General features: G+C 39.9%; 1 protein-coding gene across 1 annotated transcript; it reads left to right on the forward strand.

Annotated features, from left to right (window-relative positions):
* Positions 1 to 19831: 19831 nt before the first annotated feature.
* Positions 19832 to 108093, forward strand: COL6A5 (collagen type VI alpha 5 chain). Its single transcript, XM_043968228.1, has 42 exons — positions 19832 to 19892; positions 21672 to 22265; positions 25854 to 26462; positions 28739 to 29296; positions 30891 to 31445; positions 33388 to 33960; positions 35760 to 36338; positions 36889 to 37220; positions 37379 to 37466; positions 39529 to 39674; positions 41585 to 41677; positions 42497 to 42550; positions 43773 to 43844; positions 44288 to 44314; positions 44470 to 44514; positions 45815 to 45868; positions 48855 to 48917; positions 50342 to 50407; positions 51636 to 51689; positions 54539 to 54574; positions 56140 to 56202; positions 58219 to 58281; positions 59186 to 59248; positions 59845 to 59907; positions 61116 to 61166; positions 61288 to 61323; positions 63563 to 63625; positions 65496 to 65558; positions 66872 to 66907; positions 67015 to 67051; positions 70845 to 70856; positions 75890 to 76365; positions 80248 to 80341; positions 81883 to 82542; positions 84445 to 84537; positions 87172 to 87372; positions 99486 to 99563; positions 99801 to 99887; positions 101646 to 102335; positions 104685 to 104781; positions 106084 to 106331; positions 108074 to 108093. Exons 1-42 carry the CDS (start codon positions 19832 to 19834, stop codon positions 108091 to 108093), a joined length of 7953 nt encoding a protein of 2650 aa, XP_043824163.1.
* Positions 108094 to 144179: the final 36086 nt, after the last annotated feature.

The following is a 144179-nucleotide window of genomic DNA, read 5'->3' on the forward strand; positions in this document are numbered from 1 at the left end:
TGCCACGGGACCCAGATGGCTCTGGAGGAGAGAGTGAGGCTGGTGACCTTGCACAGCCCTCCACTTAAATCCAATTCAGTGCATAGTTGTGACATCACCCGGGTGGTGGTCCTCTTTGAGAAGGAAGGAAAAACAACAACAAGCTTGAAGACAGGAAAGGTTTATACAAGCCTTCCAAAACAGTTGCTTGCAAAGGCAGTGCATTTCTCTGATGGTTACCACCTAAGTGATTGGTTTCCTGTACCTCATCTGTAAAATAATGAGGTTGCATTTGATGGCCTCTGAGGTTCTTTTCCGCTCCAGGATCATCTGACCTGTGCTGGAGGCCTGCAGACAAAGACTGAACATTTGTTTGGTGTGTTGTTGGGGGAATCATTTTCAGTATGCATTGGAACAGATGGGTTCTGAAGTCTTGTTTCAGCTTGTGACTGGGCCCTCTGTATCTCTGTAGTGCAGAATGTAGAGTTGGAGTCAGAGAGACCTGGGTTCCAATCCTGCCTCTGACATCATAGGCAGGGCAGTTTAACTTCCCTGGGCCTCGGCTTCCATCTGACAAATGAGGAGGATGCACTAACTACATTGCCTCTTACGGTCCCTACAACTTGAAATCTTTAATCCTAAAGGACGCAAAACCTTTCTTGATGGAATCAATTCTTTCTGGTTGGCAGGTGGCTTCAGGTGAGTCTCGGGTGCCTCCTAACTGAGCCGTGCCCTCTCTCTTAGCTGGGCAGATAAGCCGCCGCTGGCCGCTGGCCAGCACTGCCTCGGGGTTCCCAAGAACTCCCGGGCTTCTTTTTCATGGCTCAGAGCCCCAGGAAGCTTCCGAGAAAACAGCGGCTGGAAGAAAAGATCCAGCATCTGGAGGCAACTCAGAGCATCCCAAGCCAAAACTGCAGCGAGTCACGGGTGGAGCGAGGCCTGGACCAGGGCAATAGGGTCAATGCTAGCTGGCCTTTAGAAAAATATTGAAGCAACTGCCCAGACTTCTCCCCGCCTCGCCTTTCTTGTCAAGCACTCCCCATGTCCAGCCGGGGGATCTCTGCTCCCCTCCTCTCCCTCTTTTCCCCTCCTCTCCCTCTTTTCCCCTCCCTCCCTCTTTTCCCCTCCCTCCCCGCCGCCCCCGCTCCCCTCCCCGCTCGGCTGCCCCTAACGCCCCCGGGGAACCTGGCTACACGAGTTTAGGAGGGTGGGGCAGGGAGGAGGCGCGTGGATAAAGCAGTGGGGTTGGGAGGCAGGCGCCTAGGCGCCCGCGGGAGACTTGCGCCCTGCTCACTGTTGTCCTCTGCGTGGTCCCAGGCGAAACCCACGCTTGGTGAGTGAGGCAGGGAGCCGGGTTTGGGGCTGAGAAGGCCGGAGAGGAAGCTGGGTGAGGGCCTCGTAAGGTTCAGACAAGAAATGTGTCATTAAACATCTTGCTTAGCATTTTGAATCACAGAGGCAGAAAATATGGGTAGAATATAGCCAAAGTGGGATTTGAACTTAGACTGTCCGGCCCCAGAGCCCCAGCTCTTTCCGGTGGGCTATATGTGTGGTCCATGAGCCTAGGGTACTGGATTTAGTTCAAATGCAGTCTTAGCTATTTACCACATGGGGGACCTTTGAGGGAGTCACTTCTCTTCGTAACTGTCTTTACTGTCAGTAACTCCTCTTTAAAATGAGGAAATTGAATAAATTAGGCGATCTTTGCATCCCCGGTGTCTGGTAAATAAGTAAGAAGTTTGATAAATGCTTGTTTGTTTGATCGATCTCTGTGGTCCTTTCCAGTTCGAGATGCAATTATCTTAGGGTGGGGATGGACACCCTTAGCTATATCTAAAAGGGTTGTGAAGCCAGAGAATTATGATATGGTGCAATGAGAAAACCATATCTAAAATACTGTGGGCTCAGAGCAACCTAAAAACAATAGAGAAGAACTTTGAAGACCTCGGGGCTCCTAGGAATTTGCTTTTGTAATAGAAATCAATCTAGGAATTTCTTTTCTCCTATCTGTGCATTTATAGGGAGCTTTGCAGGGGGAAAGGTGAGAGCCTGCAGAGTGGCCAAACTGGGATGTGTAGTTTGTCTCATACAGAATAATGTTTTTTGTACTTTTCCCCCAGCTTTTGTTTACTTTGGTTTCCAAAAAATCATTACTAGAATTGTCAGAAACTGAATGTTCCTCATGAAGCAAAAACAAAACAAAACAAAACAAAAAACCCTAATAAGTTAAGAACAGTGGAAAGAGCCCTGGACCGAGAAGCAGATGACCTGTATTCTGGCTCAGATTGTGACATTTGGATTCTGTTTATCAGTGGTGAGACCCTAGGCTTCACACTTTCCCCTTCTGGGACTCAGTTTCTCCATTTGTAAAAGGAGGGGTTGGAATCTGTGATTTCCGAAGTCCCCTTCTGCTCTACATTTCTGATACTGGCATCTGGCATCTCAGTAGGCACTCAGTTTGGTCACCTTTGCCATACTGAGACAGGTGTAACCTATTTAGTGTAGACTTATAATGAAAGTAGAGTTCTTCTCTTTCTTTGTTACCCAAAGCAACAGGCAGCCACAAATTTGTGAAGTATCCTATATACAGGAGCCTACCTTGTTACCATCTTCCAAGGGAAATGATACCTTTATCAAAGCACCTTTGCACCTAATGCTACAACATCCACACAGAATGTTAATGAATGTCTAGAGTTCTTTACCACATAAATGGGAAAATTTACTTAGGATGATAGATTTACTAAACCCACCAAATCAGTGCTCACTGATTCTATTCACCTGCACTTGACCTAGCCTATCTTCAGGCTAATTAGGTAGTGTGGTAGATCGAGTGCCAAAGTTGAAGTCAGGAAAAGCTAAGTTCAAATCTGGCCTCAAACATTAACTAGCTGAGTGACCTTGGGCAAGCTACCTAACCTCTGGTTGCCTCAGTTTCCTCACCTGTAAAATGGAGGTAATAACACCTACTTTGCAGGGTTGTTTTGAGGATCAAATGAGATAACAGGCACAGTGCCTGGCACATACTAAGTGCTATGTAAATGTTGGCTATTATTATTATTATTATTACTTAACCCTTGTTGGCCTCAGTTTCCTAATTTGTAAAACGGGGATAATAATAGCACCTTCCTCCCAGGGTCGTTGTAAGGATTAAATGAGATAATAATTGTAAAGTGCTTAGCATACTGCCTAGCACATAGTTTTATATAAAAGTTGTTATTATTATTTATTCCAAGGTTCTTGGATGAAACCTCAGAGAACATGTAGTCCAACTGTCTCATTTTCCAAGTGGGAATAATGAAGCCCAGAAAGTACTTGCCCAAGGTTACACACGAAGTAATATGGCTGGGCTTTGAACCAAATCCAGTGTTCTTTCTGTTGTACCAGTGTGCCTGCTTTGGGTGTCAGGAGGTACTTGCCTGCATTATATAACTTGAGCATCAATGAAGTCTTGAGACAAAAAATCTTGCTTACTTCGGTTATTTCCAAGTAGCTATGATTTCTTAGGTGTAGTTGTTCCCTCCACCAATGCAGGTGGCAACCTCTCTCTCCTTTAGTAGTTGGTCTTTGTGAGTTGCCATAGACCAGAATATTATTGCACAGTGGATTGGATTCAAGGGAGGTTTTCAAACTGAGCTGCAAGGTTCATCAGACCATAGATCCCACTTGACACATATTCAGAGTCATTGTAATAGGACCCACTGGAGTTTCAGTACACTGGCATCACCTTTGAGAATCTATGGTGGCCCCAGTCAGGTGTCAGAGTAGGTCTTTTGGGGAGGTTATAAATAAATAACTGTGCTACATAAATACAAGCTTATTTATTATTTAATAACAAGATTACATATTATGCTAGAGGCAGAGTGATAGAACACAGTGGTATCAAACTCAAATAGAAATGGGGCCATGCATAAAAATCTCTACAGGCTCCATATCGTTTTAGAAAACCACATCCCTATTATATTTTTCTATTTCTATTTCTTTATTCTTTTGTATTTTGATTTATTTTGTTAAATTATTCCCAATTATGTTTTAATCTGGTTCTAGTGCACTTGGGGGGATGCTTGACATCTCTGGTGTAGTGGATAGATAGCTGTCTTTGGTGCCAGGAAGACTGGGGTTCTAATCTTGTCTCTGATAGAGTCTGGCTATGTGACCCTTAGCTACTCCTAGAACTGGTGTTCTAGGAAATACTCTTAAGTTGATTAGTTACAGAGAAGGTGACGACCTACATTGGCAGAGGGAGAGCTTCCTATTCCAATGAAATCACAGGTCCAGAGTCCTATTCCTATTGGTTCTATGGGCTCTTTTCCCATAAATGTGGTTTTTGTTGTTGCACAGTCATTTTCAGGCATGTCCAACTCTTCATGACTCCATTGGGGGCTTTGCTGGCAAAGATAATGGAGTGATTTGTCATTTCCTTCTCTAGCTCATTTTGCAGATGAGGGAACTGAGGCAAACACAGCTAGCAAGTGTCTGAGGCCAGATTTGAACTCACAAAGATGAGTTTTCTTGACTCCAGATCTGGCACTCTACAGCGCCACCTAACTGCCCACTGATAAAAGTTTTGCCTCACTATTAAATATTGGTGGATATTATCTCAAATAAGTGTCAGCATTGCCCAGGATAGAGAAAGCCAGGCTTGAAGTGAGGAAAACCTGGGTTCAAGCCCCACCCAAAGGTCAACCTCATCCCTTTGGGAGCCAATCAGCAAGACTGAGGTCTAGCAACCTAGAAGATTTTTCTAATTGGTTTTATTGGAGTATTAATTTGGAAGCAATCCTTTCACTAGGAGGCATTGCATGTATTCAGCAGAATATGAACTTTGTTATTGAATATATAATACTAACACTTTTCACAGATTGGGTGATTCTGGGTCTCACTTGGCAGCTCTCTTAAGTGATAAGTTTTGGAATAGTTGCTGAACTGCTTTGAGAGAGGGAATTCCCTACCAATAAAAAGCCAGGTTTTCTCTTGGGGTCCCCCCAAAATGCCACATCAAATACCAATAGATTGAGTGAATTCATTAATTTCTCTTTTTCTTTTTTTAATGAGGCAATCATGGTTAAGTGACTTGCCCAGGGTCACACAGCTAGTAAGTGTCAAGTGTTTGAGGCTGGATTTGAACTCGGGTCCTCCTGATTCCAGGGCCAGTGCTCTATTCACTGCACCACCTAGCTGCTTTGAGTTTACTTGTTTCTGAGAGCACCAGGCTAGATAGTATAAACTGTGGCACCCCTGATTCTGCTCTGGGTTTTTAGGTAACTCTCTTGCCATCCTTGTTCCTATCTCTTGAACTTCCATTCCAAAGATGAAGCCACAATGAGACAGATATGAAAAAAGCAAAAACAAAACAAAACAAAACAAAACAAAACACCAAAACCAAACCTTCCTAACCATAAGAGCTGGCCAGCCATGGAATGGGTTACCAGTTACAATGGAAAGAGTACAGTGTTTGGAAGTGGAATCCTGGCTCTGTCGGTTAGAACCCGTGGGACTTTGGGCAAGTTACTGAGCCTCTCTCTGACTAAATGATTTTTAAGATCCATTCCAGCTTTAAATCTTTGTTCTTTTGGGAAGCTAGGTGGCATGGTGGATAGAAGGCTGGTTTTGGAGTTAGGAAGACCTGAGTTCAAATCCAGCCTCTGATCCTAGCTGTCAGACCCTGGGCAAGTCACTTAAGCTCTGTTTGCCTCCATTTCCTCATCTGTAAAATGGGGAATAATAATGGTATCTAATTCCCAGGGTTGTTGGGAGGATCAAATGAGATAATAATTGCAAAGTGCCCAGCACATAATAAGCTCTATATAAATGTTAGTGTTGGGGAGGAGGGGGAAGAGGAGGGGGAGGGATCCAATAATCTTATGACCTTGGTAGGTTGTGAATTTCCTTGGTACTAGAGGTCTAGTACCAACTCTTTGTCAGGGAGGGTATAGAGGGCATTTTTCTTTTAGGTCAGGGTTGGACTAAATGTAGTCCCTTCCAACTCTGGGAAATTCTAGGACTCTATGAAATGGGGAACTTTGTCATGCAGTTTTGATATTATTTCCAAACATTAAAAAGAAAACAAAATTTTCTACAAAGTCCTTTACGTAATGAGTAGTCTGAAAGTTGACATTCTAAGAACTTTAAAGTATAAAATAGAAAGTCATTGATTATATTGGGCAAGGAATTACTTCTTTTACTTAAAGCATCTAAAAGGATTTTAAACAAATTGTAAAAAAAATTACTTTCAGTTTGAAAAGAACCTTAGAGACTAATGAAACATGATGAAATATTTTGGAATGTTGTGAGCCCGTAAAGATAAATATTTTGCTTGGAGACATTTCCTTGTCTTCATTATAGCTACACAGTAAGCTTGTTGTTGAATATTTAATGAACAAATACTGAATATTTAATGAATCTTATAGGAAAACATATGATTCCCACACTTGTCAAGTTTTTGTGATTATTTTATTTTGTTTTTTTCTTTACCAAGTTCAAAGCACCTTTGATAAATAATGACATTTTAAGCCTGTAGTATTTATATTTAGGAGTGAATTCTGAAAATATAAAAGTACAGTAATTGACTTTATAGAGTATCCAATTTTCCTTGATGCTAAGCTTCTGCTTTAGTTCTTTGGGGGTTTCTCATACAGATCTCAAAGTTTCTTATGTCTGGGATAGGTTTTGGACAGGTTTAAGAAAAGTAAAATGGGGGGCAGCTAGGTGGCACAGTGGATAAAGCACCAGCCCTGGATTCAGGAGTACCTGAGTTCAAATCCGGCCTCAGACACTTGACACTTACTAGCTGTGTGACCCTGGGCAAGTCACTTAACCCCTATTGCCCTGCAAAAACAAAAAAAACAACAACAAACAAACAAAAAAGAAAAGTAGGATGAGGGTTATTTGATAGGCAGTGAATAGGTACAATGATTTGATAAGTGGAACAAGCAGGTGTCACTGTAAGGCAAGGTAGGCCTAGGCACTCTATATTTTTGCTCACTCCTCCAAGTGGGGAACATGGGGGGCACATTTTTTTCCAACCACATCTTTATTTTCCATTGTGCAATCATGGATGGAGAGCTTTTTTTGTTTTTGTTTATTTAAGTGAGGCATTTGGGGTTAAGTGACTTGCCCAGGATCACACAGCTAGTAAGTGTCAAGTGTCTGAGGTTGGACTTGAACTCAGGTCCTCCTGAATCCAGGGCCAATGCTCTATCCACTGTGCCACCTAGCTGCCCCGGATGGAGAGCTTTTTGGTCCATTTACCTCCACAACCCTGACTCAGAGTTGGGAGATTAACTTGAGGTTTCTAGGTTTCAAGCCATCTAATTACTAAAATAATAACTTATTTTAGTCCAGGGAAAAGGGAGGGAAACTTGAGTCCCATTTAATTCTGCTATTTGGCAAGTTTATAAAAAGTTATAAATAAAAGTTATCACCATAAGATCCTTTCCAGTTAAAAATTCATGGAGCCCCAGGTCAGAATGAAAACTCTAAAGAAAGTAATCTAAACCCAAAGACAGAAATCTAAACTAATAGACAGAAATCTCTTTTTATTTGCAATAACCCAGTGATTCACCAATATCCTCCATTTACCTCCCCCCAGCATGGAATTCCTACACATATTTACATTACAAAGTACATCAAAAGAAAGTGCTTTCAAAGACACACAATAAATACGAAGTCAAAAAGACTTAAAAATTTTTAAGAAGAAGTCTTACAGAACAGAAAACTCCATCAGTAAATGTCTGCCATTTGCAGGCAGAGGTAGAAACAGAGGGAAAGGAAAGTTGATGCACTCCATCATTCCCTGCAGTGTCAGAGAAAGCCATTGGTCCTTCATCTCCCGGGTAGGTGTCATGGAAACCACTTTGACATTGTAGCTTTAATCTCCCATTCCAAAGGCTCATGTTCCATCTGTCTGCTTTCTGTATTTTGTCTTCTCCATTGGCAGGACTCTAACAGCTCCCAAAACCTTTTAGAGCCTTTTGGGTTCATTATTCTTCCCCCACCAAAGTCACAAAGCTGAGTTGCCAGATAATCTCTTTCCTAAAGCTGTTCCTCTGGGGCCACAAATCCCAGAACCCTTGGTTACATTTCAGAACTTTTTTCCAGTCTCTTCCAGGACTGGGAGAAAGCCACCTCTTCATTGAAGATACTACCTCGCTTCCATTCCTGACTTGTGCCAAGAGATTCCCATCCCATCTGCAGACTTCCTCCTTGGCAGGGAATCGATAATAAAGGGTGGTACCTGGGCTATATTAAGAAAGCACTAGGCTCACCCCCTGTGTGGCCTTGAGTGACCACTTCATTTTTCTGGGACTCGGGTTTTTTTTGGTTTTGTTTTCAGTTTTTAAATGAGATGGGTCAGGCTAGATGAGCTCTGAAATCCCTTTTATCTCTGACATTGTAATTCTAAGGGTTGGCTCAGACTGATAAGACAAACTGAGTTCCTGTGGAGTTAGGCAGAACAAACTTTACTGGAGGTTGTCAATATTCTGGAGAAAGTTGCAGGAACCATGTCATGTGAGTCCTCTACGAATTCATGCTGTCTACTGCCTCATGGTGGCTCCCCTTATCTGTCTCCAGTTGCCTATGTCCCTTCTCAAAGCAGATTTTCCAAATTTTCTTTTCAATTCCTTGAGAAAATCTGGTCTACTGACAATGTTGGCTTTTCCAAACCTTTCTTCCTCTGTACCCATCTTCTTCACTGATCCTTTGGTCTCAGAGATTCGGGGGGCCTTCCTCCTTATCAGGGGAGCCTTTCTATCTGGTCCCTTAACCTCATCCCTGACCAATTTATTAGAGGTTTAAGCCATCAGGCCTTTCTTCACCCTATCTTCAGCCTCTTCCAGTCTCCTAGATCCTTATTGGTTGCTTAGAAGTATGTCCAGGTCCTCCCCCACTCCCCCATACATAAAACAAAAACAAAAAACTTTCCTCAGATGTACCAATATCCCAAGCAATTGTCTACCCTTTCACTGCTGAAATTCTAGAAAATGAAGCTAACACTCACCACCTCCACTTCATCACCATTGGCTCCCTCTCCAGCCCTCGGCAATCCAACTTCTAAAGCCACAGGGACTGAAACAACTCTTTGGAAAGTTACCAGTGATCTCAGAATTAATTAAACTGACAGTCTTTTCTTAGTCCTGATTATCTTTGACCTTTCTATAGCTTTTGCCTTTTCCTCCCCGGAGGGAAGGGAAAGCTATCTGTCTAACCACTCCTCAGATGCCTTTGTTGGTTTTTCATCCATCTATATAACGTAAACTTAAGGATCCCATGAGACTGCCTTGGGGTTTCTCCTCTTCTTTCTAGTCATTCTCTCTTTTGGAGATCCCAAAATCTTCCATAAGTTTAACTATCAATCAGACTGGTAGGGAGAGAACCAGCAACTTTCCCAGGGTTGCCCAGTTGATGTGTGTCAGTTATTGATCTCAGGCTTTCTGAGACCAATTCTCTTACTATCTCCTTATCTCCTATCACTGACTCTTGGTGCAACAACAATTTATCTGTATTTTTTTTCACCCACAACCCCTCATGTGTAACCACGCGCTCCCCCCCCCCCCCTGCCCCAGTGCACTCATATACTGCAACAGCTGGTCCCATCAGCATGGCTACTGTGAGAGTTTAAAGGCATAAAAATGTCCAAAGCCCTAACTCGGGTTTTCAAAGTGAACTTTCCCTGGATTCAGATGAATTGAATTTTGTGTGGTTCTAGCTCACAATGCTTTGATATCCTTTTCAAATCGATCATGGCCTCAAAAGTTCGACCAGGGATTAGATACAGGTCTGGGATGTGTTTAAAAATCATCATTTGCCTTGTATATTAAAATGAATTGAGGGCAGCTAGGTGGCACAGTGGATAAAGCACCAGCCCTGGATTCAGGAGGACCTGAGTTCAAATCTGACCTCAGACACTTGACACTTACTAGCTGTTGTGTGACCTTGGGCAAGTCACTTAACCCTCATTGCCCTGCAAAAAACCCAAAGCAAAACAAAATAAAATAAATAATTAAATAAAATTAAAAAATAATTAAAAAAATTTTTTAATGAATCTAGTTCTTTTTTGTTTTGTTTTGTTTTGTTTTTAGTGGGACACTTGGGGGTTAAGTGACTTGCCCAGGGTCACATAGCTAGTAAGTGTTAACTGTTTGAGGCTGGATTTGAACTCAGGTACTCCTGTCTCCAGGGCCGGTGCTCTATCCACTGCACCACCTAGCTGCCCCCTGAATCTAGTTCTTAATGTTGAATTTATTTTTAAATTGTTTACTCCAGATATATAATTTCCATCATGGTTTGTTGGTTGTATTAACAGCTTATATTTTTATAATTAGGGCTTTGAGGTTTACAAACTCCTGTGTTTAGCATGGACGGCTCTGCACTACTTGGATCCAACCTTCAATTCCAGCTTAATTTTGGCATTATTCTCCTTCACACAGTCTATGGTTCAGTCAAACTGGCCTTGCAGGTTCTCACATATATCACTCTAAATCTTCCTTCTCTATGCCTTTAAAAAAACAACTTTATTATATCTAGTTATATGCTAACAAGACGGAAAATTCTAAGACTGAAATCATTGAGAAAAATACAAAATATCTAAATTAACCAAGTAGGACTTAAAGTACTTGAACAACCCAACCTTAGAAAGAGATTTGGTGTTTGGTTTCAGATTTCAGGCAACTAGGTGGTGTACAGGGCCTGGAGTTGGGAAAACTCATCTTCCTGAGTTCAAATCTGTCCTCAGATACTTTGTCACTTAACTCTGTTTACTTCAATTTCCTCATCTGAAAAATGAGCTGGGGAAGGAAATGTCAAACCACTCTAGTATCATTGCCAAAAAATACCTCAGATGGGTTCATGAAAAGTTGGATATGACTGAACAACAATAACTCTCCAACTAGTTTGCGAAGTCCTCAAGCAAGGATTAGGTCTTGTATTTTCTTCCTGTTTTCATCACCTTTACTTTTTTTCAGTCATGTCACTTATGTACAACTCTTTGTGGCCCCATTTGAGGATTTTCTTGTCAGGGATACTAGAGTGGTTTGCCATTTCCTTCTCCAGTTCATTTTATAGATGAGGAAACTGAGGCAAACAAGTTTAAGAGACAAAGTGTCTGAGGCCAGATCTGAACTCAGGTCTCCTTGACTTGAAGCCTGGTGCTCTATGCATGGCACCCTAGCTACCCCTTCCATTACTTAGCAAGATATATTACCTGGAGTAAAGATCTTGCCGCTATTGCTATTTATTTATTTTTCCATATAAATATTTTATTATTTTCCAGTTACATTTAGAGGTAGTTTTCAACATTTGTTTTTAGAAGATTTCTAGTTTCAAATTTTTCTCCCTCCCTCCCCTTCCTCGCCCCTCCCCAAGACAGCAAGTAATCTGATATAGGTTATATGTGTATAATCACATTAAACCTATGTCTGCATCAGTCATGTTATGAGAGAAGAATCGGAGCAAAAAAGGAAAAACCTCAAAAAAAGAAAAACAACCACAACAAAAAACAATAGAAATAGCATGGTTTGATCTTTATCTAGATTCCACAGTTCTTTTTTATTCTGGATTTGGAGAACTGCTATTGCTATTTAGAAGGAGAAAGAAGGAAGAGAAAAAAGAGGAAAAGGGGGAGGAGGGAGGGAGGAAGAGGAAGAGGAGGAGGAAGGATGGTAATATACCAGAGAGAGTCTAGAGGAGGACAGCAGGATGGTGAAGAGCTTCAAGTTCGGACACAAGGATCTAGGGATTTGAAAGATTGCCTTATTGAAAACTGTATTAGCGGAGTTCTGCTCATCCCCTGAGGACAAAGCTAGGAGCAATGGGCGGAGGCTTTGCAGAAGCTGATTTGGGCTCAATGTCAGGAAAAACTTTCTCGCCATTAGAAGCGTCCAAGAAGTAACTCAGGCTGCCTCAGGAGGTAATAGGTTCTCAAGGTTTTTAAGCAAAATGTTGTGGAGAGAATTATTTTTTCAGGTATGAGTTAGGGAGATGGCTACTGTCTCTGAAATCCTGATGAGTTCAATGCACAGAGTGGTGGACTTGGAATCGGGAAGAGCCGAGTTCAAATCCTGCCTCAGACATGTCCTAGCTTTGTGACCTTGGATAAGTCAGTTAATCCCTGCCTGTCTCCCTTTCCTTATCTGTAAGCTGGGGACAATAATAGGACCTACCACATGGTTATGAGCAAACCTTAAAGTGCTATGGAAATGTTGTTATTATGTCTAACCTTGCCCAAGCTTATGTGGTGTTAAGCTGAATTTAAAACGTGCCAACTAATAACATCATTGTTTCAGCTGCTGATGGCTGTCAAGGATGGGTTACCATTCACTTTCTGTTTTGCAAGAGTTGTTTCAACAGTTCTTTCCTCACTCCTATTTTAGTTTCCCATAATGACCTAAATCCTGCTTTCTCAAAAAAGAAGCTACAGTTAAGAAAGGTTGAGATTTTTCCTGGTGGTCCCAACCATCCTTTGTTTGCCTCTGTGTTTGAGAACTAGGGAGCCACTTGGCACCTTGGAAAGTGCTCTCTCCACTGGGAATTAAAGGAATGAAGAAATAGAATGGTTCTGTAGAATGCGTTCTGGAGCTGGCGTCTGGATTGGAATCCTTAGATAGCTTATCTGTAAGAGGAGGGGGTTGGACAACCCTTCTTTGCCACACTCCAGCAACCCCACCCTTTATAGAATTTAGCATTGGATGGACATGCAAAATCATTCATGGGCAGCTAGGGCAGCAGTGGATAGAGTACTGGCCCCAGAGTCAGGAAGAGCCAAGTTCAAATCTGGACTCCTCCTATACCTCTCATCCCTCTTATCTAAACTGTTGCCAAGGCCCGTTAACATCTCTCAAACACGCCCCCTTCTCTTTCTGATGCTGTCATCCCTCTGGGGTGCCATCCCTCATACCTTATGCCTAGAGCATGGATGGCAATAGCTGATGGAGGTCCTACTTGTCTCAAGTCCACTCTGATCCGTGTCAGTCACTAAAGTGATTTTCCTAAAGCACAGATCTGACCGTGTCCCCCTGCACCTCCCTCCCTTCAGTAAACTGCATTGGCTCCAGATTGCCTCTGTCTGACACTCCAAGCTCTTCATAGCTTAGCCCCCTCCTACCTTTTCAGATTTCTTATATCTTACTCCCCTTTATGTACATACATATTGTATATAGTCATACCCTTTGATGTAGTGATCCTTGCCTTCTGTCTGTTTGGTGAACAAGACCCTTCATCTCTTGCCTCCAGGCATTTTCTTTAGCTGTCTCCCACACCTGGAACTCTCTCCCTCCTCTATTCTGACAACTGAACTCCCTGCTTCTTTAAAGTTCCAACAAAAATCCCCTCTTCCTCAGGGAGACTTTCCCAACCACTCTTGGTCTAATGCCATCCCTCTGTTAGCTATTTCCTATTTATCCTGCATATGACTTGCTTTGCATAGATTTGTGTACGCATTGTCTCCCTCATTAAATTGTAAGCTACTTGAGGGCATGGACTATCTTTTGCCTCTTTTTGTATCCCCATGACTTAACACAGTGCCTGGCACATAGTAGATGCTTGCTGTTTATTTGTTCAGTCATGTCCAAGTCTTCATGACCTCATGGACCATAGCATTCCAGGCCCTTCTACCCTCCACTATCTCTTGAAATCTGTCAAAGCTCATGTTCATTGCTTCCATGATACTATCTATTCATCTTACCCTTTTCTGTTCCTTTCTCCTTTTGCCTTCAATCTTTACCATCATCAGGGTCTTTTCCCAATGAGCTATCTTCTCATTATGTAATCAGAGTATTTGTTTCAGCTTTAGTATTTGACCTTCCCATGAATATCCTCAATTAATTTCTTTATGTATTGATTGATTTGATCTCCTTGCTGTCCATGGGACTTTCAAAAGTCTTCTCCAGCACCACAATTCCAAAGTATCAATTCTACGGTGCTTAGCTTTCCTTATAGTTCAACTCTTACAGCCATATGCTGCTACTGGAAAAACCATAGATTTGACTATATGGACCTTTGTTGGCCAGGTGATGTTCCTGCTTTTTAGTATGCTGTCTAGATTTGCCATAGCTTTCCTTCCAAGGAGCAAGCATCTTTTAATTTCCTGGCTGCATTAACCATCTTCAGTGATCTTTGAACCCAAGAATCTAAAATCTGACACTACTTTCATTTCTTCTCCCTTTATTTGCCAGGAAGTGATGGGACCAGTTGCCAAGGTCTTGGGGTTTTTTGATTTGTTTTTTATGTTAAGCTTCAAGCCAGTTTTTTCATCAAAAGGCTTCTCAATTCTTCACTTTCTGCCAACAGAGTGGTATCATCTGCATATTTGAGATTGTTGATATTTCTCTTGGCAAATATAATTCTTGCTTTTGATTGGTCCAGTCTGGCATTTCACATGATGTACTCTACATAAAAGTTAAATAAATAAGGTGAAAATATAGAGCCTTGTTGCACTACTTTTCCAATCTCGAACCAATAAGTTGTTCCATGTTTGGTTTTAATTGTTGCTTCTTGACCTGCATACAGGTCAAGTAAAATCATCTAGTATTCCCATCTCTTTGAGGACTTGCCACATTTTGTTGTGATCCATATAGTCAAACACTGTAGTGTCAGCAGGAAGTAGATTTTGTTTCCTGGAATTCCCTTGCTTTCTCCATAATCCAGGTAATATTGTCGATTTGGTCTTTAATTCTTCTGCCTCTTTGAAAACCAGTCTGCTCTTCTGGTAATTCTCAGTTCACATATTGCTAAAGTCTAGCTTGCAAGATCCCAAGTGTAACTTTGCTGGTATTTGAAATGAGCACCACTGTGGTAAACTGAACTTTCCTTGGCATTGTCCTTCTTTATGACTGGGACGTAGACTTATCTTTTCCAATCCAATGGCCTTTGGTGAGTTTTCCAAATTTGCTGGCATATTGAGCACAACACTTTGACAGTATCATCTTTTAGGATTTTAAATAGCTTGGTTGGAATCTACCACTTCCTTAATCAGCCTTATAGTTAATAACACTTTCTAGAGCCCACTTATCTTAATTCCCCAGGATGCCTGGCTCTTGATCAGTAACTATACCATCATGGTTATCAGTGATGTTAAGATCTTTCTTGTATAGTTCTTCTGTATGTTTTTGCCACTTTTTCTTAATCTCTTCTGCTTATGTTAAGTCCCTGCCATTTTAGCCTTTTATCATGCCCATTTTTGCATGAAACATTCCCTTGATAGCTCTATTTAAAAAAAAAAAAAGATGTATAGTCTTTTCCATTCTATTGTTTTCTTCTATTTCTTTGCATTGCTCATTTAAGAAAACCTTTTTATCTCTCCTTGCTGTTCTCTGGAATTTTGCATTTGGTTGGGTATATCTTTCCCTTTCTCTTCTCCTTTTCACTTTCCTTCTCTCCCCAGCTATTTGTAAAGCTTAATCAGCCATTTTGCTTTCTTGCTCTTCTTTTTCTTTGGCATGCTTTTTGTTGCTGCCTCCTGTACAATATTGTGAACCTCTATCCATAGGTCTTCAGGCACCTTATTTTCTAGATTGAATCTCTTAAATCTATTCATCACTTCTACTACATATATCCATAAGAAATATTATTTAGGTCATACCTATATGATCTCATGGTTTTCCCTACTTTCTTCCATTTAAGTCTCAATTTTGCAATGAGAAGCTCATGATCTGAGCCATAGTAAGTCTTATTTTAACTGATTGTATAGTTTCTCCACCTTTGACTGCAAAGTACTGTGATGATTAAAAATGAGAGATATAGGATCCAGATAATTTAATAATTTTATTAATAGAATGGCAGCTTATTAATAAAAGGAGGTCTATTGGTTGTCTCTCTCAGACAAAAGACCCTTCATGGCAGTGGGCTTTTGGTTCATATACCCTTCCAACAGTAGAAAGTATATCACACAGCAATCAAATCTAATTGTTTAACATCCAAATCTAATTGGTTGACATGATTGGAGGTGGGTTATATTAAAATAAAGTTCAGGGATACATGACTCAGGTCATTTAACTCTTGGTTAAGATGACATTAGAGAGGGGACAGCTGGGTGGCATGGTGGATAAAGCATCAGCCTTGGACTCAGATGGATCTGAATTGAAATATGACCTCAGACTCTTGAGACTTACTATTTGTGTGACCCTGGGCAAGTCACTTAACTCTCATTGCCCTACACATAAAAAAGATGACATCAGAGAAAGAATGTAAGGCCCCCCTCAGCCAAAATAGTTTCCATCTAGGTGTGGTTGTGCAGGCCGAAGTCATTCATCTGTCTAGACAAATGGATATGTCTTCACCAAAGACTCCTTTGTAAACTTGACTTGGGCTTGACCCAGATGAAGAGATTTGATGGAATCTCTCAAGGAGCACTGGACTGTGAGGGTGAGGGGAGAAAGGACTAACAAATATGGGGAGAGCCTTTTGTTCTGATTCTTCTTTTATAACATGATTAATATGGAAATATGTATAACATGATTGTACATATATAACATATCTGCTTGCTGTGTTGGGGAGGGAGGGGAGAGAGGAAGAAAAAATTTGGAACTCAAAATCTTACAAAAATTAATGTTGAAAACAATCTTTACATGTAATTGGAAAATAAAATACTACCAAGAAAAAAAGAAAGAAGGGGAGATCTCTGGGTCCCCCACGGTATCGATTATTAATAATCATTTCTCACATTATATAATCAGTCTAGTGATATCCATGTGTAGAGTCTCATTTGGGTTGTTGAAAAAAAGTGTTTTATGACCAGTGAATTACCTTGACAAAACTTGCCACCCTGTCAGTGGTTCATTGTTCCATCTCCCGTTTAACCACATCCAACTTGCCTTGGTTCATAGATCTTACATTTTAGGTTCCTATGAATATTGCTCCTTACAGCTTTTTCTCCTTATTGACATTCCTTTCATCACCAGATCCACCCACAGTTGAGTTTCTTTTCAGGTTTGGCCTAGCTGCTTCATTCTTTCTGGAGCTACTCATAGTTGTCCTCTGCTCTTTCTCAGTAGCATGTTGGACACCTTTTGACCTGAGGGGCTCATCTTCTGGTGTCATATCTTTTTATCATTTTAATACTATCTGTAAGGATTTTTGACAAAGATATCAGAATAGTTTGCCTTTTGTCGGTACTCTCCTCTGTGACCTGTTTGTCTTGCATAGTATAGCTTATGGTTTCATTAAGCTTTGTAATCCTCTTTGCCATCACAAGGCAGTGATTCAGGAGGGGACAGGCTCTTAATAAATGTTTATTGATTGATTTCCCTCCAGTGGTCCAGTGTAATTGGTCTTACTTAACACCAAGGTCCTTAGTATTGGTGGATTAATAGTCTGAAAAAAAAGTTTCCATTTATTTTATCAGATTTTTCAAGGTACCTTCTTTTCTCCCTTTATCATTTATTTATCATTATATTTTATTTTTAAAATTAACATTTTATTATTTTTTCTTCCTATGACCCCTTTCCCCACTATGCTACTGGAAAAAAAAGACAATAAAACTCTTTCTTACAACAAACATGCATCATTAAGCAAAACAACTTCCCACTTGGTCATGTCTAAAATGTGTATCTCTTCTGCATGTTTAGTCTCTCATGTCTTTGTCAGGAGGTGGATAATATTCTTCTTCATTGTTTCCCTGGTATCATGTTTAGTCATTTTATTGATCAGAGTAAAATCTTTCAAAGTTGTAAAAATGAGCAACTTTCAAGATATCTTCCCAATTTTCTATCTTGATGGATCTGAGGATTATGGGGCAAATTGAAGTAGGAAGGTCATTGAATCTGGGGTCACATTTTAAACCCATTCTCTGTCACTACCAATGTGATCTGGGGCAGGTAACATCTCAGTTTCTGCATCTGTAAAATTTTGGTGTTTATACTAGATGACCTCTAAGGATTTAGGATCCTGTGGTCCTTCTTATCCTTTATCCGTGACCTCTCATAAATCCCGAATAGGACATACACCCATTGTGCTGGACACTTTCCCCTAGATCTCTAGACTTTGAATGGATATTAATGAAGAATGAAGTCTATGTGAGTGGAGACTATTGCTCTCATGATAGGACCACCTTCTTTTCAGGAATTCATCTTTCCTGTTCCCACACTCTTCGTTAGGGCTAATATGTTTTAGTCTGTTTACATTTATCTTGCAGTTCTCCAATGTCCTTTGGGTGACCTTCAACTTTAATTCCATCAAGATGATAGGATTCCATGACTCTCAGATGCATTTGCAGGAATTCTCAGGATTTTCTGATGAAGCTGCGCTTTTCCTTAAGAAGGGCAGGTTTCAGAGGCTTAACTGAAAAAGACTCACTGGACTCCTTCCTAGCTGTTCAAGTCAAGTCAGCAAATATTTATTTAACACCCAGTTTACAAGATGCTGTGTAGAGCTGTCAGGAGAATATAAAAAGGAAATTGGTCACTCTTACCCTCTAAGACCTGGGATTTCCCCATCCTCATTACAGCAAGGCTGACCTTTATGGGAGGCAGGGGAAGAAATAGAGGGAGATCATATTCTCACAGAAAATAGCAGGGACAGAGGGAAACCCACTTAATAGATGAAGAAACTGAGACCCAGAGAGGTTAAAATGACTTCCCCTGGGGTCTTACAAATAATAAGGGGAAGAGCACATTTAAATACAAATTCTTTGATACTTGATCCAGAGAGCTTCCATTTTCTGTTTATCTAAAATTCAATTACAAACAGCTGCATGCAGTTTAAAAGAGAATGTGGCCACAAATTAATGAACCTTTTTGCAATATTTTCAGTATAGAAAGAACTCTTGGCTAACTGCTGATGGGTCCTTGCTTAGTAATGTTGAAACCACAGGCAGCTGTCATTGTTAGAGCTATAATTAGGATAAGAAACACAGAATTCACATGGAAAATTCTTGAGGCTAGGGTCAGTCTGCAGAACCCTAACTAGCAATTTTACAACCTGGGGAAGCAGAACTAAGTATATTCTGAAATAAATACTTTTTTAGGGGGAGAGGAGATTCTAACTCTAGTCTCCCTCCTGGGAAGCTCCACTACAGCATCCTTTGGAGGTGACCCCGGGTCACCAGCCCCCATAGTGAAAATCCATGGAAATTAAAAGGCCCTTCTTGGGGAGTCCACCTCCCAGGGAAGAACAGAACAAGACCAGAGCAGGGAGAGGTTTGTAGCTATGAAGGTATTTAGAGCGCTCTCTGGAACTTTCCTGATTTAACTAATTATTCCTGCTAACTACTTTCTGAGATGCTGAAGGAATGAAAATGCTGTCAGTTCAATCCAGCAAATATTAAATGCCAATACTGTGAATACAAATTAGAAAAAGAAAGACAGACCCGGTCATCAAGGAACTTAGAATTTTAGGGGAACTTAGAGGACGAAGATACACAAAAGGAGGATGGAGAGGGTGTTGGGGAGGACGCCAGTGAAGAGTGAGCTGGAGAGAGCAGCTCGAGCCCTCTATAAAGGAAAGCTTTGGGAGATGTTGAGTGCTCCACCCTCCAATCAGAGGAGAGGGGAGGCTGAGGGAGTTGGGAAGGTGTTGAGTTAAACATCATGATGAGGAGATCTCTGGTAATGTAAATGTCACAATTGTAAATTTGCACATTCTTTGTTTAACATGTTTTCATCCCATAAGCTTTGATGCCCTACTTGGGACAAAGTCCTCACCACCACCTTTGTTACAAATATGCCTATATCTCTTCTTTATTACATATTCCATTGGTCCATTGCTGAGTCCTGTGACAACTTGATGCATTTTTCTAGACATACATTGTTCAAAACACAGTTTTGCCCAATACTCCTGAATGTAGTAAGCTGATTTTTATCTCTTATAAGTAAGTTTGTTTTCTCCCTAGAGTCCAAGCTCAAAAACATTCTACAAGATGAAGATGCTGCTAATTTCATTGACCTTAATCACCTGGATTGGAACATCAGCTGATCAGAGCCCTGGTATTTGTCTGTTTGGTTTCTATTAATGTATGTTTGTCATGGGTCACTACTGGATGGATAATAAGGCATTTTCAGAGGTGAAGGAAGGGCTGGGGATGGACTGAAAAGTAAGACTGAAAGAGACCCCTGACAATCAAATAAAGTCATTGTCTGCTAAAAAAGAAAATAAAAGCATAGCCAGCACTTTGTAAGTATGCAGCAGCACTACCAAAACACCTAAACATTTGAAGATAGCAAAGATGTGGCTAAAATTCATGATTTGTGTGAAATCCCAAAAGACTGTGTCTTTCAGTCTATAGTTTAAGTGCAGAAATTAAGTTGCCTCCCAAAGCCTGGTCAGCCATTATTATGTATGCACAAATGAGCAGGTTAGATTGCATCTGAAATTTAACAAGTAGGGGAGGAAAAGTGAATAACTTTTCCCTCTCTTCCCCAGTGTGCCTGACTCAGCTGTCCTTCCCACATTTTTCAAAATGAATGCTTCCTTTCTGACCTTCCTTTAAAAATGGTCATGGTAGAGATGTTTCAAAACCTCTTCCATAAGCCAACACCCCAACCTTCAAATCTTACATTATACCCTAATATTCTTATAATACATACTAATTTTACACAATATTACATAATAATATTACAATGTATTCTAATGAGCAACCACCTGGAAGGTGATAAGAGGTAACAGCAGCAAGCAGAGAATAGCTACCTTGGGGTCAGGGAGACGGGGAAGTCACCCTTTCTACTCCTGGCTCTAGTATATTTGGCTTATGCCTCAGCATGATCAATTTGACTCTTCTCTAGAGTGAAACAATACCACACACAACCCTGCCCCACTCACCTCCAACATATACACAGACAAGACAGTCTGCAAACTGTCAAGATGCCAAGCCCCTGGGAAGATTTCCATAGGGTGGCAGAACAGTGTTGTTCACCCTAACCCACTTCCAAAGTTCAGCCACTGAGCAAAGATTTTCTTTCCCTCTGGAAATTGCCTAATGTCAACACTACATCAGATTCTGAGAGTCACTGCCATAGGGTTAAGGGAAAAAAACCAAGCATTCTCCCACCCCACTCCTCTTCTGTTAATTAATTTTTTTTCAATCATGTTTTTTCCCCCTTCTACCTCTCTTTACTCTATCATCTTCCCCCTACCCCACCCACCAAGAAGGGAAATGAACAAAACCAAAACCTTTTAACAAGTATGTACAGTTGAACAAAATAAATGTCCATATTGGTCATGTCCAAAAATGGGTGTCTTACTTATATTAGTCCATCTTCTCTTTGATGGGAGGTGGACAGCATTCTTTATCATCAGTCCTTTTGACACATGATTAATCGTTGCATTAGTCATGGTTCCCAAGTCTTTCAAAATTGATTCATTTTCACAATGTTAATGTTATAAATTGTTCCTCTAATTCATCTCACTTCACTCTGCATCAGTTCATACAAGTTTTCCAGATTTTTCTCAAATCATGCCCTTCATCATTTCTTATAGCATAATTATATTCCATCACATTCATATATTATAATTTGTTTAACCATTATCCCATTTGAGGGTACCCCAGCTCTCCACTCTTTTTACTAAATTCCAATTTGAAATATTAGAAAAAAATATCAAAGGTCGTTTTTTTAGCATTTTACCACCCCAGAGTGATGCTTCTCTTGTATTTAGGGTCTGTATCCAAAATGACAATATGCTTCTCGTGTAAGTGTTAGATTGCTCTATAGGATCCAGGTCCAATAATAACTTTCTTTTCTTCTTTCTTTCTGATTTGGGGCTTGTAGGCCCTGAGTTTGCTGATGTTGTATTCCTGGTGGATAGTTCTGATCACCTGGGGAGTAAATCCTTCCTCTCTGTGAAAACCTTCATAACCAAGATAATCAACAGTCTGCCCATCGGAGCCAACAAGTTCCGGATTGCCCTTGCCCAGTACAGTGATGATCTATACCAGGAATTCCTGCCGAGCACCTTCATGACCAAGAGTGCCATGGTAAACCACCTCAAGAAGAACTTTGATTACATTGGTGGATCCCTGCGAATAGGCAATGCTCTCGAGAGAATCCACAAGACCTACTTCTCAGGGCCAGCTAATGGAAGAGACAAGAAACTGTTTCCCCAAATTTTAGTTGTCTTGGCTTCAGCCAAATCTGAGGATGACGTGGTAGGACCTGCAGAAGCTTTGCGAAGAGATGGGGTGAGAATCATTGCTTTGGGGACACAGGATGCTTCCGAAGAAGACCTAAAAGCCATGGCCACTTCTCAGTATCACTATAATCTCAGGACAGTCAGAAATGTGGATGTGTTTTCAGAAAACATGACTAGGATCATTAAGGAGACAATAAAACACAAGGAAAAAATAGAAGATGTTGATGAAATGGGTGAGTAAATTGATGAAAGTTATATGGGAGATATCTAATTCCATGGAGAAACCAGAGTTCATTTAAACATTTTGAAAGCTGCATAAATAAAACATATTGGGATCATGTTTCTGCATCCCTTATGGCATTGGGCATCCTAAAAATACAGTAGGTATCCAATAATTCTTGTTGGTTGATAGATCAATATGTAATAGGTCCTTGATTTTATTACTCAGGCATTCCTTCCATCTGTGTAAATCACAGCCCATTCACCTTTTTAAAAAATCAGTATGATTGCTATCTAAATCCTCCACATGCATCCTAAGATTCTTTCCATATTTCATGGATATAGTGAAGTATTTGAACTTCCCATCTTTTGTCCCTTGCTCTAGTTGTATGATCAGCCCTTTTCTGGTCCTACCCATCTTTGATCCACTTATACACACCATTTTATTGACTATATTCTGAAGCCTGGTCTATTGCTCTTTGGGTCACTTGAAATTATGGTTTTTCTAGGATAGTGTTGTCACAAGGTTCACAGCCATCTAGCATTTCTTAGAGGAAAAAAATGGTATTAAGAGGATGAACTTTTGAGATAGATCATGTTCTGATACTTGGGCAGTGTTTTCAATAATCCCAATCTGTGCACTATCTCTATCTCTTCTTTTTCTCCAGTCAGAGTTCACTTTCTAAATATTGCAACTGTTTTAAGATCTGTATAGTGTTGAACTGATTCAATGGCCTTTCAATCCAAATGGATGCTATAATTTAAGTAAGATTTATTATTCATCCAGTTTGTTTGTCCCATGTGAATGACTAGGACAGTCTCTTTTGAATGGCTTTGAGTGAATTTCATTGAGAAGCCCTTATTATTTTGTAGACAGTTTGCAGATGGTGTTCTGCTAATTGCATTGAGTTCTACAAAATGGATGCTATAATTTAAGTAAGATTTATTATCATAGAATTTTAGATTTGGCAGGAATTTTAGCCATCACCTAGTTTAAGCAATACTTCCTTACTATAACACACATACACAAATGATTATCCAACTTCCTTAATATTGGATAAGTAAGTACAGTTCTCTGATTCTTCTCTTTATCTTGAAATTCAGTGATTTTTCCAACAAAGTTACCCCCATGATCACAAGAGCATCTAGGTGGTGCAACAGTGGATAGAGCACCTGGCCTGGAGTCGGGAAGACCTGAGTTCAAATCTGCCCTCAGACACTTACTAGCTGTGTGAGCCTGGACAAGTCAATTAACCCTCTTTGCCTCAGTTTCCTCATCTGTAAAATGAGCTGCAAAAGGAATTTGATCATATCTGTAACAAAACCTTGTATGATCTTAATGTGTGAAAGATACCTTATTGGAGGAAAAATTTTAAGGCCACATTTTGCTCCAGCAGATCATATGCTTTACAAAGAAATCTACAAATAATAGACACAAATGGATATGATATTATCTACATCTCTCTGTTAATTCTGTGTTTTGAAGATGTTGTTCATGGTCAAAAAATCATCTTCAGAGGCCAGCTTATTCTCATCTCATATTTTCATCAAGGATACACTCACTGGGTGCAGAGATTGTGAACAATCAGATTTTATAGAGATGAGGAAGTTGGCAGATTTAGGCAGTTGCTGATTTCTTCCTGATCCCCTTTCTGGATAATAATAAAAACCATAATTTTTTCCATTCTTTTAAAATCTTCACCTCTGAAATATATTGAAGAGTAAACCACTGGTTCCTTTAAAATTATGTTGCTTCCAATATGGATTTCTTATACATACAAGTATATGTATAAATAAATATAAATATATAAAATATACTTAAACACACAACTATTATTTATATGATATATAATATATGAACATAAATATATAAACATTTATATAAATAAAATGTGTGCATACATATACATACACAGAGAGAGAGTGAGTGAGTGTCAGGTCAGGCTCAACTGTAACTCCTAATTTCAGTTCATTATCATTACCAGCAAGCCACTGAGACTGTGGAATCCAAACGAAGTGGATCCACATTTGTTGACTTGCTCCAGTATCCTCTACAAATTTCTTTTCATTTTCTCCTCAGCTTTTTTTCGCTGTTTTGTGAGGTGATGCTGATGGTCATTTTCTGTATCTGTTAGAAGGTTTTGCAAATGAATTTGCATTTTAAAGTATTGTGCCCCTGCCTGTCATGTTCTTGTGTCTGCTTGGCAAGGAGAGCAAATATTTGTTTCTTTGTCCCTTGTCGTGATAGTTGTTTTGAATAAGTTAAACTTCTCGAAGAAATGGCGTCTCTAGGAAGAAAACCTATTTATGTTGCACACTGCTGTGTGCCAGGCACTTTGCCAAGTGCTTTACAAAGACTATCTTGATTGATCCTCACAACAACCCTGGGAGGTAGGGGCTATTATTATCCCCATTTTATGGTTGAAGAAACAGAAGCAGGTGAAGGTGAAAGGCCTTGCCCAGGGTGACCCAACTAGCAAGTGTCTGAGGTCATATTTGAACTCGGGTCTTCCTGACTCCAGGTCCAGCTTTCTGTGCACCATGGCACCACCTAGCAGTCCCTCTAAAGACATGGGTACCTATATCTTTACTGTTAATCCATTTCATCTCCTTGCCCTGCAGAGATAATGTAGTAGCAAAGGGAAACGGCAGTTTAGAGTGCAAATTCGTTTGCAATACCTTTTGACAGAAGGGTCCATCATCTGGCAGAATTACATTTTGGGTTGGAACTGCTGTAATTGTGTTATTTTGCTTTTTAATCTTGATCCTTTCTTCTGCAGTGAAATGAGTATCGGATTTGAAGTCAGTATTGGGTTCTAATCCTGCCTTAGTGTTTTACCATGTGACTGTCAGCAAGTCTTTTAACTCTTAGCCTGAGCTTTTCCATTTGTAAAATAAGGGAGTTGGTTGGACAGGATGACCTTTAAGTTCCCTTTCAAGATCCAAATCTATGATCCTATGAAAAAACTCCAGTTTAGGTTTTGTGTTTTTTTGTTTTTTTTAATCTTGCTGACAAAAGATAGCACAGACAACATACTTAGAAAGTACTTCCCCAATAGTAATTAGTACTTTTCTCGGCACAAATGTTGGAGTGCTAGACTCGGAATCAGGAAGACCTAAGTTCAAATCTTGCCTCAGATACATTTAGTAGCTATGTGACCTCGGGCAAGTCATATCTCTTTGTTTACTGTTCTCATCTATAAAATTGGGATTAGCTACCATGATGATACCTCATGTTTCTATCCCACTTTAAGGTTTCCAAAGGGCTTTATATGTATTCTTTCATTTTGGCCTGACAATAATCCTGCGAGATCAACAATCCATCAGAAATGCGTGATTTGTGTTAGGAGAATTGATGCTGCTGTTTACAACTCGTCTATCTTTTATAATCTCAGAGAGTCGTTTGAGGCAAAAGAAAGCGAGTCACCCAAGGTCACAGAGCTACTAAGTGCCAGAGGCAGGATTTGAACCCAGGCCTTTTGGACTCCAAATACCAAACGAATAACTAATGTCTTTACTTTCGTAATGACTGAATGCTGCCTTCACACAAGGAGATAAGCAGGCTATATTATAACCTTTGGTTTCTTCCTTTACCTTCACAGTATGTGAAAGAGATTCCATGGCTGACATTGTCTTCCTCTTGGATGAATCCCTGGGGGTCAGAAGAAACTTAGAAAATCTTCAGAGGTTCCTGGAGAACATCACAGCCTCCATGGATGTGAGGGCGGGTTGTACCAGAATAGGCATAGTGAAATTCAGCAACAGGGCGGAGGTGGTGATGTCTCTGGAAGCCAACACGAGCCACGCCGAGGTTGTACAGGCCATAGGGAGCCTCTCTCTGAGGGATGGGAAGGCTTACGTTGGGGAAGCCTTGAAGAAGGCCAGAGAAGAAGTCTTTAGCCACAGCAGGAAGGCCCAGGGTGTGCGGCAGATAGCCGTCCTGCTCACCCATAGATCATCAGAAGATGAGGTGGGCGAAGAGGCCGAGAACCTGCTGCTGCAGGATGTCTCCATCTTTGCCATAGGCATGGAAGGCTCTAATGTCACCCAGTTGGAAGAGATAACGTCTTACCCTCCAGACCATTATATTTCCAGCCAGAAGAGCTATGCAGACCTGGAACCTTATAGTGTGACTTTTCTAAAAAAACTTCAGTATGAAATACAATACAGGATGTCTATCCAACATGAACAGACTGAACGATACAGGACGGGTATGTCTTCAGCTCCCCATTTTCAATTTTATTCTGCCTCAGTTCTGATTCTAGTTGCCCCAGGTGAAAATGCATAGGTATTTAGCTTTGGTGAATTGTTATTAAAGTAGATTGTTCACAATGCTACTGCACCTCCCAATCCACAATGGACAATCAATGGTCAAAGAATACAGAATGTTTCAACAATCTCAGTGTAGTTTTAAGCTAATAAAACTTTATTTAATTTGTGACTTTAATTTGCCACTCTCTCTTTTTTTTTTTGCACTCTCCACCATGGAGTGATTATTAATCTTGTTTCCTTTTTTAAAATGTGTCTATTCATACAGGGCATCCCAAAAGTCTTCAGGGAGCTTTAAACTATTTAAGCTTAGAGAGACATGCAAATAAAAGCAACGTTGAGACACCATCTCACTCCCATAAAATTGGCAAAGATGATTAAATATAAGGAAACAATGTTGGCAAGGTTGTTGAGGAACAGAGACATTCATTGTTAGTAGAATTACAAATTTATATGATTTTAAAAATAATTGCCATGTTTTAATTTTTTTTAGCATTGGGTTTTTAAAATTTTGAGTTCCAAATTCTCCTCTAATTCCTCTCCTACCCATTGAGAAGGCAAACAATATGATATCCATTTTTATAATCTTTCTGAAAAGCAATCTGTTTTTTTGTTATAAGAGATAACTCTCTGGAAGGGTAAATTGGAAAGAGAAAGGAGATGGGGGACAGGAAATCTCCATGATAGAAAAACAAATGATAACAATAAAATTCCATTTAAGAAAAAAACAAAAGCAATCCATCAGTGTATAATAATAAGCAATCCAGCAGTGTAGGGGGAAATTGTCATACCCCTTGATGGAATAATTCTATTGTTGGGAATAAACCTTTAAAGAATTATCAGTGACAACATTTGAAAAGAGATATCCATTCTGAGATTTTCACAGAAACATTATTATTTAAAAATTGGGCACATTAATGGATAGGGACTGGATCTATGATTTCACTAGCAAAATGAATTCTTAGGTGAGGAAATTCAATCTATCAATGAAGATCCACCTTTTCTGCAATTTATAGTCTTGTAAAGTGTACAAATATAAATGTAAATGGTTCTTAACCTGGGGAGGGTCTACGAACTTTTAAAAATTGGATAATCATATTTAAATATAACATTTTCCTTTGAAATCCTATGTATTTTCTTTTATGCATTTAAGAATATTATTTTGAGAAGGGATCCATAGGTTTTACCAAACTGTCAAATGAGCACAACACCCCCCCCCAAAGCTGAGAACTCCTCTTTTTATGCATTGAATTTAATTGAAAATTATTAATGAACAAGTATAATTGGTGGGATTCATGTTTAACCATCAGTTCTTAATCACTTAATGATTAAAAGACCCCAGAACATATCAATGTTTAGTATATAACTTGCCCAGTTAGGAAGAGTATTCAAAATAAAGCAGGGAGACTGGTATTGAGTTCTGTTTGAAGCAATTTGGTGGGATTTCTCTGCTCCTGTTATTTCCATTGTCCTCTTCTAAGCCTTCTCAAAACCAGCTGACCACTCCCTTTAAATGGATTGTTTGACCATCAAATAGCCTCTTCCTATTCAAATGCTTTATGTTCCAGACTTTTAAAGGAAAAATCCTTTTCTATATACTCACTTGAATTGAATAATTAGGAGTTTCCACAGTCATAAATTATGAAAAAGTTGAAACAATTTGTCACCAGTGTTTTTTCTTTAACTGGACATGGCCTCTGTGAGGTTCCTTTTCATTTCATTATTATTTTCTAAAATGAAATGTAATAAAATTCAAAAATATGCTCTATATTTATTTTAAATATATCTTATACATACTTATTTGTGTATGGGTTGTGTCCCCAGACTGAATATAAACTCCTTGAGGGCAGGCACTAGTTAATTTTGCCTTTGAATCCCTAGCACTTTACACAGTACCTGGCACATAGTAGTTGTTTTAATAAATGTTTAATTGATTGTTTTTTTAAAACTTAATTTCCCATTTGGACACCTGACTATTTATACCTGTAAATATCTCCTAAATACAATCCTTCTTAGTCATAGAATTTTAGGGTGACAGACGGCCTCCAAGATTCAAATGATCCCCTTTACCATGTCTATGTGATATCATGTAAAGGATCCAGAAAGATGGCCAAAGAAGTTTTTCTTTAAAATTTTCAAAGCCTTAATGTTTTTCCACAGATGCTCTTTCTGAGTATACTAATATGAAAAGTTCATAAACGTTTTTTTTTCCTCGCAGGCTGCATTGAAACAGAAAAGGCCGATATCTATTTTCTCATTGATGGCTCAGGAAGCATTAAAAATTACTTTCGAGAGATCAAGAATTTTATGATAGAGGTGACACGAATGTTTATTGTTGCCCCAGAGAAGGTCCGGTTCGGAGCAGTGCAGTATTCAACCAAAAGTCAAGAGGAGTTCAGCATTGGCGCGTACTCTAACAAGGTGGACTTAGGCAAAGCCATTCTCAATATCCGACAGATGGGACACAAAACTAAGACAGGAGCAGCCCTGGATTTCATGCTCCAAGTGATACAGGGCTCAAAGAAGCAGCAGCCCAGCAACACCCCCTGTCATGTCCTTGTCTTGACAGATGGGAAGTCTGATGATAAAGTAACAGAACCAGCCCAGAGGTTAAGAGAGGAAGACGTCATCATTCATGCAATTGGCGTCAAAGGAGCTAATAAAAATGAGCTGGAAGACATAGCAGGGTCAAAGGACAGAGTGAAATTTGTATATAATTTTGAATCTTTAAAAAGCATAAAAGATGAAGTTGTTCGGAGCATCTGCCATGAAAGAGGTAAGAGAAATCACTTTATCCCATGCGTTTCTTCACAAATGGCTTCCCGATGATAGATGATCAAGTGATGAGATAGGAATGTGGTCATATGGCACATTCAGACTTGATGTCAATCAGAATGATCCATAAGTGGAAGTAGAATGGGCTGCCCAGATGGTAACCTCTCCCTTCTTAGGTCTTCAAGCAAAGGCTACACGATTACCTGTTGGGAATGTGACAGAGAGAATTCTTGTTCAGACATAGGTTGGATGAGACCTTCTTTGGGTTTCCTCCCAATTCCAAGATTCTGTGATTCTTTGAATTTCCAAGATAGATTGAAGAATTTTCCCGGGAAAACTCAAGAAAAAGATGTTATGGAATGATGATATAGAAGGATACTTTTCTATTTCATCAAATGCTTCTTGGGAGTAAATGATTAATTTTGGATGCAGCATATACTCTTTCAGGGCCCTAAGATAGGTTTCTTTCTTCTCCCACCTTACCACCCTCCAGAATACTTTTTAAAAATTTAATTTAACTATTTTTCTTTTTACATTTTAAGTTCCAAATTGTCCCCATCCCTCTCTCCCCAGCCTGCACTAGAGAAGATTACTACTTCTCCTTCTCTCTCCCTAACCCTCTGTCTCCCTCTCCCCCTCCCCCTCTCCCCCCTCTCCTCCTCTCCCTCACATACATGCGTGTATACATATTATATATGCATATATATGTAAAAACATACTATGCATACTCCTATTTATCAGTTCTTTCTCTGGAGGTAGATAGTATCTTCCCTCTTGCAATTGATCTGAATATTTGTAATATTCAGAATAGCTTAGTTGTTCAGTTATTTTTTACAGAATATGGCTGTTACTGTATACAGCACTCTTTTGGTTCTGCTCATTTCACTCTTCATTATTTCTTGCAAGTCTTAACATGTTTTTCTAAAATCAAACAGCTCATCATTTAAGCACAGTAGTTATTCCATTACAACCATATACCACAACTTGTTTAGCCATTCCTCAATTGATGGGCATCCCCTCAATTTCCAGTTCTTTGCTGCCACAGAGGTGCTATAAATATTTTAGAACACATAGGTTCTTTTTCTTTTTCCCTGATCACCTTGGAAACAGATCTAATAGTGATATTGCTGGGGCAAAGGGTATACACAGTTTATATTATAACTCTTTGGGCATAATTCCAGATTGCTCTTCAAAATGGTTGGATCAGTTCACAGTTCTACCAAGAGTGCCCCAATTTTCCCATATCCCCTCAAACATTTGTCATTTTCCCCTTCCATCATTTTAGCCAATCCGATAGGTATGAGGTGATATCTCAAAGTCATTTTAATTTGCATTTTTCTAATCAATAATGATTTAGAGCATAACTTTGATTTCTTCATCCCCAAACTGCCTATTATATTTTTTGCTCCCGGGAATACTTATGAGTTAGTACATTAAGGAGCAATCCTTCATGACCTGAAGGAAAGAATGCATCATAAATTTAAGTTGATTTTTATAACATGATTTAATGTTTTAATGACATTTATTTTTGCTATCTTTTTAGTTTGAAAACTTTCACCTGGATTAATGCTATTTTTTTTTTAAATAACCTACAGATTGTAAAGACAAAAAAGCAGATATCATGTTTCTGGTGGACAGTTCTGGAAGCATAGGACCTGCTACCTTCGGTAAAATAAAAGCATTTATGAAAAATCTGGTGGAGAAGTCTCATGTTGGCGTTAACCAAGGACATGTTGGTGTCATTCAGTTCAGCAATGTTACCAAGAGAGAATTTGGGCTCACTGAATATATGACCAAAAGTGACATTTTTGATGCGATTAACAGGATGAAGCCTATTGGAAGTAAAACCTATACAGGAAAAGCACTGAAATTTGCATCTGATCACTTTGAGCCCTCTAAGGGAGGACGTTCTGGTGTCAAGAAGTTTCTCATCCTCATCACTGATGGGAAGGCGCATGACCAAGTTAAAGAACCAGCTTTGGAACTTCGGAATAAAGGAGTCATTATCCTCTTGGTTGCAATTTTCCAGTCAAAATCACCACAGCTAGAGGATATCACTGGGGATGCAAACTTGGTTTATTATGTTGAGAAATTTGATAACCAAAACCTACTTGAAGATAAGCTGGTTTTTGATGTATGCACTCTCCATGGCAAGTGGTCCCATTTTCACTAAAATGACTTGAATGTAGTCTTCTAGAACATGGGATGTTAATACTTCTTAAATGATTTTTGGAATAATAATAAAAATCACAATCATGATAATCATAAGCTAGAATTCATAATTCTGTACCAGTCCTTGGACATAATTAAAAGCTGTCTTTGGAAAAATTCTATTTTTTTCACTCTATATGTTTTTAACCAAGGCTCTGGTAGCCATGGGTATTAGGAATTACAAATTTGGTCAAGTAATATCATAAAGGACAGCTAGGTGGCATAGTAGATAGAGCGCCGGATCTAGAGTCAGGAATACTCAAAGTCCTGAATTCAAATTCAGCCTCAGACACTGACTAGCTGGTCAGTTAACCCTTTTTGCCTCAGTTTCCTCATCTATAAAATGAGATGGAGAAGGAAATAGCAAACCACTCCAATATCTCTGCAATAAAACCCTAAATGGAGTCACAAAATCAGACATGACTAAAAAAATTATGGGCAGCTAAGTGGCACAGTGAATAGAGTACTGGGCTTGAAATCAGAAAGACCCATCACGTACTAGCTGTGTGACCCTGGGCCCGTCACTTAACCCTGTTTGCCTCAGTTCCTCATCTGTAAAATTAGTTGTAGAATGAAATGGCAAATCACTCCAGTATCTTTGCCAAAAAAAACCACACCAAAAACCAAAACCTGGGGTCATGAAGAATTGTGCACAACTGAAAAACAACTCAATAACAATAAAGTTTCATAAAGCATGGGGAGGGGGACATACTGACCTAAAATCTGGCTTTGAAGTTTCCCACCCTTTTTCTAAGAGTCATAAGAGTATTGATCTAATATTGAAATATATAGACATGTTTAGAGAGATCTATGAATAGTATGATGTTGGAGATAGAAAGACAGTATCTCGACCTTGAAATTTGCTCATTGCTTTCTACCTTTGTATTCTCCTGTACATGACTTGAACACAGATTTCCCTTACTAGTTTTAAAGATTTTATATTTGTCCTCTAGTTGGGTCCACAGAAGAGAACAAGCTATAGTCTCAACCATTTTGTTTTTCTTATTCTAACATCAGGAAGTAGTTACTCATAAAACATGTAGTGTTAAGCTCATTAGCAACTAATGCTAAAGAAATCAATCAAAGAACACATCAATCAACATACTAATTAAAGGCAATTGTGGGTTTTAACTTACCCCGTTAGGCTCATCCAATTCTGAGAGAGAGGGAGGATGTAATGGTGTATCTTGGGTGTCACAGAATTGAGCCAACAGTTCTGTAAATCTAACATCTCAGACTCGAGGCAAGTTTGACCATGTAGCCATATCTTCCTTACTCTGATATGTATGTTTCTTCTGGTTGTGAATGGGTCAAATATCTTATTTCAAATGTTAACCTTCATTTTGTAGTAATTAGATTTTTCTCAAATATCAGTTGGGAAATAGCCCAAGCATAGTGAATAGACAACTGAAGGGGATGTTCAGAGGAAGGCAAAGGAAAGGCATTCGTAGGGCATATGGAAGGAACTCGGGGATGAAGAAAGATCCATAGTAGGCATGACAGCTATTATCAAATACTCAAGATGTCAATCTGTGGAAGTAGATTTTTGAAAATTTGACCTCAGGATACAGAGGTAGGAGCAGTAGGTGAAAGTCATGAAGAATTCTTTTAGGTTTGGTCTCAGAAAAATCTTGCCAATGAGTAGCATTGACCCAAAGGGGAATTAACTGCTTTGGGAGGTCATGGATTCACCTTTCCTGGACATCTTTGAGCAATAGCTAAGTGACTATTTGTGAAGTATTTCATATTTTTTCTAGTATGGGTTGGACAGAGTGGCAGCTGTGTGAAGTCTTCCATCATGAGAGTTGCTTCTTCCCAGCAGATGCTATAAGATGTGTTAACTGCATGGTCTTTATGATGAAACCTTTCTCCTTCTTGCAGAATGTAAACAGATCCAAGTGCTAGACATTGTGTTTGTGCTGGATGATTCCTCGAGCATAGCACCTCATCAACATCAGAGCATGATAAACTTCACGATGCACTTAGTGAACAAAGCAGACGTTGGCAGAGACCGTGTTCAGTTTGGAGCCCTCAGGTACTCAGATGAACCCAAAATCCTCTTCTACCTTGATACCTACCAGACCAAGGAAGGCATCATTGAGGGCCTTAATTACTTGCCTGGAACAGGAAACACTTATACAGCCAAGGCTCTGAAGAGATCCCATGAGCTATTTACTGAGGAGCGTGGCAGTCGAATCAAGAGGGGTGTAAAGCAAATGCTGGTTGTGATTACTGATGGGGAATCTCATGATAATAGAGATCTCGAGGCCACAGCCAAGACATTAAGAGATAAGAACATCATTATCTACGGAGTGGGTGTAGCTCAAGCTTCTGAGAAAGAACTCTTGGACATCACGGGCTCGAAAGACAATTATTTCATGGTAGACAATTTTGAGAAACTGGAAGAAATTTACCTCCCCATTGAGAAAAAAGCTTGTGACAACGCACTTGATGGTAAGTTGCCACTTTGAAAGGTCACATGCTAGATCTGTCTGAAACTAATGTAAAACAATGACATCAAGACTGACCCACGCCAGCCATGTGATCTTGGTTCAATGTTGCTCTTTGGGTCTCTGTTTCCTAATCAGTAAAATAAGGGGCTGCAATGTAAGACTTCAGGGTTCCTTCCTGTTCTAAATCTATGATTCTATGATCCTTCCATTCTTAATCCTCTGAGTCTACAAATGAAGAATGACTTTCATTCCTCACATGGGTCTCAGAGGTACCTCTTATTTTGTAGGGTCTCTTTTCAGAGAGTTTCCATTGGCCTCCCTCTCTGTCCTTAGCTGGTTACATTTCAGTTCATGATCTGTGGTATCGTTGGTCAGTTGAAGACCAAACTCAGGTGAGAAGGCTTGTAGTTGGAGACAGATCAACTTTTCACCAGGTCTTCCTTCCCACAAACACTCCTCTACCCCAAGGGTAAGGACTATCACATGCTTTTGCCCTGCCATCTCTAGTGGCTTCCAATGGGACTAAATTACACATGGTTGGTGCTTATTGTCTTTAAAAATTGCATTGATTGAAATTGAATTCACCTTTAAGCATTTGGGCTCTTGATGTAATTATGTAAAGCTCAGATGGATGCCAGTGGCGTGCTCTCACACTTCACTAACCAGTCCCTCTGGGTTGCCACTTTAGTGAAAAGGGCCCTAAATTTGTCTTCCAAAGGACCTAGGTTCAAATCTTGACTCTTCTTCTTACCACCTGTGTGACTTTAAGCAGTCACTTCTCTTGGGTCTCAGTTTACCCATCACTTAGATGAGGAGATTGGACTAGATGATCTCTGAGAATTCTTCCAGTTCTACACCCCCTAATCGATTTCCTTAGAAGAGCTGCACATCAAATGCCTTCCCATTTCTCTTTGGGGGCGAACATCGGATTTCCCTCCTATTGTTACGGTCACATTTCATACTAAATGGTGAGCATTGCCATATGAGCAGCCCCTTCCTAATAAGGGAATAAATAATAATAAAACATAATAATAAAGTAATAAAATAATAAATAATATAAACAATGCCTTTTAGGCTTGTAAAACCTAAAATTTGATCCTCACAATTACTGGGCAAGGTGGGTGCTGTTGTCCCTATTTCACAAATAAGGAAACTGAGGCTCAGGTTAAATAACAAAGCCTGGGTTGCACAGCTAGTAAGTGTCTGAGAGGGGCTTCTGTCAGTTGTGTCCCTTTGTCATGTCTTCCCTTCACTTGGCGATGGTCCTTGGTCTTTCAGATGAGTCCTCTGCATAGTTATTCTAAAATGGAAGAAATTAGGTGGTATTTTAGTGAACAGAACTCTTGGCCTGAGTCACAAAGACCTGAGTTCAACTCTCGCCTCAGATACTTATTAGTTGTATAATCCTGGTTAAGTTGCTTAACCTCAGTTTCTTCATCTGTGAAATAGGGATGATACTAATAGCATCTCCCTCCCGGGGATGTTGTGATAATCAAAAGAGTTATTTGTAAAGTTATTTGCAAATGTTAAAGCTATAAAAATGTTATCATCATAATCATGATCATGATCATTCTTTCCCCTTTCCCCTCATTCTCTATGCACCAACTTTTCTTCTTTTTTCACTCTCACCCAATTTTGTTCCTTGGTGGGGCCATCTGTGGAATATGTGAGACATCTGAGTTTAGGAAAGGTGGTACCTCTTCCTCCTCCCCTTTCTCTCTTTCCCTCCCTTGCCCTCTCTCCCTCTCCCTCAATATATGCATATATAATATAGAATTTCATTTCCTTCTTTTTTTTCAGCTTGTGACACGAAAAAAGCAGATGTGTTTTTCCTCTGTGATGGCTCCGATTTAGTAACTGAGCAGGAGTTCGGCAAAATGGTTTATTTTTTGGCAGACATCATTGATAACCTCGATGTTTCACCCCAAAATACGCATGTTGGAATGTCCCAGTTAGGGACCCTTCACCAGGAAATAATCCAACTGAATGAAACCTTGGACAAAAATGAGCGGAAAGCTAAAATTTTGGCCGCTTTAAAGCGCAAGGGAAGTCCTCGGCTCGAAGATGCACTTCGACACGTGAAGGACACATTTGTTTCTGGGAGCAGGATCATGGCCGGGGTCCCTCAGGTACTGTTTGTCATCCTATCTGGGCGGCCACGGGGAAGCATGACCTTGGTGACTGAGGCTGTGGCCAAACTGCGAGAGCTTGGTGTGTGTATCCTAGCCTTGGGAATTGGGAATGTTCGAAATGATGAGTTTCTCCATATCACCCACAACCCTGAGAAGATCATCACAGTGTCTGACTTTGATAACTTGAAGAAAGTAGATGTGAAAAAAAGGGTTGTCCGGGAAATCTGTCGTGACTGTCAGCAAAAGAGTAAGTGCCCTCCTTTCCCACTGCTGCTTGAAGATCTGAATGGGCATCTTGCCAGTTTCCAATTCCTTGACAGTGTTCCATGGCATCCTTCTTCCCCGCTCCCTAGAAAACTTGTCACCAGCAGCTTATGCTCCCGGTGAGGGGCAAAGACGCAGTTAACCTGCTCAAAAGTATGGTAGAGGCACTCAGCTGGACCACCATCATTAATTAGCCCCTTTGTACCAATGCTGTTGGCATAAAGGTGGGGCAGGGGGTGGAGGGTAAGGAAGGACTAGTTTTCTATTTCATGTACTCACACATATCAAACCTTATACCCAGAGGCAGGTAGATGGCAGAGTAGATAGAGAGTTGGACCTAGAATCAGGAAGCCTTGAGTTCAAAATCTATTATTTTTATAAATTGAGAAGATTGCAGCAACCCTAAGTGTCTTGGACACTTTTAAAAAGAGAAATCCATAATTCTGTAATTGGCTAATTCTCTCCTTCTTTCCTCTCCCTCCTATCCTTCAAGTCTGTGCATTAATGGGTGATTTTTCCCCCTCTGTCTCCAGGTTGCTTTGTGGATACCGTTGTGGGCTTTGACATCTCCACCCATCGGAGAGGGCAGACCCTGTTCGAGGGTCAACCACATCTTGAATCTTACCTTCCAGGCCTCCTAGAGTCTATCAATTCCCTAAGAAGTGTGAGCTGTGGAAAAAAGACCCAAGTTAGTGTGGCATTTAAGGTGAACACTGAAACCAGTTTTGAACCTAGGTTCCAGATTTATGAAAAAACAATGATGAAAACCCTGAGACAGGTCACAGTCAGTGGGCCATCTCACCTTCAAGTGGCTGATCTGGAGTCATTTTGGAGTGCATTTAATCACTCTGAAAATCATGGAAAGGTAACTACTATTTTCTGGGTCCAAAATTTTGGGTTTTTTTTCTTTCCACCCCTACTCCAGCTAGTTTTTAACTGTCAAATATTCCCCTTCTCCTGCTTTCATCTCTTTCTCCCTCTCTCTCTCTCTCTCTCTCTCTCTCTCTCTCTCTCTCTCTCTAGGTGATGATCATTTTTTCCGATGGTCTCCAGCATGGGAATGATAATCTCTGGAGACTTGAAAAGAAATCAGATGAGCTCAGAGAACAAGGTAATTGAGTGAAAGGTGTCATGGGATTTGTTCAATACCTTTCAACCTATACTCCAGGATCACCCTAGATCTTGACATCTACTGAATTAGTAGCAAATCAGACCTTTAAAAATGTCCCAAGGGCTTCCTTTCTCCCTCCTATGCGTCTCTTTTAGGGGTGGGCTGGAGCTCCACATGAAAAGAATTACAAAGATTAAGTAACTGGTTGCTGGTCCTATCTCTGTAGCTCAGGGTATGGTCCTGTTTCAGCTTAAATCTTTGTATTTGTTACAGGACTGTGCAGATCCATGATTTCCCAGGAACCACATCTCTAGAGGGCTCAATTTTGGTCTGAGATCTTATTTATTAAAATAACACTGGTTTGGCTTGACTTGGATTATGATTTGGGCAGTAGCAGGAATATTCTATGATCATTCCATCCGAGTTCAGTCTGAAATCTCTGGAATCACCATGGGCTTGCCAAATGGCAATCTTTTCCTACTAGATCTGGTCCTTCTGTGCAGATTTTAAAAGAATGAAGGCCCAGAAATTTGTCATTAAATTAGGCCTCTGAAACTTCAGAACTCCCTCCCACCTCTAACCTGATGGGAAGCAGCTTACCTTCTTCTTGAGTTCTTTAAGAGTTACATGCTGGGGGGGGCAGCTAGATGGCGCAGTAGTTAAAGCACCGGCCCAGGATTCAGGAGTACCTGAGTTCAAATCCGGCCTCAGACACTTGACACTTACTAGCTGTGTGGCCCTGGGCAAGTCACTTAACCCCCATTGCCTAAAAAAAAAAAAAAAAAAAAAGAGTTACATGCTGGAGATACTACAAGAAGTAGGAGAAAAGCAAGAGTGCCCTGTCTCCCTTATTTGATACTATTATTTGATATAGTTCAAGAAATGCTAGCAAATCAATAAGAAAAGAGAGTAAAGATAGGGAAAAAATAAAACCATCCCTATTTGATAATGATCTGATAGTTTGTTTAGAATGCCCTAAGGAATCAGTGAAGAAACATGGAGAGGATTAATACTTTTAGCAAAGTTGCATCTATAAAATAAAACCACATAAGTGAACAGTATTTTTATATGAGAATAACAAAATTGAAGAGGCAATAATAGGAAAGGAAATCCCATTCAAAATAAATTCAGAATGCACAAAATATCTGGAGGTCAATCTACCAAAGCACATTCAACACTTGCATAAGTTAAGTCACAAAATGTTCCATAAAATTTTTTTTAAAAACAACAAATAATTGCAGGAATGTTCAGTGCTCATGACTGGGCTGGGCCAGTATACTAAAAATGGTGGTATAAATAAAGTGGATTCCCTGGATTCCCTTAAATTACAACTAAAATCTCATCTTCTGGTGCCTTCCCTCTCTTAATTCTTATTTATCCTATATATATAGCTTGTTTGTCCATATTTGTTTGTTTGTTGTCTTCCCTATTTGTGAGGGCAAGGACTGTCTTTTGCCTCTTTTTATATTTCCAGCACTTAGTGCCTGGCACATACTAGACAATTAATAAATGTTTCTTGATTGACTAAATTGCATATTGAACACTATACCAAACTATCCAAGTAATACTTTACAAAGTTAGACAAATTAACAACAAAGTTCATTTGTAGGAGCTACAATATGGAGGAAGGGGTGGGGGGATGAAAAAAGGTAGGAATGATGAATGGGGAATAGCGCTACTAGCCCTCAAACTATAGTATAAATAGGACTCAGATAACAAAAGAGAATCAGAAATAATGGAGCTCAGTAACCTGGTGTTTGATGAATCTGAAAACATAAATTATACAGAAAAGAACTCACTATTTAATAAGTACAACTAGAGAAAATAGAAAGCAATGTGGAAGAAAATTGGACTTCAGAGCAGCATCTTATACCACATTCCACCTAGCACGATGCCTGGTATATAGTAAGACCTTAATAAATGCTTGTTGCGTAATTAATTTTTTAGTAGATGTGCATTAATTGCTACTACACAGGGTCTTATTATGAGAAAGGCATCTATTTAGGGATTTTTTTTTCATTCAGATGCACTTATGTTTTGTCCCTGTTATTTATTCTATAAGGACTGATGGGTTTGTTCATTGTGGCCCTGAACACCACCTCTCATCATGATGACTTTTCAACCATTGAATTTGGAAAAGGATTCGAATACAGGACACATTTAAGCATTGGAATGAGAGACCTGAGCAGCATGCTGACAAAGTACCTGGTGAGTTACTTTGGTTGTCCAAAGTTAAGGTGATTTAAACATTTATTTTAGGAGTGGCAAGGGATTGCCTTTTGTTGGTGTTGGTTAAATGAATACCCAGTTGTCCTTCTGATGTCTCACAGTGAGTGGAGAACCTTTGGAAACTTGAATATCTTTTCCTCCTTAACCTTTCTTTCTTGGTAGCATCGCAGTAAGCTACTTGAATGAATATTGGATGGCAAAATAAAGCAAAAGTTTATGCTATCAAAACCTCACATAAAGTAAGTGTTCCTGACTTTTCTTCACATTTGACCAAGGTCCCTGGAGTCATTTTGGTGAGTTAGTCAGACAATAAGCATCAGTGTCAAGAACTGTGCCAAGCATTGAGTTACAAAGAAAGGCAGAAACAAACCATGATCTCAAGGAGATTACGTTCAAATTGGGGAGGTAACAAAGGAAATAACTAAGGATGCACAAGATAGAGACAGCAGCTGGTAGCCACCAACACTGCTCCCTCCCTATGGGGACAAATCATTACCCCTCCTTCTTACCCTGAGCAAACCACTGTCATCTTCAGTGTCACCATTTTCCAGCCCTAATGATCCCTTCTGAAGGGTTCAGCTGGGGTGGGGGAGAAGTGGTTCTTCTGATGATAAGATTTCCCTGATGTAAAAGATGGATCCCTTTTTTTTGCTTTCTATGCACAAAGACTTCCCCAAGTCTGTGGGTGTGAAAGGAACCACAGAAGCAGTAATAAGCTGACTATACCAGTTCTCCATGCATGGAGGGCGTTCCAGGACCCGCCATGGTGAAGGGTCATATTTGATGCTCAAGGATGGTGAGCAGAGTTAAAGGGCCACTTCAAGAGACAGAACAATCATCGGGAGGGTTGGCAAAGATTGGGCAATATTCATGAATGCCTCCCCAACATTGTGAGCCAATCTGTCAAAACAAGCATTTATTAAGCCCTACTGTCTGTCAGGCATTCTGCCAAGCACTGGGGATATAGTGAAAGGTAAAATGGTCCCTGCCCTTGAGTACCTCACAGTCCAATGGGGGAGACAACATGTAAACAAGTACACACCAAATATACACAGGACCAACTGGAGATAATCAGCGGAGGGAAGGCAGTAGCAGTTATGGGAATTGGGTAGGCTTCTCAAAGAAGCTGAGACTTGAAGGCATCCAGGGAAGCCAGGCAGTGATGAGGGGGTAGAATATCACAGGCAGGGGGAACAGCTGGGGAAAACACCCCAAGTCTGGAGATGGAGGGTCTTGTTTGAGGAACAGCAGTGAGGCCTGAGTCACTGGATTGTTGAGTCTGTGAGAAGGCTTGAGGTACAAGGAGACTGGAAAGGAGGAGTGGCAGGTTGTATGTATTCTGTATGCATCCTGTATTTATTTACCCGGGGATGTTTCATTGCCTTGACAGAACATAAACTCTTAGGGGACGAGGATTGTCTCGCTCCAACTTTATGCCCCCAGGGTCTAGTGGGCTGGGGTTTGGGGGACACTGGTACACGGCATTTAATAAAGACCCATTTGGTTTGATTCTATTTGGGACTTTGCAAATAGGACATGGACAAAGCTTTTCTAGGGGGGGGGTGTCTTTTTTTAAAGAGACAACTAGGTGACATGGTGGATAGTGCACTGGGCCTAGAGTTAGGAAGATCTGAGTTCAAATATGACCTCAGACACATATTAATTGTGTGACCCTGGGCAAAGCACTCAACCTCTGTTTGTCTCAGCTTCCTCAACTACAAAATGAAGATAAAATTACAGCTCCTGCCACCCAGGGTGGTCATGGAGATCAAATGAGATAATATTCGTAAAGCTTTTAGGACAGTGCCTGGCATGCAGTAGGTGCTACATAAATGCTTATTCCCTTCCCTTCCTGGAAAGGATGCTCACTCACTTTCTCTCCCCTCCAGGACAATATTGCAGAACGACACTGTTGCTGTGCCTTTTGCAAGTGTTCAGGGGCTCCAGGGGCACCGGGATTACCAGGATCGAGAGGCTCCAAGGTGCTTTTAGAGTGTTGATGTTTGTCTTGAGCTGGTCAGCCCATGACCTAGTTCTCGTCACCTCTCTCTGCTGTTATCTTTGCATGCAGATGGCCTTCTGGAGGTGCTGTGGGGCACGATTGACTTCTAGTGTCGTTGTTGTGATCGCTTGATCCTCCAGACCCACAGCCATTGATTTTCAGGTAGAAATAGAAATAGAGGCTCCAAACAAATGTCTGAGTCCAAGACTCATCCCCAACCTCCAATGTCTTGGTGACTCTGTGCAGGGCCTGCAACCCCCCCCCAAAGCCTATGCAGACCCACAGAGCCCTTCCGTGGGACCACATTCCTCAGAGGATGTTTTTGACAAGTCCTGGTAAATCACTTGACATCTCTGGGCCTCAGGTCTAAGACCTCTCTACTTAAGCACAGACTTAAAATATTTTTTTTTCAATTAAGAATTTGTTTTTTCTCCTTCCCACCTTCTGCCTAACCCTCCTCCACCCTGCTTTGAAAAGAAAACCCTTATTTAAAGCCATTTTTCTGGTACTGGCAAAGACCCAGAAACTATGTTGCCTGACCCAAGGTAACAGCCAGCATTTCTGTCGTGCTTTTAGTTGAGATGTGCCTCGTGGGCTTCCATCCCACGAGGGAATAAGAAAAATCAAGGAGATCAAAGAGCTCATCTTCTAAAAGGGTGACTGGCTAACTAGGCCTTGCCTCAGACCTAGCACACTGAGAAGCTAGAATGACGGCTTGGACTCAAACTCCTACTGATTTCAGAAGTTGAGGTGGGTGGGAATGACTTGTGTGCTGTTGTTCTCCCTTCTTCTTCCACAGGGATCTTGGGGAATGAAGGGCAGCCGAGGCCACAGAGGAGAAGAGGGAGAGCCTGTGAGTCATTACAGATCCTCATTGGTTGCTTCTTGTTCAGGAAAGACTCGGCCTTCCAACAGCGGGCTTTTCTCTGTCTCTCAGTCGGCTGGCTTACCCCTCATCCTTGGGTGACCTGCAGCGCCTTCTTCTTTCTTTTTTTTCTTCTTTCTTTTTTTTTTAGTGAGGTAATTGGGGTTAAGTGACTTGCCCAGGGCCACTCAGCTAGTGAGTGTTAATTGTCTGAGGCCGGATTTGAACTCAGGTACTCCTGAATCCAGGCCCGGTGCTCCATCCACTGCGCCGCCTAGCTGCCCCTGGAGCTCCTTCTTGGCCTAGTTCTCCTCCCCCAGCACTAACCTCACGGTGCCCCAAGGTTTCTGATAGTTATGGTGCTACCATACCCTTCCACCTGCAAAGCTGTATTCTACTCATCTGGGCCCTATCCCCTTCAGGCTCTCCTTGGTGTTCATTGATTTCACCTATAAGAATGGATTTTCATGGGAGGATTTGGAGCAGATTTGAGGGAGAATGTGGACAGCTCCCACCCCACACATTCTCTGAGCACAGTCTCCCTCTGGCCTCTCCTGTTGTCACATCATTCTCAATGAGCAATCTCTGCTCTGTGGAGAGTCCCCCACACGGACCAGCTTCTTGTATTAGCCAGGGTCACTCCACTGGCACAGCATGAGTGTTCCTGGAGAGGACTGCCCCATAGTCCCTGTAGGGTCCCGTGCGGGTGGGCACAAGATGAAATGGCTTCCAAACCTTGAGCCACAGCATAAGTTTCATGGGAAGTGCCCAAACATTCATATGCATCCTTTGATGGTATTTCTGAGGCAACAAAGGTGATGGATAGAGAGTTGAAGTCAAGATTTCCTGGGTTCAAATCCTGCCTCTTACGCATACTGGCTATGTGACCCTGGACTAATGAATCAGTTCTCAATCCAACTCTCCAATACTATAAGCTTCAGAGAAGACCTTGGCCTACCCTGGTAGAGGGAATTTCCTCACCTGAGAGTGACCTAAATCATTGAAATTACAGCGATTATCCTGGTAGATTTCTGCACCAGCTTTATAAGTAGATCTGTTTGCCTGTGGATCTGTTCTGTTTAGTGGAGGTGGGGGGGCTCCCCAGTGCCCTGTTAACTCTTCTAAAGGTCAGTGGACAGATTTGTAGAAGAGGCTCCGCTTCAGTTTAATAGATGGGATTTACCTAAATGTTTTTGGTACCTTTTCTCAGGGGACAAGAGGAAACACTGGGCCAGAAGGAGAAAGAGGTGCTCAGGGATGCCAGGGGGAAAGGGGCCTTAAGGTAAGAATCTGCTGGAAATATTGTTTAAACCTCTCTCTCTCCTTCCCCTCCATCTACTTCCCTCCCTTCTTCCCACCCTCCTCCCTCCCTCCCTCCCTCCTCCCTCTCTCCCTTCCTACCTCTCCCATCTGTCTTTCTTTTTTCCTCTCTCTCTGTCTCTTTGTCTCTCCTTCCCTCCCTCCATCCTTCTTTCTTTCTCTCCCCTTCTTCCTCTTCTGTCTTTGTCACAGTCCATCTATCTCTTGACCTTTATTCCAGTCAATATCCCTCCTAGGGTCTCTACAGAGCAATAGAATCTATAAAACCATAAAACACCTTAGTTCAGCAATGTTGTCTATTTTAGGCCTCAGTTTTGTCATCTATAAAATGAGTGGGTTCTAAAATGCTTTGGATCTCTATTTTCCATCCGTGTCTGAAAATAACTAATGTTTAATCTCTTTCAGGGAGACAGAGGAATGAGTGGATTTAAGGTACAGTGAAATATTCCTTCTAAATTAGATTCTTTTGTTTGTATATTTGTTCCCAAGAATGTTCTGTCAGTCATGGTTACAAACCATACTTTGTTAAAGAATGTAGAGGGAATGACTTCTGACACTTACATCTGGCTTCTTTTTTGATCTATCAGGGAGAAGAAGGAGATTATGGGATCGATGGGATAAATGGAGAAGAGGTAATTTTCCCCTTTATCTAATAGTCAATAGTCAACAATCAAAAAATGCCTTTTAAGCACCTACTACATGCCAGGCACTGTACTGAGTGCCGGAGATACAAACAATAAAAAAGATAGTCCCTGCCCTCAAGGACCTTACAGTCTTTTTTTTTTTATTTTGTTTTAGCAATTTTACATATAAGTAAAATTTTAACATTAAGATTTTAAAATTTTGAGTTCCAAATTTTCTCCCTTTCTCCCATCCCCCCTTGAGAAAGTAAACAACTTGATATTGGATATTGCTTATACATGTGAAGTCTTGCAAAACATATTTAAATATTAGCCATGTTGCAAAAGAAAACACAGACCAGGGGTAGCTAGGTGGCGCAGTAGATAAAGCTCTGGCCTTGCATTCAGGAGGACCTGAGTTCAAATCCAACCTCAGACACTTGACACTTACTAGCTGTGTTACTCTGGGCAAGTCACTTAACCCCAACTGCCTCACCAAAAAAAAAAAAAAAAAAAGAAAGAAAAAAGAAAAGAAAAGAAAGAAAACACAGACCAAAAAAGGGGGAAAATAAAGGAAGTTGAAAAAGTATGTTTCAATCTCCATTCAGACTTCATCAGTTCTCCCTCTAGAAGTCAGTAGCATTTTTCATCATTTTTCATCCTTTGACATTGTCCTAGATGATTTTCATGATGAAACTAGTTAAGTCACTCAATTAATTATCATATACTATTTCTGTTATTGTGTACAATATTCTCCTGGTTCTGCTCACTTCACTTTGCATCAAGTCACATAAGTCTTCCCCAATTTTTCTGAAACCATTACATTTGTCATTGTTTACACCACAATAGTATTTCATCCCAATCAGATCCCACAATTTGTTCAGCCATTCCCCAATTGATGGGCATACCCTTGATTTCCAATTCTTTGCCACCACAAAAAAAGCTTCTATAAATTTTGTACAAAGAGGTCTTTCCCCTCTGGTGTTGTTGGATCAAAAACTATGCAGTTCCAAATTGTTATCCAGAATGGCTGAACTAATTCACAACAAGGAACTTACAATTAATAGGGGAAGAAATAGACAAAAGGAAGCTGAAAAGAGGAAGGTGTTGGGGACAGTGATGTTCAGGGAGGTGGAGGGAGGAAGAGTAGAGAGGTATCTGAGGGGGTGCTGAGGTATCTGAGGGGGTGCTGAGTATCAAAGCATAATCATTCTCTATGAAGATGAGACTTCAGGTAATGAGCCTACCTCTTTAGCATTAATTTGACAATATAAAAAGAAGAAGCATATTTCCTTTTCTTTTCTGTGTTCAGGGCTTCCATGGAACTCCTGGGAAGAAGGGAGAGAAAGGGGATCCAGGATCCCAGGTAAGGTTTGCCAACACCTATGAGAAGTCAGGGCACTGTCGTGTCATGGACAGAACACTGAATTCAGAGTCAGAAACACCTGGATTCAAATCCTGTCCCTTAACTCTTACTAGCTGTAGGGCCAAAAATAAGTCATGTAACATCCAAGCCTCATTCTCCTCATCTGCAAAATGAAGATATTATCATCTGTAGTGAGAGGCCGTATGGCATAGTGAGCACAGAGCCAATCTTGGAGTCAGGAAAACCTGAGTGCTTGCCCTGCCTCAGTCACATATTTACATTTAACCTCTTCTTGTCTGAGGCATTCTAAGTTGTGGGATAGGTACCCATCTCCATTGGTGGAGGGAGTTTCCTCATTAGAAGTTCTCTTTGGCAATGAAATCACAGTTCCAGATGTCCGCTTTAATGTTGTGAGGCTTAAATGAGATAATGTATAGAAAGCACGTTGAAACTTGAAGATGTTATAGAAATATCAGGTATTATTTACTTATATGGGTATATTTATTTATACTGCATGGGTATCCTTAAATATTTATGGCATGGGTGATTATCACTATGACAAAACAATGAATGTGTCCCTTCCCATAGCTTTAAAGTATGACACAGCTCCAAAGTGGGATGAGAATTCTTAAAATAGAAGTAACCAAAGAATTCAGTGACATTTGGTGGGTGTCAACAGTCCTCTCATGCTTCACAGTTGTGTCAACCATCCTGAAAGCATATATACATGAAAGTGTTGGGGTGACAGTAGATACCAAATGGAATGGACCTGCCAGCATTTCTGTTCATCTAATTTCATTATCCATAGGGGTAGAGGTGCCCTACTTGCATTCCACCACTTGAGTACCCAATGTACTATGGAAGGCAGTGAAAATGGTACTTGAGATGAAATTGAGAAAAATGGCTAGACCATACCACACACTTCTAAAGAAATCAGTATGGACAGTGGCATAATTTTAAAGATAGTTGGAGATTGACTTTTTCTTTTTTTTCAAAGAGAAGGAAGATTCCAAAAGAATGGAAAAGGTTATAGAAGATATTATTACCCTCCCCCAAAAGGGGACGTAGAAGACATTGGCAACCACCTGCCCCTATTCTATCTTTTGGTTTCTATAAGAATTTTAGGATATCCTTAACAAAAGTATGAGAAGGCAATGGGCAGGTTTTATGGGTGATGTTCTATAACAGACCAAAGCTGCATAGTCATATGTTTGAGAAGTATAAAAAATGTAGTGTTGCCGCCCCACCCCGTGTTTATTATAATTTATTTACTACAAACATTTGACTTGGTAGAACAATATACAGCCTCAAAATCTCTCTTTCAACAACATGCTTCCCACTTTTATGTTAAGATAACCCATGATTCTAAGTACAGTTATAGAGATAACCTTGTTCAATTAATCTTTAAATATTGACTTCAAATAAGTCATAAAACAGGGAGTCATGTTCACCAACAATGACTAAGAGAAGGGAAGAATGCCTAGAGAAGACTAAGTCCTACAGATGTTGAAGTTTTCCAAATGTCCCTCTTTGTAGATGGCTTCATGCTGATCATAACAATCCATGGAACAGGATATGACCTGTTCAATGAGATCCCTGGTCCCCCAAAACAGATCTACCTAGCAATCTTCCCTACAGGAAAACCAAGTGATTGCAGAGTGCATATTATCCAGATTATATGTTGTTTTAAGGGTAATCCATTGAGTTAGACCACTGGTACATTTGTCTTGGATAGGCATGCAGATGAACAATAAGAGGAGATGGATTAAATTCTGAAATGTTTTCAATGATTTCAAGCTGCTCCCCCCCTCCTTTTTTTTTTTTTTTTTTTTTACAAAAACTCCCCTTTTAAAAACCCCTGATGAGTGGCTCACAACCTGATGAGTGGTCTACAACCTTGTGGAGACTGTGGTATTCCCCAATCTGCAGTCACTTAGAATAACTAAACATTTTTTAAAATGATGTTTTCTTTAAGTAAGGCTTTGTTTGAGGGATAAAGACAATGGAAAGATATATTACTGTCATAATTTGAACATATCATATTAGCAATAAAGAATCATAGACCAAAATCAATATAAACAACATCAGGGAGATGTATAACCTAAAAAAGAAGTGGGATGGTCCTATGGAAAAGTGGGAAATAAAAGGTGGACAGCTCATATTTTCTATCAATAACTCTTGTATTGTCAAGAAACTGGGAAGGAGACCTATTCACCACCCAGCATGTTGGGTAGACCCCATGTAAAGGATTTAAATGAGGATGGTTTGAATAAGACATATGAACCATGAGGAGGCATAGATGAGTTGTAAACTGTACCATTTGTGAGATCACAAATGTACTGAAGTAGACTCGGCATAGTTGCCAATTAGACAAAACCATAATCATAGAAGAATCAAGCTATAGATGACCTACAGGAGAATGAATGGCAAGATGCAAGATGAAACTTCCTTTTCTTTCTGTATCAGAACTAGTTGGTTTGAGGACAGGAACAGCATCTTCTTTCTTTTTATATCTTAGCCACAATGAATCACACTAAACAGGGTTTAAAAAATATTTGTTAAAAGAACAAGCTAATCTCATGTCATGGTAAGGTGCAAAAGATATCCACCTCAGCAAATACTACCTTTGTCATGAACATTTTTTCACCTTGTAGCTTTTCCATTTTTAATTTCTATCTATTGTGATACTGGAAATTAAATCCAATTTCTCAACTACCAGGCAAACTGACCCTGATAACTTACCACAGACTGCTAAAGCCTAAGGGAAACTGGTTCCACTGCTAGGCACGGTGCCTGGCACATAGTAGGCACTTCATACGTGACGGAATAATTGATTGAGGTCATGGTGATTTGGAAAGCAAGTTTTCCTTTTCCCATGGTATTTGTTGGCATTTTATTTTCTTTAGGGCAAAACTAACTATAAGATGAAGTTATGTATCATCCTAAAAATCACCTAGATTCTTACTCAGAACTTTCTCATTTCCAGGGAAGTATGGGTACCAGAGGTGCCCCTGGTGTCCGTGGTGCAAAGGGATTTCCAGGTGATCCTGTAAGTTTCAAGGGCTAAGTTGGCTCTGTATTGTACAGTTGGGACTCACATCCCATTTCAATACCCAATGTCGATCATGACACCATATTGATAAATGAACTTTGGAAAGAGCCCAGTTAAGTCATAGATGCTAAAGGATATACTATCTTTTCCCAGACCTGCTATGGGAGGGAGATTAGCATGTCAGACATAGTTATGCTGAAAATAGAACTGGGAACCCATTACACTGAAATGATATGATATCATTATCTGTGATAAAAACATCATTGATCATGCTGTAGTTCCTGGGAAATTAGGATATGACCCCTTTCCTTTCTCTATCAAGACTGGCTGGAGATTTGACTTGAATCATTTTAGGGGGGGGGCGGGGAATGGACTTTTGGGAATTTACCAGAGGACATTCCCTTGCTTCAGAGAAAGCTTTAAAACCTTGTAGGCAAAATCTTATTTTCCCCTAAGGAATAGATTTTTCTTTAGTGTATTTTCTTAGCCTGAGAGCTTAGAAGGTGATCCAATTTTCTTCCCTTGTAGCTTATTACTCTGTAATGCTAATTGAGCTTATTTTTATAGGGGAAAGTATGAATATACTTGCTCTTAAACTTCTTTTATCCAGAATTATAATGAGGAATTCTAGTACCCAGGGAAATTTTAGTTTTATAGGGAGGAGAGTGGTCTAAGGTATGGCCACACCTATGTTAGGGGGGATATGCTGAAGAACAAAGGTCAAGGAAGTAGAGGAGGTTGAGGAACTAGAAGGCCAAGGTATTTGAAGGGGACAGAGAAGACAGTGAGTCAGTTACTGAACTTGTCACCAAAGAAGGAGAGTGAGCTGGAGGTCCACTGAAGACAGCATCAAGTATCTAGACAGGGTGGCATCATCTTTAAAGGAGCAGAAAGATGACTGCTGAAAAATGAGGGCATCAGGAGTGGCCCTCGCACCAACCCTTTCTCCTGCTGGCATAGAAAAGGAGCAACTACCATGAAGTGCCAAGAGACATGGTGCCTTAGGAAGAAGCTAGTTTTCAGGGAGCACCAGAAGATGGAAGGTATAGGAAGGGAAGACCAAGGTGAAGGGGGTTTGTCAACAATAGAAGTGAGTTCCAGAGGGCATAATGGGGGGAAGGCAGAAGAGGATGGGGACAAGGTATGGGTAGAGATGAGCTTACACTGAGTAGAAGTGACAACTGCCTTTGCCACCTATTACCCAGCTGATCCCAGAAAAGGGTCATGGGGTCATAAGGACTGGTGGATGGAGACACTAAAGAAAGGCAGTCAAGGATCTAGAAAAGGAAATGGGACAGTCTAGGTTTCCATGGGGTGAGGGAGAAGAGAGGGAGCACAAGTTTCCTTCTCCATGTTGGCATCTGGGGCAAAGTCCTCAAAGAAATCATAGTATTTCTATCTCTGTTCTCTTCTTTCCTTAGGGTGACCCTGGAAATGACAATTCCTTCAGAGGGCCCAAGGGATCCAAAGGAGAGCAAGGAAGACAAGTAATATTACAGACTGTACTTTTCCTACAATGATTCATTTGACTTGAAATTTATCTAATGACTTTAAAAGAAATGAATACATGTATCTGAATTTACAGAAACACAAAAATCATCCCGAAAAGTTGTAGGTGAAAATTTCTTTGGAAATCAAGTTAAATTTAATTGCTCCTGTGGAGCTGACTATATAATGGAACTCGATTAAACAGTACCTTCCTATTTATCTTTTCAAAATTCATTTTATAATGAGGCAGGTAGGTGGGAAGACCTGTTTAAAAACCTGACTTGCCCTGGACAAGTCACTTCATCTTACATTGTCAGTTTTCTCATCTATAACATGGGGATACTAATAGCACCCAAAGTGAAGGGTTGTTGTAAAGTTCAAATGAGCTAACACAGTTTTCTCTTCTACATCATGGATGGGGGTGGTTAGGGTCACGGTACCCCCATGATCTGGAAATTCCATGTAAAACATTCTGGCCCTCCCTTGTACCAGAGAAGAAATATGATTTTGTTTCTTTTTCTTTTATGGGGTGTTTATAGTACCCTATTGTAAAATTTAGTCATAGGCTCTGTGTCATGTGCTGGCCTTCCTGTGTCATCAGAGGCTTCTACAAAACTCCCCCAAAATTCCCACTGAATTTCTAATGCCAACCCACCATACATTAAAAGCACCATGGGGGAAAGTTGTGATGTGGAAGGGATATCTGGATCCATAAAGTGCTATTTAATATAGGTAATATATGTATATTCTATTTGCATATTGGTTTATATTTATCGTTTTTATTTCTAGATGTGTTATAATAATATATGTAAAGTACTTTGCCAAGCTTAAAGTACTATTGAAATGTTAGCTATCATTATTTTTAATGTTTCTGGTCTCCTTAAATTCAGAATAAACACTTGGAGAAGAAACTATTAAGTTTCTGGGCAGGATACTCCATGAGAAGGCATTCCTTGGGAAGCTCTGAAGTCAGAGGACCTGAGTTCAAAACCTGCCTTTGTGACCTTGAAGAAATCATTTAATCTCCTTAGGCCCCAGCTTCCTTAGCTGGCCTAGTTGGTTTCCAAAGTTCCTTCCTTCTCTAAGTCTATGATCTTGATGGATACTTGGTTGGTAGATGCAATAGACAGAAGAATTCTTGAATGGTAGGGCTTTGAAGTTGGGCAAAGTGTGATTGATCCTGAAGCATCTGAGCTTGTTATTCTGACTACTATATTTCATTTCTAGGGCCTCAGAGGACAGAAAGGCACAGACGGCAGGCCTAATTCAAGAGGAAGCATGGTAAGAGGTTTTGTGGGCACATCCTATTTCTTCCTGTCTTGGTATAGCTGTTGTAGCTCAATCTGTAATGGAGAGTTAGGGTAAATCTGTAGAGATGTGGAATAAATTTAGGTTTTCTAAAAGATCCTTCTGTGCTGGCAGATAGATGTACTTTGAGTTTTTTTAAGTTCACAAAATTCCTTCAAAATCAATAAAAATCTCTTCTCCTCTTTACTACTCCACTCCCCACCCCTCTCCATTTGGCAGATGGGAAAAATGAATCGGGGAAGATCTCAAGAGGATAAAAACAAGTTGATGACAGTGAAAAATGGCCCTATGTAATTTTATTGTAACCTACTTGATAGTAAGCCTAGCACAAGTTGGGGTGGGGGGAGGAAGAGAAGGATTTTTTTTTTTGGTGGTTTGGTGGTATTTTGTTTTTTAAAGAGATAATGACAGGGGCGGAAGATGACCTTATTGTTTGGTGACCTAGGTCCTTACTAAAGTTAGAGACAACCATTTATAATAATTGGAAGTTCTTCTAAACTGCAGAGATCATGAAAGGGAAAAACAATCATGTGTACTTCATTAGCAGCATCCAAAGGACAGGCGAGAGCTCCCATCTTTGGCTAGGCGCTTTGGTTCAAGGGAGGGAACGAAGCTGCTTGGCTCGGCTATCAATGACAAATTTTGGCACCCTTATTGACTTTGCTGGATGCCCTACTCCAGAGGAAAATGAACAGAATAAATTGAGCAGGAATCTGGTTAAGTTCCTATTGACGATGTTTATCTTGAATCATAATTCTCAAGAGAAAAAAGCATATAATTGTCTTCAGTGTGGCTTCTCTCCTGCTTCTGGTGAAATATCTTTGAACCTTTGTTCTGTGTTGTACGGGAAGAATGTAACTCTAACCAGAGGAAATAGAAACTGTCAGAGGAGGTGGGAAGGGGAGAAAAGAGGAAGCAAAGAGTCCTCATTTAATGAAGATTTCACTGCCTATGGATGTTCATTGGCTTAAGAAGAAAAACTGTTTCATTTGAACCAGTCGTGAGGTTATCAAGGTCATTAATCATGTCCCTTTGAGCAGGATTTTTCAAGGGATAGGAGTTGGTACAGCTAATTCTTTTTCTGCATTCCTATGGTGTCTCTCTTGTCTCTTGCTCTGATTATCTACGCCCTTGTCACCTTATTTCATTCTCCTCCCTCCTTGTAAGAGAAAAGCTCCCTCTGCTTCCTCCTTTAGGATGATAGAAAGAGTTCTGGGTATTCAGTCAAAGGAACTAGGTTCAAAGTCCAGCACCAACATTTACTTAGATGTGTGACTTTGGGCAAGTCACTTAATCTCACTGAACCTCAGGCTTTCTAGATTTCCAACTAGAAATCTTCAATGCCCTGATTTTTTTATAAAGCACTTAGCACAATGCTTGGCACTTAGTAAATGCTATATAAATGTTAGCTTAATATTATTATTAGCTATTACTTTCTATGTGTATCTCCAGCACATAGCAAAGTGCTTGGCAAATAGTAGGCATTTAATAAATCCTTTTTTATTTGTTCATTCACTTAACCTCTCAGTTTCAGGTTCCTAGTCTATAAAATGAGGATGATAATAATACATGTAATGCATATCAAACAGGTTTGATGTAAAGTGTTTTTCAAACTTTAAAATGCTATATACTATTTATTGTTTTTGTCATTGCTATTATTTTGGGGGGTGGGCAATGAGGGTTAAGTGACTTGTCCAGGGTCACACAGCTAGTAAGTGTCAAGTGTCTGAGGCCGGATTTGAACTCAGGTCCTCCTGAATCCAGGGACCGTGCTTTATCCTTTGCACCACCCAGCTGCACCCATTGCTATTATTTCCCCTATTTTTGGTGTGTGGATCATGTAAGACAGATAAGTCAGAGGAGTTGTTAGATGAAGATAAGTTTATAAAATCACTGACATAAACCAAAACATTATTGTTGCTGTGATTGAGTGACCAAGTGTCACTTTAGATGAAAATATAGATATATCAATTTAGATATAATTAATGGTCATATTTGACACAGTAATTGGTACCCAATTTAGAGAGGACCCTGGACCTTAGATGCAAATCCTCCTGTTCTTGCTTTCCCCACAGAAGTCCAGAGAGGATCCTGGACAGAACATTTTGCAAACATTAAAGCCTTATATAAATTGGTATAGTGAAAAGTGACCACAAGATGGCGATGCTGAGCCATCATTGTTGTTCAGTCCCCCACCTAGGCTCCCAAGACAGAGATGGGGGAGAAACTCCCTGGAAGGGGAGTTTGACTGAATCTGTGATGAAAATGTCGGTGGCTTTTGTGTCAAAGCATGATTTTCCATTCTCCATCAGCAATTTCCAAAGCACAACAGCAGGCTGAGAAAAAGTCCCCAGTGGCCCTGGGTCTCATAATTTACCTCTATCCCTGTCTCTCTTTCTCACATCCAGAATTAGGGGACCAGGATCCAGGAGGAGCCTTGGAACCCAAGTCATTCTGAGTTAGAGCTGATGCCTCTCAGGAAGCTGATGAGTTGAGAGAGCCCTATGGGTCTCTTCTGAGACAGGAGGGGAGAACCCTGGGACTCCAGGGTCATTTGTTTCCTAGAGCAGCATCCCAGATAATTGGCAATGGCTGTTAGTTGCTGTCTGGATCTATAATGACATTTAGATTGGTTTGCAATCAATCCCCCAAATATTAGGATGTAATTAAGTGCCTGGTGTGGAAATTCTTATAGAAAAAGCACCTCAGGGAAACATCTTTCAGGATGTGTTCATTACAAGTGTCAATCAGGCAAGTTTTTGAGCAACCAGAGATTTCTGATTCATTTTAAAAGGGCATCTTCACTATTTTTGCCGTTTCAGGGACCAACCGGCCGAAGAGGGACCCAAGGACCCAAGGTACGTGTCATGCATCACTTCCCCTTTATTGTGAATATAAGAATGAGCCTTCTAGCATATAGATGGTGAAGGGCATGAGCTGATCTGCATTCACAGATGGATCTTGTCTAGAGTGCCCCTGACAAACAATGTGGTTCACTGTATTTAGAGTCAAAAGATGCAGGTTCAAATCTCAGCTTTGCTACATATGTGACCTTAGGAAAGTCACCTCACTCCTCTGGGGTTCAATTTTCTTGTCTTTAAAGTAAGTAGGTTTTGACTGTTACTGATAGTGAAAGTTCTGATGGAGCTGAAGTCAGAAAACTCACCACTTACTTCCTTTGTTATCATTGATAAGCAGCTTTCTTTCTGCACTTCAGTTTCCCCTTCTATAAAATAGGAGGGTTGGATGCTAAATCATTAAATAAGCTGTATATGGGATACATTGGAAGCATTCATAGTCATGAGATCATCTTGTGCAATGCACAGCAAGGAGGCCGTAGTATCTTGAGGGGAGATCTGCACATTAGGAGGATCACTTTGACAGTTTGGTGAAGGAAGGCCTGGAATAGGGAGAGAATTGAGGCAGGGAGACCAACCAGAAGGCTGTTAGAATCATTCAAGGATGAGATAATGATGGCTTGCGCTAGAGTAGTGCCAGTGTTAGAGGAGAGAAGGGACCTATAAGATGCTACAAAGGTAGAAACAAGGGCTGATTAGATGTGGAGGTGAGAGAGGGTGTGGAGTTGAGGATAACACCTGGGCTCCCAGCCTAGGCAACTGAGAGGATGGGGGTGCCCTTGACAGTAACAGGGGAATCAGGAAGAGGGAAGGGTCTGGGAGGAAATTCTCAAAGGGACATGTGACACAAAAACAGTTAAAGCCTCCTGGTTTTAGATGGTCCCTAGAGTCCCTCCCAGCCCTAAAGCTATGATTCACTAAATGTGATTAGTCTCTAAGGTGTCTTCTGGCTCTAAAGTGGATGCTTCTCTGACCCAACCACCTACCTCTTTTTACAATTCCATGCACTGGTAGCAATCTGCCAGTCTCCTTTCTGCCCAGGTGGGAATACTTGGGCAGAGCTCATTTAGGGTGAAGCCAACTGGATTTATAGGCAGAATCTGGCTGCATGTAAATATGCTAGATCAGGATTTTTTAAATGGATATTTTTGAATGGAAACCAAGAGGGAGAAATTTATCAACAGAATGATGAGGTAGAGAGGTGAAGTCCAGGACAATGAATTTCTTGGTGCTAAAAAAAGAAAAGGGAGAAGTTCAGCCCATGAAACCCATGAGCTGGACTAGTTCCTCTGCATCTTATGTTTATATTGGGCAGATAAAGTTAAATAGAGAGGTGAAGTCAGAACAAATCCCAGCTCTGACATTTATTGCTTTGACTCTGAGCAAGTCACCTGAGTCCTGTGGGCCTCAGTTTCCTCACTTGTAAAATGGAGAAGTACTAACCACCTCATAGTGTTGTAAGGGAAATGGTTTAGAAACCACAAAGGGCTACATCAGTGTGAGTATTTATTGTCACTAGCATCCTGCCTTTGAGAGACCCTTAATGCTAAACATTCATTACACAGGGCCCAGGTGGAAATGTTGGCCCCAAAGGAGGAGATGGACCTGAAGGATTAAGAGGAATGGAGGTACATTTGAATACTTTGGATACATTCCTGAATCAAGTAATAAATGCTTGCTGATTAATGATATGAATGGTATTTCTGCATGTGTTGGTTTGAAGAAAAAATGAAAAGTGTTCATTCATTCTTCTGATATTCCCCCAGAAACCTGCTTTCCCTATAATAGAAAATGTTCTAGATTTGGTTCAAATCCTGGCCTTACCGCTTACTGGCTGTGGGACCCTGGAGAAGCTATCCAGTGTCTCTGCACCTCATTTCCCCTCCACTGTAAAATGAGTGAATTGAGTTAGATCCATGATCCTACCATTGGTATAGAAAATGAGGGTGTATAGGAGATGAGACTGATTTTTCCTCAGTCTACCATTATATTTTCCTCTGCTGCATTTTAGGTTTCTTGATGAATGAATGAACGAAAAAGCACTTATCCATCACCCACTGTGTGCCAGGCCCTGTGTCAAGGTCTGGGGGGGGGGTACAATTACAAGCATACAGTATAGTACCTGCCTTCAAGGAGCTAACATTCTAACAATGGAAGATAACACATAAAGGGAAAGTGGTGGCCAGGGCAAGGATGGCAAAGGGAAGGGGCATTAGAATGATGGGGAAATCGATTTACAGTTCATTTCCAGGAATGATAGTATTGGTGAGCCCACGTGGAACCTTCATGTAGAAAAGGAGGCCCAACTTGATGGTTAGTCAATCATCAAATTTGACCAACCAGTTGGTTTCTCCTTGACCAGTATTCAGGCCCTGGTTTCTACAAGATAAGTCTCAAAATTAATTCAACTGAGAATTTAAGCATTTGGAGGTTGTTCATACAACGTAATCCTATCCTACGTAGGGAATGCCAGAATCTCCTTGGGGAAAAAACGTTGATATGGAAACCACAGAGAAAAAATGTTGTCATAATAATATAAAGGCCTCGCTTCTGTTTGGTCTATCCCTAGGTTTTGGTTACTACACTATTACCTAAGAATACCTTTAGGTCTCTTCTATTCTCAAACAAACAAAAACCCCATCCCCCTTGACCCTGTCATTCCCTCAAGATATTGATACCATCCTATCCCTTACAACTAAGCTGATAGAAAAAGACTTGGACACTCCCTCCCTCCTCTTCCTCACCCCTCATTCCTTGTGTCCTTTCATACTGATTTCTGACCCTCCATTCTATTAAACATGCTCTCTTAAAGATCAGTCGCCAGATCTAATGATTCTTTCCTAAGCGCCATCTTCCTTGGCCTCTCTGTAGTATTTGATACTGCTGACCACCCTCCCCTCCTCAATTCTCTCTCCTTCATTGACAAAATTTTCCTATCAGTTAGAATTGTAGAAAAGTAGGGTGCTTTGGAAGACAGTGGGATTCTCCCCAGTGGGGGTCTTCAATGCAGAGCCTACATGACCATTCATATGTTGTAGAGGTGATTATTGTTCATGTGTAGGTTGGGTTCATGCATGGCCTTTGAGACTCCGATTCTGTAACTCCACGATACCCCTCTCTCCTTATTCCCCAAACTGATAGTTATTTCTCTGTATCCTTCACTGGTTCCTCACCTTCCTCTTACCCCTCAGTGTGGCTGCCCCATGTTGCCTCTGTCCTTCTTTTCTTCCTCTATATTCTCTTCCTGAACAGTCTCACCTTCTTTCTTGGGTTTAATTATCACATCGAATTACACTGTCCTAATCTCCTCCCTAAATTTCATTCTTGCATCTTCGATTGCCTGATAGTCATCTCCTCCTGTATGTTTCACCAGGGCCTCAAACCAGGCATTTTCTGATTTCTTTGAATTTCACTGCACAAATGCTTATCAGATGAATGGATGAGATGCTTAATTGGACACTCTGGACAGTTGTTTTCCAATCTCAGGACAATAAAAAAGGGTTTCTGGGTGAAATTTTATGGTAGGCTTGGGGTGTGCTTTCTGGAGAATCAGGTAAGAAAATAAACTTTCACCTCCGTCCATCACACTTTACTCGCTAAGAAGAGATATTCTTTGTCTTTTTTGTGTCAAATGTCATAACCAGGGACAAAGTGGAAACAGTGGACAGAAGGGAGAAAAAGGAAGTCCTGGAAATAAAGGGCCTCAGGTAGGCAAGATGTCCTTACCTTATGTTGATGATGTGCCAAGAACTGACTTTCCGCTTATTTCATGTCATTCATCTTTGTGTAGTAAGGGCTCTCTCAGAGCCAGGCTGGCCACATCTCCCTCTCAGAGTGCCAGGGGAGCTCCTGGGGAGGGTTAGAATGCCTTTCTATAAGGCCATCAGCATTCAGGTATTTCTTCCCTCCCCATGCATCCCTAGGGCTTGCCACCAGTGATTAACATTCCAATTCTGTTAAACCAATTCCAATGGTTACTTTTGGTAAAGGAATATTAACTTCACAAATATAACAACCGCAGAAGTGCATATACATCTCCATAGCACCTCGGGGACATATTCCCCTCTATACCAATTCAGTTCCTAGGGAAAGTAGACTCAGACTTAAGACAGTTTCTACATAGTTTTGGTCCCACCAAGTTTGTGTGCAGTTGCAATATCACTGCTGGGTGAATCTGGGTCTTGGCTCCCAGTTCAGCTCCTGAGGCTCATTTCTCACCTTGGAGACTTGAGGCTGGCCTGGTTGGCTAGCCAGTCAAACACAATAGAGACTCTCCTCTCAGACCTCCTGGTGACCTTTCAAAACTGACTAGACTGTAGCCAAATCTCTTTCATCTATAAGCAGAACACAGAGAGAAGCAAGAGCAGGGCCATGTGCCATTGGTTTCATGCCCACTCTGGGTGAGGGGGCACCTGGGGCACTGCCTCTCTCAGAGGTCAGAAATCCAGCAATTTTCCCTCATCGGGTCTTTTCATTAGGTGGCACTAGTTCTTTTTAAGGGATGCTTGTAAGTGTCTTCTCGGCACAGAAACATAATGAAGGGAAGAATTTCCAGTGGGTTTTCTAAAGCTTTATTTTTCCCAAATGTTTCTCTCTTGCCTGCCATTTCAGGGGCCTTTTGGGTCGGCAGGGGCTAAAGGGAGTCCTGGAAAACCTGGAACCTTGGGAAGGAAGGTAGGTCTTATGTCTCTTATATTTTGAATGTGGTGTGGTGGCCTACACTGAACATAGGAAGACCTGGATTTGAATCCTGATGCTGACCTTTACTAGCTGTGTGACCCCAAGTCACCTTCTCTCAGCCTCAGCTTACAGAATTATTATAAGAATCAATTTATAGGTGAGGAAACTGAGGTTTAGAGAGTGACTTTCTTAGATGGCCAGACTGGCTAGGAGCAGAGTTAAGACCAGACCCCCAGGTCTCCTCTCACCACAAGGCCATGCCTCTTCTAAAGTGAAGGCATCTGTTCCAAGAAGCCTCTCCTGGGACTATTAAATTTTCTTTTTCCTCATGGTTTTTTTAAACAGTCAGAACAGCAAAATTTATGTATTAAAAGGGACCAATACACATGCCCCATGGGGTGTTAGAGAAGAAAAGCTTTTGGTCCATTTGGTGTCGATCCCTTTGGCAAGGCCTCCCAACGCTGCCCAGAGAGCCCTTTGCCCTGCACCGAGAGAGCCCATGGGGGCTCATCCTCAGGGTCTCTGGTGAACCCTCATCTGAAAGCTGGCTCACCTTTTATCAGACTCACTCTTCTCATTCGATTCCATAGGGGGAACCTGGAGTTCTGGGAGATAAAGGAATGGTGGGGCCAACCGGATCACGTGGAATGCAGGTTTGAGTTTGGAGGGGGCACTTGTTTGTCAAAAATCCTCCACTCCATGACGGGAAGAAGGGGCATACTCGAGACAGTCTGTGCCTCTTGGGGACGCTGAGTTCCCCGAGGACCAGATGGATTTGGGCCATGGCTGTCAAACTGTTCTCTTAGGGTGTGGATTCTTAACCTCGGGTCTGTGAACGTAATTTTAAAAAATGCTTTGAAAACTATATTTTACCCTCATTGGTTTTCTCTGTGATCCTATGTATCTTTTTCACTATATTGATGCTCCTGAGGAAGGGTCCATAGGCTTGGCTAGACTGGCAAAGAGGTTCAGGACACAAAAAAGGTTCAGAATTCTTCCTTAGGGCTTCTACAAGTCATATCTTACCTTCCTAAGTGACCTGCCTTTCAGAGGAAAATAAAGGATTGCTTTTTTCTTCCCACATCCAACAAGATCATGGGGAGAAGGACAGGACTGGGGAAGGAGAGATGAATCTTTCTAATAATTAGCTGTCTCCAAGGAGGATGGGTTACCTGCAGTAGTGGGTTTGCCCTCCTCGGAGGCATTCAAACAGAGGCTGGATGACCCTTGTTCGGTATGTTCAGTGGCATGTATTTTTTCATGTATGGGTTGGGCTCCGTGGCTGCTGAGGGCTCTACCCGTTCTCTAAATCTGTGATCAGCTCTGGCATATGGGACAAAACTACAAGGAGAGATCATGAATTGGGTTGTAGGGTGAAAGTTGGAAATGCACTGGGACTCTAAATGTTTGCCTGGGAGTCCTAGGCTCTTCTCTCCCCTGCACTTGGAGTAGCTTTTGTTATGAAAAAAAAAAAAACAAAAAATGAGGCTAGACCAGAGGGTGAGCAATGTCCCTGGATACGTCCTTTCCTTTGGTATCGCTGGGTCATAGCAAGGAAAACAAACAAAAGTAGAGCTTCCTGGAACAGATCTGTCATGTCCAGGGAGGCAGCTCTGCCATCCAGATGTCCTTGGTGATGATCCCCATCATCACTCCCTCCATCCCTTTCCTTTCCGGGGTGGTGCTGAGTTGCCTACGTGGGTCCTGGGATGACTTTTCCAAAGAAACTTTTCTGATACCGTGTTAACTTGGCTTAAGATCTCTCCTACCAGGGTCTCCTTCTCCAGGGCAGGTGTATCTGCATGTGGGACATAAGAAGCCATTAATGCGGTAAATCTGAGATTCACTCTTGTGTTCACAGGGAGACTTGGGCATTCCAGGTTATGGCCGCCAGGGAAGGAAAGGAGTGAAGGTAATTACTAAAAGGTTTACAGCTTTTCTCACTTGCTTAATCAAATGCCCCGAGAGTACAAATGCACAGAGTCCTGATGTGCCTACACTTGTTTATTCATCTTTTATCTTGCAAATTACAGGGCCCAAGAGGACACCCAGGAGACGCAGGGAACCAGGTACAGAGAGCTTCACTTGAATGGCAATTACTGTAATAGGAAACATCTATTTGAGTGTGCAGCTAAGCTTGAGGGCAGAGGGGAAGACAAATAATCAGAGGTACTTTCTCTAGGGTGCTGAAGGGAGCCCTGGGTCTTCACGGGAGGCGAGCATTATTTTCTGGGCAGGGGAGGGTTTTCGTAAATTTACATTTTCTTTTGTCACCCACCTTTCCAGCCTCATTTCATATTATTACCCTTCATACATTCAACTGATAAAATTGACCCACTAGCCACTTCCCTCAGGTGCATTTCCTTCTTACCTACTTTTCCCAGAATCCTTCAGAGGATAGCCCAGCGGGCACCTTCTACACAAGCCCTTTCCTGGTTTCCCCTAGCTATGAATGCTCTCTCCATATTGAAATGATGATGTTTGGGCATCTAGGTGGTGCAGTGGATAGAGCACTGGCCCTGGATTCAGGAGGACCTGAGTTCAAATTTAACCTCAGACATTTGACATTTACTAGCGTGTGACCCTGGGCAAGTCACTTAACCCTCACTGCCCTGCAAAAAACAAAAAAGAAACAAACAAAAAGAAATGATGATGCATTATATTGTGTTTACTTGTCTCCAGACATGGTATGGCACCTTGGATAGAGCACTGGGCTTGAAATTAGGAAGAGTTATCTTACTGAGTTCAAATCTGACCTCAGACACTTACTATCTGTGTGACCCTAGGCAAGTCACTTTCACCCTGTTTGCCTCAGTTTCCTCATCTGTAAAATGAGCTGGAGAAGGAAATGGCAAAGCACTCCAGTATCTTCCCTCCCCCAACCCAAACGGGGTCACAGAATCAGACACTACTGAACAACAAAACAGTAAGAAATGGTGACAAGTCTTATAGGCAGGATCTGAACTCGGGTCTTCCTAACTCTACTTGCAGTGGATTCCATGCACTATGATATCTAGTTGCAGAAATTATTAATTAGGTCAGATGCATAAACATGCCTACAGGCCTTGTTGGGCAGGATCTGTAATCTACAACCATTAATACAGTTGTATAACTACTGGGTGAGCATCTGGACCCTTGTTTTAACCAGAAAGAATAAAAAAAAAAGTATCATGCACATATATAACACGTGTATTGGCTCTGTACTCCCCTCCTCCCCCAAACACAGGACATGTTCCCCCCCCCCACTCTCAGTAGTATCAATGTGACAGGAGAAACCCTCAGAGCTTCAAGTATCCCATTGGTGGATCCCCTTTACTAACACAGACTTCCCAGACCATGGGTTTGTGAAGCTCCTACCCCATGTCAGGCACTGTGCTAGGTTCTGGGGGGTACAAAGACAAGGACAAAGCAGCCCTCCCCTTTACGTGGTTCTGTTCTACTAGAGGGGAATCATGGAAACCAGGGTGAACTTGGGCTGACTTTGGGAGATGGTGGAGGATGGAAGGGCCTGGCATGCTGTGGTCCATGGGGTCATGAAGAGTCAGGCTCAACTGAACAACAAAATGAATGTTAACATCAACAAACAAGAATACAAATATTTCAGGATAAATAGAATTGTAATGATAGCTAGTAGTTATGTAATGCCTCAAGACCCGCAAAGTGCTTTGTAAATATTATCTCATTTTCTCCTCACAACCACTTTGGGAGGTAAGAACTATTATGATCCTCCTTTTGAAGATGAGGAAACTGAGTGGAGAGGGGTAAAGTGATTAGCATAGGGTGACACAATCAGTAAATGTCAGAAGTCTTCCATGTGCCATAGAGCAAGTGTTTTCAGCCTGAAAAGAATCAAATGCTGAAGAATCTCATTGAGGAGGCTATTAATTACTCAAAATTGATAACTTAAAGAAGTTTAGGTGATAAGGGAAATGATTGGCCATCTGGGGAACCCTGGGGATTATCACTTCCAATAAACCACATATCAGAGGGAGAACTTTAACCAACCAGAAAAGTTACACCCATGCCAATGCAGGAAATAGTTTACCATAATCATAATATTTACATCCTTGTCATCTCATTTGATTATCGAACTGTTGTTGTTCTTGTAAAGATTAATAAAACAAGAGCTTGAGTAATGACCGAGTATCTCAATCAACCAGCATTTACTAAATGACTGCTTTGTACCAGGCACTTTGCAAACCTTAAAACTTCACACAAATACCAAGTATTATTATTTAAGATACTGCCTGTTTTCCTAAGTTTTAATATGGACAGTTTTAAAACTTCAATTTTACTCTAATTCACTAGGGTGATGTTGGTGACCCAGGAATTCCAGGGGAACCTGGACCTAAAGGATTCAGAGGACTCACAGTAAGTAGGCAAACTTCTCATGGGCAATAGGTTGTTGTTAATTTTTTTTAATAAAATAATTCTGGCTGTTACATTTAAGAAATAAGTTGGGGGCAGCTAGGTGGCACAGTGGATAGAGCACCGGCCCTGAAGTCAGGAGGATCTGAGTTCAAATCCAGCCTCAGACACTTAACAATTACTGGCTGTGTGACCCTGGGCAAGTCACTTAACCCCCAATTGCCTCACCAAAAAAAAAAAAAAAAAGAAAGAAAGAAATTAGTTGGATTGTTCATGATTCTTTAGGGCATCTAAACTGCCATGAAGTAGCTGAGTAACCTTGGGCAAGTCATTCAATTGCCCTAGGTCTCAGTTCATCCATTTGTATAGATTTGGTTTGGACTAAATGATTTCTAAGGTCTTTTCTAGCTCTAAAATTCCATGAATCTATGCAGTGTTAAAATGGTAACTCTTTGCGGGGTTTTGTAATAATGCTAATCTCCTCAACCATTTGTTAGTTTATATTAAGGTCCAGAATATAACATGGTTTGCATGTGGTGATTAGAAAGCCTCTCTCCGAAAAGGGAGTCTGAGCTAAGATAACTATGAAGACAATAAAAGTCAGCCTAAGGTCCTCATCCTAAGGTTATTAGTCTCTTTCCAAGACTTATTTTAGGCCCATGGTCTCAGACAATAATCTAACATACAGGAAATTCCCTTTAATCTGAATTGCATTCCTGATTGAGATCCTGTGTCTCCCAACCCATTGTGGAGCCTCTGCTAGGGGAAAAAATGTCCATACCGGCTATGTGGAAGTTGAGTTGCTTTTCTGAGCCTCACTTTCAAAATCTCTCTTGATTAACATTCAAATGAAGCTAGAGAGCAGAGCAAAACTTAGGTAGAAAAGCCAAGGTTACTATCCTACTTCTCCCTACCCCAACACTCCTGCCTATATACATATATGTATGTGTGTGTGTGTATATATATATATATATTTGTGTGTGTGTATGTATGTATGTAATGTGTATGTATATCTGCCAGCAACAAAGTTCTTTACTTTTGTACCATATTCTAAATGTTGTTTTCTTACATGTGATCTCTCTGAGGAGAAGGGAAGCTAGCATCTTCCCTCCTCCATCTTTTTTGGAGAGTTTTCTGATGATTCTACTCTCCCTAACCCAAGGTCATCTTGCTGAGGTGAGACATTTATTCATTTTCAAGAAGAATGTTCTTCTAGTAAGAAAAGCACAGAGATAAAAGGCGCATTTTCATTTTTATACATGAATTCAGTCATGGGCATCATTCTTTGAGTGAAATGGTTGGCAGCAGCCAGGTGTTTTCCACTTGACTGGATAAATTTCATTAGTGCCCAAGTCTATCATCCTGAGCTGTGTAAGTAGCTGACCTTTCCAATTCCCTCCTTAGGTTGGTGACTGATGCTTTTCTTCATTTTTTCTTCAGGTTGGAGGATTTTTTCTTAGGTCTATTCATATGATAGTCACATTGTCTTGTTTGCTTTGTCTACTTAAAAAAATGTATGTGGCAAATGTGCAACAAAAACACATTGCTATATGAGCAGCCTGGGAAACCTAAAAAAGGGCCAAGAATGTTTGTTTGATTTTGTTGTTCATAGGAACGGCTATTTGATTTCTGAGAGAGAACTTTATTTGCCCTGGATGAGTTGGGACTTGTGTTTATAAAGTCTTATTGAAACTGAGTTCCAAGCAGACTAATAACATTTTTTTCTGATAACATTTTCATATAAGTCAACAGTTTGACTTAAATAAATGCCTTATAATTAGTCTTTAGTGTTTTCCTTATATACCATCTGTGTCTTTATATTTATATCAAGCCACATGGGTTGATGATATTTGTAACATGTTCTCATCTTTAGTTTGGCCCAGGTCCAAAGGGTGAAATCGGTTTTCCTGGCTCTCCCGGACCTGCAGGACCAAGGGTAAATATTTCCATATCTAGTGAACTATACTCTGCTAACTACTTTTCATTTAAAGTCCCTCAAAAAGCTGGCCAGGTAAATCCCTAGGATGTTACAACACTTGACATTATTGTTTCCTTCCCTCTGAAAAAACCCCAAAGACTAGGCTTTGGGGGCCACTGGGAAAATGCCCACTTATTTTACTTTTTTATCCTGGTCTAAGAGAATAGGAAAGGAAATGAGAAAGAAGGTTCATAATTTTTTGAAATGAGTACTCACTACCTCCAGAAAGCCTTCTTTAATGAATTAAAAAACCAATCAATCAATTTATTTATTTAAATAATTAATTCATTACTTAATTGAGCTGTAAGCATTTCTTTGCTCTTTGTTCCTTAACATTTGGATCCCCTGGCACCTGATCACTCTGGGCTGCCTGCTTTCTGATTGGCAACTATCCTTGACTTTCTTGCCTAAAGTTTATTCCATAATAAAACCAAATTGGGTGTTTATGTCAAACTCACAACATTTTGAAAATAACTCCCTTCTCTAATTTTAACTCTTGCTTTGTGATATGCCCACTCTTCTTAGTTTCCATTCAAATCCAGTTCTTGCTACTCCTCTGTCTTTATGACTTGGAATGTTTAAACTTGCTTCTTGAATATTATTCCTTTAAAGCATTTCCTCATTTAGACAAATGCTGCTAAGCCAAGCAGCAGATTTCCTTTCACTTTGGTGGATCATATTTAGCCCATGTGGTGAGTCAGGTTGGGCAGGCTGGAGAGAGGATGCATTGAACTAAATGATCCAATATGCTGAAATATACTTGCCTGCTGAGGACAAAGCTTTGCAGAAGCAAGGCCTCAGATGTTATTCCCTGATACGGCTTCTGTTGGCTAATAGTCCTTCATTTAGCAACTTAATATGAGAGGGGCAATGTAGTGGAAAGAGCACTAGACAAGTCTTAGTTCTGGTTTCGCCATTTCCAAACTGGGTGACCCCAAGCATCTCTGGGCCTAACCTTCCTCCTTGTTGGGTTCCATGGTCTCTAAGGGCCTTCTGGCTGTGAATCTATGATCCTAGGGCCTCTCTGAGCTTGAATTTCATCACCTATATAATGAGAAAGGGGGCAAGGGGCAGGGTGACTAGATGATTTCTCATGGTCCCTTCCACCTCTAAATCTTTCATCCTAAGAGCATCAACGATGCACAAAGCATTGGGGGCTTATTGAGCAAAATTAAGAATGCCTTATGCCCTTCTGTTGCATAGTTAAAACTTAGGAGTTTGTACAAATGAATCTTGCATGCACACCAGTAACCTGCTCCTTCCTTTTCTAGGGTCCTAAAGGTATGAAGGGACAGCCTATAAGTTCGGTATGTATCTCTTCTCACCCAGCATTTTGTCTCCAACTCATCCAACCAGAATAAGCTGCACCCGTGATATCTCTATATGTTCACTTCCCCTCTTCCTTGTCTTTCAGCAATGTGAGCTTATTCATTTCCTGAGGGACCATAGCCGTAAGTATTCTTGTTTCACAAATGGGACAAAAATATTGATTCTTAGCGTAACGTGGAGGTCAGCAGGGCTCAAAATGTTTCTGGCCTACACATCATATTTGGAGATGGCACAGATGATAGGAGGAAGGGTGAGCTGATCATTTGCTGACAGAATCACCATCCAAAAAGTATTGTGAGGGCTATAACAATGAGCCAAATCTAATCAGATGAAATTTTGCTAGATAGTGTAGTAGATAGAGTACTGGGCCTGGGGTCAGGAAGACCTGAGTTCAAATACAGCCTCAGAGACTTGCTAACTATGTGACTTTGGCCAAGTCACTTAACCTGTTTGCCTCCGTTTTTTCAAATGTAAAATGAGGATGATAATAACACCTACCTTTTAGGGTTGTTATGAGGATCATACGAGATAATATTTGTGAGGTGCTTGGCAAGAGCCTGGCACATAATAGGTGCTATATAAATGGTAGCTATTACCCCCTCTTCCTTTTTCTCGTCCTCCTCATTTTCCTACTACTGTTATGGATGAATGTTGAGTTTTATACATAAGCTATTGGTTTGGGAGGGAGGTGTCTGTTTTGTTTAGTTTTACCTTAAGTACAGGACAAAGAGATGTGGCTAGACAATAGTTTGTGTTAAAAAAAAAAAAGGCAGGGGCAGCTAGGTGGCGCAGTGGATAGAGCACCGGCCCTGGAGTCAGGAGTATCTGAGTTCAAATCCGGCCTCAGACACTTAACACTTACTAGCTGTGTGACCCTGGGCAAGTCACTTAACCCCAATTGCCTTGCTTAAAAAAAAAAAAGAAAAAAAGAAAAAAAAAAGGCATAGGGGATTTAGTTAACTGCAAGCTCTGTATGAATGAACGATCTAGGTTATCTGACAAAGCTAATATGATTTCTATTGGCTATAGTAATAGAAGCTTGGTATCCAGAAAGAGGCAGCAGGACTTGATGGTTTAGAACCCCAACCTCAGAACAGCTGTGGTCAAGTTCCACATGAGACACATAGCGATGGTGGGACTCTGGACGATCAATTTCACCTCTCGGTGTTCTAGGCAACTAAGTGCCCGAAAGGTGTCAACCTGCACTAGCGAAAAGAGGTGCTTTACTAGTGAAACCCCAGGTCCATTTGCCAAGACCGTGGCAGCCACGACAAGTTCGATGATGATTTTTATTGTATTCTACATTGGTCATACCATATCTAGAGCACCATGTGCCACATTTTCCCAAGAACGTTGAGAAAGTAGCATGCATCTAGAAGAGAATGGCCAGGGTGTTGAGGATACACAAACAAAAACCAAACAACTCCCCCACCCCCACAAAAAGAAAACAAAAATCATGTTTAATGAAAATCTTTTGAAGGAACTGGCAATGATTAGCCTAAGGAGGAGAAGACTTGGGATGTAGGATAGAAATTCTCTGCCTTAAAACATTTTGAAGGACACTCATTTAGAAGAGAGATTAGATTTATTCTCTGTGGCCCAGGGGACAATGGACCAAGGGGGCATAAGTTACTACATGGAAGTTTCTGGTTTTTATATAATGAAGAATGGTTACCAATGATCCAATCTCTCAAAATTCTCTATTCATACTGACAAAAAACTGTTAGAAATATTGTTCCAAGTAGGAATTTTCGTCCTGTTTTGAGTTCCCTTTCCATTTAGCCTTTCTTGGAATCTTTCAACTGGTGGCTAGCTGAGTTCTGGGCTGACTGAATCTCACTTCATAAAAAAGACAGGACTTTTTCAGAGCATGACATAGAGGCCTTTAATAAAATACAATGCAGGGGCAGCTAGATGGCGCAGTGGATAAAGCACCAGCCCTGGATTCAGGAGTACCTGAGTTCAAATCCGGCCTCAGACACTTAACACTTACTAGCTGTGTGACCCTGGGCAAGTCACTTAACCCCAATTGCCTTACTAAAAATAAATAAATAAAATAAAATAAAATAAAATGCAAACAGGTAAAGCCACCAGAAATGACTTCTATAAAATGATCTCGTGACATGCCCACAACACAGCACATGTTAGCCAGCATGGTCCTGTGTACTGACGGAAATACATTGGGCACATTAGACATTATCCCTGCCCTCATGAAATTTACAGTATGTTAGTAAGGCTAAGGCACAAAAAGAGATGACCGAAGTATACAATATTACATGATAAATACATTAGAGAAGATGGAAAGCGAAACGTCTTGGGATGGTCTAAGGGGAAAAGTCATTGTTGATTGTAAGAATCAGAAAAAGCTTTTTGAAGAAAGTGGCATTTTAAATGCACTTAAAAGGATGCTTAGCAATTCGGCTCTTTTACTGATAAAGCTAGACTAGTTGGGATGACTCAGGTGAAGTTGGAAGAGGAGATGTAGGAGAAGTGGTGGTATGCATTCCCAAATGATGTGGTATTCTGATTCTTAGTTGCCCACTTATGACAGAATCTGGCAAATGCTAACCTGATTGATATTAGGGTATTCTTTTCGTGGAAAGGCAGCATGGTATAAGGAATAGAGGAAGGAGGTCAGGAAGTCCTGACTCTGAGTGATACTAGACTGTGTGACATGATCACTTCACCTCCCATTGCCTTCAGGAAATTCTTTATGACTAGAAGGTTCACACAAGTTACTAATATGCCTCAGAGGAGGGAGTTTCCACACCAGAAGTTCCTTGAATGGATGAAATCTGAAGTCCAAACAAAGACAAAGAAAGCAGAGAAGGAAGGAAGGAGGAAAGAAACTATGTTCATATTAAACTCTTTGAAGGAAGGGACTTCTTAGTTTGGGTCTTTGTATACCAGTGCTTAGCACAATGGATTGTACATGGTAAGAGCTTAATAAATGCTCATTTAATTTACAGTCAACTCCCGATTAGTGTGAATGAATCCCATGAAATGGTTGCATGTATTCAGATTTGCACTGTTTGAGGTTTTAATTATGTAAAATGTGGCCATTGGTTCCAGTCCAATGGAAATAGGCAGTGCAAATTCAAATAATGTGATCACTCAATAGGATGCATTTTTCTCACTAATTGGGACCTAGTTGTAAGTGAATGTGACACATGGAAAGAAGGCCTGCTGGGGACTGTATAATGTCTATAGTAAAAACTGAGTGTTTCTCGATTCTCAAGAAATTAATAAAATAGACTTGGAAAAATAACCAGGTCAAGTTTTTTGGTAAGCTTTTTCAATTGCATCCCTTGTTTTATCTTTGACTTAAAAAAGCAAATCTAACACTTAAAGGGAAGCACAAGCTGTTTTGGTGGAAATGACCCTGGGGAAGTTTCCTTATTTCTGCAGGATGGAAATAAAACCCAGCCATACAAGGGGAGTTCCTTCGGAATCCCCTGATGTTCTTCAGGAGGATAGAAATGGTCTGGGTGTTCTTCAGCAAAGACAATTAGATGACAGATTTTAGTCTTGCAGCCCAGCATTAGTCTCAAAAGGCCTACATGTGTACTGTGAAATAAAATGAATTGAATTTTAGAGACCTTGGCACTAAATCAGAACCTTAGGGTTGTGCTTAAAAGATGAATGGCCGTTCCTCAGATCTCAGCACAAGATCCTGTGAAAACACTTTCAGCCATAGTTTCTAAGGGGGAAAAAATCAATTTAAATGTCAGTGAGAGGCTGAGCTCATCATTTTCAAATTCATCTTGGGATTTTTTGCATGTAAAAATAGGGTCACATAGAACTTGAAAAAATGTAATAATAAATAGTCAAATTTGGCTTTAATCGTTTTAAAAAATATTTTATTCTAACACATATTAACTCTCTTTTTTCTTTCTTTCTCTTTCATTTTTACAGCCTGTTGGGAAGGTAAGTTTTTATTATTATACATTGTGCATTACCAAATCTTATCATTTCCCCCTCCATCACATCTCTGGATTTCATCCCCCTCTCTCTCTACTCACATGACTAGCACCAGGTGTTCATCCTCTCATCCCTGGACTATTGCAGGGGCCTCCTAATTGGTCTCCCTGCCTCAGGTCTCTGTACACTCTGGCCCATCCCTTGCACAGCTGTTAAAATGATTTTCTTAAAGCCGAGCTCTAACTGTGTTATTCCCCCACCTTGTAAATACCAACGTGCTTTTAGGATCATATATGAACTCTTCTATTTGGCTTTTAAAGCTTTTCACAAGTTCCTGTTCTTTGCAATTCCTTCAGACTGACCTTCTAACTCAAGATTTGTAAAATCATTTAAAGATATTCTCATAGTTTTATTTCAGTACAATTGGCTTCCTTTGTAATCCCGTGTATTTTACTTTATGTGCTGGAAAACTTGATTCTGAAGAGATCCATCAGCTCCACCAGACTTCCAAAGGAGTCTTTGCCCTCCAACCTCCTTCCCCCATCTAGCTTCCCTCACACAAGGCACTCCTGTTTCCCTGCCTCAAGCTACTTTCCCTCATTCCTGGAAGGTACTCCCAGGAATCTGACTCTTACAATCCCTTCTTTTCTTCAGAACTCAGCTCAAGTACCACCTTGTAAATGTGATCCTCACAGTTGTAGTATTCCCCCCGCCAAATTAACCTGCTATATATACACATATATAATCATACACACATATATACATATATGTATGTACATAGCTGTATCTCTATACAGAGATGTCTCCTGTGATAGAATGTAAGCCTCTTCAGAATGGGAACTGTCTCATTTTTTATCACTTGGTTGATGCCAACAGCTGGGTATCCCTTTGGTTTGTGCCCTTACTGCTGTTCCTGTGACTATATCCTATTGCTATTTGCAGATGGTTTTCTTTTTGTTTGGGAAGGAAGTATGACTCTTCAACCATAAGATGGGTTGATGGAGTTGCAGAGTCAGAACCTTACATTTCAGAGTTCTTCTTTAGTCTAACCTGTCACTGACTGAGAATACAGCTGTGATATCCTTAACAAGCTTGAAGAACCACAAGCAAAAGGGAATCACAGAAGGAAATGGCGTAGCTGATATATCACTGACCTTGGAATCAACAAGGCCTGGGTTCAAATCCCACCAAAGTCATTTAGTTATCTGTCTGACCCTGAAAAAAATCACCTGACCTTCCTGAACTGCAGTTTCCTCACCTGTTAAATGAGGATAATTATAACAATGCCTCTCAGCATCAACATGGGATAATATGTATGAAGAGCTTTGCAAATCTCAAAGTTCCAGGTAATATCATCTATCGTTAATACCTCCAGTAGTAGACCATTACACAGGGGGACAGACAGCTCTGATTATTAGTGTGGTTTTCCAGCCAGAGCGTGTATATATAGTTTGTCTACTTTCTTCATCTTTCTCTCTAGGATTTTATCACATTTGGCAGCATCATTCCTTGACCTCCTGGGCTGTTTTGATATCATGCTATAAGATGAACCCTGTCCTCCCTAAAGTCCATTCCAGAGCTTAATGATCTCTGGCTGGTGCACACCAGGCTGACCTGTTTACTGCTGTTTCAGAGAACAGCTGCTGTTGTGGTGGTTGTTGTTCAGTCAACCCCATTTGGGGTTTTCTTGGCAAAGGCACTGGGATGGTTGGCCATTTCCTTCTCCGCCAGTCTAGAGTCTAGAGCAGCTGCTAACCCATTGCTTAATGCTGCCTTAAGGGAATCCTTCAAATGGTGTTGGTTCTCTCTATTTGTCCCTTGGTCTCATGCCTCAGCTTGTCCAGGATAATCATGAGGGCCTCTTGCTGTTCTGTGGACTATATAACTACCCCCACAGGACCAGGCTTGGACTTTCCAAAGAACCTGCTGCCTTGCCACTTGTTTCTCGTGCGTGATGCACAGATGCCCCTAATGAAACAGTTCAACAAGCTGGTCATATCATCTGTGGCAGACCCCGGGTCTCCCAGACCCCTGAGAAATTTAGCTATGTTCCTGCTCTCTTAACTTGGCTCGAAGCCTGACTCTAACATCTGTGCTTCCTGAAGAATGTGTCTGCTTTCTTGATGTGGTTTCCAAGCACCTCACAGTAGCACATTTTCCTCTACTTATTACCAAGTAATGAGAGAAAACAACTTTAATTTTACTTTTGCTATTGTACTCATGAGACTTTCCTTTTGGCATTTTTTTTTGTTTAGCCAAGCCCTCCTTCCTCCAAACCCATTAAGTCAACTTGCACTTTTTAATCTTCCTGCCTTTACCTGTGGGAGCCAAGCAAAACAAGTCTAATCTTTCTTTCATATAATGGCATTCCAGTTATGAAGAGAGTTATCATTCCATTCTCTACTCCAAAGATTGTGTTCTCCAGACTAAACATCAATCGATCAATAAATTAAACATGTATTAAGCATCTACTATGTCCCAGACACTGTGATAAGCTCTGGAGATACAAAAAGAGGCAAAAGATAGTTCCTGCCCTCATAAAGCTAATAGTCTAATGGGGAGACAACATGCAAATAAATATCTACAAAAGAAGCTATATATGGGAAAAACAGTAAATAACCAACAGAGGAAAGGCACTGGCATTGAGGCATTGGGAAAGGTGGGATTTCAGCTGGGTCTTAAAGGAAGTCAGATTAGTATGCAGAGGGGAGGAGGGAGAGCATTCCAGGCATAGAGAACAGTCAGAGAAAATACCCAGTCAAGAGACAGAGTGTCTTGTTCATAGAATAACCAGAAGGACAGTTAATAGCACTAGATGGAAGAGTATGTGGAGAAGAGTAGGCTATAAGAGAGCTGGAAAAGTAGGAGGACTTTGAATACCAAGCATTTGTATTTGATCCTCTAGGCAATGGGGAGCCGCTAGAGTTTGAGTAGAGGGTAGGGATGACATGGTGATAGATTGGATATGGTGGGGGTGGAGTGGGGATGTAAGAGATAGTAATGCCTAGGTTGTAAGCCTGAAAGATGATAGGATGTTGCTGTTCTTTACAGTAATAGGGAAGAGGGAGGAATAGGGAATAGGGAGAGGGGAGGATTTAGGGGGAGAGATAATGAGTTCAGTTCTTTCAACCAATTCTCTTTTGCCAAGAACTCAAGGTGTGTTTCCAGATGATCAATTTCCTTTGTAAAGTGAGACAACCAGAAATGAACACAAAACCAGGACAAAGTACAGTGGACCTAATCCATTTCCTAGGACCAATACTTACCTAGTCTTCGACACTATACCTCTATTAAAGTAGAGTAAGAAAATATTGGCTCTTGACTCACATTAAGCATGCAATCCACTAAAACCCCCAGCTGTTTTTTTCCAGACAAATTGCTATATACTGATGTTTTCCTTACTTTATGTTATTAAGTTGATTTTTTGAATCTCAATGTAAGACTTTTCATTTTTTCCTAATATAGTCCTCTTTTCAGATTTGAGCTTTAGAACTTTAAGAGAATTTTTACTTCATTCCCAGATGAAAACAACACCATTAACAACAGCATCTGCTACTGGTAACAGCAGTATGGGCATAAAACCAAAAGGACACCTAGCCACTGGCATTAATAAATCAATCAATTAATGGTCTACATTGTCAGAATGTTTTTGAGTCCTGACTCCATCATTCAATGTGTTAGGCATCCTTCCAAACGGTGTTGTCTGAAAATTTGATGACCATGCTATCTTTTCCTTTATCCAAGTCATTGATAAAAATGTTAAACAGCATTGGGCCAAACCCGGATCACCAAGAGAGTCTCCTTCCAAGTTGACACTGAGCCATTAATGACTACTCTTAGAGTCCAGGCATTTAACCAGTTTCTGAATCTGCCTAAATATATTATCACCTAGCCATTCCTAATCCTCTTGTCCACATGAATAACATGAGAGAGTTGTCAAACGCTTTGCTCAAATCTGGATGAATTATAACTACAACATCCCACAATCTACCACTCTGGTGAATCGGTTAAAAATGGAAATGAAGGTTAGTCTGGCATGACTTGTCCTTAACAAACTTCTGAATGTTCACTAATTCTTCCTTTAATTCAGTATTTCACACGTTTGCCAAGAGTCAAAGACAAGCTCATTGGGGTATAGCTTATAAGCACCCTGTTTTTACCCTTCTCCAGAATTTTTGTAGCAGACCCACAATCTTCACTGATCATAGATGAACAATCACCACTAGTTCTTTCAGTCCTTGTTCGTCTGCATCTGATGACTTGAACTCATCCAGAATGGCTAGTTTTCCCCTTACTGTTTTCCTCTTTGTCTTGGGTTTTAACTCCCTAATCTAACTTAATCCACCAAAGAATTGAACAGACTTTTTTGGTTATTGTTCGAGGTACTAGGACTTAAAGTGTAGAATTGGAGACAGAGGTAATGTTCCTCTAGCTAGGTTTTTGGTAATCAATGATTTAATTTACATTCTCTGTTTGAACCTATGCAATTTACATAAATATTGTGCTGAGACTTGGGGGGGGCTGTGAGGAAGGACTTACAAATGCCATAGGAAATTGAGGTGGCCCTCCTCAGGCCACCTCTGGAATATTTTGTTCAGTTTTGGGTACCACATTTTAAGAAGGATGATAAGCTGGATAGCATCCAGACAAGAACGATGAAGATGTTGAAAGGACTAGAAGGCATGTCATATATTCTGGGATAGACCTGACATGTCAGTTCTCTGGTAATCTCATTCAGGTCTTGGAACAAAATGAAATACACATAAGTCTTTCACCAGTTAGCAAAGGGAGATTTAGATAGCTGTCTGAGGAGGACATTCAGCAAAGACACATTGATGATACCTCAAGTTAATTCAGTTGAACAAAGGTCCCCTGCCTATATTATCCATCCTGATCCACCAGCTGTTATCCACCTACAAGTCCAGGGAATGCTAGCTGGGCTAGCGAGTTATGCTTTTCATGGGCTCTGGATTGACATCTGCTTTGTGCAACTGATCCAGAATGCCTCAATGTGTGGTTTTTTATTTCGTTGATTTTAGGCAAGTGCCCTGTCTACCCAACAGAACTAGTGTTTGCACTGGATGTGTCGAGACAGAGATTTGACGTGGTGAAGAACATGACCATTTCCATCGTGAAGGACCTTAAAATCAGGGAAAACAACTGCCCCATGGGAGCAAAGGTTGCTGTCCTTTCCTACAGTTCTGAAAGCAGGTATCTCGTCCGCTGGTCAGACTATTCCAGTAAGAGGCAGCTCCTTCAGAAGCTTTCCAGCATGACATATGAACGACCTACCTACTCTAGAGATCTTGGTGAAGCCATGGTATACGTGGCCAGGAATGTTTTCAAGAGAACCTTACCAGGTCCGAACGTCAGGAGGCTCACCGTGTTTTTTAGTGACAGTCAATCTCCAGATATGTCACCGATCATCACGGCCACCATGGAGTTCAGTGGCCTCAACATCATTCCAGCTGTGTTTGCTTTTAATGAAATGTTCGCTCTTGAGGAGGCCTTCCAGGTAAGGACTTCTTCCCTTGGCTGTTGTATTTATCCATTTATTTATCCTTAGGAATGCAAGCTGCTAACCTCCCGTGTGGATTCCAAAGAAGTGTTCTGTCACTGATGGAAGATGATTGATGATTGCCGAGGCCATCAGAACCAAAGGCCTCATCTAAGGAAATGTCTTTGACTGTCTCAGCACTTCATAGGACACTGGAGGTGGAAGGGGCCTTAGGGGTCATCTAATCCAACCCCCTAATGTTACAAATAACGAGACTAATGACACAAAAAAAGATAAGAACCCTTGCACTATTCAATCTCCTTTGTATAACAGATGAAGAAACTGAGGCACAGAGACATGAGAAACTTCCATAGCTAGTTAATGGCAGAGCTGAGATTCAAATACAGGTCCTCTGACTCCAAGGCCAGAATACTTTTCATTCTACAATAGAATCACAGATTTTAGAGTTGGAAAAAACCCTCATTTTTCATATGAAGAAACTGTGGCATTAAGTGTCTCATTTAAGGACATATTTACTAATTGGAATGGTTTGCAAATCTAATCAGATCCTCACCTTCCCTGTGACTTATAATCTTTTTTTTTCTTTTGTGGAGCAATGAGGGTTAAGTGACTTGCCCAGGGTCACACAGCTAGTAAGTGTCAAGTGTCTGAGGCTGAATTTGAACTCAGGTCGTCCTGAATCCAGGGCTGGTGCTTTATCCACTGTGCCACCTAGCTGCCCCCGTGACTGATAATCTCACAGAACTTCCTGGGGCACTGAAAAGTTAAGTGATTTGCCTAGAGTTATACTGCTGCTATATTTTAGAGGGAGGTTTTAAACACAGGTCTTCCCTTCTCCAAGGCTGGCCATCTACCTACTATGCCACACTGCCTCTCCTCCCTAGGGTAGTGGTCACTTAATGAATGTTTATGGAAATGAACAGAAGATTTGATGTCCTGGGCACAAGAAGCAAAAGGCAGTGAGACAGTCCTCCTGCCTCTGTTCTGTTTGATCTTGGTCCATTAGTGTATGTGAGTAACTTTAAAATTCAAATTCTTCTTCTCAAGTCTTTTGAGATTTTAATGGAACTGAGCAAACTAAAAAACGTGTTTGTGTATGAATGCTGTACTAGGAGTCAGGAGGACCTGAGTTTGAATCCTGCCTCAGATATTAACAAGCTGGGCAACCCTTAACAAGTTATTTAACCTCTCCTGGCTTTCATTCCTTCATCCCTGTTATTTCCATGTAACATGGGCATAATAATATAACCTCCTTTATAGAGTTGTGAGGATGAAAAGGTGTATATGTAGATAGATATAGATGTAGATAAACACATACATATGTACAAACATACAATGCATTATGTACATGCGTGTATGCATTTATGCATGTATGTATGAATATGTGTGCATATGTATGTATGTACAGCTAGATGACACCACAATGTATAGAGTGCTGGGCCTACGGTCAGGAAGACTCATCTTCCTGAATTCAAATCTGGTCTCCCATACTTCTTAGCTGTGTGACTCTGGGCAAGTCACTTAACCATGTTTGCCTAAGTCCCTCATCTATAAAATGAGCTGGAGAAGGAAATAGCAAACCACTTCAGTATCTTTTCCAAGAAAACCCCAAACCAGGTCACAAAGAGTTGGACATAACAGAACAGTACACATGTGTATATATGTGTGTATATGCACATATGTGTATATATGCCACACATGTAGATATGTATGGGCACATAAAGATATACACAAACATGTGTATATATAAATGTGTGTTTTGTATGTATATGCATATCACATGTATATAAGCATGTGTGCACATGCATACACATGCATGCACACATGCGTATACATGTGTATATATAAATATTATATGTGTGTATATTTGCAAACCTCAACACACTATATAAATGTTAACTGTTATTATCACTCTTTAAGGTCTTTGCTATAATTACCTAGTACGATTCTCTTCCACCAAAGCTCCCCTCTGACACCTCATCATGCTCCCTGAAGGTCACCCTCCAGGTTTTCAAAGGCCCAGTCATCAGAACACAAGCTTTTACAGCTTTTACCAAACTGGAAAATCTTCCCACACAGACCAGGAACCAAAAGAACATCTGCCCTCTGAGCTCTGGCCTGGTGATGTTCGGAGGAGATCACACCCAGGTGGTCTCAGAGTGAAGAGGTTTCCAGCCATAGCAACATGAAATTAAATTGTAGAAAGCTTATTCTCTGCCTCGGTGGGCAAAGGATCCATGCTAATCAGATGATAAGTCCTTGAAGTATGATGTAAATCGATCTCTTCTCCTTGGACCACCAAAAGAGGAGGAGGGTGAGGGGAGTAGGGAGGACACAAACCATGTTGCTGGGGTGGCACACTGACCACAAAGATTTTTTTTTCTCGCCTCCTCCTTTTGGGAGACAATGTGGAAGAAAAGAAGGTGCTAGACTTGGAATCAGGAAAGATATAGATTCAAATCCTACCTCCAACACTTGCTGACTAAGTGAATTAAGCAAACTTCTGAATGTCTCTGAGCATAAGGTTGCTCATAGTTCCCATGGGTGGTAATGACACCTGTAGTACCTTTCTCATGGAGTTGGAGAAGAGGCAGGTGAAGAATTTTATCAACTTCAAAGTACCGTGTAAGTTCCCTCCTTCCCCACTGGCTCCCTCCAAAAAGCTCTGCTTAAATGCCAGTCTCTGCATAAGACCTTTCCTACTCCCCAACTACAAGTGCCACACAGGTAGATTCAAACTCAAGACATCTGACTCAAATGATACCATTTACTTTCCATTTTAGCAAAGGACTAAGGCAGAAAACAATGAGCTAATGAGAAGTAAGCAAATTCTTCACTTCACAAGAACTTAGTTAACTCATTTGTTCTTGTTATCATTCTAGAGGAACTCTTAACTGTTTTTGTCCCATGGACCCCTTTTAGATATGTTGGTGAAACCCATAGACTCATTCTCTGAATAATGTTTTTAAATACATAAAATAAAATATATGAGATTGCAAAGGGAAACAGATTTTATTGAAATACAACTCTTCAAATATTAAAAAAGTTCATGGGGGGGGGCGGCTAGGTGGCGCAGTGGATAAAGCACCGGCCCTGGATTCGGGAGGACCTGAGTTCAAATCTGTCCTCAGACACTTAACACTTACTAGCTGTGTGACCCTGGGCAAGCCACTTAACCCCCATTGCCCTGCAAAAAAAAGTTCATGGACCCCTCTGTCTTTAAGAACCCCCGTTTAAAGAGATCTTTATGAGAATTGGGTTTTGGGGGAGATTGAATACATTAGACTCTTAATTTGGCAGGAAGTTGCAGAAGGGTAGATGGTGAAAATATAAATGTGGTGGGGCTTTATTTTATGGCTGGTGAAACAAAAGAAGTTTCTGAATGTTCTTTGAAATGTGATTTTAATGTGTGCGTATAATATATACACATATATACATATATGCCATTTTAGAATATATATGCACTAAAGTATATATACATATATGCTATAATATGTATACATACATACTATAGTATATATACAATATCTTGTGGTATGTATGCTAAAATATATACTAAATTACATATATCAATATATCCTAGACTTTAATCCTACAGCTGCCCTTCTTTAAGGATTTGTATGAACCTGAGCAAAATTTTTTAACTCTTTCCCATTTTGTTCATTCACAAAATGAGGATAATAATATTTGCTCGGCATTCCTCAGTGCAACAAAATGCCTGAAGATGCTTCAAGAATTGCAATGACCTGTTACAAATGGAGGAAGGAAGCTTTTTTTTTTTTTAACTAATCCGTGAATGAAGTGGGAAGGCTCAAGATTTGTGGTTGTCTCAAAAAAAGTTTCAAAGTATCAAAGACTTTTTTTTTCTCTTCCATATAGTTTGATGACACTGGCACCCATCAGGTCATTCCAGTTCTGCCCTCTCAATTTTCTGAGCCAATAGAAAGACTTCGTCAATGTACACTTTGCTATGGTAAGACCAATGGAAAAGAATCTTAGCATCTTGAGGTTGTAAAGCCTCCAGCTAGATTATAGGACCTGGCTTTAGAAGGAGTTGTATTTCAGTTTACAGATGCATATAGGGTAACATGCTGGGTAAGAATTTGATTCTCACAAGGCTTTGCTTGACAGAGAATTTCAGAGCATGAGATTTGGCTTCCTAAATTTCTATTTGAAAGATTAACTTAAAAGTGGGGGAGCCTTCTAATCAGTGCACTGAGCACCCACAATTCCAGAGGGCTCATGATGAATCATACTCCCCACCTCCTGACAGAGGACTCAAGGAGCAGATTGAGGCAAATACTTTTTGGACATGGCCAAATATAGGAATTTCCCCCCTCAACTATGCATATTTGTTACAAGAGTTTGGAGAGTGGGAGAGAAAAAATGGATTCTGTTCATTGAAAAAAAATATTAATTTTAAGAAATTGAATGTTGGGGCAGCTAGGTGGAGCAGTGGATAGAGCACCGGCCCTGAAGTCTGGAGTTACCTGAGTTCAAATCTGGCTTTAGACACTTAACACTTACTAGCTGTATGACCCTGGGCAAGTCACTTAACCCCAATTGCCTCACTTAAAAAAAAAAGAAATTGAATGCTTCCTGACCCCCTCAAAAACCCCAATTCAATTTAACAAATATTTGCTAAAGAAATAACTTGGGCAGAATTTTATTCTAGGTGCTGGGGATAGCGGATAGGGATATAAAGTTTAGCCAAAACATGCTCTTATCTCATCTTATCCTCTCCTTCATGGGCATTACAGTCTAATAGAATTATATGAATACATATCATACAGATATGAATAACTTTATGCAAAATAATACATACCAAGTATATGAGTTGTAAATCAATTGAGGTAAAAGAGTTTAAATAGCTCTGCCATTCACTTTTCTCCTTGACATGAGACTAACACAGTGTACAATGCATAGCTACACCAAGGCTGTCATCAGATCATAAGACTTACAGCTGGGGCACTTAGGTGGCACAGTGGATAAAGCACTGGCCCTGGATTCAAGAGGACCTGAGTTCAAATCCAGCCTCAGACACTTGACACTTACTAGCTGTGTGACCCTGGGCAAGTCACTTCACCCTCATTGCCCTGCAAAAAAAAAAAAAAAGAAAAGAAAAGAAAAGAAAAAAGAAGGCTTACAGCAGTGAGGGATATCAGGGATCATCCAAAGTAGCCCCATCGTTTTACAGATGACACAGGCAAAACCCAGGCTGGTGAAATGATTTGTCCAATATCCACAAGAGAACTCAGATTCCAACCTGGATACAACTGAGTCTCTGTCTACTGTTTTTCCTACTGTGACAGTCAACATTTGTTTGCATGTGATGCATAAATGTAGAGAATCCCCTTATATTCACATGAACTCTTTGTGCCTGCCCTGGGGTAGAGCATTCCAAGCTCATATTGGTCTGATGAACCACAGTCAGACACACAGAAACTCAGAGTCCAACCTTCCTCAGGTCACCATCCCACTATGTAAGTGATGAGTTGTTTTGTTTGTTTGCAGATAAATGCTTTCCAAATGTTTGTGCAGACAAGCAAGCTGATCGAATACATTCATACATGGATGCTCTCTTCCTTCTGGATAGTTCCCGGCATGTGACAGGAGATGAGTTTGAGCAAATGAAATCGTTCCTGAGCTCAGTGCTTGAGAACTTTGACATTTCTACAGACCCTTTTCAATCTCATGTAGGTGATCGGTTGGCTTTACTAAGCTATTCACCAGGGGATTTCTCCAGGAGAAGGATAGGTACCCCTGTGAAGGAAGAGTTTGTCTTTACTACCTATAACAGCAAAACCCTAATGAAGAGGTACATCCAGGATTCCCTTAAGCAACTTCATGGAGAAGCCTTTGTTGGTCATGCCCTGCAATGGACAATAGAGAGGGTCTTCTCCAATATAGAACAGTCTAGGAGAAACAAGGTCATTTTTGTTATATCTGCTGGAGAGAATAATGAAAAAAAGGACACCTTAAGGAAAATGGCTCTGAGAGCCAAGTGTCAAGGGTATGCCATATTTGTGATTTCTTTGGGATCCACACAAGAAGAAGTAGAAGACATAGCCAGCCTCCCTCTGGATCATCACTTGATTCAACTTGGCAGAATTCACAAACCCAATTTGGACTATGCTGTGCAGTTCATTAAACCTTTTGTACACTCGGTCAGACGTAAGTCCCCAAATTCCATTTCTTTGCTTTTAAAGAGAAGAAAGAATATGTTCATTAGCATTAGTAATGGAACTATGCATGGCAGAGTGGATAGCTCTGTTATTGGAGTCAGCAAAACTTGAGATGAAGTAGTACCTCTAACACACAGCAGCTTTGTGACCTTAGGTACCTTTGGAACCCCAGGGAACACTACATTTTTAGAGCAGTTGCTGATCTGCATTGGTAGAAGCTTGCTCCCTCAGAGTGAAAAATAAGTCATAAGTCATAAGTCATAAGTCATAAGTCAGTGAAAAATCCCAGGGGCAAAATAACAATGGAAGGAGGAGTGGTTGGGAGAGTAACATCTTCTATTTCTATTCTAATCTAAGAACATACCACAATCTAAGTCCAATCAAGTCAATAAGCATTTATTAAATACCTACTATATGTCAGTCACTTTGCTAAGCACTGGGGGTACAAAGAAAGGCAAAAAAAGTCCCTGCTCTCAGTGCGTTTACAGGCTAATGGGCAAGGCAACATGCAAACAAATATGTACAAACATGAAATATATAGGATATATTGGAGATAATATCAGAAGCAAAAGGGAGCAGGAAAGTCTTCTTACAGAAAGTGGGATTTTAGCTGAGCCTTGAAGGAAGCCAGAAGACAGAGATGAGGAAGGAGAGATTCCAGGCATGGAAGATGGCCAGTGGACATGCCTGTAGTCAAGAGATGGAGTCTCTTAGAGGAGAAGCAGCAAAGAGGCCAATGTCATGAGATCACAAAGGGCATAGAGGGAAGTAAGATAAAAGAAGACTGAAAAGGGAAGAAAGAGAGAGGTTATGAAGGACATTAAAAGACAAACCCTATAGAGAACCATTGGAGTTCATGGGATATTCAAAGAGCTAAAATGTATCCTAGTGTATATATGTGGTCCATTGACCACATATTTCATTGTAATCGGGTATAGCTTGGTAAGGTACCCTTTTAACAACATTGTGGCTCCAAATGTCAGGACGAGGGCGTAATAATATAACCTACATATAAACTCTGTCACTCTCCAGTAACCAGTCTGGAATAAGAATTTCAATTATATTTTTTTGTGGATTATTTCTTTCCAGCCCTTCTAGATAACTGGAAGAGAGAGGCCATGAGATAATTCAGGGTGCTTCCCATGAAGCACACACTACCCTAGTTTATCAAAAAGTTTTGAATTGAACTTATCCCACAATAATCCTTCAAATCAGACTGGGTTGGAATCATTAGCCTTATATGTACTCTATGGCTTTTTAGTCCAAAGCCCTAGCCCAAAGCTCTTCTTCCAAAGGAGCCCTAACATTCAAGAATGCATTCAACATAACTTTTCGCTATATAAGCATGTCATTTGTGTTGCATTGTAACATTCAGCATCCCACCACCTCTCATCCAACCCTATCCAACAAGGGGAATGCAGACAGTAGCTAGGTATTTCCTTAGAGATATTAGATGTAAGACCATGGGGGTATTTCAATGGAGGACTTAACATTTCAATGGCCGAATACCTTCTTATAGTAGGAGCTCTGTTAACTAATTACAGAGGGTGTCAGCTCTAGCAAAAGAGCAATCACTGAATGTAGCCATATCTTGGCCTGCCATCTCATGGAATGATGTTCAAAGCATTATGTTTCATACTAATTAGGCTATGAACCTGAAACTCCTGCTAAGGCTCATTTTTCAATGTAATAAAAATAGGTGTTAATTAGCATAGATCAAAGATCCTAAATAAATATTTGTTTCACATACTTTTATAAGTGATGTACAAATACCTTATCTCAGATGCCCTTATTCTTCAGAGTATAGCTGGAGAGAATATAATTCAGTCTTATAAAATCCCTTTCAAGTTTAAAAGACTCAATCTAAACATTGTTTTTACTCTTTTAATAGGAGGATTCAATAAATACCCCCCTACAGCAATGGAAAGACAATGTAGACTCATCTTGTCAGAACCATCATTTTCTCTCAACAGCCATTACATGTGAGTTGGGAAACTCTGGTTTTGGGGGAGGGGTTATTGATTATGGATGAACATGTATGTAAAGGGTTGTTGATTAATAGATTATAAAGACTAACAAAGTGACTTAAACAAAACATCTTCCCTAGATGAAGTTAGATTTCATTTTCTGTAGCAAAATCTACATTCTCATTGTGATTAGCCTTAGAATTAAAATGTTTTTTTTTATTTTAAGTTTTATTATTTTGTATCCCATTCCATTCTTTCTACTTCCAAATGTAATGAGGGAGGGCCATTCTAATTCCCAAAGCCAACAAATCCTTAGCAGAGATGGGAGCAGGCTGATATAATCGATACTCTGATATGTGCGCAAGATCAGCATACACCTCTATCAGGATTGGGTAGACCTTGAGCATTCATAATGGCCCCTTGACTATTCCAGTCTCTTGGTGGTGGGGGGCAGTCCTTGGCCTGGAAATCCCCAAGACCTTGCCCTTTTAGCTCTGTCTATGTCAAAGGGAGAGTCCTCTGGAATTGATGCATCTTCAAATTTCATGTGCTTCATCAGGGAACTGTCCAGCAGTAAACAGCTTCTGAAGGAAAACATAGTATTGGTGGTGAATACCAACCTGAGCCATTTGTGCAGTTTTGTTCTCGAAAATCTCTTGGTAAACTGAGTACCATCTGCTATATGTGGTCATCAAAGTCAATCAGAGAAGCAGCACAATTCAGTAAACATAGGATTTTACCCAAATACTCTTGAACCAAATTTCTTTTGGCACTCACATTTTAAAATTCAATTTTGTTGCTGTTGGGTTGTTTCAGTCATATCCAACTCTCCATGATGCCATTATGGGGTTTTCTTGGCAAAGATATGAGAGGGGCTTGGCATTTTCTTCTCCAGTTCATTTTATAGATGAACTGAGACAAATAGGGTTAAATGACTTACCCAGGGTCACACAACTAGTAAATGTCTGAGGCCAGATTTGAACTCCTGAAAATGAATTTTCCTGATTCCAAGCCCAGTGCTCTATCCATTGTGCCAGAACTTGTTTTTAATCCCATAATAAAGTAATTCATTGGCCACAGGGTAGATAAGGGGGAAAGCACTGGAACTGATTTTACTAGTAAAGGAAATTTCCAGATGAGAAATCTCTCCCTCCCAACAGATAGACACCTCTCTGCAATTTATAGTCTTGAAGAATTATCCAGAAAGCTGAGAGTTTAAGTAACTTGTCTGTGGTCATACAGCCAATATATGTCAAAGTCGAAATTTAACCCAGTTCTTCCTATCTTTAAAGCTAGATCTCTATCCACTATACCATGTTGCTTGTCTATTGAGGAGGTCCAGGGTGGGGTTGGGGGAGGGCATCAATAAATAAAAACAAAGAATATATTTATTAGTTTTACCTCTTTTTTTTTTTTAAAAGACTAGGTCTCCCTCTCTCTCCTAGGCTGAAAATTCAAGAACTACTCATGCACCTAGTACAACTACTGATCAGCATGAGCTCTCGCTTTGGCCTGTTTCATTTCTGGCCTAGCTAGTTTTACCCACTTTGGGCAACCTAGTTTCTCTCTTCTCCTCCCTCTACACTGGTGCCTCATTATATTAAGTCCAAAGTTAGTGTGAACACCCAATCAGCTTAGCTCACTGAGCTGAAGAGGTCTGCCAGGCTCATCCTCCCTGGTAGCTGGCATTGCAGATATGTGCCACCACACCTGATGGTATTTGTGATTTTTAGTGAACTTCAAAAAGGTTAAAAACAAATGAGTAATATTTGGTAGTAGAAATAGCAGCGAATTTGTAGTCCAAAGATCTAATTTTAGGCCCCAACGTTACCACTTGCTAGCTCCGTGATCTTAGTTCAATCATTTAGCATCTTGGTCACCAGGTTCCTCATCTATAAAATGGGATGGTTGGCCTAAGATTACTCTAAGATCCCTGCCATCCTTAAAATCCTGTGACCCTATGAAAAGTCTGCTGCTATGACTTCTCACATGGACACAAGAATGAAAAGAAATAACTCAGACCTCACAAGCTTAACTGTCATTGATCTCATGACTTGGATTCATCACTGTGAAGTCATTTAGTGTTCTCTGTGCCCAGGACCTCAGGCATCTTGCAGCACAGACTGGCACATGGTGCTCCCTCAGAAACACATACAATGTAGGAGAACACCATATCAGAGGAAATTTCTTGGCAACCTATCCACTCCCCCTTAAGCCACAAGGTTTTTTGTGCTATGAAGTCTCAATTCCTCTCTATTTTACAGTACTCAAAATAATCAACTTTGTATAAGTAGAATTGACAAGGCTAAAAAATAACCTGCCTTGATGTTCTATTTCTTCTTTCTTTAATCTTCTTCCTATAGAAAGCCCCAGGATGGGTGAGAGACTGTTTATAACTCTCAGAGATGTTGCTCATAGCCTCTGCTTGCCAGCCATTGTTAGAGTTAATTTTCTCAGGCTTAATTAATGGGGTAACTTTTACCATATGAATGTACAATTTAACATTGTAAAAAGTTTACCCAAATTATTTTACTCTAAATAATTAATAACTGTGGACCATCATAAAACTTGTCATCTTGTTTCCCCCAAATTCATGAATGTTGCCCTCATTTGCCTAATATCTTTCCTATTTTCTTATTCTAGTTTTACTCCTGACAATTATGATTCATCTTCTGGTGAAAATGAATTATTAAATGAAGAGGAAAAGAAGCCAGAACATTACTCAACTTTACTGGAAGACAATCAAAGTGACAGTGTGGTCTTCTTTCCCAACCAAATGTTAATGCCAGACCAACTAATAATGAAATACCCTCAAACAATGGGGACACAAGAAAAAACAACTCTTACTTCAGGTAAGAAAGTGAAATGATCATCTGGAACTTTCTAAAAATATGTTAAGCAAGTGTCAGAAGTTTTTGATGGCTCAAACCCAGTTTTCCAGTACCAGGAAAGTGCAGGTTTTTGGTTGACAGTGGAAAAGATCCATTTTCTGAAGAAAACTTAGCACCCCAGTTTCTTCACTTGCAAGATGATGAGATTGAACTGTACTCTGTGATCTCTAAGTTTCCTTCTAACTCTAACACTCAAACACTGTCCTTCAGTATTTCTGCATTGTTGGAGTTTCTGGACCACCTGGGTATTTTAGTGTGAGAGGCCCTACTAAAGTGACTACTGGAACTAGTCCCTTTCTTAGCTAGCCTCCCACTCTAGTGATAACAACAACAAAAGCAACCCTAGATTTTCTCAAAAATCACAAGTTAGAGTGATTCAGTATGCTGGGAAAGAAGAACATAAAGTAAAGTGGAGAAGAAGAGGGGTCAAGGAAGCCTCTCAAAGTTGACTGTGCTCTTGAATTTGGGTGAAATCTATAAGAAATGGAAGATAGACTGGGCCACTGAACTTTAAAACATACCCCTAAAGGTCTGTTTCCAACCCCATGTGCCAACACCCGTGATCCCTCTCAGTATATTCAGGGAGTGTGTTTGATTATTAAAGATCAAAAAACCAAATTAAGTAATGATAACTTTTTTCTATCAAAACAAAATAGAAAGGACATCTTAAGGAAAATGGCTCTGAGAGCCAAGTGTCAAGGGTATGCCATATTTGATCTTCATGTTGTAAAAACTCAAACCCTCCAAAGAAAATTTTATTTTGGGGAAGTACTCTTTCAGAAAATCCACAAAAATCTTCCCAAATACTTGTTTGGCCATATTACAAGCATGTAAAGTATCCATAGAAACAAAGTATTCAGGCTATCACATTTTTCATTCTAAAATTCCCTGCCAGGTCAACTAGCTTCTTTTACTTTTAAATCAAAGGTTGCCTATGATGCATTTTTGTGTGCCTACTCTGACTACATCTATATTGCAGTATCTTATAGCTATATCTCTTATATCTATGTATCTATCTGTGTATGTATGTATGTATGTATGTATCTATCTATCTATCTATCTATCTATAGCATAAGGAAAACAGGATATTCCCAGGAGCACCCTAATGCCATGAAACGTTTTTAGTGTTTCTTTGGTTTCTTTTTTTTTAAGTTTCGAAAGCAAACTAAAGTTTAGTTGTCAATTTTTCAAAATTTAGTTTAATTAAATTATAGTTCTGTCTGATATATTAAAAATAATATCCTTAGTGATTAAGTATTCAATAAATGTTCACCTTAAAATATAATAAAACTTCCTGGGTACACACCTGAGTGAAAGATGCTACACCAGGTTATAATAAGAAGAGACACAACTTTTCTTCCATTTTCATACTAGTTATCTTCTCTTGAGGCAATTTCTCCCCGTCCCCCCAACTTCCTGCTCATCACTCACATTTCCCTGGACAGCTTCTGATGCTTTGCTTTTCTGTACCTGCTTCTTTGTTTTTTAAAATGATACTTTCAGTTTGAAACCCTGGTAGCCACAAAACAGAATGGATAAAATGTGGGATTCAGAGTAAGAATGACCTAGGGTCCAATCTTCTCTATGAAACTCAGCAGCTGCTTGAGTAAGGCATTTTCTCCTACCTATAAGCCTCAGGCAACATTCTAAGACTACACTGGAGGTTGGTTGTACCTGGAGGACATTCCTTCACTGGAAAATTAATGCATTTAAACTCTAAGACAGCAAAAGCTTGCCTTTATAGATGTAGAAATTCAGAATAAAAAAACTGTGTCAATTATTCCTAACCCAAATTCTCTCAATAATAATGACTGAATCAGTCAGCATATAGATGTGTTTGGTGCCATGGAAACAAAGTATTCAGGTTATCACATTTTTCATTCTAAAATTCCCTGCCAGGTCAACTAGCTTCTTTTACCTTTAAATCAAAGGTTGCCTGTGATGCATTTTTGTGTGCCTACTCTGACTACATCTATATTGCAGCATCTCTTATAGCTGTAATTAATAATAATATTAATAGCTAAAATATGCATACATATGTGCATAAATCTACACATGTATCCATACACATACATGCGTGTATATATACATATATACATATCATATATTCTCACTTGAACCTCACAAAAACCCTGGGAAGTAAGTGTTATTATCCCACATATTAGAGATGAGGAACTGAGACTGAGATGGGTTGTGTGTCAGAGGTTAAGAGAGTCGGTGTCAATCAGCTAGTAAGTATCTAAAGAAAGATCAGAACTCAGGTCTTCCTGACTTTATATCTGTCATTCCCTAACTATCTCAACCAATCAGCAAATGTTACTAATTGTCTACTATGGGCCAGGTATTATGCTAGATGATGGGCTACAAAAACAGAAATTCCCTGACCTCAAGGACTTTACAGGATTTATTATTCAACAAACACTTAAGTGACTAATAGGACTATTGAAAAGAATAGATGTATTTGGGACAGCATAAAAATAGCAAAGCCATAATTTGTGGTTGTTTTGTTAGTGAAATATTTCCTGTTCTGTTAATAAAAAAGTGTGAACTGTTTCAGGAAAGACAGATGTGGTCAGATTAAAAACTTATATTTGAAGTCATCTTTAATTACTATTCTTTATTAGTAACAAAAAAGGATTTTCCATTTGGCTTTTCAGATGACTGAGAATCACGATGATTATCTTAGCCAGAATCAGGTCCAGTTGGGCTGAAGAAATAATTGTGCATGGCTCTAGTAAGAAAAATTGATCTCTTATCCTGTGTTTCCCTCTACAAGATGGTAAAAGGGAATTTGTTGGAAAATCATGGCAGGTGGCCAAAGAGCAGACATAGCAAGAAATTCAATCCTGAGGAAGGAAACTTTTTTTGCCATTTAAAGCAAACCAACCAAAATCAAGAGTTGAGTTTCTGATTGGACTTGTTTTCTTGTAATATAGTACTATAGTTTTTGTTCTGTTAAGCAGGGCTAGTTGCCAAGAATTATTTGTGTTATCTTTCTGTACAATATGGCTTCCTTCTTCAGAAGAAACTGACTCAACTATTTTTGTTCAGCCTCTGAGAAAGAGTGGGTTTGATATATTGCAGATGTATTACACAAATAATTGACTCTTGGTAGCTGACCCAAGCACTTCCAAAACATCTGTATTGCTGCTGCGATTCATGAGGTAGTCGTTGTGAATGATGACTTATGAAGTAATTCTTCAATGGAAATTATGGATTAACAAGGAATTGACTCAACTTAAACATTCCTGGAATCTTATAAACAAGGCCTTTTTCATACATGTACAATATCCATTAACCATCTTCCTGTCTAAAAACTCTTCCTAACTGCTGATATTACTGCTATTCCTCGAGTTCATCTTCATCCCCATCTCATCCTTATGTCTCTCCCCACTGCATATAGTATTGACTCCCTGAATTATTGTATCCACATCTTTGGTGCTAAAAGAAATAGTGGGGTGGTTGAATTAGCCAAACTCAGAGATAAGAGTCCTACATGAATTCAGGCATTCCCCTCTTTACCCAAGAAGTCTAACCTTCCTTCATTCAACAAATACTGAGTTTCTATTATGTGCAAAATTCCTGGTGACATCTTGCATTAGATATCTTAATGTGTCTAAACAAGAAAACAAGAAAAAATGCCCTGTAAAAAAAAAAAAAAAGCTCTCCATTTTGCAGCTGAGGCAACTGAGGATGACAGATGTTAAGCAACTTACTGAGGGGGCAGCTAGGTGGTGCAGTAGATAAAGCACTGGCCCTGGATTCAGGAGGACCTGAGTTCAAATCTAGCCTCAGACACTTGACACTTACTAGCTGTGTGACCCTGGGAAAGTCACTTAACCCTCATGGCCCTGCAAAAACCAAAAAACAAACAAAAATAAAATGTTGGTCTCATTTCTATGGAGAGATGCACTTTAAGAAATCTGATAAGAACATGGTACTCTGCAAGCAGTAAGAGCTAAATAAATGGTTGTTTGTATTCTATTGATTTATACCCTTCAACTGAAGGTCAAAGAATTTTGGAGCTGGAAGGGACCTTAAATGTTATTTTGTCCAACTTCCTTGTGAGGTGAAAAAGCCAAAGCTGAGAGAAGTTAAGAAACTTGTCTAAAATCTTACAGCTAGTTAATGACCAAACCTCAAAGTGCTCCAGTTCAGTCTTCTACCCACTGTAACACCCCATCTCTGAGAAATAGAAATTTGATTCCTAACTTTAAAAGTATCTGAGTTTCTGATAAACAAATATACACACATGCACATACAAATATATATATATGTGTGTGTGTATATATATATATATATTTAACAACACACTCTCTGAAAAAAGTATGTTCAACGCACTTAAATTTAATCTGCATTATTTTTCTTTTCTTCATCACTTTCTTAAGTCTCAACAACCAACAAAAAGAATAAATCAAGCCCCAATTTGTAGCATTTACCAATTTCCTAGGGCATGAATATTCACATTGACAACTTAACTATTGGCTCTCCTGAATCTAGATGAAACTGGTGGTAGCACATCACTGGTTCTGTGTGAATTTTAAAAATAGAATTAGAATGTAATCTGCTCATTTTAAAAAGCTCCTAAATAAAATAAGAATCACAGAATTGTTGGGTAAATTGAGCTTTTAAGGATAACAGTCAATGACACCATCATAAAATAGTTAGAAAATAATTAATTTGACCCTCACGATTGGGGATGTGTGCCTGTCCTCAGATACTTCATCTTAATGTCCTTCTCCAAGTTGTCAGCCTCACCTCTGCTTTGGAGTTAATATGGTAGACTCCATCTTTCCAGGGTCCCTTCTTCACTTCATGTTCTATTGTCTATAACCCTGTCTAATATCAGCTGAGTTCAATGGACTATTTGAAACAAAACTTTCCCCTAAAATACTCCACTTGCCTTGTGCTGGAATGACTAATAAAGCAATTTCCCTGGCTCTCTGGATTGTGTTTTGTTTCATGGAGTAACTTGCCTAATAGAATGAACAGAGCTTTGCATGTGACCGTGTCACCAAATCCAAGAGTGGGTTCTATGCAATCCAACAAAAAACATTTATATGTCAACAAGCTTTATTAAATACCTACTATGTGGTAGCACTGTACTAGATGCAGGTAGGCACCAGGGATACGCAGATGAAATAATAGACAGTCCCTGCCTTCAAGGAGTTAGAATCTAAGAGTGCACAAATAAATAGATAATCTTAGGTTCAGGACTGGAAGGGACTTTGCAGGTGATCTAGTCGGAACCCCTCATTTTACAGCTGAGGAAACTGAGATCCAGTCAGGCTAAGTGATTTACCCAAGGTCACACAGGTTGTGAATAGCAGAGCTAGGATTTGAATCCTAGTGCTCTGATTCTGAATTAAATGCTCTTTCCACTAACAATCTATTTCCCAGTGGCTCCACTCACAACCTCCTCATTAGTGGATAACCAAAACACTGTTCCCTGTCTGCTATTCTCCTGCATGTATTGTCTCTCCTTATTAGAATGTAAGCTATTTGAAGGCAGGGACCTTTTCTTTTGTATTTGTATCCCCAGTGCTTGGCCCATTGTAAATACTTAATAAGTGACTTTTTATTCATTCACCCATTCACTCATTCATTCATTCATTCATTCATCAAGCTGATACAATACAATGTGATAAATGCCCAAGGGAAGTCCCAAGTAATATGAGGAATTTCAAGAGGGAGAGATCACTTGCCCCCCCAAGGGAGTGGATGCTTGAAACTTTCAGCTGTACAGGCATTTATGAGTTTGAGGGTTCCCTGGAAGGAAGACATACAGATTGCTCATGATCAATACACTGTAGGATAGAGTCAATACAAGTTAAGGCCCTGAGTTTCCTCAGAGTCAGTGAAAAAAGCCCTGGTGGACAGTCCTTTCTGGAGAGTTTCTCTCTCAGTGCTATCCTCAGTGGGAATAGGAGAGGCAGGATAGTGTGAAAACCACCAGCAAAGCACAAAGGAGGTCTTTGCAGACCAATCAAGAAGCTTAGTTACTGTCTTGGCTCCTAAATCAGCCTTAACAGGGCCTGTCAGGGGGAGATTGGGGATGGTAAAGTTGAGAAATGAGACCTTATACCTGAGAGCTGCAGGTATTGAGGGAGAATGATAAGGGTTGCTGGTGCCCTACTGTTTGCAGAATTAGTTCTAACTTCTTTCCTCTGCTAAGGATCAGAGAAGGCTTCAGGGAGGAGGCAGCACATGTGTTGGACCCTGGAAGAAGAGAAGAATCACAGACAACGAGAGTCCATTTCTAACATAGATGATAGCTGAGAAAAAGCACAGAGATGGGACAAGAAAGGACAAACAGAGCCGGCCGGTTTGGCTGGGACACAGAGAAGAGCTGCATAAGATAAACCTGAAGAACTAAGTTGAAATCAGTTTGAGGAGGACCTTGAATGCATGGCTAGGTGGCCCACTGAATAGAATGCTGGGCCTGGAATCAGGAAAACCTAAGTTCAAATCCGTCCTCAGATGCTTCCTAGCAGTGTAACTCTGGGCAAGTCACTTAAACTTCTTATGCCTCAGTTTCTTCAACTGTAAAATGGGAGTAATAACAGCACCTACCTCCAAGGGTTGTTAAAAAGACTCAAATGAGATAATAATTGTAAAGCACTTAGCATAATGCCCATCACATAGCAGGGGCTAAATAAAACTTAGCTATTATTGATGATGATGATGGCCCACACAACAGCTTTCTGAAGTCAGGACTATTATTCCCATTTTAGAGATGAGGAAACTGAGACCTGGAGAAGTTAGGTAACTTTCCTACTGTCACATGGCTGATAAAAGTTAGAATCAAGATTTGAACCCAGGTCCCTCCTAATTCTGAGTCCAGAATTCTTACCCCTACACCAGGCTGTTGCCCCTCCTCTGAGTCCTCTTCCAGTTGAGGAGGTGACACTTGGTTCCCAAAGGCTTTGTCAGCCAAGCAGAAACTCTGGCCAACCCTGCCAAAATAGGTAGTCTCTGACAGTGACAACCTAGCTATCTGTCATCAGAGAGCCAGCCCACCTAAGCTTGGAGAGCCTCAGCCCTGCTCTGGCCCTTCAGGTATGAGCTTTTTACTCCTGAATCTCAAAGAGTGTCTACCAAGTCATAAGCAGGTCAACATCTGTGCTGGTAGAAGGGCTGACTCAGCGAAATATTCTCTTTTTATAGTACAGTGTTTATAAAGTCAGCCAGATGCTTTTGGAGCCAGAAAAGCCCAATAAATACAGTTAGGGTGCTGAGTTCCACCATTCCAAAGGCATCAATTACTTTTAAAAGGCCCTAGGGGGCAATTTAGCAAGTTATTGTTTCCATGAACAAAATGGTCCCCAGGACTTCCTACACCTTCTTGCAAACCTTACTTCCATCCAAGGAGCAGCACTAGCAATATCCAGCTTATCGTTATTGAAATAGAATCATTCTAATCCTGCTGCTTCAAGAAAATAAGAGAATTCTAGGTGGTTTGGGGGTTAGAGAGTACTGGGTTTGAAGTTAGGAAGTCTTGAGACTGTGTTCAAATTCTAGCTCAGACATTAGTTGTGTGACCCTGGGCAAGTCACTTGACCTTTTTGGACTCAGTTTTCTCATCTGTAAAATGAAAGGGGTTGATTAGATTTTATGAGTTGGGGGGGGGGTCTATGGGCCTTTCTAACTATCAAGGATCCTATGAACTTACCTATCCATTTTAATAAGGGAAGGAGAAAAAGGAGTGAAGATAATCCCAGATTCATCCATAGTGGGCTCAGGAATTCACCTAGAGTTACATTCATATATTCATTTGCTTACCTGCCCTTCCATGCCCAGTCCAGATCTCCTTGAAGCTTCAACTGGATCCTGGCTACACAGCAGAGAGAGGAAGCTCTGGGTCACTGTGAGCTAACCTAAAAAATGCATAAGCCACACTTAAGAATTTGAAGGTTTCCTATATATCTTTCTACACATTGAAAAGAAAATGGTTTGGGGGCGGCTAGGTGGTGCAGTGGATAAAGCACCGGCCCTGGATTCAGGAGTACCTGAGTTCAAATCTGGCCTCAGACACTTGACACTTACTAGCTGTGTGACCCTGGGCAAGTCACTTAACCCCCATTGCCCCGCAAAAGAAAAGAAAAGAAAATGGTTTCACAGGATATACTCTTGGGAACCTCCCTGTACTATCTATAATCTATCTTCCTTTACCACCATAGGTCACACTTACCTTTTAACTCAATTCAATAAACATTCATTAAGGGCTGTGCAAAGCACATCCTGTCCCACTTCTGGAACATTCTTATTGTGTGACCCTGGGTAAGTCACTTCATTTCTCCGTCTCAAAGATAACTGGGTACTTAACCTCTAAGTACCTCTCAGGTGTAAACTTCAAAGCAGTTGTTAGAAGTGGAGATCCCTATTCTGATGAAATCACAGATCCAGTTTTTTTCTTTCTTTTTTTAAAGTATACAAGGCACCCATTAGGTAATAGAGACACAAAGATAAAATGAGATGTACCTTACCCTCAGGAAACTTACATTCTACTTGGGGCTAAGGTTCTTATCATTTTTTGTATCATGGACCCCTTTGGCCTTGAAGGCTATGGACAAAATAAAATACACAGGATTTCAAAGGAAACCAATTATATTGAAATTCAGAATCATATCATTTTCTGATGACAAGTTCATGGACTCCAGGCTAAGAACCCATAATTTGGGGGAGATAGCACATTCTCAAATAAGTATAATATAAGGGGAAAAGGTTGTGGGAGTGGGGTGGGAAGAGAAGAGTTCAATAAAGTGCCCTAATTGGATTTGATGAGGAAGAATGATATCACAGCTGGGGGAACAGGGATCCAAGGAGATGTCCCAGAGGAAATAACCCCTAAACTGAGGTTTGAGGAAGAGAAAGAATGTGAAGAGCAGAGATAATCAGGGAGCATTTTTCAGACTTTGTTGAGCTTCTTGAGAGATGGATGGCACGTTGGGCAAGAAGACCTTCCAGTAATCCAGTTTGGCTGGAAATGTAAAATGTGGGAAGGGAGATCACATGAAATCAACCTGAAAAGGGATTTGGGAATCAGATTATAGAGCGTCTTCAACGATAGTCTAGGGAACTCGCCATACTGGAAGTCATCAAAAAGAGGTTGGGTGGTCATCTGATGATAGTGAAGATTCCTTTGAGAGTTTGGGGCTGGATTGGATTACAACCCACCCTCCCCAAGGCCCCTTCAAACTCTCAGATCTGGGGATCCTATTATTCTGAGCTTATATGTTTCTTGTAGACAAAAGATGAACATTTAGGAATTCTGAGAAGGGGCAGGACATGGGCAGAGCTGTGCCTTCAGAAGATGAGTTGGGTAGCAATGTGAGGGATGGACTGGAGAGATGCATTTAGAAGCAAAGAGATCCGTTTGAAGGCCAGGACAATAGACCACAAAAGTGGCGTTGAGAGTCTGTATTTGGTAGATGGTCTGAATTTTCGAGACATGGCGTCACATTCAGGATTTTAAGGTGAACAACTTGGGAACAGTCCTTTGAATGACCAAGGTGTAGAAAGACAACTCTCCTCAGGCTAACCAGTTTGAGGGTGTAAAATATGGTTTGTATTCATGGGATTATAAATTTACAGTTGGAAAGGACCTTAGAGGCCATTTGTCTAGTCTCTTTATTTTACAGATAAGGAAACTGAGGCAAGCAGAGGTCAAGTGACTTGCCCAGAGTCACACAGCTAATCAGTATGTAGTTAGGGTTACAGAGCTGATCAATGTTAAATGCAAGAATAGAATCTTGGTCGTCTCAACTTAAAGTTCATCGTTTTATCTTCTATGTCACACTGCTTTTTTTAAGGATCTAGAGAATAATAGCGATGATGATGATGACAAAGGCATTTGCATAGCACTTTAAGGTTCAAAAAGTCTGTGAGGTAGGAACTCTTGTCATTCTCATTTTAAAGAGCAAAAACTGGGGCTGACAGCAGTTAAGTGACTTGCCCAGGGTCACACAACTAGTAAGATCTGAGGAAGGATTAAAGGCAGGTCTTCCTAATTCCAAATCCAATGCCCTATCCACTCTAACAGGAAAATTGCCTCCAAAGAATTGTCCAGTGTGAATCACAGAGACCCTTGATCACCGTCTAAATGTTTCAAGTGTCCTTTGCCAAGTTCCCATCCTCTTTTTCTCTAAACACAAAACTGACATCTCTTCAGTGCCTTAAGAAGCCTGACAGTTCCTTGCTAGTTATCTTAATCACTTGTAAAGGAAGGATGAGAAGAAAATATTTAAGTAATGGAAACCAGTTAGGGGAACAGCAACCAAAAAAATGCTCACTTGAAAAGAGATTGAGGATAGTCTGGAATGGTTTGTGTAAGCACACAAATGGCATGAACCTTATAGACAAATGCCCTTAGAACTCACCTAATCTGCTGCATCTAATTGGATGTGGCCTCTGGGAGAATTCCAAGCATGGACCAATGTGTAATCTTGCAAACTCTTGCAACTTCCCACCAGAGAGCTGGAGAGCAAGACCAGCTGTTTCACAGCATCTGGAATCTCCCTCCAAATGACTCTAATAGAGAGAAATTCAATTCCCCTTTATTCAGTCTGTTCCTCCAACTTTCCTTCCACCCACACTTCTCTCTGAATTCAGCAGTTTGGGGGGAAGTTTGGCAGGATCACTGATGAGCCCTAGCCAGACTAAGACAAAGCTCTGGGAAAGTTTTCTTGGAAATCTAGGCTGACCCTTCATCACATCTTCCAAGCCAATCCCTAGGCTACTGAGGCAGTTCTTCCATGCGGGTGAGGGAATTCATACCCAGAATTATTATAGATGGGAATTTGGCTTGGGGTACTGTCCAGAAAATGCATTGAATTGCTTTAACCCACAGGTGTGTTGCCAATACTCCTGCCAGGCTTTCTTAATGGGAAATATTTTTGTGAAGTTCCATTCTTCTTGCAGTGTGTGTATTTGAACTGGAAACAAACCTCTCTGTACAGAAAAAGCTTGTCTTAAACTATTGGGTTTAAACCCTAAGGTTTGGACTCTTTGTAAAGGGAAGACATAAGAAGTCATAGAACAATCTCTGAGATTCATGGGCAAGAAAAATGTCAAATAACACAGTATGTTAATACTTCCTAGAGCCCAAGAAACTACATTATATCCTGGAAAAGGTAACAAATCTTAGTTTTCCCCTTAAAAGAAGATGGTAGCATAGAATAGATCCAGTCATTTCCTTGGCTTTCTTTTCTAATATTTCCTTTGAGCTTTTAGTGGTGTCACTTGGGTAAGTTCCGATCTTAAATTTTAAGGTCCTCAACAGTAAGGGCTCTGGCTAATTCATCTGTACAGTGCCTAAGAGCTAGGAGATGAGCACTTAAACATGTTTGGGTTTTTGTTTATTGAAGATCTATCAGCTTTCAAAAGTACAGCTTGTCTACAGCAGGGAATAAAAATCAGTATATTAATTATCCTTTCATGGTCTCTCTTCCACCCCCCTTTCCCCATGGCTCACTATATTTAAGGCTTTGTGTGTTGGTATTAACAAAGAGTTTTACAAAGATTGCTGCCTGGAACCATGGTATAAAATGGCGGTCATATGAAATAGTTGGGAAATAACCAATCAACAAACATTTAGTCCATTTTTATTTAAATAAATTGATATGGAGCATTGTCTATTGGGAAGAAACAAGAATCAATTCGTCTTTGTCTTTCTATTCCCCGTGTTTTACATAGTATCTGGTATACAATAGGCATCTAATAAATGCCTTTTCACTCATTCATTTATGTAGAATTGCAACATGGAGTAGTGTTGGATTTGGACTCAAACCATGAGAATTTGAAGACTAATTCTATGTATGTGACCTTAGACAAATAACTTCATTTCCTGTGACCTTTGTTTCCTCCTGTGTAAAATCAGGAGTTTGAAATAGATGGTTTCCAAGGCTCTTTCTGTATGTAAATTGTATGATCCTAGAATATGAAATATTGCTAATTGAGAAGAAACAGAACTGGTTCATTTTTGTCTTTGTATTATAACTCAGTACCTGGTTCATAAGAGGTAGCTACTAAATGTTTTTCTATTCCTTCATTAATTGATTTCTTCCTCTACACAGAAAGTATAGTAAACAGTACCCAGGATTTGGAGTCAGAGGAAGTGGGTATGAAACCCAACTCTACTTATATGACTTTAGGTAAGTTACTTCTTCTCTCTAGGCTTTGAGTTCCTTCTTCCTAAATTGAGAAAGTTGGACAAGATAATTGCAAAAATCCCTTGTATATCTACATCTTATGATTTTAGGGTATGTAGTGTTGTTAATTAAGACAAAAATCAGAAATGTTGCCTTCTGCCATTTTCATCCCCAGAATTTAGCCCCAAACCTAGCATATAATAGCTGCCTAAAATTTTTTTCATTCACCCATTTATCCAGAAAAACCACATCATATAGAGGAAAAATCAATGGACATGGAGATGGTGGATACAGATTTGAAGCCTGGCTCTGCCTATCTGACCCTAGGTAAATCACATCATTCTTTGGCCCTTGATGCACTTGCTCGTGCTCACTCTCTCTCTCTCGTTTGTTTTTGTGGGGCAGTGAGGGTTAAGTGACTTGCTCAGGGTTACACAGCTAGTAAAGGTCAAGTGTCTGAGGCCAGATTTGAACTCAGGTCCTCCAGGGCTGGTGCTTTATCCACTACACCACCTAACTGCCCCCTCTCCTCTCTTAAATGAAGGAGTTGGACTAAAAAGATCTCCAAGTTCCCTTCTATGGATCAATCCTCAGATTCTGGATTATGGAGAGTTGTTCATTGTAACCTCCACATCTGGCATGATACTAGTCACATAGTAGCCACTTTACATCCTTGTGGATCGATTGACTATAAATAGTCAAGAAAAATGTTGACTTACTTTTGAATCCCAGTTTCTCCAAATATAGGGAAATTGTCAATTTAGTTCTAAAATGTTTATAAAATTCATTTCTATTACTTCTTATGAGACAATTTACTAAGAATAATCTATTGTTAGTCATCTTGAAAATAAGAGTTCAGGTCAGTAAACATTTAACTGCCTCCTAAGTGTGCAAAACAATGATGGGCATGGGTCAGATGCAGTTTATATGACAGGCCCTTCATTCATGGAGTTTATAGCACAGTAGGTAGCTATGGCATAAATACCACAAAATAGCATGGTATACTATAATTATATTACTAAATAACCCAGGGGGAGTTATTTAGTAATAATGTTTAATAACTTGGTGATAGTTACTTAGTGTGTGAGTGATAGAAAGTGCTGTGTGTGATCTGAGAGGTAATTCCACCTCACAGAGAATGGTACCATATGATCTGGGTTTTAATAGATAAGTAGAAATTCAAGAGGAGGTGGGGGTTAAGAGAGAAAGTAGCTTGTAGCAAGAAGATTTTGTTGAAAAATCATTCTTATATCCATTTAAAAAATTAATTTTATTGGTAACTTTTTTAATATCATCTTCATTTCCTGATGTGTCCTTCCCATCTCCATCTAGCCATCCTTTGTAACAAAGAATAAAAAGAAGGGGGTGGGGTAGAAAGTAATTCAGAAAAACTAACCTAATCATCAGTTTGGACAATATATTCAATGTTCCTTAGTCTCCCACCTTGACAAAGAAAAGAAGGAGCAACTCTATCAATTTTTGGCAACTCTGTGTCATATTTTCATCATATTTTGGAGAAAAATGTATAATTCAAGATATATCTTCATTTTGCTGCATATTCATGAGTATAGATTTATGTGCATGTAGGCACATGTATTTATCTGACCAACATAGATAACCCATGAGTGCCCCATTCCCTTTGGAACCAAGGTACATATTTCAGATTCATACTGATGTACTTGCCAAATGCCATATCATTTTTAGTGTCCTTCCCCCACTTCTACCTCTTCTCTCTAGAGATCCTTGAGCCATTCAACACTGAAACAGTGAATGAAATTCTTTGATGATATTCTAATGTCAAAATGTTCTAATGGCATGATGTTCTAATGTCTAAGTCAATGAAGCCTCTTTGATGTTGTAGGAACTCAGAGTTTATCCTTCTCCCACTTAAAAATGAGTGATGTGGGGGCAGCTAGGTGGTGCAGTGGATAGAGCACCGGCCCTGGATTCAGGAGGACCTGAGTTCAAATCCGGCCTCAGATATTTGACACTTACTGGCTGTGTGACCCTGGGCAAGTCACTTAACCCCAATTGCCTCACTAAAAAAAAAATTAAAAATGAGTGATGTGAGGAATTCTGTTGCAGGAGATGATAACCTTGAAGGAAAAGAAGAATCAGGCTCCCATTTGGAATCCAGCACTCTATCTCTGCAAGATGTTTTTATGGATGTAGCCTTTCTCCTTGACTCTTCGAGAAATGTGGCAAGTTCCCAGTTTCAGGAAATAAAAGAATGTATAGCTTCAGTGCTTGACTACTTTTACATTGCCCCAGACCCAGTGCTCTCTCGTGTAGGAGACAGAGTAGCCCTCCTGAGCTACTCCCCCCAGGGTTATATGCCCAATGCAGAAGAGTGTCCAGTCCACATGGAGTTTGATTTAATTACTTATAACAGTGCACATCAAATGAAAAGCCACATGTGGGAATTTCTCCAACCGCTGAATGGTGAATCTTTTATTGGCCATGCCCTGAAGTGGACGATCGATAATGTCTTCTCTGATACACCCAACCTGAGGAAAAACAAAGTTATCTTTCTTATATCTGCTGGGGAGACTAATTATTTGGATCGAAAAGCTTTAAGGGAAGAAGCTCTGAGAGCCAAGTGCCTAGGCTATGCAATCTTCGTGTTGTCCTTCGGCCCCATGCACAATGACAAAGAGCTAGAAGAGCTAGCCAGCCAGCCCTTGGATCATCACTTGGTCCAGCTGGGCAGAATTCATAAACCTGACTTCAACTATATTGTGAGGTTCATTAAACCATTTCTCCATTCAGTCAGACGTAAGTCATTAAATATTTATTCCTCTTCTTTTGCTTTTAAAATGGTTTGAATGTCTCTGAATAGGGTCAAAGGATCAGCTCAATAATCTAAGATTCCTGGAAGTCATCCCTGCTGAGTCCTAAGGCCAGGGAGGAACGAGAGAATGAGAAACCCATGAAGGAGACTGTGACCCTACTATGCATCATTGCCTTCGGGATGCAGGATCCATAGAGCTGCTTCTAGGGAGGAAGTTGATTCATTGTGTCCTTTTGTATTATTTAGCACTGGGCCTGTTGAGATGTCTTGATGTTCCACTAACTATTCCTTCATAGGAAGCTCTGGATTTTGCAATACAGCTTGGTGGAAAGAAGGTTGTGTCAGAGGCTCTGGGTTTGAATTGCAACTCAGCCCCTTCTTACCTCTGTGACCGTTACCAAGTGTGGTCCTCAGTTTCATCATCTGAAAAGTAATGGGGTTGGATTTAATGACTCCTGGTCCCTTCTAACTCTAAATATGTGACCTTATGGTATTAAAATGAGGTTATAGTGAAATTCCATCGTATCTCCTTGAGCTCATACAGGGCCAAAGAGTCTCCAGTGTTTTCATACCCCACTTGCTAAATCTGTCTTCCATGGAAAGGAGCAGGCTCATAGAAAGAAGCAGTGGTTTCCAGTGTGTGTTTGCAGGGTCAGAGGTCGGGGGAAGGGGAGGGAAAATTGACAGTAGCTTTACCTTTCCAAGCACATGTACTAGGTCCCCAAAGGGTTCTTAGCCTGCATTGGGATAAAGCCAACATATGTCCCCCTTCAGCTGAAGCCTATTTACCAGCTTAGTGAGATTTTCCAGTGGGCTCAAAACTATTCACATTCTATATCTGGGCCCATTTCCCAGGCCTCCACCCAGCCTCTTCTGGCTCTACCTTAAGACTTGGGAATAGAATGGAGGGAAGCATTTCCCTCCTCTGTGTGTCCAGGAAACATAGAGCTCCCTCTCGGACATGAAAGAAAAACAGCCCAAATCAATATTTCCTCCGTTGATTTTCAAGATTTTTGTTGTTGTTGTTGCTCTCGTTATTCAATGGTTTTCAGTCATATCTAACTCTCTGTGATCCTGTTTGGGGTTTTCTTGGCAGAGGTACTGGAGTGGTTTGCTATTTCCTTCTCCAACTTATTTTGTAGGTGAAGAAACTGAGGCAAACAGGGTGAAGTGACTTGCTCAAGGTTACACAGCTAATAAGTGTCTGATTTTTCAAGATACAGATTGGCCTATTTGATAAGGAACCAGCTTTGGAATCAGGAAGACCTGAGTTCAAGGCTCTGCTTCTGACATGTACTGGCGTTGTGGCCCTGGGCAAGTCATTCCCAACCCACCCTCTAAGTTAAGAGTAGGAGCTGACCTTTACTGATAAAGGTAGTTTCTGCATTCAGAGTTCCTTAAAGGTCTGGTCCCCCGCAAAAAATGTGTGTGTGTGTGTGTGTGTGTGTATCCTGATGATTTTGACACTGAGAGACTAAGATAATAAGAGGTAAGACAATTTTACATGAATGAAACTTCAGTATAATTGGGCATAGACTGAAATTTTGACATCTGGACTCTTGACAACATGAAGTAATTCAATCTTCGAAGAACATAGGATTTTGAATTATAAAGAGCTTATTCCAATCCCCACATTCAATAAATGAGGAAACTAATGCCCAAAGGTGTTCTAAATCTGGACCAACGAGAAGTGTTATAGGTCACCCAGTCCAACTTCCCTGAATCCCCACCCCCCACTTCATTCTACATATAAGGAGACTAAGCCCCAGAGAGAAGAAGTGATTTATCCATGTAGAAAATAGCAGAAGTGGGATTTAAACCCAGCTCCTCTGACTCCAAGTTCAGTTCTCTTTCTACCGAACCACATTGCTTTCCAAAAGGAAGGTGTTATCACCAAGCTAACCATGTAGTAAATAACAGAGCTGAGAATATGTCTAGTCAGTAGCAACCCTAATGCTGTATTTAATAAAGCAGCTTTTGGAGTAGCTGGGTGACACAGTGGATAGAGCACTGGGTTTGGAGTCAAGAAGACTCAACTTCATGAATTCAAATCTGGCCTCAGATATTTACTAGCTGTGTGACCCTGAGCAAGTCACTTTACCCTGTTTGCCTTAGTTTCCTCATCTGTAAAATGAACTGAAGAAGGAAATGGCAAACCCCTCCAGTATCTTTGCTCAGAAAACCCCAAATGGGGTCACAAGAAACAACAAAAAGTAGTTTTTGAAAGCAAACATAATTTTTTACAGAAGCCAATGAAAAAAAAGACAAGTTTATTTTGTAAAAAGTTTAGAACTTGAGAATTAAAAACTAATCATATCCTGTTCTCTCTTTAGGAGCAATCAACCAATATCCCCCTGCAGATTATGCCCCAAAATGTGTTAATGTGACTTCTTCTAGCCCAAAGAAACTTCAGGAAGAGCACACCATATTGTGAGTTAAGAAAGTGTTTCTAAAACTTTATGAGAAATGATTACCCTTTGAGATGAAGAGGGGTTTTGTTGCAGGATGGAGTTATTTCCCAGATGTTTTAATTTTTTAAAAAATCTTTATTTCCATAGGATTATAAATCTAGAGATATAAGGGGTCTCAGAGGCCATCTGGATCAAAGTTTCTTAAACAAAGGTCCATGAATTTATTTTAAAATAATATTGTTATTAACATATTTCAGTATTTCCTTTGTAATTACATGTGTTCCATTTGATGCATTTAAAAACATTATTCTGAGAAGGGGGTCATAGACTTCACCAGACTGCCACTGGGCAGGGCAGAGCAGGACACAAAAGAGGTTAAGACCCCCGCTATGTAGTCTACCCCTCCCCTCCCTTCCCCACATTTTACAGATTGAGGAAGGAGGACCCAGTAAGGTAAGTGACTTGTCCAAGGTCCTGGAGATAATTAATGATAGAGACGGGATTATGAACCTAAGTCTTCTGACTCCAAAAGTAGTTTGGTTTTCTTCTGCTTTAACATACTTTCTGCCCATTCAAAGATTTTTATGAGAACTTGTGCTTTTGAAGCTACATTGGCTTGTTTTGATTGGGTTGTTTTATAGCTATAATGCTTACTGTGATAGAATAGAGGGCTTGAAAAGACCCAGATTTAAATCATACTTGTACCACATACTATCTTTGCCCCTGGAGCCAAGTCATCTAGCTTCTCAGTTACTGCAAACAGCTCTGGCACTCTTAAGTTAAAGGGAAGAAGCTTATCAGCTTTGGTGAAGGGAATATCCATACCAGTAGCTCCCAACATCAATGAAATAGTAGGTTCAGACCCACCCATGACCAAAAGGCTTACTACCTGCCCTGAAGCTATTCAGCATGACATGAAGGACAGGAAGAGCTTGAGAAGGAAAGGAGAAAAATCACAGAATTGCCAAGAAGATGCCATTTTAGAAAACAAGACCCAGAGTGCTTCAAGCATTTCACCAGCTGTGACCTGCCAGGAAAATGTCTTTGGATATTCACTTTGCAAAGTATAGACCCAAGTACTCTATAAAAATGCAATGCTGTTTTGACATTGGAAAGTCCTAAGACAGGGGAGGGGTCCATTTCCTGTTGGAATGTGCTTGGATTTTATTTGATTCAGATCACAGACTTGGCATGATGGGTAGCCCAATCCAGCAATGTGGGCCAAGAGTAGTTGATTTGTGTTAAACCATTAGGAATCATGTGCACTATGTGCTGTGATGGAATGAATATCCTGTGTTTCTCATTCTTTCTCTCTGTTTAGCCTTCTTCCAAAGGGGTATGAGATGGAGGCAGAAAATAGTGACTTTTCTGATGAATATGCTTCTGAAGAGCAACCCCATCTGGTCATTTTAGAAGGTAATCACAGTGTTCAGTCTGGAGAAGTTCTTGATTTTATCCACAAGCTACACCATCTCTTCTCTACTGGGGATATCTCAATGAATGATCAGGAAGCATCATGTTCAAAAGAAAATACCACCATCATTGAAAATGAACAAAAAACTAACAAAGGTAATCAATAATATCCAGAATTTCTAAATTCTAAATTCATATCTAATTAATTTAAAATTAAATAATAAATTTCTAAATATATGGGATCTATCACATATATGGGAAGGAAACACCCAGTAGCTCAAGCTAGTGCATCTCTTTTAAGCTTTGGACAGTTGAGGAATGAATAAGTGGCTTGATACCTAAGAGTATCCAGAATTTGGAGGCTTGAGCCTAGTCCAGTTGAGCCTGGTCTCCATCAGAGAGTTTGTCTTGCTATAGGTATTCAGCTTACTCTACACATCTCCAGGGATGCTTAGAACAACTCCATAGGTACCCGAGTTTCTTAACTCTCAGTACATGTTAAAAGCTGCTTTATGAGGAAGGAGAGGGGCATATAGTGGAGAGAGTTCCAGTCAGGAAGATATGAGTCGGCATCTTTGCCAAGAAAACCCAAAAAAGGATCTTGAAGAATTGGACACAATTGAAAATGATTCAACAGCAAAGGAAGAGAGGATAAAGCTTAGTTCCAAAAAGACAGTGAGAAAGAGGGAGGGAGAGAAGGAGACAAAGAGAGAGAGAAAAGGGGGAACCATAAGAAAGAGGGAGGAGAATAGAAAGGAGAGAGGAATGAATAAAAAAGAAAAGGGGCAGGAGAGAATGAAGCTAAAAGGATAGCTAAAAGGGAGAAAGGAATCTAAGTGATTTAAGAAAAATGGAAATCAGCAGGCAGATGGGATACAAGGAAAAGAAGGATCATGAAAAAGTGAAAAAGGAAGAACAGAGAAAAGAAAAAAGATGAGAACTATCAATTAGGTTTGATAAATGTAAAGAGAGAGTGATTGTGATGAGTGGCTAGGATAAAGTAACTTGTTTTATGGGAGGGGTCTTGAAGATTTCCAATGTGTGAACCAGCCAATGATGCTCTAGGACTCTAAGTACTAGACTTTTATTGTGGGTGAATTTTACTTCCTATAAGAGAAGGTACTTAAATTTAGGGGGAGGGGCATAAGAAAGGGAAAAGGAAATAGGGAGCAAGGATTTTGCGGTAAAACTGTCACCTGAAAGATAGGGGTGCAATGGGATCTTCGGAGGGACAGGCTATGTCCTGGCAGGAAGACTGGACTTTGGGTGAGATAATCCTGATGCTACCAAAAAGAGTAGGAAGGGATGAACAACCATGGAAGAGGTATAATTGGAGGTGATTGCCTTGATAGAATCCAAAGTATAAGATCATTGTGAATACATATCTTCCTTCCTTTATATCAATTGTATTTCAAAGGTATCCAATAATTTCTCTATGAAGATTGAATTTAACATCATTTGTAGAGCCCCAGTTTTACTTTACCCCTCTTGAACTTTAGGAAGATTTCCACATTTGTTCATGCTGATGAGATATGTCTGATACATGTATACAACTGTAGGGTTTAACAATATTCTGTAGAAAAGAAATCAGATTTATTTTCTTCATATGCCAACCTGGAGTTGGTTTCCTGATCTTTTTTCTCCAAAAAGCTCTACAAAAGGCATCCAGTATAAATCAAAAGACTTTGGATCTTATGCTCTAAGTGACCTTGCCCAAATTTCTGCTAATGTATCATTTTATTTGGCTGCCTAAAACATCAGCCTCTGGTGGATATCCCTTATGAGAAGTGGAAAGCCTTGAAAGGATAGAGGGTAGAACTGTATTCGTTTGATATATTATATGTTTAAGGTTATTGCTAATTCACATAGAAAAAAAAAGGATTTTTTTTCTTTTTCAGACGATGGAGACATAAGATGAAAACCTCATTAAAAACAAGATGTGACTTGTCATTTGCCTATTGTTTGTTGTGAATTCTTGTACAATTGTGTTCTTTATATTGTTTATTGGTGACCTGTGGGTCTAGACAAAAAACATGGACCACAGATTCCCAATATCAAATGTAATATAGAATATAGGAGGATTTGGTCAGCCAAAAAATTAATAATGATGATAAATGTTACAGCAAGATATAGTAAGTGAGGGGCAGCTAGGTGGCACAGTGGATAGAGCACCAGCCCTGGAGTCAGGAGGACCTGAGTTCAAATCTGGCCTCAGACACTCAACATTTACTAGCTGTGTGACTCTGGGCAAGTCACTTAACCCCAATTGCCTCACCAAAATAAATAAATAAATAAAAATTTAAAAAAAGATATAGTAAGTGATCTTATATCTAGGAAAATGTTTTCTAAATGGAGGTTCTAGAGGGTGCTGAATTTAGAGTCTAGAATTCCTGGGTTCAGATACTGCTTTGGACACTAACTAGTTGTGTGATCCTGAGCCTAAGTCTCTGCTTCAGTTTCCTCACCAAGAAAATGAGGAGTTTGGATTTGATAACCTTTAAGATCCCCTCCTGCTCTGAAACGGTTATCCTATGGTTTTCCTTAAATTTAATAAAATGTAACTGGCATAAATAACTAAGGAAAGAAATAATGAAGAAAACAACCTCACGGGTAAAAAACCTTTTTTTTCTTGGGTGATTCAGTCATTTCTCCTTACAGAGCTCTTGATAAGCATAAACACAAAGACTAATGGGCCAAGCTCTGTTGCAGAGAATGAAGAACTAGAGAAATTCTCTGAATTAGACAAGAGCCTCCAAGGCAAATCAACACTTACCTTGTTATGCAATAATTTAATTCAAAGGTGGGCAGAGTTGAGGATAGTAAAAAAGAAAGTTGGAGAATATAGATCAGAATTAAGAAATAAAAGAGGCTAAAGACCTGGAGACTTAAAAAATTTCACACCTTTATATCACAGACGTTTTCTTTAAGAGTCAGAGGACATGTGGCAAGTATCAAACAGTATGATCAACTAAAAAATTGACTATTTCTTAAGAAATAATGAATGGCCGGTTATTGACATAGCAGACATTTCTGAATGAGCTGCCCAATGATGAACACATTAGAACAACATTTGAAATTAAATTATAAGGAATGAATAGGGGTAGAGCCAAGGTGACATAGTAGAGAAAATGCTAGCTGAGTTCTCCCAACATCTCCACCCAAACTAATTTAAAATCATGCCTCAAATTAAATTCTGGACTAGCTGAGAAAAGAAAAGATCAGAATGAGACACTCTTCCAGCCTGAGACTATATAGGAGGTTGGAAAGAGAGATCTGTGACACAAGGGAGGAGGCTGGCCTGGAGCCCACATGGATGAAAAATCAGTGGTGGAAGTAGGTGGTGATGACAGAAGCAGCAGCAGCTTCAGGAATTCTCAAGCTAGGGAAAGAAAGCCTTATATGAACTTGTGAAAAGTAAACTGAGCAGAAAGCGGAGAACATTGTATATGACAACAAAAATACTGGGGGCAGCTAGGTGGCATAGGGGATAGAGCACCAGCCCTGGATTCAGAAGTACCTGAGTTCAAATCTGGCCTCAGACACTTAACACTTACTAGCTGTGTGACCCTGGGCAAGTCACTTAACCCCAATTGCCTCACCAAAAAAAAAAAAAATACTGGGGGAAGTTAGGTGGCGCAGTGGATAGAGCACTGGCCCTGGATTCAGGAGGACCTGAGTTTAAATTCGGCCTCAGACCCTTGACACTTACTAGCTGTGTGACCCTGGGCAAGTCACTTAACCCCAATTGCCTTACCAAAAAAACCCCAAAAAACCCCAAAACTGTACAATTATCCACTCTGAATGACTTAGCTATTCTCAGTAATACAATGACCAAAGTCAATTCCTAAGGACTCTATGATGAAAAATACTATCCACCCCCAGAGAAAGAACTGATGGAGTCTGAATGCAGATTGAAATGTACTATTTTTCATTTTACTTTGTGTGTGTGTGTGGGGGGTTGTTCTTCGTTTTCTTTAACAGCATGACTAATATGGAAATATGTTTTGCATGATTACACATGTATAACATATCAAATTGCTTACTGTCTCAGGGAAGGGGTAGGGAAAGGAGAGAGGAAGAGAATTTGGAACTCAAAAGACTTTTTAAAATGGATGTTAAAATTGTTTTTACATGTAATTAGAAAAAATAAAATATTATTCAAAAAAAGCTAATTGGAAATGAAATAATCTAATCCCAAAGAATAAGTGGGTCAAAGAATAAATCATAGAAACAATCAATAATTGTGTTAAAGAGAATGACAACTATGAAAAAAGCATTCCAAAATTTATGGGATGCAGCCAGAGCAGTACTTAGGGAAAATTTTATATCTCTAAACGCCTACAACAATAAAAGAGATAAAGAGCAGATCAATTAATTGCAACTAGGAAAAAATACTAGAAAAAGAACAAATTATAAATCCCTTACTAAAAACTAAAATGGAAATCCTGAAAATCAAAGGAAAGTAGTAAAATTGAAAGTTAACACCATTGAACTAATAATAAAACTAGGAACTAGTAACTAAAGTAATAAAAAGATAAACCATTGGTTAATTTGATTTTGTAACAATATCGTAGTATCACAAATTAAAAGGGTGGATATAGCACCAATGAAGATGAAATTAAAGCAATTATTAGGAGCTACTTTGCCTAATTATATACCAGTAAAACTGACAATCTAAGTGAAATGTATGAATACTTACAAGTATACAAACTGCCCAGATTAACAGAACAGGAAATAGAATACTTGAATAATCCTACCTTAGAAAAAGAAATTGATCCATCAAAGAGTTGCATAAGAAAAAATCCCCAGGACCAGATGGATTTACAATTGAATTCTACCAAACATTTGTAACAATTGGAATGATGCCACCTGCTGGAGATACTGTAGGAAAGCTCCAACATGAGGAGAGGGCCTCTGAGGGCAGGACTATGCTGCTTTTCTTGGGCGTCAGGAAGTGATGTTGGCTTGTGGGAGGAAGAAGGAGGGGCAGGGCTGGCTCTCTCACTCTCTTTCCTGAACACTCTGGTGGAGAAGGGAGCTAGAAATGCACTCTCCCTTTAATAGATAGCTGAATCTAGGCCTTTCTCTCTCTCTTTATCAAATTCTTATTCTCCTTAATAAATGCTTAAAAGTCTAACTCTTGCTAAAGCTTATCATTTATTGGCAATCACTCATTAGATATTTTAGACAGTATAGCTAGAATTTTAGCCCCATATACATTTATGGAAGAATTAATTCCAATACTATATAAACTATTTGAAAAAATAGGTAGAGTCCTATCAAATTCCTTTTATGACACAAATATGGTTTTGCATTGACATTCATTAATGAAATGGGTCTATAGTTTTCTTTCTTTGTTATTGCTCTCCCTAGTTTAAGTATCAAAACTATATTTGACAAAATATAACAATCATTCCTATTGAAAACACTAAAAAGTATATAAATCAATGGAGCCTTTCTTAAAATAAGTTATATCTATCTAAAACTAAGGGCAAGCATTATCTCTAATGGGTATGAACTTGAAGCCTTCCTGATAAGATCAGGAGTGAAGCAAGCATGTCTATTATCAACACTATTATTAAATATTGTAATACAAATGCTAGCTATAGCAATGACAAGAAAAAGAAATTGAAGGGATAAAAATAGGCAATGAGGAAATAAAACTATCACTCTTTGCAGATGATATAATGGTATACTTAGAGAACCCTAGGGAATGAACTAAAAAACTAGCTGAAGCAATCAAGAATTTCAGTGTGATATTGAAAATAATTACTATGGACACAAGTTTTGGATGAGCTAATATTAATTTATCAATATTATACCAATAAAGGTTTGACCACATGTCTCCTTATCTTCTCATGGTCCCAGGCCATGTGGTAGAGTAGGCAGAGAGAGAACTTCAGCACCCCAGTTAGTGTATGTAGGAAACAAGCCCCCCAAAAGCCCTATATGGTGTTTTCAAAGAGTTTTTATCATTTTTTTTGATAGAGGCATGCCATAATACATTAATCAAATCTTATTGGTTAGCATTATTCAAATCTATAGGTTGTCATGGTTAGAGGTGGGCTATATTAAAATGAAGTCCAAAGATGACATTAGAGAAAGGAGTGCAAGACCCCCCCACACACTCAAGTTACTCAGGGAAAAATCCACACATCTAGGTATGGTTTAATCTAATTAGTAAGTCCTTGGGCTATCTACACAAAAGAATCTGTCCTACCTAAGACTCCTTTGTGAGCTTGAGTTTAACCTATAAAAGATTTGATGAAATCTCTCAAGGAGAACTTGACATTTTGAATTTGGGGGGAGAAAGAACTAAGAAAGAGGGATTTCTGGGTCCCCAAGATATTGATAATTAAGAATTATTTTCTCACATCATCAAAGATGCAGGATATAAAACAATCCCACATAAATCATCAGCATTTCTATATACTACCAATAAAACCCATCAGTTAGAGACAGAAGGAAATTTTCTTTTAAAATAATGACAGACAATATAAAATACTTGGGAGTCTACCTGCCAAGACAAACCCAAGGATTATATGAACACAATTGCAAAACATTTTCCATAGAAATAAAGGCAGCTCTTAACAACTAGAGAAATATTAATTGCTTATGGGTAAGACAGGTCAATATAAAAATAACAATTCTGACTAAGTTAATTTACTCTCCAGTGTCATATCAATTAGGCTACCAAAGAATTATTTTATAAAGCTAGAAAAACATAGTAACAAAATTCATCTGGAAGAGCATAAGAAAAAATATCAAGAGTATTAATGAAAAAATATGAAGGAAGGTGACCTAGGAGTTTCAAACTATATTACAAAACAATCTGGTACTGGATAAGAAATAGAGTGGCAGATCAGTGGAATAAATTAAGTACACCATACACAGTTGTAAAAGACCAAGGTAATTGAGAAACCCAAAGACCCAATCTTTTGGGGTAAGCACTCAATGTTTGATAAAAATTGCTGGGAAAACCAGAAAACAATTGAGCAGAAACTAGCCATAGACCTATATCTTGTACTATAGACCAAGATATGGTCAAAATGGATAAATGATTTAGATATATAAGATGATATCTTAAATTAATTAGTGGAGCATGGGAACATGTACCACTCAGATTTATGAATAAAAGAGTTTATAACAAAAAAGAGATAGGATCACAGGATGGATAATTTTGATTACATGAAATTAAAAAGCTTTTGCGGGGGCAGCTGGTGGCACAGTGGATAAAGCACTGGCCTTGGATTCAGGAGGACCTGACTTCAAATCCAGCTTCAGACACTTGACTTATTGTCTGTGTGACCTTGGGCAAGTCACTTAACCCTCACTGCCCCACGCAAAAACAAACAAACAAACAAAAAACCCTTTTGTACAAATAAAACTAATGTGGCCAAATTTAGAAGGAAAATAAAAATGGGGGTGGTGGTTGAATTTTACACAAGGTTCTCTGATAAAGACATTAGTTCTCAAAAAAATAGAGAAGTAGGCGAGATTGTCTTGGATCATTGTACTGTTGAGAATAGTCAAGTCATTCACAGTTCTTCATTAAATGATATTACTCTGTGTATAATGTTCTCTTGGTTCTGCTCACTTCACTATACATCAGTTCATACAAGTCTTTCCAGGCCTTTCTGAAATCATCCTGCTTGTCATTTCCTATAGCCCATTTTAATATTCCATCATCAAGATCATTCCTAACATAAAACTCTATCTTTTACACACCAGTATTCTTTCCATGGTGATATTTTCCTGTGAATCTCAGCATGTTGCAATCTCTAAAGAATCAGAATTATGGATGAGATACCATGGAGAGATAAACAGCATGCAGTAGTAGGATACAGCAAATTGCAGTGATGCACATGGTAGCATGGTATAGGAGAAAGAGCATTGGATTTAGAGTCAACAGAACGTGACTGTAGTCTATCGGCTTGCTGCCTATCCATAACCCCACTCTAGACCCTGCCTTTGAACTCTGCATGGCACTTAATCTGGCCAACCCAACGTGTTCTCTTAAAAATGACTTTCTGCTCTTACTCTCATCCTGTGCTCTGTGTCCTAGGCTCGAGATGGTGAATACTTCAGTTAGAGAGTTAGAAAATAAGTTCAAAACTAATAACATATAAGACAATTGCTATCACCAAGAACTTTACCAGATGCTCTTGGAAGAATTTTCCCATGGCAAGCATTTGACCAGTGACTACCCCTCATGGGGGAGAGTACACAAATTATGCCTCCACAGGGGAAAACAGCAACAAAAACAATGGAAAGAAGAAAGTAAAATCCCAATAAAATGAGAAATTACTATATGGAAAGAGAATCCCAAGATCCAAAGGAAGACAATAATTCTGCAGTTATTACAACTATAACCTAAGAAAAGAGAATGCAATGTCCACAAAAACCCTGAGGATGTTTGGGAGGCTAATTAAAAATAAAGGAGGAGAAAAAGAATGGAAAAGAATATGGGAAACCTTAGCAAAGTAGCAGCATGCTGGAAAAAATAGAAAAAACAGAACTAAAATGTCAATGATACAACAAAAAATAATAGAATGAAGTCAAAAGACAGCAAACTTTTTAGAACAGGTGCATTATCTACTATGAAAGACAATTAATGTAGAAAACAGAATACAGAGGGATCATCTGCAGATCATCAGGCTTTCATATAAGAATGATAAAACAAGGGACCTTGAATACTATATTTCAAAAAAATCACCAGATATAGAAATTCCCCCCAGAAATGTTGGATCCAGAGGGCAAAGTGCGGATAGCTATAATCTACACATCACTACCAAAGAAACTCTGGTTACAACAGGCCTAAAAACATGACTGCAAGGCTCTAGAGATCTCAAGTCAGAGAAAAAACATTGTAAATGATTAAGAAGAGATAGATTATATTCCAAGGAATCTCATTTGGAATTGTACAGGTTTACATATTAACTTTGGGAATGCAAAGAAAATTGAGATATGATGCCAGAACACACAAAAAAATGACTTGCAATCAAGAATAACTTGTCTCTCAAAAATAATATTAAAGGAGAAAAATATGGATTCTTAACAGAGAAGATAACTGAAACATACCTATTGGGAAAAACAGAGCAGGAAATTTTCTTTAAGAGAAACAGAGAGACAGAGACAGAGAAAGAGAGACAGAGAGACCCCCTTGGAAAGGAGATGAGGATGGGAGAACTTAATATTTCTTATAATTGAGAATGCCATGAAAGATTAGTAATTCACAGAGGAAGGATGGGGAACAGAGGGTATTCCATAAACTACATTCTTAAATGGGCCAGACCAAGAAAGATTTAAAAAATAAAAAGATCATACTGGTAGAAATAGAGTGAAATAAGCAAGGCACTGGAATGGGACTAGGAGAAAATGAGGGATATTCGCAAAGGATTATAGGACTGAGAAGGGAATAGTTTCAAGCAAAATAAACTGCAGCTATGAAGGACTGCTCATGAAAGAAAGAGATGAACAAGAACATGAACCTGTGATTTGGGTCTGAAATGGGAAAAAAGTGTGTGTGTGTGTGTGTGTGTGTGTGTGTGTGTGTGTGTGTGTGTGTGTGTGTGTGTGTGCAGCTAGGTGGCGCAGTGGATAAAGCACCAGCCCTGGATTTAGGAGGGCCTGAGTTCAAATATGGTCTCAGACACTTGACACTTACTAGCTGTGTGACCCTGGGCAAGTCACTTAACCCTCATTGCCTGGCCAAAAAAAAAAAAAAAAAAGTGTGTGTGTGTGTGTGAGGGGGAAGGTAGACAACTGGGATCAAAGTGTTCCAAGCAATAAAACTAAATAATCTATTTCCAGTTTCATGAGTTTTTTCTTAATTTTTTTCTTCTAAAGAAGGGAATAGAGGAAATAAGGAAAAATGGATTAGATGAAGGAAGAATCAAATGTAATGATCATAACTGTGAAAATGAATAGGATCAACTCACACATAAAATGGAACAGGATGAAGGAATGGATTTTAAAGCAAAATCCAACAATTTGTTGCACATAAGAAACATATATAACCAGGAAAGTTCACACAGAGGGAAAAGAAGAGGTTGAAGTAGAATAGATTACATTAGCTAAATCCAGAAAAATGGGAATGACAATTATTAATTCAGACAAGGCAGCAATAGAAATAGATATAGGTGAGACAGACATGGTGCCTAAATCATACTTAAAAGAATCATAGGTAAGAAAGTCATATCAATATTAAAAAGCTAACTGAAATGTAGGATTCATAGATAGAAAAATAATAAGTATTGAGTACTTTGATGTGCCAATTTTAGTTTTAGATAAGTCTAATAAAGTGTAACTAAGAAAACCTTAAAGATCTGAACATAATATTAGAAAAAATAGATATGATAGACCTTTGGGAATTAACAAGTAGGAGCCTTAAGGAGTATCACTTTGGGAGGATTACTCGAGATCTTTACAAAAATTGGCTATGTCCTGGGGGCATAAGAACTCATAAATAAATGCCAAAAGGCAAAAACATTAAATTCTTTATAAATCATAAAATAATAAATATGTAATCAAATATAAGAAAAGGACTGACTGAAATTGAGATTAAATAATGTAATATTAAAGAATGGGTGGGTCCAAGGACAAATCATTAAAGTAATAAATAATCATGTTAAATAAATAAAAATTAATAAATAGTAATGTTAAAAGATAATTATAACAATTAGACAACATACCAAAATTTATGGGAAGCCAAAGTAGTTTTTAATAGAAATTTTATCCCCAAACACAAATCGAAAACACAGAGAAAGGGAAAGCCAACTAAATGAGCATGTAACTAAAACAACTATAAAATCACCAAATTCGTAATCCCCAAACAAGAATAAAAGCAGACATCTTGAAAATCATAGCAGAAATAAACAGAAATTGAAAACCAAGAGATGGTTGAGATGTTATATAAAACTAAGCTTCATTTGTAAAAATGCCAATAAAATAAACAAACCATTAGCCAATTGGGTCAAAAAAAGAGAAGAAAATCAAATTATCAAAATAAAAATAAGAAGGAGAATTCATAATGAATGGAAAGTAAATAATTTTATCAGAAACCATTATTCCTAATTACATTCAACAAAACTGGACTTAAACAAAATGGACGAATATTTACAAAAATATAAACTATCCAGATCAAAGGACAAGAAATAAATAACTAAACAACTCAATCTCAGAAAGAGATATTGGCCAATCCATAAATGAACAGCTAAAGGAAAGAAGGCCCAGGAGGTAAAGACAGAAATATGGGTCCAATATACACTAAATTATTGATACTCAGCACTTTGGGTGGTAGCAAGAAAAAGTGAAACACAATGGTGCTGGGTAATTGGGGAGTGGCTGAAGAAATAATAGTATAGTCATGTAATAGAATAGTACAGCACCTCAGACAATTAGGAATATGAAGAATACAGAGAAACATGAGAAGACTTATAAGTACTCAGTATAATATATAGAAGGAGGAAAGATTTGAAATCAGAGAATGTGAATCCAAGACTCATTTTTGCTCCATGTATGACCTCAAATAAGTTGCCTAGCTTCCACTGATCTTAATTGCCTCATTTATAAAATGAAGGAACTAGATCCAATAACTCTAAAATGATGACCCCATGACTAATTTTTTTAAATCTGTACCGGGGGCAGCTAGGTGGTGCAGTGGATAAAGCACCAGCCCTGGATTCAGGAGGACCTGAGTTCTAATCCGACATTAGACACTTAACACTTACTAGCTGTGTGACCCTGGGCAAGTCACTTAATCCCTACTGCCCTGCAAAAAAAGAAAAAAAAAGCTGTACCAAGAGAGAGGGGGAAAAAAAAATATATATATATATATATATATGATTACCACAATAATGTAAATGAAAACTATATATATGTATACATCAGAATTCAGATAAAATACAATAAACAATCTTTGTTTTAGAGACTGAAAAGAAAGGATATTTACCCCTATTAGTAGAGAGGTATGGAATGTTGTATTTATAATAATAGATACAGTTACTATGACAGTTTGCTTTGATTAATTATCTTTCTTATAACTGTGTCCTATGAAGGTGTTATTGGGAAGACACAATGGTAGTAAGCAGAGGGGGGAAAATTTTCCATCGTTTTTACTGATATTATTTGTTTTTTACGACACTTTAATTTCTCAGTATATTCCTCCCATAGTCATCCATTACAATAAAAAAATTTAAAGGGGGGGGGGCGCGACTCAGTAAATTAATCAACCAATTGGAAAAATGTGTTACATGCAATGCTGCATGTCCATTACCCCATCTCTGCAAGAAGCTGAGGAAATACGCTTCCTCCTATGTCTCCTTTAGGGTCCAAATTGCTCTTTACAGTTTCACAGCATTCAATTTTTGTTTGGGGTCTTTTGGTTCTTGCTTGGGGGCTGGGGATGTAGAAAGGCAATCAGGGTTAAGTGATTTGCCCAGGGTCACACAGCTAGAAAGTATCTGAGGCTGGATTTGAACTCAGGTCTTCTTGACTCCAGTGCTCTATCTATCTATGTCACCTTGCTGGGCCCAGAACATTGTTTTGATTGTAAAACATTTTAAAAGGGAAATGGTTCGGTCATTTTGTGAAATTGCAAAATAAGCCTAAAGGTCGTATAGAAACATACTCCAGTACTCCTAGAGAGATCTTCTATGTAGAATTCAAGGTAATATATCAACACAGGATGAGAAAATGGAGATGGGCAATAATCAGCCCTAAGAGAAGGAGTAGCCACACCAATAAGATCAGGGAGCCTCAAAGATATCCAAATAAGGGGGAAGCTAGGTGGCACAGTAGATAAAAGCACCAGCCCTGGATTCAGGAGGACCTGAGTTCAAATCCAGTCTCAGACACTTGACACTTAACTATCTTTGTGACCCTGACAAGTCACTTAACCTTCATTGCCTCGCTCAAAAAAAAAAAAAAAATCCAAATAAGAAGCATGTCTAGAAAGGGGCAATAAATCATGGGAGCTACAAATTAAATGGGAGACATGGTCCTTCCCTATAAGAAGCATCTGGTATATTGGGGGGCACAAGGCCAATGTAACAAGACTTTCTTTCCTCCATTTGTAAAGCACTTAGTACAGTGCCTGGCATATAGTGGACATTTAACAAATACCTTCTTCCTTCCCTCTTTACCTCCTTCCTTCCTTCCTTCCTTCCTTCCTTCCTTCCTTCCTTCCTTCCTTCCTTCCTTCCTTCCTTCCTTCCTTCCTTCCTTCCCTCCCTCCCTCCATGGATCTATCTGCTTACATTATTCCCTGTACTTGAAATGTTTCCCTTCCCTTTTGCCACCTATTCATTTTCTATCCATCCTTTAAAGAACACCTTAAATCGACCTCCCCCATGAAGCCTTCTCTAGGTCCTACCAGTAGGTAAAAACCTTCCCCTCCCTACCTGGAGACTACATAAAGTACTTTGCTTGTCCCTGCCATATACATCTATCTCCTATTATTTTGTATCACATTTTTGTCCATATACTTATTGGGCCAGTTCTTTCCATGCCTTCTAATGTAGTTCATCTGAGCCTGGTGAAAAACTCATTGAAGACAATTAGGTGTTCTCCTTCCATCTCCCTACTTGTCATGGTTTTTCATTCCCTATTAAGAATTATTGTTCTACTGATGATGAGTGAGATGAGCAGAACCGGAAGAACATTGTACACAGTATCATCAACATTATGTGTTGATCAACTGTGATAGACTGGATTCTTCTCACCAATCCAACAGAACAAGAATGTTCCAAAGGACTCATGATGGAAAAGGCTCTCCAAATCCAGGAAAAAAGGGAAATGTGGAATATGGATGCTGATTGGACCATACTATTTCCTTTGTTTTTGATGCTATTGGTTTTCTGATTTGAGGTTTTTCCTTTGTGCTCTGATCCTTCTCGTATAACATTACTAATGAATATGTTTAATGTTATTATGTATATATAACCTATATCAGATTGCCTACTGTCTAGGGGAAGGGGGGAGGGAGGGAGAAAAATTTGAAATTGGAAATCTTATATAAACAAATGTTGAAAACGATTTCTACAATGTAACTAGAAAATAATAAAATACATACATACATACATATAGAGAGAGAATTATTGTTTTATCCCTAATTCAAAGGCCATTCTCCTTAATGGAGGAGGTGGGGAGAAGGAAGAGAAGGGAAGGAATAAGCATTTATTAAGCATCTATTATGTGCCAGGCACTATGCTAAACATTTTTTTACAAATATTAAATTATTTGACCCTCACAACAACCCTGTGAAGTAGCTGTTGTTCTTATCTCCTTTTTACATATGAGAAAACTGAGGCAAACAGAAGTTAGTTTACTTGCCCAAGGTCACACAGCAAGTGAGTGTCAGGGGCCAGATTTAAACTCAGTTCTTACTGACTCTGGGTCCCACACTCTGCACTATGGCACCACCAGCTACCTCTAATGATGCTACTGAACTTTAGCATTCTGGATGCTTTTCTTACAGGACCACAGACAATGCTTTTGTTTTCATGTTCTGGAACCTGCCCTTGCTTTCACTGATGTTGGTCATTGAGTTCCCTCTCCATCCACATTGATCTCTCTTTATAACTCACCCTTTTCCCCCTCCCTCATTAGAATAATTTCTTTTTGAATCTTTAGCATTTCATTCTCAAATATACCATGTTCTTCCTCTGCCAACTTCTCCTGTAGAATTTTAAGCTATGACACCCTACCTATTCTTTCCCTGACCACTCTGAAATCTGCTCTCCCCAAACTAGAGTCCATATCAGACATGATCCAACTTTTCTCTCCTCTATCACGAATTCTAAGATAGAGCAATCACTTACCTCTTTAGGTTTCCACCATTTCTACTTTGTTCAATTAGTTCCTCTTTGTTGGCCAGATTCGGGGCCAGAATAACATTTCCCCTCTTCTTCCATCTCTTTAACAATGAAATAATCATTAAGGCAGACCCAGGATGTGCTATATGCTCTGCTTTTGGCAGAGTGATATCTCCAGCATAGTCCAGAGAATGAAACTCTTCTATCTCTAGGATATCATGCCAGACTTCTGTTCCATTTCCTAAACTCCTCGTCCATTTCTCCCTTCTGTGCAAATGATCTCTGCTATACTCCCATGATAATATCATTTCCATTTCCATTTCCATTTGTCTTCACTCAAATGCTTTCCAAATACTTAGCCCCTCCAATTCCTGAAATCCCACACATGAAGACTTTTCTTAATTTATAACAGCATCCTGCAAAGGGGCATAAATGCCAAACAGAGGATTTTTTATTTGATTACGGATGTGCTAAGGAGCCCCTGGAGTTTACTGGGGATGGGGATGGTTGGATTTGGTGGGTCAGACCTAATCTGTAGTTTAAGAAAATCACTTTGGCAGCTGAGCAGAGGATAGATTGAAGTGGAGAGAGACTTGGAGCAGGGAGACCAATTAGGTGATTACAGTAGTCCAGGTGAGAGGTGATGAGGGCCCAAAATAGTGTAGAACCTTATAAAAGTGGAAAAGGGACAAATACAAGGGATTTTTGAAGGTAGAAGTGACAACTCAATAACATATCAGATATATGAGGAATCAAGGATGAGGTTTTGAGACATTTGTGCCCTTGATAGCCATAAGAAAGTTGGGAAGAAGAGGGTGTTTGGGGGAAAGATCACGAACTCTGCTTTGATCATCTTGAATGTGAAATGCCTGTGGAGCATCCAAGACCATAGAGGCAGCTAGTTTGGAAGTAGAATTGGAACCCAGATCTCCTGGTTCCTAGTCCAGCAAGGTTTGCTCTCCATTCTACTATACTATGTCTGCTTTTCCTAGAGAGTATACATCAGTTATCAACAGTTCTTGTTGACTATTTGGATGGGGTCTGTAACGATTGGAATGACGCCACCTGCTGGATACTTACTGTAGAAGAGTTCTGCCCATGAAGGGAAGGTCTTTGAGGGCAAGACCAGGAGTCAGGAAGTGACGCGGGCTAGTGGGAGGAGGAAGGAAGAGACTGGCGCTCAGTCTCGCGCTTTTTCCTGAGGACGCTGGCAGAGAAGGGAGCTAGAAATGTGCTCTCCCTTTAATAGATAGGAATCTAGGCCTTTCTCTCTCTCTTTACCAAATTCTTATTCTCCTTAATAAATGCTTAAAAGTCTAACTCTTGCTAAAGCTTGTAATTGATTGGCGACCACTCATTAGATATTTTAGGCAGTTTAGCTAGAATTTTAACCCTTAACAGGTCAGAGGTAGAGAGAGCCATCAAAGCCAACTCTGAAAGTTTCAAGCCTACGGGATGACTGTGAGAATTGTCCTGCCATAATGGTAAGTAGGAAAATTGGAGATGGAGGTTTGGGATGGAGCAAAAATGAAAGGAAAAATAATGTTTGGGGTTTTAGACATGCAGAATAGAAAGAGCTGTGGGTGTTCAAATTTCAGGTCTACCACTTATTCGATCTGGCCCTGGGCAAGTTATTTTTTTTTTTGTAGTTGTTTTTGTTGGGTTTTTTTTCCAGGGCAATGAGGGCTAAGTGACTTTGCCCAGGGTCACACAGCTAGTAAGTGTCAAGTGTCTGAGGTCAAATTTGAACTCAGATCCTCCTGAATCCAGGGCCAGTGCTTTATCCACTGGGCCACCTAGCTGCCCCCCCTGGGCAAGTTATTTAACTGCTCCAGGTCTGTTTCTCATCTTTAAGAGATTGAACTAGATGGACTCTAAAACCCCTTCCAGTTCTAAATCTCCAACCCTCTGATCCTTAATAACAAAATATCAAATATGGAATTTTAATAGCAAGCTTGTGGAACCTAGCAAATGATAAAGGATTTTCTTTCATTTTAAGCAGTTCCACCATAACATGGACTCATTAAGTTGCAAATATGGAGAGCCCTGATCAATCTGTTTTCAAATAGAGACATCTCAGAACCGTAACAGAGATATTACCCATTCCTCTTTCCTATATGCAGGATTGCTTTTGGACAGTTGGTCTTTCTGGCTTGGGATAATGCTTTGGTAAAGGCATTGTTGTGATAATGCACAGATGTGCTGGATGAGAGATAAGTAGAAATCCTCCAATCTCTTTGGTAAATTCCATTTGGTTCTTTTCAATCTGATACCTGATTTGAGATTCAGGGGAGAAAGGCATTGAGGGGGCAGATGAAGGGAGAGGATTTGAGGGTGTGGAGACAGGTTTAAAGGTCATCAATGTGGTTCCATTGGTATAAGAAACTCCCAGGTAAGGAAACTCCCTCTAACAATGCAAATCTATGAATTCTCTGTGATGCATTGTCCTAGCATGGTGTCTAGAACACCAAGAATCCCAGAGTCACACAAGCAATGTGTGCCACAGGTGAGACTTGAACCTTGATCTTTCTTCCTTCAGATCTGGTTCTGTCTACTGTGCTGCATTGACTTAAAACTGTCTTAACCAACAATTTTCACCTAAAATAAAAACAAGAAGAAAATATTGAGTGGAACATGGTAAGTCACTATATATTTATAAAGTGTCACCTATGTGTCAGGCCCTATGCTAAGTGCTGGGGATACAATAGGAAGAAGGAAAAAAAAGGTCCCATGTTTCTTGTTCTTAAGGAACACATATCCTAATGGGGGAGACAAGATGCAAAGAATTATGTACATACAAAATCCATCTATAAATACAAAATATATTGTAAATGATCATCTCCAAAAGGAAGACACTGGGGCAGGGTATGGAGGAAGAACCAAGACCTCCTTCAAAAAGTGAGATTTGAGCCATGAAATGGAGGTGAGGTGGAAAAACGTTCCAGGAATAAGGGACAGATGGTGCCAAGTCATGGAGTCAGTAGATGTGATGACATGAGTGGGGAAGTCAAGAAGGCCAATAAAGTTATTTAACAGAGTGTGTGATGGGGAGTAAAGTATAAAAAGACTGGAAAGGTGGGAAGGGGCCAAGTTGTGAATAGTTTTATGGGCCAGAGGACTTTATAGTTAATGGTCAGCCTGGTCAGTCCCATGCTTCAGGACAATCACTTTGACAGTTCAGTGGAGGATGGATTAGAGAGGAGAGAGATTTGAGGCAGGGAAGCCAATTACAAGGTTACTGCAGTAGTCCAGGTGAGAGGTAATGAGGGTTGTATGAGCTGAGAGGAGACCTGTAAGCTAGATGTTATAGAGATAGAAATGACAAGATTTGAAAATGTTGGATATGTAGAATCACTTTGAATGAAGATTCAAGAGGCTGATGGTCCTAGTAGGCACTGAATCCATGATTGTTGATGGATAGCTACCTAACTTCTTCCCACTCCATTTCCTGACTTCCCTCCTCATCTATATCCTTCTGCTGGTCCCTCATATCAAACGTCTTCCTGCCATTATTGACCTTAGCTTCCAGAGCCAGGGTCCTAGCACCCTCTGATTTCTTCTGTCTGGCCTGATCCCTGGTCTACCCCTTCTCCATCTAAGGCTGACTTCAGTGATGACAAGAGTATGGTCTTAGATTTAAAGCTCAAAAGGACTTAAGAGATCATCTGGTCCACCCCCCTGACTTTATACACTAGGAAACTGAGACCCAGAAATATAAAGTGATTCCCTTGTTATCCTCTATAAGATGGGGATGCCAAGATCTGTATTTCACAGTATTGTTATAAGGCTCAAATTATGTAACAAAGTGCTTAATCAATTCTGAAATACTCTATAAACATCTTTTGTCATTATTATTTGCCTTCTTTGTATCCCTTCTACAATTGTCCCTAAGGCAATTTTCCTGTCCCTGATTCCTTCCCTGCTAAGTATACAACCAAATCTGAATGTTATTTATATGTAGTTTGGGGTATTTATGTCTATTGCCTTCATTTGACCTAGAGGTTCAATTTGACCTAGAGATTCTAGCTTAAAACCTTCATTTGTTATTTTTCTCTGGTGTGTGTTAAGAATTTTATACTTATCAAATTCAAATGACATTTGGAGAATACCATGAGATAAAGGGGTAGTTTAATGTGCATGAACTAGGAAACACAAAATGCAGCTAGCAATGATAAACATGACCTCTTTTTAGAGAGAAGTCTAAGGCACCAGCTAAGTTTATTTCCCAAAGCAGACCTTTGGAGCCAGCTATGCAAAGACCTGCATCACAAAAGAACTGTTTATAAACAATTTTGAAAGCCTGTGTATTCCACTTAAGGGTGATAGATATGTGCAGGAAACAACATCTTTTGTTAACCAATAACAGAACTCATTGCTCATGAAATATAAACTTTAGATCCATCAGTTTCACAAAATAGGAAGTTAGTATGTTTTCTACAATAGTAATAACAACAACAATAATAATAATAATAATAATAATAAACTGTAATTGCCCTAGGCTTGATGGTTCAGGATTCCTCTTGTACTAATTCACTCAAGGTTCTGAAACATCAGTGTATATTTGTTTTTAATTTATAGGCAGTTCCCAACTTCTCAACATCCTTTAGGTATAATCCTGAACCCAAACCCTAGCCGTAGGAACTCCAATGTTCTTCCTGCTCCTACTGATAAGAAGAACCTCACTTGTCTCCAGGTTGCTGATGTGATTCCAGTGTGAAGGATGTGCTGACATTGTAGGGTAGCATGGTGGAGTAGATAGGACACTGGATTTCAAGTCAGGAAGACCAGGATTCAAATCTGTCCCCTGAGACTAACTAGGTGTGTGACCCTGGGTAAGTCCCTTAACCTATTTCCTTGTCTATAAAATGGGAATAATAGCACCTTCCCCCCATAATTGTTGTACAGAGCAAATGAAATAATAATTATAAAGCACTTAACACAGTGCCTAGCAGATAGTAAGGGGTATATAAACATTAGCTATTATTATTGTTGTTGTTATACTTCCTATGTAATATAATTTATATAGAATATAGTTCCTATATACAATATTATATATATATATGTATGTGTATACACATACACAAATATGTAGTCAATAAACATTTATTGAGGACCTACTATATTCCAGACACTGAATTATTTACTAGGGACAAAATAAGGCACATTCTCCTCCACATAAATCTTAAATCTTCAAGTCCCAGAACAACTCTCCTCTGGACATATCTTTGCTTGACTTTCCTCCCATGCTACCTTTTATTAACTCTCTTATTTTTTCTATTATTTTCTTTATCCCAGATCCCTCCCCCGACCCCCAGCTCCTGTGACAATGTTTAGCACAGTACCTGGCTTCTAGCGGGTGCTTAATAAATGTTTATTGACTGACTAACTTATAAGATAGATAGGGCATTCCAGGTTTACTTTTCTTCTGAGAGGTACATGAATCGTTCTTTGGAATGCCCAAAGGCAATATGATATGAGGAAAAAAACACACCTGTGTTGGAATCTGATGGTCTAAATGCAAGCTTTGCCTCTGATATATGTTGGACATCTGACTCTGGGCTGATCACTAAAACCCTTCTGAGCCTCAGTTTCCTCATCTGTAAAATGGAGACCATGTAACATCTGTGTTCCTCTCTGGTCCTATAGGTGCACTCCCTTCACGTTTCCTGATGTGAGCCCGTTCTGGGACCGTGCCTGTTAAAATGCTAATATTTTCATTACTGTATAGAAAGCACTCTGAAAATCTCAAAGCACTATTAAAATTTGAGTTATTATTAGTGTAGAGCAAAGCTTCTTAAACTGTGGGTCCCAACCCCATATGGGGTCGAGTAACTTAATGGGGATTGTGAAAAATTTGGCAACAGTAAAAGGTTACGAACTTTGTCATATACCCAAATACCCATGGTCACGTAAAACTTTTTTGAGTGAAAAGGGGTGGCAAGTGGAAAAGGTGTAGAGCACCCTTCAACTTTCAGATGGCTATTCCAAGTTAAAGGTACTCTATGGGTTTTCATTCCCTGAAACTATAGCTCACAAGCCCCTATGGATGTGTCTACCTTTAATAGTAAGCCATAAGATACAATGAGATCAAAGAAGAGTTATTTTATGAAATGGCACAAAAAAGTAGTAACAAAGCATTCCCCCACAAACGTGTGGGAGACTCTTCCTTATACAGAGCATTAGTGAGAAGAGTTGAGCCCTGTAGGGAGCAAAGGTGGAGAGGTACACAGGGAGCACATGTTACCCAGCACACACACAGAGAAATAACCCATGCCTCTTACGTTGCTTTGTTCTAGTGACATCACACTGCTCCTCCCAGACATGATTGCATCCAGTTATATAATCTCCACTTGACCCAATTTGTCATTTCTCCTGGTGGTTGCTCCATTCTTGTTTCTGTCAGTTGTTGCTTGGCTTACTCTAATTTCTAACTCAGCTAAAATCCTTGGCTATCTCTTCCTTGGCTTTCATGCTTCCTTAATGTCTTTAGGCTTTTTCTAGCTCTTTTAGAAAAGGCAGAAAATTCTTGTCCTAGGACTAACAATAAACCTTCTTTATCTTCATCCTCCAAAATGCTGGCCACTGAGGTCCCTAGTATGCCCAGCAGGAATCTTCAGTCTTTTTTCCAAGAAAGAGGAGGCTGTTACCAACTAATTACAGTCTTTAGACCATGGCCCGTAACCTGGGGTCCATGAACTAGTTATTTTTTAAAATATTTTAACAAATGCATTTCAAAATAATTTGTTTCCTTTGTAATCATATGTATTTTATGTTATGCATTTCAAAACATTACTCTGGGCAAATATAACAAGAAAGGGAAATGTTGGATGTTAGAGGGGATGTGGGAAAGCTGGGATGCTAATCCACTGTTGGTGGAGTTGTGAACTGACATTTATATAGCACTTTAAGGTCTGCAAGGTGCTTTACATCCATTATCTGATTTGAGTCTCACAAAACCCCTGATTTTAACCTTTGGCAATTGAAAAGGAAACAGAAAGGCAATACAAGGCAAATCAAATCAACAAGCATTTATTAAGTGCCTACTGTATGTAAGGATAAATTCTGGGAATAGAAAGGCAAAAAAACAGTCCCTGCTCTCAAGGAGCCTATAATCTAATGGGGGAAGAGGAGGGGTAGACACAAGTAAACAACCATATTAAAAAACTAAAGTACATGTGGGACAAATTAGAGATTTTTCTCAAAAGAAAGGCACTAACAGGAAGGGAAATGGGGAAAGATGGGCTTCTTGGAAAAGGTAGGATTTTAGTGGAGACTTGAAGGAAGCCGGGAGGCAGACAGGAGGCAGGAGAACATTCCGGGCATGGGGCACAAGCAGAAAAAGGGCCTGAAGATGGGAGATGGAATAGGAATGTGAGGAACAGTAAGGGGGTCAGTGCCTCCAGGTCACAGAATATGTGCAAGGAGTGAGGTCATGAAGACAGGACAGGTAGGAAGTGGCCAACAGGAGGGTCAGCCCTTGGGACGTGAAGGAGAAAAGAAAGGGGGTGGTTGGTGGAGGGTGAGGAGCCAGTTTACAGAAGAGGGGTGCCCTCTATGGCTTAAACTGGCAGAAGGCCTGACCCCTTAATTTTCTAATCCCTGCCACACCAAAATCCACCTACCCAGGTGGAACCCCCCTGCCTCCCCCCCCCCATCCCAAGCTGTGAAACCACTCCCAGTAACTTGGGACTAGAAGAGAACGCCCAATATTCACCACCTGGAAGAATGGGAAGACCTATAAAAAAGGGGAAGGGCCCTGCTGGGTTACAGAAATAGGGGGAGGTCAGCATCAGATGCTTCCCCACAGAAATAGTGCTTGGAGCAGTGACTTGAGACCAATGAGGGCAACCCTCCCCCAACAGTGTATCTGATGCTGCATAGTGACATAGAGGTGACCGTGAGGATTCCAAGTGGGTCCTTTAAGTCTATTCCAAGGAAGAATAAAACCTGGACGGTCCCACCAAGCTTGTAAAGCTTCCTAGTCTTAGCTGTGTGACCCTGGGCAAATCACTGAGCCCCTCTCATACTCTGTTTCCTTATCAGTCAAATGATTAATTGATGAAGACCATCCAACCTAACACAATGACCAAATATACTACTGTGGATCAGCCTCAAGGAGTTGGTAAATGTTGTAGGTCTCTCAGACTTAGTAACTATGAATACCACTGAAAGTTCATGCAGGGAGATCTACACAGTGCTTTAAAAATCTTGCTAACATTCCTGACACTTCCCTTATCTGACATGTGGCAAATCTCTTTGCTATAACACATGGTCAAAAACATTTTTGCAATATTTTGCAGGCAGTTCTGGGAATGTCTGGTTAATTGTCTTAGTCAGTAGCCATTACTAGAAAAATCTAGTCTGTGGTAGGAAATAAAGAAATGCCAGAGTATGTTGGAGTCTGCCTTCTCACAGTTTTTGTTTTGGAAGATGGTAATTACCTTTGAAAACTCTAGCCATCGTTGAATTGCATTAAACAGTGAAAAAGAAGGTGTTTGGGCTTCTCCACTCATGGGTATTAAGGAGTAAATAAATGAATGAAGAACTATTTATTAGGAAAATACCACGTACCAAACACTATACTCAGTGTTGCAGATAAAGGTACAAAAACAAAGACAGTCCCCGCCCTCTGTGAGCTTACATTCTAATAGGAGATGATGGTATACCTAGGAAACTAGGAGCCAAGGAGTGGCTCCAGGGATGGTGAGTGAGGCCACAGAGGAGTAAATTGTTGGGAAGATGGTTGGGGAATGACTGGGGTCTATTGGAAATGATGAACTATGTGAGACAGCCATTAATGAGGCTACTGGGCCCCAGAGTGGAAGTTGTAGAGATAAAAGGATTAAAACCTCTAGGGGTGAAAAAGAACAAGGATTTATTAAGTGACTTGGTGCATAGAGCACCAGCTTAGAGTTTGAAAGACTCATCTTCCTGAATTCAAATCTGGTCTTAGACACTTACTCCCTATGTGACCCTGGGCAAGTCACTTCACCCTGTTTGCCTCTGTTTCCACCTCTGTAAAACGATCTGGAGAAGGAAATGGCAAACCCCTCTAGTATCTCTGCCAAGACAACCTCAAAAGGAGTCACAAAGAGTCAGATATGAGTGTCAAACAATGGAACAACTACATGTACCGGTCACTTTGCTAAACCTTTTACAAATATCTCACAACAACCCTGAGAGGTATTATTATCCCCACTTACAATTGAGTAACCTAAGGCAAAGGTAAAATGACTTGCCCAGGGTCACACAGCTAGTAAGTGTCTGAGACTGGATTTGAACTTTCATCTTCCTAACTCGGGGTTCTTAGCCTGGGATCCACAGTCCCCCAAGTGGTTTGTGGCTAGATTTTGGGGGCCCATGAACACAGAGTAAAATAATTTTACATTGTTATATCAATATCCTATGTATTTTATTTTATGCATTTCTTAAAAGTACTGAGGGGGGCAGCTAGATGGTGCAGTGCATAAAGCACCGATCCTGGATTCAGGAGGACCTGAGTTCAAATCTGACCTCAGACACTTGATACTTGCTAGCTGTGTGACCCTGGGCAAGTCACTTAACCCTCATTGCCCTGAAAAAAAATGAAGCAATAAAAAGTACTCTGAGAAGGAGTCCATAGGCTTCCCAGGCTGCCAAAGGGGTCCATGACGTAATAAAGATAAATTAAAAGTCCCTTCTATCTCTAGGGCTATGATCAAATCACTTGATCCTCTCTGGGCCTCATTTCCTATTCTGCAAAATGGGGGGATTGGGCTAGATGGACCTTCTAGCTATTGGTCTGTGGTCCCTACGATGGTACTCTAGAAAAATTTATTATTATTGAATTATTTCAGTGGTGCCCCACTCTGCGTGACCCCATCTGGTTATTCTTGGCAAAGATACTGTGGTCTGCCATTTCCTTCTCCAGCTCCTTTTACAGATGAGGAAACTAAGGCAAGCAGAGTTAAATGATTTGCCCAAGGTCATATAGCTACTAAGTATCTGAAGTTGAATTTTAACTTGGGTCCTACTGACTCCAGGCTCAGTGCTCATCTACAGAACCACCTAGCTGCCCAGTCTAGTAGTCCATAAATTATTGTAATAGAAAAAAATGATCAGATGCGTACTATAAGCTATCTCTTTCCCTGGCCAAAGTTTGATATAATCCAAAAGGAAAGGTTTGATGGGAGAATGGATTCTTAATTGATGTTAAAGTCTGATAAAAAAAAAATCTTATCATAAAATCCCAGAAGAAAGATAGCAGGAAATCATTCATGGATTAGAGAAACAGTTCTCACACAATTTATGTTGACTGGCTATATATGAAAGGCTCTGATTATATAATGGTTCCAAATTTAAAGCAAAAATTATCAAGTTTGTAGCTAAGTTGCTTGTTTCCCAAATTTAGTTAATGTCCAAAGAAATGTCATTGCACTAATAGTTAAGAAAAACTTAATATTGCCCCCAATACCCTTTATGTCCAGAAAAGTACATTTGGAAATCTAGTGTTTTCTAAAGATTTCATGGTTCTTGGATTTAAGCCCTATTGATAACATAATTTAGTAGATTTGGGAGGGGTGAAAATTTTAACAAAATAAGCAACTCTCTGGTTTTTATGTTTAGCTATTAATTCTTTTTTAATTTATCGCATTTTTGGAGGGTCAATGCCATGGCTTAATGTGAAGAGACACAGAATCTCAGAGTTTTGACAAGATGCCAGGAGGCATCCTTCCAACTCATGCCTAAACAGAGATCTCCTTTTCATCCTTTCCGATAAGTTGTCATCTAGCCTCCTCTTGAAGACCTCCAACAGCTCATTTGTCACAGGATGTCTCTCCTCAGAACAAAAACTACCTCTCTTAGGATTTGTGCCTCGCACCACATCATCCTTTCCTGGAAGTCTGCATGCTCTGAACCCATAAGAAATGGAAACCCCCCTTATGTAGTCTACTGACTCTTCTCCTAAGCCAAATTCAACACGCTAGATTGTTTGTCCAGTTCAGCCCTTGATGATCAAAAGAAAAAAAAAAGCATCACCACTATCAAAAAAGGAAATGGTGGGGGGGTTTTGTTTGTTTTTGTTTTTGCAGGGCAATGAGGGTTAAGTGACTTGCCCAGGGTCACGCAACAAGTAAGTGTCAAGTGTCTGAGGCTGCATTTGAACTCAGGTCCTGCTGAGTCCAGAGCTGGTGCCTTATCCACTGCGCCACCTAGCTGCCCCCAATGAGTTTATTTTGACAAGGCATTTTCATGATCCTATAATTATCTCTTTCTTTTCTAAAATTCTGCATTCCTGGGGATTGAAAAGTCACATCTTTAGTAATTCATGCTAGATTTTTTTCTGGGAATTGTCATGTTTATAGGTCTTAATTTTTCATAATCATCTTTTATGTAGTTTGGAACTGTGTTTGCTTCCAATCTTCTGTGGGGTCAACCTTTCTCTATGATTTCTCGGAACTTATCTACAGTGGTTTCTAATCATGTCTACAAGTCAGTTTAGTACCCTGGGATGGAATGTATCCTCGTCTGGAGATTAGCACTTCCTTCAAGTGGCTAGGTATTTTCTTTCTATCTTTTTTTTTCTACCAAGGGGTTTAATTCTCACTTAATGATGGCTATTCTAATTTTTCAATTTGAAGGTCATTTTCCTTGATGGAAATAATGGAAATGAAATAGTAAATTCATCTCTCTCTGTGTATGTGTCTCTCTATTTCACTGTGTGTCTCTGTCTCTATCTCTCCCTTTCTGTCTCTGTGTCTCTTTTTTTCTCTCTGTGTCTCTTTCTTTGTCTCTTTCTCTCTGTCTCTGTCTCTTTCTCTCTGTCTCTGTCTCTGTCTCTCCATCTCTCTCTCTCTCTCTCTCTCTCTCTCTCTCTCTCTCTCTCTCTCTCTCTCTCTCTCTCTCTCTCTCTCTGTCTCTGTCAGCAATGGAGCAATGGCCCCCACTAAGTTCATCTTCTTTATCAAATACAATTTTAACAAAACGACAATGAAATAATGTCAACTAGGTTTCAGTATCTTCAGCATTTTAAACAAACAAACAAAAACCCCATCTCAGCTCATGGGGCTTTTGCCTTCCTGTCAGTGTCTTGGTTTATGGGTACCTCCTTCTACATTTGCCAAATGTTCTTTCAAAATCTGAGTTCATCAGAGCATCCCCAGTCCAAGAAAGAAGAGACCTTTGTTTTGTAATTCGTTAGTAAGTCAAATCATATTTCACAGCTCAGGTGCCACTACCTCCTAAACATGGGCATTCTAGATCTCCCTAATTGTTAGGTCTCTCTTCCTCCTGATATCATCTGGTATCAATCTTCATGTACTTTGTATTTACTAATGTATGTAAATTCTATGTTCCTACAGTATAATGTAAGCTCTTTGTCTTTATATCCTGAGGGTCTGGCATGCATTGAGCCATTAAGAATTGTTTGTGGAATTGAACAACCCTGTGATGTTGGTAGAATAAATAATATTATTGCCATTTTACAGATGTGGAAACTGAAGCTCAGTGGTTAAGTGACTTGCCCAAGGTCACACAACTATAGTAGTAAGTGATGGAGGCAAGATTTTCCTCCTGACTCTTTGAACCCAGGAATTCTAAATCACTATTTTTATCCTTAATAAAAGTTTTGCCCAAGACCTAGAACTTAATGTTTTGCTACTGTCAGAGAAACAGGACTTGATCCTTGTCTCAGATAATCCCAATTAGAAACAAAGGAAAAGAAGACCCACCTAAATAGGCTTACTTGCCCAATGATGGCATAATTTACACATTTATTCATTCATTCATTTACTTATTTATTTATTCATTCGTTCATTCACTCACTCATTTGTTCATTTATTTATCTATTTGTTTGTTTTTATGGGGAAATGAGGGTTAAGTGACTTGCCCAGGGTCACACAGCTAGTGTCTGAGGTCGGATTTGAACTCAGGTCCTCTTGAATCCAGGGCTTTATCCACTGTGCCACCTAGCTTCCCCGATGGCATAATTTATTAATTTATTAATGCCTTGTCTGAGAATAAGGGAATGAAACTTAACATGGCTTTTGGTTTATTGTAATTGGTAAAATGCAAACACAGTTAGCCTCCCCCCCCAAAAAAAAATCTACTTATGTGGAAATTGTTTTTCAGATAAAAAAAAATTACTCCTCTGCTGTTTAATTGTTTCCAACTCTTAATCCTAGCTGGAGTTTTCTTGGCAAAGATACTGGAGTGATTTGCCATTTACTTCTCCAACTCATTTTACAAGATAAGGAAACTGAGACAAACAGGGTGAAGTGACTTGCCCAGATTTGAACTCACAAAGAGGAGTCTTCCTGACTCCAGCACTATGGCACCCCCTAGCTGCCTATACTAAACTATACATCTTATCAAGAAACAACATGGCAGATTAGAACAAGAGTGGGCTTCAGAGGCAGCAAAACCCAGGTTTAAATCCTATCTCCCATACTTACTGGCTGTGTGACTCTGGACAAATCACTTCTCAGTGTTCGAGGCAACTCTCTACACTCTTAAATTAAAGACAAAATGGGGGCAGCTAGGTGGCGCAGTGGATTAAGCACCAGCCCTGGATTCAGGAGTACCTGAGTTCAAATCCAGCCTCAGACACTTGACACTTACTAGCTGTGTGACCCTGGGCAAGTCACTTAACCCCCATTGCCCTGCAAAAAAAAAAAAAAAATTAAAGACAAACTGCTGATCTGCATTGACAGAGAGGGGGTTTCCTAAACTTATTGGAAGTTCTCTAAATGAAAGCAAGTGCAGGTCTATGCCATCCCATTGGAACTCATTGACATAGTTCTCTCTTTAATGAATTCCACTAGAAATAATTTTGTAAAGTATGGGATTTGTCTCTGGTGATGTCTTTCCTTGGTGGCACCAGTATTTGCTCTGAAGTTCAATAGAGAAAGAGAAGATTAAAAGAGAACTTCATCTTCTGGAGCTGCAACAACTAACCTTTGCACCTGGGACAAGCAGCATGAAACCAAGCATCAAAGTCACCTTGGCTAGGGAGAGCGTAAGAGAGAATATTTTGAGACATGATGGGGTTAATTCTAAGGTAGTTCCTATGTATATAGCTTGGGGGGAGGGGTAAAACACAGGGGTCAGGAGAGCTCCCATGACGTGATAACAGTGGATGGGGTAAGGATGAAGCCTGCCATCTGGTAAGTCCAGGAGAGCAGGGTTTGTTCTTTGCATTTGTATCGCTAGCACCTGGCACATAGTAGGTGCTTAATAAATCTTTGTTGATTTATGAATTATTCTAACTATGTCCTAAACTCAGCTGTTTACATGCTGAAAGACTACAAGTGACCCTCTAAATTTTCCAAAGCCCCCTATGTTCTCAACCAAATTTTGGTTCTGATTTGGATGTTCTTAATTGGTTTTAGAAAACCTTCAAAAGGGAATGGCCATGAAAACAGCCACAAGAAACTTACCCATATGCTTTTCTTTATATATTTCCCCATCTTGATGGTAAAATATTAGTTTAAAGCCAATCTGTGAAGAGACAGGGAGGAAATAAGCTTGTAAACTCTGTTGCCCAACGTTGGTTTTCTTCTGCGGTTAAAAAGGGATGTTTTGTGAGACCCAGTTCTGCTAAAACGCCAAGTCCTTCAAAATGGAGATTAGATAATAGGAACAAAGCCTGTGCTCCTTGGATGCACTGCCTGAATGTTCCACTTCTCTATAAGCTTTTTGGATGACAAACTGGGCAAAACGATTTGTTTTCCAATGACTACTATATAGATCATTAAAATCAAGTTCCTCATTCCTCCTCACCATTTCCCTCAACCCCAACCCCCACAATCGAGGTCAAAGGGACAGAGTTGGAAAATCAAGAAAGTGGGCATTTATATTTGATTTCATGGAAGTCAGCATAATGGGGTATATATTTGCGTGTGAGTAATGCCCGTATGTGTGTACGCGAGCTAGTCTCTGCCAGGAAGCAAAAGGCAGAGGAGTGGGAGCTTGGAGAGGTGGGGAGAATAGATTGGCCACAGTGAATCTGGATTTCTTCAAAGCAATTAGGGACAAAGTGTGGGAAAAGAGAGTCCTCTCCAACACTAAAAACACACACCCAGAATCTGGCACTTAGGACACTAAAATGGAAATGATACCAAGAGTACAGGTTTCACAGATGTTATTTTAAATTTTATTTTATTAATTTTAATTTAATTGAATTTTTTAATCTATAAATCATCCCATAGAAAGGCTGACCTGAAAGTTGGAGTACTCTCAATCTTGGTTAAAGGTACTTATACTATAATTACCTCTCAAGGGATATTTTTATTATTTTTGTCATTAAGCCCATTGCATTTTTTAAAAAATGAGTTTATCACTGCATTTCCCCCTTACAACAACCCCCCAGTGAATCCTTCCTTGCAACAAAGAAAAACACTGATGGCTACTGTGTCTCACGGTGTATTCTGCATTCCACATCCATAGTCCCCCATCTCCCTACTGACACTAGGGAAGTGTTTTCCTATCATTGGTTCTCTGGGGCTGAGATCAGTTATTATAACAAGTAAGAAATTGAATAATTTTTATGTTGTTTTCACTTATAAGACATTGATTGGCCAACAATAGATCCTAGTCCAGGCCCATTTTGCCATTGTTTGGCCCTCTCAGAGAGGGTCTAAATATCAATTGTATCTCTTTTGGCCAGAAACCCTGAAGGTTCTCCTGCCCCCGAAAAAATCAATTTATTTTTAAGTAAAAGAGGCCTTTCTTTGCCTCCTTTCTTACCTAGCCTTAATCACTTAATGGGCATTGCCTTGGGTGAACTGAGACCTCTGAAAGGCCTTAGCTTAAAAGGCCAAGGGCTCCCACTGCATGGGGGCCATCGCCAGTCGTCCTGATGTATATCTTGTCACTGGACCCAGATGACTCTGTAGGAGAGAGTGAGGCTGGTGACCATGCACAGCCCTCCCTCACTTAAATCCAATTCACTGCAAGCCATGTCATCACCCCCAATGTCATGGTCCTCTTCTCGAACAAAGGACAAACAACACCAACCACCACCCCCCTTTTAGTCCCTATGGGCTTTGTTCCCTCTCCTCTTTGGTCCTGCAACAATTCATACAAATCTTCCCGCGTTTCCCACAATTCCTTGTGTTTGTCATTTCTAAGGATGCAGTAACATTCCCTTGCATTTCTATTCACTTTATTCAGTCACCCCCCAAATGGATGGGGACACCTATTTTATTTGCAGTTTTTTAAAAAGAATTTTTAATGCTTAAAAATTATTGACAAGGTACTCAAGTCTACAGCAGGCAAATATTTAAAAGCTACAAAACCGTTAACAACAAGGGATGCTTCATTTAAACCAAAAAGGTCCAGAAATTTCCTACAGTCAATTGCCCTCTTGTTGATGAAGAGAAACCTCTCAAAAGGACTGAGTTTTCTTTTTTTTTCCACAGTAACATTTTGCCTCATCTCCAGTTCCTAGAAAGGTGGCTCCCATCCAGGCAGTTAAAAACTGCAATCTCCTCTAGCGGTCCAAAATTTCAGAAAGAGATATTCCAATCTCCAATTCCCATAAATCCTTGTGATTTAAAAGAAACTACACTATAGGAAAATGGTTTTACTGGGTGATTTTAAGTTTAAAAGAAGGGTTCTTCTTCTCACCCTTCTCCCAGCATCTGTGTGCTCATTCTTCTTGCAATACCAAAATTGCCTTAGGCTAAAGCAGGGGAGAAAGGAGTACTTGATTTTCAAACATAACTATTACAGAGCTTTCACAGACACATGTGAAATATGAACTGCATGCTGCCACAATCTGTGAGTCTGCAAGTTTTTAGTGGTTCCAAAGTGGTGTTATCCTGAGAGAGGTGTAGCCACTGCTCTCCTGGTCCATGCTCTGGTCTTTACCCAGGAAGGGACCCCACTCCCCTGCAGCTGCAAGCACTAGTGTTCCTCTCTACCCTGGACTGTGTCCAGCTCTCTTGCTCCCTTGTGACCAACCACGAATGCCCCTCTCAGCCCTGGAACTGTGACTCTGAACTGCTATGGGCAGTAGAATTGTCAGCACCAGCTACGACCAGAAACTGGATTGTAATGTCTTTCTGACCAGTTGTCCAACCATCTTACCATCTCTGGACTTAGAGCTCCTAAAGCTGATGCCAGCACTATCTCTGCTACCTCCAAGGCCCACTGCTTATGGTACTTCTGTGTGCGCTCTGGGCTGACTCTCAACCTAGTGTCACAGAGCTCTCCTGCTGCCCTAAGTTGTCTTATGCTGGGAAAATGATTCATTCTAATCTTTTTTTGGCTCTGCCACCCCAAAATTTGATTTGAGGAGTTAATTTAAAATTGTTTAGAGGGGAATGGTAGGAGAGTTCATTGGGATTGCTTCCTGTACTCCACCATCTTAGCTCCCATCCATTGTAAATAATTGTGTAAATGTCTTCTGTCAAATGAGATAAGATTTGTAAAGTGATTAGCATAGTACCTAGTATATAGTTGTTGTCCAGTCATTTCAGACTCTCCATGACCACATTTAGGGTTTTCTTGTCAAAGATACTACAGTGGTTGGCCATATCCTTCTCTAGCTTATTTTACAGGTGAGGAATCTGAGGTAAGCAGGGTTATTTGATTTGCCCAGGGTCATGCAGCTAGTAAATGTCTAAAGCCAGATTTGAACTCTGGTCCTCCTGACTCCAGGGCTGCCAAATGCATGTGTGAATACATACACATGCGTACACACATATATACATATACACACATGTAAGATAAAGGAAAACAATATTTTGAACCAACTTTTTATATTACTTTCAATTAAACCATAATCAAGTTCATTGACTATTGAAGTCAAAATCATTTACCCTGAGGACTATTCTACATATAGAATAAATGACTCCCCAGGGGATGTTCCTTCCAAAATGCCCTTGGTAGACAAGCACTTGGACTCTTTGTACACTGAGAACAAGAGGGTGGGAATGTGACCTTGAGTCTCATGATTAATATCAACAGCAAAAGTAGCTTTCTCCCATGGGAAAATCTGCATGTGACCATGAGCCGTCCTTCGCACTATTCCTTCTTTGTTCTGTTTTGCATAGAATACCTAGTCTGGCCTGAGTGTGGATATCTACCATTGTCCTGTCACCACCTAGGGCCAGCCTTGTGAGTAAACTCTGTATGTCACCACATTAGTGTGGACTGCTCCTCTCTTTGGTATCCCAGTACCTTCTCATTACAGTGGGACTATCCCTCTTGATGCTCTTGCACCATTATAGAAGGTGATATTTTAATCTCCATTTTACAGAAGAAGAAACTGAGGCAAACAGAGGTTAAGTGACTTGCTCAAGATCACACAGCTAGTCAAGTGTCAGAGACAGAATTTGAGCTCAGGTCTTCCTGATTCCAGGCTCAGTGCTCTATCCACCTAACTGTCCTCATGAATTACAAGTAATGTAATATATAGCATACATGACTATATATTTATATTAAGTGTATATTTACACATGTTTATATGTACACATTTATATTATATATACATATGTATCATAGATATTCTATACCATTATATAGATAAATGTATGTGCACACATGTATAACACCTATGTAGTATGCGCATGTACATAATAGTATATATGCATACTTGTAAGACAAAGGAAAATGTCATTTTGAACCAGCTTTTTGTTACTCTCAATGTATTCACAGTCAAGTTCATTGGTTATTAAAATCAAAGTCATTGTTCTTCACACATCTGATAAATGACTATCCAAGGCATGTTCCTTCCAAAATGCCCTCAGTAGGCAGGCACTTGGCCTTCCATATGATAGTATTCATGTGGGAAATAGGCAACGATTACTGTCAATATGGCAAGCCTTACTGTCACCACCAAAAAGCATCTGTTAATTAACTGTTAGTTGCATGGGGACTGGGTTGGGTGTTGTACTAAGAGAACAAGCCTTGCACATAATAAATGCTTGTTGTATGAATGAATAGATGAGGCAAATGAATCTGAGGTACAGGAACTTGCTTGTAGGATACAGATTGGACAACCTAAAATCCCAGTTCTGCAGACAGGAGCATAATAAAGTGAATACATGTGTGGTCCTAACCTCTGAGGGCTCTAGGAAACTCTAGCAATATACATTGCAGAAAAAGCGCCAATCTAGACTGGTAGAGGGAGTGTCTACTTCTGGGCTTTCCCTTTACCAAATAAATCCTAGACCTAATAGTCCCTATCCCTACCCGATCCCACTCAAGTGCTGAGGGATGAGAGATGATCTGTCTAGAGTTGTCCTGAGACAGTGAAGGGCAACTATGAGAAAATACCTCTGATTATAAACTGTCCATCTGGATTGGATGAACTTTGGAGGGCATGAGGGCTCATCATGGTTAAAGCAGGAGAAAGGGAATATGGAAAAGAAAACAGCTCTATCTGACCTTAAAGGGCGCCAGCCTTCTAGGGAGGTCTGATTTGATCTTCAGGGTTTGGGATGCCAAAACTCAAAGTCCAATACAGTTTATGGGAGCCTTTGACTGGACCACACAGACAGATCTCAAGCATGTAAGCCAGAAATAATTATACTTGAGCTAATTAATGTTGTTGGGTGAGAGAAAAGTTTGGGGAACAAGGAAGCTGATGCAGTCCAAGAAGAGCCTCAAAGTTGGTTCGGAATTTAATCCAATTGACATGCTGGTCTCCAGTACCTCAGTAATATACACACCTAGTATAACAGATATTCATAATACCTGGAAGGAGGAGGGTCAGGGAAAGATAAAGGGGGAAGGGAAGTGGAAAGAGAGCTTGGGTCCTCTGCCTAACCTTACATTTATATCTACCTCTAGTTGACTTCCAGCCTCTTATAGGTTGATGTACAATTCAATTTGCTGGAAACATTTGGATAAAGAAAAAGCAGATTTTATATTGTAGGTTCTGTAGATAGATAGGCATCAAAAGGAGAATTAATAGAAAGAGCAGACCTCGAGCTCTCTGGAGCCTGAATCCTACTCTTCACAATGTCTATGGAGCCAAGGACTTTCTTCAATATCTCCCTTTTCAACAGCTCCATGTTTGCTCCAACCTCCTGAATCCAGATGTCCAGAATCTCTTCTGAGACAGTTTCTGTCTTTCATATAAAGTATTACTAAGCCATCCTTCATACAATGGCTTTGATTGATTCAAAGCTGTACAGGTCCTATTCATACTCAGTTCTGATTGATTTAATTTGTTAAGTGTTTTCACCTAATCAAGGCATCAGATTCAAATGGGTGGTTTCAGCACCACTCTTACAATTGACTTAGAACCAAAAGGGACCTCAGAAGCCATGTAGCCCAACCCCCAAATTTTCATAAGATGAAGAAACTGAGGCACATGTAGATTAAGTGACTTATCTAAGGTAACAGAGGCAGAAAACACCAGAGGCAAGATTTGAAACCAGGTCGTCTGACTTTAGAGCCAATGTGGTTTCAGTAAAACACTAGTAAAAACTAAAAAAAAATCTTAAAAAAAGCAGTCAAAGCTGATTTATTTTAGACCTGGGGAAACAGGAATCTAGAACTAATTTTCATAACTATTTGGGTTTTTATAGCTTCCTACACCAACCACTGCATTAGTATACATCACACTAGTTCAAGTTCTTAATATTTTGTGTGTCAAGGTACCCTTTTCAGAATGCTTTTTACGTGTTTAAAATAAGACACATAGGATTAAAAAGCAAACCAAAAGCAAATCAATTACACCGAAAACTAGTTATCAAAATATGCTTTAAAAACAAATTCACAGACCCCAAATTAAGAAACCCTAGGTTGATCTCCTAGTATACTTGGTACCTTTACTTTAGTGAAATTCCTTCAACTCATGAATCTAAGAGGAATTCAGCTCTTGCTGAATTCAATGTTCTTGGTTTGCTTATTTTGAAGGAAGGTGTGGGAATCATTTGGTCCACAGGTGTTCTATTTAGTCAATTGTTGCTAAATTGTAATTATACTCAAGTGGCCTAAAATGGTTAATTGCCAGTCTATTTAATTATCTAAATGGGACTAAGATTCACAGTGGGAGAATTTGGCTGAATGTCTACAACTCCTAAATGTTTGACTGGAGACAAATGCCTGAATTATAAATTCAAAGGTTTTAAAGTCTTGTCTCATCTAATAACTTCTTCCTTGGAAGAAAATATTTATCTCAATGCTGACCTTAATCCTTGGTTCATCTAAACACGTATTCTAGAAACATCTTCTAAATCCAAAAAGGCCAATATTGGATTAATCTTTTTCCTATTTGATGTTGGAAAAAAGGTAGTAATGTGGATAGAGCAATCAACATGGAATATCAGGAATTTGTGTTCAAATCATCTCTTAGGTTATCCTGGGCAAGTCATTTAACCTTTATGGGCCTCAGTTTCCTGAACTATAAAATGAAGAAGTTGTATTTAAAGACCTCTAAAGTCCCTCCAAGAACTATGATCCTAGTATAATAAAAGACTGATCAATAAGGTCAGTCCTCATGAGCTTACACAGATTGCTTTGTTCATGCAGTCCTCGTTTGGACTCTGGATCATGGACAGATATTCTGTAATCAGAAAATGCCAAAGCAAAGAACCAATACCCATATCAAGGGGCCACATGTTGGTCTTGAAGAAGCCCAGTGCCTCTCTATTCTTACTAGAACATGCCAATCAGGAAGAAGTCAAACCAAGAGATAGGAAAGGTTCTGATCAACAAGTGCCATTTGAATGAATTTCTAATTCTGGCTATACCAACCAAAGACAAAGAGCTTGTAGTACCTTAGTTGCACAATTCAATGCTATTTTCAGCAGAAATTGGAAAGATCTCCTTAAACTGATGCAGAGTGAAATCAGAAGAACCAGGAGAGTAATTTATACAATGATAACATTGTAGAGAAAAACAGCTTTGAAATACTTTAGAACTTTAATCAATTAAATGTTAAACCATGAGTTGAGAGGACTGAAAATGAAAATTCCTTTCACTGAAAGTGAGTCCAGTGAGACAATTTTGTGTCGTGTGGATAAAATGTTGGACCTGAAATCAGGAAGAACAGAGTTTAACTTCTGTCTTAGATTCTATTTGGGTGACCTGGACAAGTCACTTAATCTCTTTGAGCCTCTGTTTCCTCATCTGTAAATGGGGATAATAATAGCACCTACCTTGCATGGTTGTTGTGAGGATCAAATGTGATTGTATTTGTAGACTTAGCTCTCTATGAATGCTAGCTATTTCTGTTGTAATCATCATCACCACCACCATTTTCTACAGCTGAATTTCTTTCGAAGGTATACACAAGTCATGAAGTAATCGGTGCTATAGAAGTAGATATTTCCTTGCCAATGAGTTGGGTTTTAGAACTTCAAAGTTCTACTGATCCAGTTCATGACTAGGAGTTTGAGATGGCTATTATGAGCTCCCAATCTATGTAGATCCAGATGGTTCTCACACCTCCTTTTTGTTATGCAGCTGTCCCCAAGAAAGCCTTGGAATAGCAGCTGACAGTGCTGTAGCTATGCACTGCTGGCCACATGCCCAGCCTTTCTCTGGTTTAGGAGGATTATGCAAGGGGTAAGAGATGGGTCACTTCAGGTGACCCACAAGAGAGCTTTCTGTACCTCTCTGGTTTTCTGTGTCAGGGTAGGAGGAAGTCTTGGGCCATGGAAAGTTCATTGGATTAAATGCTATTCAGTGTGGTCCAGCTGCAGAAATGGGCTTCATTTCCATAAGATGGCTCAGAATCACTGGACACAGAGTCTTAAGATGGATGGATCTTTTCAGTTTGTGTTTGGAAAGTAAGAAAGACAAGAAATATAAGCAAGACAAGAAAGAAGTAAACTCTTCAGCTAAGCCATTCTGAATTTATATTCCCAGAGACCAGCAAAGTACCTGGGACAGAGTAGGTACGTAATAAATGGTCATTGATTAGTTGATGATGGAATCAGTAGGATTTACTATAATTCAGTAGAGTAAGAGCAGAGAAGAGAAAACAGGGATGGCTAGTCCTTCGAAGGTATAGAAGAGGGTAATTCTTTTGCAGGACTTTCATTCTATTTTCCACAAGTTCTTGTAAAAATCACATTAGGCTGGAAGGCATCTGGCTAGTTGCACTATAGTTCTTTATAAATCCATAGGGGGAGGCAAAGGGGTGTGCTCCTCTCTTGTTAATGGACTTAAGATGTAGGATGAGACACATTTTTGGACACGGCCAATGTGGGAATTTGTTTTGCTGAACTGTGCATATTTGCTATTA

This window comes from Dromiciops gliroides, chromosome 5, assembly GCF_019393635.1.
Source record: "Dromiciops gliroides isolate mDroGli1 chromosome 5, mDroGli1.pri, whole genome shotgun sequence".
NCBI classification, from domain to species: domain Eukaryota; kingdom Metazoa; phylum Chordata; class Mammalia; order Microbiotheria; family Microbiotheriidae; genus Dromiciops; species Dromiciops gliroides.

What these genes read in the sequence shown, in the direction of transcription:
- COL6A5 (XM_043968228.1), top strand. Translation starts at nt 19,832, where the DNA reads ATGCTGCTAATTTCATTGACCTTAATCACCTGGATTGGAACATCAGCT. An exon ending in ATGGGATAAATGGAGAAGAG is followed by an intron (nt 44,515 to 45,814) that starts GTAATTTTCCCC and finishes TTCTGTGTTCAG; the next exon opens with GGCTTCCATGGAACTCCTGG. An exon ending in GAGGGACCCAAGGACCCAAG is followed by an intron (nt 54,575 to 56,139) that starts GTACGTGTCATG and finishes TTCATTACACAG; the next exon opens with GGCCCAGGTGGAAATGTTGG.